General features: G+C 41.7%; 2 protein-coding genes across 7 annotated transcripts; one reads left to right on the plus strand and one right to left on the minus strand.

Annotated features, from left to right (window-relative positions):
- Positions 1 to 256: 256 nt before the first annotated feature.
- BMP2K (BMP2 inducible kinase) lies at positions 257 to 51,573 on the plus strand. Of its 2 annotated transcripts, XM_015861701.3 has the most exons (16): positions 257 to 708; positions 20,113 to 20,231; positions 21,570 to 21,675; positions 23,143 to 23,285; positions 23,532 to 23,653; positions 24,730 to 24,811; positions 25,455 to 25,587; positions 26,398 to 26,501; positions 27,556 to 27,635; positions 28,829 to 28,989; positions 29,786 to 29,964; positions 30,417 to 30,512; positions 31,612 to 31,799; positions 32,632 to 32,789; positions 37,633 to 37,746; positions 46,159 to 51,573. In XM_015861701.3, exons 1-16 carry the CDS (start codon positions 555 to 557, stop codon positions 47,586 to 47,588), a joined length of 3,369 nt encoding a protein of 1,122 aa, XP_015717187.2. In that variant the 5' UTR covers positions 257 to 554; the 3' UTR covers positions 47,589 to 51,573. The 2 variants fall into 2 exon arrangements, with proteins under 2 accessions (XP_015717187.2, XP_015717188.2); XM_015861702.3 differs by lacking the exon at positions 30,417 to 30,512 and having other exon boundaries at positions 346 to 708.
- Positions 51,574 to 52,188: 615 nt separating this feature from the next.
- Positions 52,189 to 60,676, minus strand: PAQR3 (progestin and adipoQ receptor family member 3). 5 transcript variants are annotated; one of them, XR_001554998.3, is made up of 8 exons: positions 60,380 to 60,676; positions 60,148 to 60,310; positions 57,217 to 57,372; positions 56,389 to 56,586; positions 55,562 to 55,640; positions 55,028 to 55,118; positions 54,534 to 54,682; positions 52,189 to 54,059 (listed from the first exon to the last, which is right to left on the minus strand). XR_001554998.3 is itself a non-coding variant. In XM_015861705.3 (7 exons), exons 1-6 carry the CDS (start codon positions 60,562 to 60,564, stop codon positions 54,540 to 54,542), a joined length of 936 nt encoding a protein of 311 aa, XP_015717191.1. In that variant the 5' UTR covers positions 60,565 to 60,676; the 3' UTR covers positions 52,189 to 54,059; positions 54,534 to 54,539. The 5 variants fall into 5 exon arrangements, 4 of the variants coding, with proteins under 4 accessions (XP_015717191.1, XP_085401278.1, XP_085401276.1 ...); XM_015861705.3 differs by lacking the exon at positions 55,562 to 55,640; XM_085545152.1 differs by lacking the exon at positions 55,562 to 55,640 and having other exon boundaries at positions 59,916 to 60,310.
- Positions 60,677 to 144,179: the final 83,503 nt, after the last annotated feature.

The following is a 144,179-nucleotide window of genomic DNA, read 5'->3' on the forward strand; positions in this document are numbered from 1 at the left end:
ATCCTTATTTTTGCCACACCTTTGTAGCCTCTTAGCTACTACTTGCTGCTTCGGGCACTCGTGGAGACCCAGTGCTGGGAATTTACGTTCATAGCCCCTTTTTTTACAGTTATTCCTCCTAGAAGCACAGCGCAGCACTCACTGACACCAGGAGGGCAGACAGGCACTCAGACCCCCGCGACCCACCACACTCAACCCCTCCCACCCGCTCTCCACGTGCCTCCCGAGGCTGAAAACGTCACTTCCGACCCTGCGAGGGGCGGGCTGGAGGTGGGCTTGATCCTGCGCCATGCGCTGTGGAGCCCTTGGCTCCCTCCCCTGAGCAGCTCCCTCCCTCCCTCGCTCCCTCCCTCCCCTTGCGGCGCGGTGCGGGGCAGTGCCGGGCTGTGCCTCCGCGGCTCCCCCGGCTGGGGCGCGCCGCCCCCTTCCTCCTTCCCGCCTCCTTCTCCTCCCCCTCCCCGCGTCGGGCAGAGGCAGCGGGGAGCGGCCGAGGAGCGGCGGCATGTGAAGCGGGCAGCTCCCCATCTCTGGCCGTCTAAGCGGCCCCGCTCGCCATGAAGAAGTTCTCCCGTATGCCCAAGGCCGAGGGGAGCGGCGGCGGCGGTGGAGCGGGCGGCGGAGCCGCAGGAGCGGGAGGCGCGGCTGCCCTGGGCCGGGTGTTCGCCGTCGGGCGGCACCAGGTCACCGCCGAGGAGCTGCTGGCCGAGGGTAACGCTGGGGCCGAGGACGGGAAGGGCTGGGGGGCACCTGGGCACCCAGAAAGCTGCGGTGGGCCCCGCTGTAGGCCCTGCCGCCGCACAGCCCTGCTGCAGGGCGGTGGGATTGCCCCCTCGGTTTGCACTGGAGCCCAGCAGGCGCGGCTGGGTTCAGCGTCTTATTGAAAGTTTCCTCGGTGCAGATCTTTCTGTAGCTCGCAGCGAAGGCACGTTGAAACAGTTGAGAGTTGTGCAAATGTGCTTCCTTCTTTTTGGGGCAGAAGTAGCAAGAGTTGAAAAGCTTTCGTGTCGCCCCTTAAAGGCGGGTGGAAAGAGCTGGTCAGAGTCAGGGCAGCGCCAATCTGTTGCACCTCGGGGTAAATCTTCAAAACTAGAGCTGTTCAGCCCGAAAGAGCTTCAGAGCAGGAGAAGAGCTCAGGTGGCTGCTGTAACAGTGCTGGAAGGTCGTGGTGAAAAAGGCATAGAAGAGCTGTGCTCCTCTTGGTGAGCAGCTGGGACTTCTGTCTAATGGGACGCTCAATGTGAGCTTTCTGTTCAGTCCCGCTCTTCCTGACACATTGCAGCAGCTCATGAATGAAAAGTTTCCTTTTACCTGGGAGTTACTTCCTGACAGTCGTGTTTTCCTGCAGTGAGGTTACGATTAATAGTAATCGTTGGCAGGTGATGTATTGGTGATATTAAAGTCCAGTGTTAATATAAATCCTGCTTAATAATCCCCTCTCCTTTGGGGCAAGAACAACAGCACTTTTTTCTCTGATCCCTCTGCATGTTACTGGCTTTATTCTATGGAAACCCAGTTGTACTGAGCTGCTTGGGCTTGTCAGGTAGGTCCAGTTATTCAGTGCTGGTGAAATACAATTTATGGGCGAGTTGAGGAGGTTTATAGTAGAGCTTTAGATCGTGTAACAAGAAGCATTGTTAGTACATTAATGACTGTAACCAACTTAACAAGCCTGTTTCAATACAGATGCATAGCAACATTCTGTGGTATGGACAGGCTCTTTTACTAGCTGCTGGGATTAATGGCATGATATTTCTGTTGGATTCCAAGTGTTTATACCCCCACACCTCCCTTATTTTGCTTCTGAATTGACTTGGAAAGCTGAGACCTGACTTTCTAAGTGATAAAGGCTTCCTGTAACTAGAGCAAGTAGCAGAAGTGATGCCAGAGGGCTCAGGTGGTAACTACATTCATTGTTAAGCTGTACTAATTTTAACCTTTGGTATGTTTCCTTTGTTGGTACAGGTGTTGCTCGCAAAACACTTCTGTAGTCTTTGACAGCATTGTTTTATTGCATTGTTTTAAAGGCAAAGCCACGTTGCATTATAAGGTAGTTCTCTTGCATAAGTAATTTATATAGTGCTATCTAAAGCACTGCAAACTTACATAGGGAAGTAGGTACAAAGGTTCAAGAGCTGTGTTTAGTAGTATCTTGTTTCTTGTGTTGTCTCTTTTCTGAGTCCTTACCTTCAGTAACCCTGAAGTAACCCTGGGCTCAGTATGTTCTTAGATGGAGTTGTTTGTTTTTGAAGTATGTTATTCAGAGATAGGGAAGAACAGTCAATTTGGATTAAGCCTCGATGAAGGAAGTGAGTTGCTCATTGTTGCACAGTATGAGGTAGAAAGGGATAGTGGAACTATGCAGGACGAGTGATGCAGGCAGAGTGCAGGGCTGCTGCTTGGATCTTTTTGTTGCACAAGAGTGTGTGCAATGAAGCAAAACTTTGGGAAATTAAATCTGATGCAAATATGGAGAAGTCTGTCTTTTCGAAGGGTTGGGTGATGTGCTGGCAGCACTAAAGTTAGTTACGGGGTAGCTCCAGTACTGAAAAAGGTTTTCTAGCACAGCAGCTGCAGCAAACTGAATGTGGAAACTATGAAGCGTCGTTTCAAATCAATCTCAAATGTCAAATGCAAAACGGTAAATATTGTGAACAGTGAAAAGGAAAGTAAAACCAAGCAACTTGCCGAAATATTTCTGATTTATATAAGAAGGAGGTAGAAGGTTGTGCCTTTACATTGGTGTGTGATACTACTTCATTTTTTTGCCTTGACTTACATTTCAGAAATAGATTTGTTTAAGAAAAACATTGAAGCTAATCTTCCTGGGAATCTTTGGTTTTTCTTCTTCTGTGGTACAGCTAATAATCTCTCATTCAGTATCTTGCATGCCTTGAACTGGTATTTCAAGTACCACTGTTTCAATGACTCCTTCAGGCCGGTTGTTCTGTTGCCTGGGACAGTAAGTGTTGTATCTGGCCACTTTGTGGTTTCTTAATCTGTATTTGTGTAGTACAACAGCAAAATGAGTTAACTTCATGTCAGATGGTAGCCATTTCTTCTAGGTTATGAAGTGTTTGTTCTACCACACAAATGAGGCAGGAATCCATGCCTGTCCTTTTTCTTTAAGCAGAAGCCCTTCAAGCCAGTGAGCTGAGACTTAGTCCCCTGCTGAAAGAAGGGAAAGGATTTGTCCAGCTTGTACCATCTGGACTTCATACTTTTTCAAAGCAGTTAAAGGGCTGGAAGTTGCATCTGGAAAATACTCTTTATTTTGTGAAAAATGAATAGCACTGCTGCTAAGTGGTTGTAAGCTTCTATAGTGGGCTGGTATTGGAGGGCCTGGAGCAATCTTCAGCGAAGAACCTTACACTGTAAGAAGTGGTGCTCTAGAAACAACAATAAGTTATTATGGTCATGAACCGGGAATGCTAATCTGGCTGTGGGTAAGCTGCTGTGAAGTGGATTTCTCAGGATCATCCATTAGGTACTGTTTGCTTGTGACCCTGGGTAGGGATGAAGAATGTGCTTGTGTACTTCAAACAGGGCTCGGGAAGGGGGTGACTGTTGACGAGAACTTTGGTTCTGGCGAAGGAGTCTGATGGTTTTTGCAGGAAGCAAAAGCGTCTTGTCCTGAAGTTTGAGCACTTTTTTTCCCCTCTGAGCAGCCCACCAGAAAACTGACATAGGTGGAATATTGGTGATTCGCTTTAGAGCAACTGGTTAATACCTTGTTCTCTGAGTGCTGCTTCTCTGTGAATGACTTTAAATCTAGGACCAAAGAACCCGAGGGGAAAAAGCATCTGAAATCGTTATTGCTTTTCAGTTAGCAAGTGTTTGTGTTACACAGAATGTTTGCTTCGTTTTTTTTAATACAATGGTTAAATCATTAGTTTCTATGAGCACAGAGGACAGATGAAAAGTGCAGGCTAACCTCTATAAAACTGCAAACTCCTCCTTTCTTGTATAATCCTTAATGCTTCAACTTCCTGGAGTCGGTGGTACTGGCAAACTGTTGAAGCAATGAGTGCAAGCTGGATTGTTCTTAAACTGGGCATGCACGTACTTGATGACATGCGTTATTTAATCGATCTTCCACTTTTATACTGTTCAAACCGAGTCCTAAAGTTGCTTTAGTGAGGAGTACGCATCCTGCGCTTTGAGGTGGAGTGCTCTGTGTTTATTGCTTGTCATAACGTTGGTCTTATTTCATTTTCTTTTTTTGAATGACAGATTTATTTTCATGGAAGTGCTTTTATTCCCCCAATTAACTGTCTAAAGAGGAGGGGGGAATCTTAAGATGTAACTGTCATTACAACTGCGATCAAGTCGGCATTATGTCACGTCCAGGAAGGAGATGCACTAAGTTCATTAAATTTCTTCTCAAAATTGCAATCATCTTGAAAGTTTCTGTGTCTCAGGTGTATTAGCAGTAACACTTAAAGCACTGGTTCAGATAGACTTCTGACATGCAGAAGTTTCTCTTCTGTTTTCTCAAGTCCCATTTCACTGAAGCTTTTTTACCCCGATTTTTACTTCTTTGTGTTTAAATATGTAGGGGATTTGCAATTGAGGAAGCTGTTTCACAGTCTTAAGAGCGCCGATGTACACCACCGCTTTCTCTCATGTAAACGTTTGACTTTGTTTGCTCTGCAGGGAGAAGTGCCCTTGTAATGGATCTGTTAACTTGAGTACTTGAAAGTGATTAAATACGGTATGGGGAACCGACCAACTGAACTTAGAGATCCTGTTTCTGCAGTGTGCAAGATGCAGCTTGATCTCCAATGTGATGAATGCAGCTGGTGCAGCGTCGCTTCTGTCGTGACTCTGGCATGGTGATCTTTTATGCAGCAAGATGAAACTTTTAGTTACTGGGTTTCTTCATTGGTTTAGTGTTTATGTAGCATTGCTGCTTTTTTGTAGTAACTACTATTTAGTTTTCAGCAGGAATCCAGGTCATTTGCTGGGATAGATCAGAAGCTGGAAGGTTGTTTGGAAATATTACTTGTGGACTTTGAGTTGGGATTGGTCTTGTCAAGTTTTCAGGGTATAACATTACCGAATCTGTGCTTATGCGTGATCTTGAAAGTTGTGCCTGCTTCTTTATTCTGTCTCAAACACAGCTTTGCTTTGCTAATATTTGGGTAGCAGATATAGCTTGTTTAACTTCGGAAGGTACGGGCAGAGAATAAAGCAGCATGAGGACTTTCTGACTTTGATTTTGACTGAATGCATAAGCAATGTGCAGCTCTAACACTAATCACAAGTCCTGTTCCCCAGGGGTCAGTACTGGGGCCTGTCCTGCTCAATATTCTTTATTGAGGAACTGGATGAAGGCATTGAGTGCGCCCTCTGTAAGTTTGTAGATGATGCCAAGTTGGCTGGAAGTGTTGATCTTCATGAGGGTGGGAAGATCCTACAGAGGGATCTGGACAGGCTGGAGAGCTGGGCTGAGGACAGTGGGAAAAGGTTCAACAAGACCAAGTTCTGGGTTCTGCACTTTGGCCACGACAACCCCAGACAGTGCTGCAGTCTTGGGGCAGAGTAGTTGGAAGTCTGTGTAGAGGAAATAGACCTGGGAGTATTGGTTGATGCTCAGCTGAATGTGAGCCAGCAGTGTGCACAGGTGGCCAAGAAGGTCAATGGCATCTTGGCTTATATCAGAAATAGTGTAGCCAAGAGGAGCAGGGAAGTGATTGTCCCACTGTATTCAGTGCTGGTAAGACTGCATCTGAAGTACTGTTTGATTGTGGGCCCCTCACTACAAGAAAGACATTGAGGCCCTGGAGTGTGTCCAGACCAGGGCAATGAAGCTGCTGAGGGGTCTGGAGCATAAGTCTTATGGAGAGCAGTGGAGGGAGCTGGGGTTATTTAGTCTGAAGAAGTGGAGGCTCGGGGAGGCCTTCTCGCTCTCTACAGCTGCCTGAAAGAAGGTTGTGGTGAGGTGAGGGTCGGCCTCTTCTCATTCATAGCTACAGACAGGTCAAGAGGGAATGGCCTCAAGTTGCACCAGAGGAAATTCAGAGTGGATGTTAGGAAATACTTCTCCAAAAGAATGGTCATTCCCTGGAACAGGCTCCACAGGGAGATGGTAAACTCACCAACCCTGGAGGTGTTCGAGAAACATGTAGATGTTGTACTGATGCTCCTGGTTAGTGGGAAATATTGGTGGTAGGTGGATGGTTGGATTGGATTGTCTTAGAGGTCTCTTCCAACCTTGGTGATTCTATGACAGCCCCAGAAGTAAGCATGTCTTCCTTCATTTCAAATGTGATCTCAGAATGGCAGAAGGTGAGAATGAAGTTTTGATCCCTAAGTAATGAAAATAGGGAGGCTATGCTGCAATGCTTGGGATTTATCTTCAGTGTTTTCAAGCCTAATGCAGTCAGATAAACCGCAAGTAGAGTGTTTTGCCTTTTAGATGGTATAGCTGGTTTCTCTGCAATAAGGGAGCCATGAAACAGGAGTGAGTTTGGATATTAGCACATGATCCTTGTCTTACGTGAGTCTGCAAGTGAAAATACTGTTTGGTGTAATGTAGTGTGTGAAGTGCTGTTAACCTGATTTGTAGTGCTGTATACACAGGAAGTTTGCATGCTACCAAGTGAGCTACCTTGGTGTGCTCAAGGAGAAGTACCATTCTCACAGTACCAAATAGGTTATGTACACCATTAGGACTTTGCTGTTGCTCACCTGCTCTCCACAGCTGTTTCATGTAGATGGAGAAATTGGCACCATAGTTTAAGGATCATCTAATTTGACAACGGCGTCTATCGTACAGCCAGGAGCTGGTGTAGCTCTTAGGCACTTAGTTTAACCACTCTTCTGATTGCCACGTTGGTCTTTGTGTCCCCTAAGAACACTCATTCCTGCACTTTGCTGTACATGGACATGTAGTGTTGTGCCTCTTTGGACTGCAAATAGTCGTTCCTTTTTCAAGGAAATTATTGGTTTAACTTCTGGGGGCCCAGAAGCAGTTAAACACTGAGCAAGTACTTTGGAATCTGATAGTTCTAAGTTGTTGGGAGAGTGGCCAAGAGTGCGATTGTCATACAGCAAAGCAACTTGATTGGAGCAGTATTGTGTTAGTACAGCGCAGTCTGAAGCCATCTTTGCCAGATGTTAGCAGGCACATCAAACAAATGAGTGTGCCATCTACTTGTTTTTCTTCCTAGTGTATGTGTTTTGGTAAAGCATGCTAGTGTTACAGACATTGTTATGGGGAGTTTTGGTTTAGATGTCGGTATTTTATATGTCAACGTAAAAAAAACAATATTTTGCTAGCTGATGAAGGCACTTTTAGGTGGGTGTTCAGTTAAGGCTGGTGATTCTGGAGATGACTTGCTTATTTGCTTGGGTTTTCAGAGTTGTAAGTCATTAATTATCACGTTACCCCTATGGAAGTACTTGCACAGTGTTCCTGTGCATGGAGAAGAGAAGCAAATACCAGAGATTGTGTCCCTATCCAACTGCTTAATTAGTCTCCCTGGCTTGTGTCTGAGAGCAACGTGAGCGTGCTTTAACAAAGGCGGATGTTCATTGTGTGGACTTGGGTGTGTTCCTAGCTGTAGGTGTGTGTTTATTTTAGCTGTAGATGTGTGCACCCAGTGTCAGGTGAGCATCTCACTTTTAGCTAAACAAATTGCAGTGTGGGTTGAGAGGGGGAAAATATTTTGTGTAACGGTCTGGGATGTATTCCTTGTCTGTGGTTTTACAGCATTGTTTTTAAGTCATCGTTCTTGAAACTGTTAGTTTCTTAACCTTGGGCCATATTGATTTTACGGCAGCTATTTTCTGCCTCCGTAATACTTGAGATAAGTAGGTTACCGTAAGTCGAAGGAGTTGCAGCTGTCAGCAGTGCTGTGTTAACTGACACTATGAATGCTCCGTGCCTGCCAAAGCGTGCAGTTGTAAGTGTGTCAGATTACAAGTGGTTCTAGTAAACATTTTATTTTGCATTTGGGGCTAATTAGAGAGACAGACACAGTTAGTCACCTCATTGATTGCTTAGGATGTTGTCTTTTTCCCAAGGAATTGCTGGGTTTGCTGACATCTGTTTTGGAAAGTTTCTCCTCCAGTGTTTTTATAGGTTTAGTTTAGAAGCTGTTAATATCCCAGATGAACAGCTGCTTCCTGAAATGTTTGAAGTACGTTGCCTACTTCTAATACCTTAAGCTGAAAGTCTGAGTCTGGTTTCCAGATTGCGGTGATACCAAGCAGCAACACTTCACTGCCACAGCTGATGTCAGCCCCGGTTGTCTTTCTGCTTCAGAAGAGATGTCTTTGTCCTTTATTTTCCTCTCCATTATGGTGCAGGTTCTGTTTGTCTCCTCATTGTCTAGATACTTACAAGGAAGGAAGATGAATTCCTCTTTTCTCTCTTTCCTGGTAGTCCTGAGAATGGATTTTGGTTTCTTGAGTGTTTTACTGTTGGTTATGAAGATGAGAACCCTTCTCCCCTCATATGATTCACTGGATCAGGCTGCCCAGGGAGGTGGTGGAGTCTCCTTCTCTGGAGATATTCAAGACCTGTCTGGACCGCTACCTGTGTGACCTGGTGTAGGGAACCTGCTTTGGCAGGGGGGTTGGACTCAGTGATCTCTGGAGGTCTCTTCCAACCCCTATAATTCTGTGATTCTGTGATTTCTATGCTTATGGTTGTCCAAGTTCCTTAGTTTGCACTGGTAGCAGAGGGACGTCTTCGATGTGCTTGACAACTTAGCTCTCAAACTAGAAGCAAGTAGAAGGAGAATGCACAGAAAAGTACAAGTTACAAACAGGAATGCAAGGAAATAGACAGAATCCAAGGGATTCGGTTTAATGGTGTGGGAAATATTTCTACTGTTTTGAATAGCAAATGACATTTTGCATTTACTGCTGCTTTGTTCCTGAGCAACGTCAACGCAGATGTTACAAAACACAGAGGCTACGCTGAGGAACTGAAAGCTGGTTAACTTTGTGTTCTCTCTGTAAAGCCTTTTTTGGCCTTAATTCTTGTCATATTTGCCTTGCTGCTCCTGATGCAATTGGTAAAAATACTGAATAAATGCTCATGTAGGATCATATGAGAGCAAGCAGTTCGGTCTGTCTTGTTCTTCATGAGGTGTCGGAGTTGGTACTGATCAGAACATTACATCCCCTTAGGGAAAATCATTATCCTGTAGGTGGAGGAACAAAGAAAGGTGAGGGGATTTGCCCACAGTCACGCAAGTCTGAACAAGAGATAAGGGCTGAGTTAGGAGCTTCCTGTCTCTAAGATGATTTCTTCCTCATTGCTGCTGTTACATACTAGTAATATACCTTTAGTACCACAAACAAAACCACGAGGGGAATTCTCTCATGCTAGGACTTCATGAAGTTTTATTCTAAATTATATACATGTTCATCTTCCTTATAAACTTGCACATTTCTTTAATAGATTTGTTCCTGTACAGTCTGGAAGCTTTCATGCACAAGTGTTGAAGAGATGCATGTTTATACAGGAATGAATTTGATGCTTGGATTAATTATTGTACCGACTTCTGCTCTCAGTTTTTTACTTGTTTAGACTGTGATTCTATCTGTATTTTGTCTAATGAACTGTTATTCTCACAGCGTTTTGCTGCTTTTTTGTATAAAAGAACAGTTCTAAAAATCAATGATTAATATGGCACGTTCTTACATTTTTTCAGTTCCAGTAGGATGAAAAACTGTTACTTTAAAAGTCTGTTGCTAAACCACGTTTTTAGGTTTTGGTTAATTGCTAAAGGACTTGAGTAATTAAAGCAGTGCTTCTTTGGAAAGACAAGCTGTGGACAAACAACTTAGGAGCTGGTAGAGCTGCTAAATTCGCGTAGACTTGGCCTGAGCTGTTTAAGAAGTCAAAGCCAAGTACTTGTTTGTATTGGAGTGATGTAAACAGAGAAGGTGATTTCTTTTAGTGTTTTGGATTTGAATTTGATTTCTAGGATAAAATAGATCCTTAAAGAATATAAGGCACTTGGTTACCTTACAAAACTTGAAGGGTCTGACTTGAGCGTGGTGTGTGTTCTGTGTCGTAAAAGTAGGAAGTGTAAATGAAATTTGTCATGAGATTTGTGCTAGTGATTGGGTCAGTTCTGTGCATTAAGAGTAGGAAAACAAACTTTCTTTTTAAATAAAGAGAATAATTCAAGGAGTGATAGCATCTCTCACAGTCCTGCAGTCTACATCCAGCTCAGTAGGCTGGTTAGTAGTGAATCCTTCACCTTTAGCTTAGGTCAGTTATTGCTTACATAGACTTTCCTGGCTTCATGAGAGATCATGAAACATCAGGGAGATCATTTATTCTCTGAATGAGAGATCCAGAGGTCCCTTAAGACTCTGAAGACTGATATTTTTTTCAGTATTATTAAGGCAGTTGTAAAAACAATGTAACCATGCAAACACTCATCAAAACAGAACACTGTGTGCTGCATCTGGTTTGCTGGAGTTCTTCAAACATTTGAATTCAAAGTATTACCTTGCCAGCTTTGTGCTTTCTTGAGATATGCCATTTAATTATCTTCATCAGACAGACTGTTTTACTTCGTTGTGTTTTGGCTTGCTGTGTTACTAAACTGACACTGAATTACGTAGCTGCATCTTTAAGATGAGATTTGTGTTGAAGGGTATTTTTGGGTGTAGGCAGTAGATTGGTCATAGCATTCTCATGTGTAGGGACTAACCCAAAATCTTCACGCTTCCAGATTGCTCCATGAATAACTGCCTTGTTTGGAGTTACTGCTGTTAACTGCCTCTCTCTTGAAACACAGTAGATAGATGAGGGACGTTAAATGCTTTTGATAATTCTCATTCTGATCATTAGACTTCTGTTGCCATTGCTGCTTAGATAGCTTGAAGCAGCTCCCAGCTGCTCACAGTACTTGGAAGTTTCAGCCTAAATTATCATGTGTCACAGCTGGAGCTCTGAAAGTGTTGTTGGATAATGAATCCCAAGCATAAATTAGGAGAATTGAGGTAACAGTCTTAATAATAAAGATATTTGGTGTCCCTGTGAGGGTGTTCTCAAGAATACAGCATGCACCACATAGGGCTCTAAGGTGCCAAGGAAACTTGTTACTTGAAATACTTCAGAGTACCAGTTACTGGTCTAAGCAGGGAGCAACTCAAATGTGTTGCTGTTTATTGGTCCCCTCTTCTCCGTGGACCAGATATATTTGTATCTGCTGCTGAGGACTGAAATGCACACTGGTATTTGTAAACACCTGTAGAAGAGAGAATGAGAAATCCTTATACTGATAGCTTTAAATATTCATCTGAATATTAAACAGAATTTCATCGAGTTAGTGTAGTCTGATCATGCCTATGTATGAAAAATGATCGATGTCCCACTGGTTCTGTTACAGTGAGGTGTAAAAGTGGTGCAAGACTCAATGTAGACTCATCCAGCAATGAACAGGTCTGAATTTCGTTGTGCTGACTTGCTGTGCTTAGGATGCCATTAAAAAAAAACACTGTGAACCAGAGAATCTTCATATGATACCTGCCCTGATCTGAAGTGCTTTTAGTGCTGTGAGTTGCTTACTTTCTGCATGGCCTGGTGACTCTTTGGTTTCTGATGCAACAAAAGGTGATACTTCCTCAAAATGCCATAAAACGATGTTTTCCTGAAGCTGGGAACCTTATGCTCTGCCTTGCTTCTGTATCATGGTAAATTTGTGGTATTCAGCATGTGAATTATTCATCTGCATGGTAATGGATTCATTTGCTTATTTAGTCTGCTTTGGATTCTTCTGCTTACATATTTAAATCATAGTTAAAATAGTGATTTCAAAGAAAATGGAAGATAAACTACAGAGCAAATGGGAGCTGGTTGGAGAGGGGCTTTTCATATGTTAACCATTCAGTATGAAAGTGGGATTTGGATCCAGAGCAGTTGTGGTGGCTGTGCACTGTATGCTCAATGCATCTGTATCCACTGATTTAACCATTCGGTATCTGTACTTTATTCATCTGCCTGTTTACTATTTTGGAATTCAGACCAAATTGAAAATAAAATCACTGAAGAAATTCAGTGGTCAGGAGAGGTGAGGAAAAAAAGCTTTTCCATTTGTGAGAGAGATGAGTGCTGTTCCAAGTCATGTTTCTCATGCTACCTGATGTTGGCTATAGGGTTTTTTTTCTAATCAGTGTCTTTGAGATTTTCAGCAGCTTTGTTGTGAGAAGTTGAGCAGGAAGCACATCCTGCCTGAAAGCATCACCTCACTTGCATCTTGAGTAACAGGATACATCTAGCCTAGTAAGCTTTGAGAGTCACAAGGTTTAATGGCGCTGTGAAAGGGAATTGAATTAATTCTCCTGTCTCAGCTTATACAGTTGGCATAATCACATATAGAATTGTTTAGTCAACAGTCTTGACCTTGAACAAATGAAACACAGCTCGGGTTGTTTAATAGGGTTCTGTTGTGTGAGTTTGTATTTGTGCTTTAAGCTTACTGCTTGGAAAGGGAAGCACTGATGTGAGTTTTTTTTTCTTTCTCCTGGAAAGAAATCTCTTGCTCTTGCAAACAGTTGTCACTGTTGACAAGTATTTCTTGGCTTCAGAAGTGGTGGTGATGTTGCTTGAACTTGTGTAGTTTTTACTCCAGAGCTGTTGTACATCAGCTAGGGAGGTTCTAAAAGTGAGCAGCTACTGAAGGAAGCAATTGTGAGTAATGCAGTGCACTGTGGATGAGAAATTCAGCAGCAGTACTTGACAAAACGTGCTAGGTTTGTGTATACTCACTTTGAAAATGCAAACCTGCTATAAAAAGGGAAAACATGTTTATTTGATAACCTGGCATATACAAGAAGTCCATACATGAAGCAGGAAATACTTTGAGAAGACAGAGTGATTGGATTACTTTACATTTTGGAAGTCAAAAAATGACCTGAAGATCTGTTTATCAATTGTAAATGGCATTGTTCCCTGGCTGGAAGGCAGTTCTGTGAACACTGAACCAACTGTTGTATGGTCCTTATACACAAAACCACCCGAACTTAGTGTGTTGAATCATAGAATCATAGAATTACCCAGGTTGGAAAAGACCTTGAAGATCAAGTCCAACCGCAGCCTAACCAGAACCCTAACTCTAAAAACCCTACACTAAATCATATCCCTGAGTACCACATCCGAACAGCTCTTAAACACAACCAGGGATGACGATTCAACCACCTAGTTGAAGAAGTTCTTCCTAATATCCAACCTAAACTTGCCCTGGTGCAACTTGAGGCCATTTCCCCTCCTCCTGTCACTTGTCACTAGTGAGAAGAGACCTGCCCCACTCTCACTGTAGAACCTTTCAGGTACTGGAGGAGGGCGCTAAGTTCTCCCCTCAGCCTCCTCTTCCCCAGACTAAACAGCCCCAGCTTCCTCAGCCTCTCGTAGGGCTGATTCTCCAAGCCCTTCACAAGCCTCGTTGCCCTTCTCTGGACCTGCTCTAGTACCTCCATGTCTTTCCTGTGCTGAGGTGCCCAAAACTGAACACAGTACTCAAAGTGAGGCCTCTCCAATGCTGAGATTTTCCCATTCCCCAGCAGTGCTGGAAGCAGGCTGGATCAGTCTCTTGAAACATTAAAAACATGGATTGTTTCTGTAAGAGAAAACCTCTTGATCTTTTGCAAAGAGACGGAGGGACGAGGAAGAACAAACCCCTACAGTACTCTGACCTTTGTTATATGTAGCTGGTGTTAGCTTTCGATTAAAAAATGATGTTTCAAGTGTCTGCATGATGGTGTAGCTCTAGAGCTTTAAGAGCTTATTTTCAATGAATGAAGCTCGATGGATTATGACTTGTTGCCAGTTCTTACCCTTTTATTTCCTGCTTTCAGTTTCTGTTACTATAGATAATGGACTCATTGAGGACTGTCAGTGTGATTTCAGAATCTGTAGCTGAAAATAAGTTCAAAGTGTTCGGATCTTCACGATCAATTAACTGCACTGTTGGTGACCTACTAGTCATGTTCTCATCCTTACTAAGAGAATAAGTGTTAGTTGACTTAAACACAGGGATCTGTTAAATGCAGTCTAAATGTATTAGATTTTCCTTTCAGTGAACAGGAAGAGGAGGTGATAAGATAGCATTACAAAGCAACAAAGTGGTTATGACTAATTCTCAGACACTATTGAGATGTGGAGAGGCTTTCCTTATCTTCTTATGAAAGAGGTAGACAGGACAAAGAGTTTACCCTAAGATAGTGTTTTGTCTTGGGTGAACAAGGCGTTGTGTGAAATACCAAATGCTTACCTTATTTTAATGTTTTTTAATGCTTTTTATTGAGCATAAGTTTAGTGAGCTATTTCACGTAGTTTCATCTTCCTCAAGCTTGACAGCATATCACAGAAAACGTGAGTGCTTCTCTTCTGGGAGCTGTGTTCAATTCAGATAATTTACTAAATCATCTGCATGAGGAAATTGTTTTTTCTTCCTTTCTTTGTTTCTATAGAAAAGTAGCAGAGGCAGCCAGAAGTCAGCACAAAATCCGTGCTCTCATTAAAGGAAGCAGCGGTGGCTGGCAAGTCACCTGGATGCTCCGAGAAGCATCGCGATGGAGCAGCATGATCATCTTTAATGCAGAACGCTGAGCTTTGTTCCTTTGCTATAGGCTAGATCAAAGCTGGAAGTATCTCAGTCAGCTGTCAGATGAAATGTGTTAAAATCTAGAACTTCGACGTTACACTGAAATTTGGAAGTTGTCTGTAGCAGATGCAGGTTGACGAGCCAGCAGATTGCTGCGGGACTGCAGCTAACTAGAGCAGGTTTGCTCCGTGCAGAAAAAGAATGTTCTGAAGTCTGTATTGCCTCATTAAACTGGAAGAGTTTTAATGCTGGGTTGGCTGAGTAAATATCTGGAGAAAGTCTTTTTGTGTATGGGAAGCTCTCGCGGAGCAGTCATGCTGCCAACTGTAGCAAGACAAATGACATCCACTGAGCTCTGTGGAGGCTGCCTGTTAGCAGGCCAATTAATAGCTGCTTGCTCACACACAAACACATGCTTGCCTCTGACTCATTTTGCTTAAAGGATTTTTCCTTGAGAGAAGGATGTTGCCTGATGGAAGAGGGAGAGGAGGTTTTGCAGAGGAGAGGGTTTACAGTTTGACAAACAGTTGTGGTAGTCCATCTTGAGACTAACTCGGTCTTCCAAGCCAGGAGTGAAGGCAGCATTAGCAGAGGTGGAGGCTGAACCCTCCTATCAGGCATTTTTCTGATGAAGCTGTAATTTCCCTCATGGGAATCACAGAATTGAAGGGGTTGGAAGGGACCTCTAGAGATCATCAAGTCCAACCCCCCTGCCAAAGCAGGCTCCCTACACCATGTCACACAGGTAGGCATCCAGGCGGGTCTTGAATATCTCCAGAGAAGGAGACTCCACCACCTCCCTGGGCAGCCTGTTTCAGTGTTCTGTCACCCTCACCATAAAGAAGTTCTTCAGCACATTAGTGCGGAACTTCCTATGCTGAAGTTTCAGCCCATTACCCCTAGTAAATTATTCAGGCCCATTGTCCAGCTTTAGGAATACTTCTTTCGATTTAAAAGAAGAAAGATTCCAGTTTGGGACTGCTGTTTTTGCTGTTCCTCTGCATTCCACCCCTCTACCTTCTTACCTGCTCCCTGCTGTGCTGCAAGGGGTTGGATCTGTTATTTCTGAGCAGTTTGCTTTTGTTGCATAGCACTTAGGTTTGTTCAGAATTACTTTTATTTGCATGGTAGCAAGCCTTTGATACTTGCTCTAAAGAGAAAGTGGAAATGGGGCAGTGAAATTTAAGCGTGAGAACTTCACTGAGAATCAGGATTTGTTGCTGCTTGATGACTGGGGGGGAAAAGCACCTCTTAAGAGTTGCTGGATGTGTGGGTTTCATGTTATGACTGCACACTATCAGTTCAGCTCTTTGTTTTAGATGGGTAAAAAGTGAAGTTGTTTGTGCATGTAGCGTATTGTTTTGTTACATATCTGTTACTCTTTTTCCAGGAAGAGCACCGGATTCTTTTATTCTGGTTTAGCACCTGTGTGTGTCTGGTGTGTTATTTTACTGCCAGACCACAGATGGTGCTGTGGGAAATGACATCCCAGAACACCTGCTCATAGGTAGAGGTATCACTTGCCATTACTGGTTTGGGGTACGCGTGGCACATCTGCTGTGAGTGGGGTATGGTAGTGTCCTGTGTGGTTCCCCCGTGTAGCTTTGTTTGTAATTCATGCCTACTATTTATTGTGCTGCTGCTTTAAGAGCAGATGGTGGTTTGGAGAAAGGAGTGCTTCTGATCTGAGCTACCCATGGCATTCAGAGGGTGTTACACAGTGGGAATTCATGTGGGCAGGGCAGAAAGCAGCTATAGTGGGTCCCTTTGAATGCGCTGTCTTCATGCACTGGAGAAATGCTGAACTCAAGATGTATGTATAGAAGGAGATGATTTTAAGGGTGTGGAGCTACTTTTGCTCTTGGTTCTGGGAGTGCTGAGCTCTTGGGCTTGCAGACAACCTCTGTCAGCTTCTCTTCCACTTGGAGCTATCTCTCAGAGCCTTATGCTGAGACTTGTGGAATGTGTTTTACTAGGAATGTATGCACATATATATGCATACTTGTGTATGTATATAAAAATTTATACATTTAAATTTATGTATAAAATGCTGTCATCTAATGCTTCCTTATTTAACAGGAAGGGTACTGTGCAGTGCTTATAAAAATGGGACCTTTTCCACTGCTCCTTATGGATGTGCATGTAGGCAGCGAGAGCTGGCTTCTCATGATGTCATGTTTCTTTTGTGGTGAAGCAATTATATTTTTTTCATGTTTCGTGTCCTGTTTTATTGGAGGCTGGCTTTGGTGTCTCTGTTGCAGCTCAGGAGGTTATAGAGGTCAGGGTTATTGTTGGTTTTAGTTGTAGTTTTCCCAGCAGAGTATGGTTTTTGCTAACACAGTATGCACTTGGTGCATTTATTGAGCCCTTACTGCTGCCGTTTATTATGGGCTTGCAGAGAAGTTTCTTGTTTAGAACCTACCTGCAGGGCATTTGTATTGCCCCCTGGGAGGGGCACTGCAGTGCTCAGAAGGCTATGAAGAAGAGCTTATGTGTGTTTGGGGATGGGTCATGGGGTGATCATTTGCACTTTAGTTTGTTAATCCAGCCTTGTAGGTAGGGCACATGGCCATCTTGTAGGCCAGTGTCATATAAGGCTGAGAGCAGAACTTATATGAAGTTAGAACTTAGAAGAATGTGAAAGATTCTTCAACCTTAGTGTTTATCAAAGCAGGCAAAGAAGATACTTTGAATTCTGACAGCTGCAGTTTCCTGGTTGGAGTATCAAGAATGTGACATGGTGAAACAGAAGTTGAAAACTGAGACCAATTAATCTCTAAATATGCATGGGGGAAAAAAAAGCAGTTCTCAACCAGAAAATGAAGCTGTTATAGAATTATTGTTTTTTTTAGTTGGTTTCAAACTTTGTTGGTAAGCTTCTTAGTAAGATCCCCAGAAGTAGATAATGTTGTCTGAAATGATTTACTGACAAGTAAACCAAATGGCTCACCACGGTAAAATACTGTAAAGGCTAAGGGTGGTTGTGTGTGTATCATTGTATTACCAAACCTGGAGACAGCTTGAGCACATAGTCAATTTGCTAGGTTGGTGTATTTAGTCATTGTATCATTTTGGTCAGTATTTAAACAGAGGTGCTGGAAACTTTGCTGTTCTTTAAAAATGAGAAGTGTAATGCCAGCTGCTGTGCTGCCCTACACATGGAAGTGTAGCTCTGCTCAGCCTCCATTTGTAGGCCTTGGGGCAAAGCAACTGCTCATCATTTCTGGTTGTTTCCATACAACTTTTGACAAGGGTGGCTACCTGGCTTCCTCTTTCCCCTCCAAATAACATAGTTCAATGAGTGTTTATTTGAGGTTTTTATAGAGCTGTTGTTCGCTTGTTTTGGTGCTTTCAGTGGCAAGTTTAACAAGAAACTGTTCAAAAGACTGAAAGCTTAATGCTTCAGGGTTGTGCTTGGTAAAGGTTGCTAGAGTGGTGATGGCAAATATCCTATGAATATTTATCGATCTATTCAAGTTTTGTTCAGAGTTGAACTGTTTATTAAAGAGCCCAGTGGCTTTTTATAGTGGAGACAGCATTTACTAAATGGAAAACCTTTCAAGGTCACACATTAATCCTTCGCAGAATGGGGAATAGTTCTGCTTTCGTGGCTGTTTCAGAGTTTAAGTATTAGTTAATATTGCCACCTAATGGCGAGAAGGACCCTTGTATGAGACCTTTTCACTACTCTTTTTACCCAGTTTTGACTCATCTGGTTGCGTGAAAACAGGTGCCAAAGAAATTTGAAATTCAGTGTTCTGGACTTGTCCTGCTGCTAGACACAGAATATTAAGACTACAAAACTGATTTTAAAAGGCTACAAAGCTGGTTAAAAAGACAAGAAGTATTTGTCTCCCAATAGTTAGAATGCTGTGCTTTACCTGGGTATTTTCTTTTTACGTTGTTGCTCAAGTATTTTTGCTTTATATAGGAGTCTTTGAGAGGATGCTGCTAAAATCCTTCAGTATCCATAGTATGCATGCCACAGTATTTAATCCTCAAAGCTGATGGCATTCTGTGTGGGATTGCTTCAGTCCTATCAAGGTCTGGCCTTAGAACTGGAGTAACTGGAGTGCACCTGTCAGTGTTCTGGGAGCAACCTCTGTAAATCAGCTGTAGCTGAATTATAGCAAGTCTGTAGAACTTAGGTTGCTGTATTGAAATTGACACCAACTCTCTATTGACAGCATAATATCCCTGATAGCTAAATGAGTGATTCGTTTTCAAGTGTTTTTCCTAAAGAAAACATCTCAACACAACTTCCTTCCTTCAGCTAAATTCTAATGTGTGCATCAGTTCAAGTGCATGAGACCTGTATCAGGTGAGGCACATTATGCTTGATAAATGCTGGTTGCAGATTATATCTCAAAACCTGAAGTGCTTCATGCATTCCAGTGAGCTACCTGATTATCAGAGTAGTTAATCCCTTTTCTTTGCATATTTCTGTCCTGATCATATAGTTTTTTTTTTGTGTGAGTTAAATTCTTACAGTAATAGTTCGTTTACCATCAGACAGCAGTTAAATAAGGAAAGCATGGACTGCCCTGGGGCAGAGTTCTTTAAGCCTGGGAAAGCTGTTTGTGAATCTCTGAGCCCTGTGAATGCAGTCTGCTGGAGGCCTTGAGCAGCAGTTCAGATGAACTGAAAACAGGTAAAGGAGGAGACTGTGGGTTTTCTAGTTTGTTTGTTTGTTTTTTCCCCTTGGCTTGCTGCCTGAACGTTTAGAAGTGTTTTCTGTGCCAACTGCATCACTTGGCTTCAGTGAATAATTACTGTTTGCGTGTTTCCTCTTCTATCAGTAAAGAGGGAGAAGAAAAATGAGAAGCTTGAGAAGCTTGGAGGTGGGCTTAGGTGTATGCCTTGTGGTTTATGTGGTTGAACTGAGAAGATGGCTCCTGATTGTACTGGCTGGGGGGAACGCACCTAATTCTTATCAGCACATTTAACAAGTATTTAGATTAAAAACAACATAAAGAAAAACCAACAAAAGCCCACCCCACTTTGCTTGCAGCAAAGTGATTTCAGGGTGAGTCTTCTCATCTTCAGTCTATACTGAGAAGTTGTGTGACCTAAAAGTCATGAAAGATACCCAGTTACTTATTTTACTCTGTACTGCTTTATTCTTTGTACTTTAAAATGTAGATGTAAGGAATGAATACTAAACTGTAGGTACTGGAGGATTTAGAAACTGAAGATAGGGAGAATAATCTTTTCTTCATTCGGGTTTTTGGGTGACTGAAAATACTGTGGGCTTGATACCTGAATACATAGAGTTCATATGAGGCTTTTACATTTGCTTGAATGTGGAAGTGCTTTTCAGATAGTTTTATTTAATGCCTCAGCATAATTATAAGATCCTTATGCTTTTGTCAAGAATGTTTAATGTAGGAGAAATCAACTCAGATGTCATATCTTAGTAATTTGGTCGGTGTTTTTAACTACTCACTCCATGACTGGCACATGCTTCCGTTTTTGTTGTTCTAGAAAAAAAGAACTCAGCTTCGTTGGTTTGTAATTGTTCAGGTTTTTTTTCCAGGTGGCTTCTCAACTGTGTTTCTGGTACGTACCCATGGTGGGATACGCTGTGCACTCAAACGAATGTATGTTAATAATGTCCCAGATCTCAACGTATGCAAGAGAGAAATTACTATTATGGTAAGAAATGAATTAGTTGTAACTAGAGAATGTGTTCATATCAAATGTCTTTTAAATATGCTTACTATAAGGACAATCCCTTTTAGATCATCTTTTCACTGTTTTTGCGCATTAGTGCTTTACATAAGCTAATACTGAGTGTCGAGTTGGTGTGTGATTAATTTCTAAAGCAATTATAAGGCAAATATGATTTTGCAGACAATAATTTGATCAATAATTTTGCTTTCCAATTAAAAAAGTGGTCTTTCCCATTTCTGTAGTGACAACAAATTCTAGAGCCCTCTGCTGGCCACAGTTCTGCTGAGTTAAACTCCCTGTTCTTACGCAAGCAGTGTTACCTCTGCTAGACAAAAGCATATTCTTGCAGTTGCTATCCAATATGGATGTAACAGATATGGCTGTAGTTCAAAATTTTGAACTCATTGACATAATCACAGGTTCTATTATTTCTGAGCTGCTGACTAGAAAATTGAGAAAGCAGAAGGCTTTATCAGATGTGCTTGGGTTTATGACAGGGTGTGAGAAAAGCAGTTATATTGCCTTCTAGAGGATACTGTGAAGGTAATTTATCTCCGTTTCCATATGCTTCTAGTTTTAAACATGCTGTAATCATAGAAGCACCTATTTAATCATCTAACATAAGGAGTTCTTTTATGTTAACCATAAATGGGCAGAAGCAGAACTGCAGACAACACCACCAGTATTGTCAGACATGAAATATATTCATATTTCATATAATTATTTCATATTGCTTAATTGCAACTTGCAAAATGGCTCTTAAGAGTCGGTGTGGTTTTTATGGTCTTTTTCTCAGGGGCACCTTTGGTTGCTTGTGTGTTTAATAGTAGTTGATGGTACTTAGTAGTAGTTTAGGTTATAAATGTTGTGACTTCCATCTGTTGTGGGGTTTCTTTTGTTATTAATGAATCAGTATTCTTCAGTATAGGTATTTCTTCATTTTTAGTATTGAGATTGGGAATTTCACTTAAAATAGACATAAGTAGCATGATTCTTCTCTCTTTCTCTCCCCTGTGTATCAAGTCTGTATTATTACTGTATAATGTTTCTGAATGCAGCATTGAGGATATTTGCACTGTTGAACAAATACTGTAAATAAATGTTCCTGATTGAATTGTAGATGCATTGAATTTGATATATGGCAGTCTCTGACTTTGCTATTAGCAGTGAATTTATGTTCAGCTTTGAGTATTTTGTAAAGTTTAGTGCATATGGGACCAGGGCTTGCTTTGAAGTCGTAAGTGGTTCTAATGAAAACCTCTTGTACTTATTTGTTAAAATCTTCCTATGCTAAAATATAATGTATATTTTCTTTTTCAGAAAGAATTATCTGGGCACAAGAATATCGTGAGCTATTTGGATTGTGCTGTTAACTGTATAAGTGATAACGTTTGGGAGGTCCTCATTCTCATGGAGTATTGTCGAGGTAAGAGATGGCTCTTCTGGTTTCAGAGGAAATGAAAGGGAAATGTGTTTTGATCACCTGGGATTTGTACCTGGTAGTGTCCCTTTTAATTCACAAAGATGGTCTGCGTGTCTCAAGGCTGGAATCCATTCATTTTAGCTTCTGTTGGTAGTTAGGCATTGAATTGCTGAAGCCTGAGTAAATGCAAAAGTCAATTTCTTGTAGCTTAGTTAAGTATAATTTGAAGTAGGGAAACTACTTCGAGTAGAAATTGAAATAGTTCTGTTCTTCTGTTTGATTAAACATGTAGCTAATATAGTTTGATAGGAAAGGCTGGAAGACTTTTGACAATTGTTTTGCCTCTCCCATTTTTTGTTTTAGATCATTATAGCAAAGATTCTTTATTTTTAACCTGACGGGTGACTTGTTTGAAGTGAGCGTAATGTAGTTAGCATTGATGATCCTAGGCATGCAAATAATAGTCGTCTGTCCTGTTTCATAGTGTAGCAGTTTCAAACAATTTGTGAAACCATATTGGTACTGACTTCCTTTACTCCCCACCACACACACTTATTAGAAGGAACTTGTCTGTGTGTTGTCAGTTTTATTGCCATTTGTGGGAACTCTTGAGACTATATTAGCAATATTCTTTTCTTATGTAAAATAGTAAATACTGGGGAAGTACCTCTACTCCTTTAATTCATGGGAGCCGATTTCTCAGTGTACAGCTTACACGACTAACTGGGTTGGATTTTTCTGAGTGTGGTGTTATGGATGGCTTATTGGCATGTGAGGATTTTGTTCAAACTCACTTCTACACTTTGCTTCTAGATTTGAGGTCTGCCAGTATTATTTTGAAGCCACAAGAGTGTAAACTATCAGGTGACTGGATGGTGTTTTCTTGTTGAAATCCTCCATATTTAGGAGGAGCACCCTCCATGACCCCATAGATTTGTTAGTGTTAAATGAGCATTATGATAAGAAGTTACAAATATGACCATGTGAAATTACCTCAAGGAACAGGGAAATGTTTCCTGATCTTAAAAAGGAAACTATAAAAGGGTTATGTAAGGTCTCTAAAAGTGGATTATGTCCTTTTTTTTTCCTTAGTCTCTCAGGAAGGAAAAGTCTGCCTAGATTATGAGTTACTTTGAACTCTGGCTGACAGCATTTTGGCTGTGGATCTAAATGCAAGAGGCACTTCTGGGGGAGCATCTTTGTGTGATAAATGAGTCTGTCTGCAACAGTTTGATAGAAGAGTTTCAGTTGGTGATGTTTTTGTTTGAGATGGTAACCTTTCTGCCTATCATACCAGTGAGTTTGGAAACAGCCTGATTGGGTTGTTTTTGTGTGTTGTTTTCTTTAAGTTGGTGACATGAGAAAGCTGAATTGCATGTCGTGGGCTAATTGTGTGTGAGAAAAAATTATACTTCTTTGCATAATGGGGTATATTAAAAGGAAAAATAAAATTCTTTGCTGCTTCTTCAGCTGGGCAAGTTGTGAATCAGATGAATCAGCGCCTGCAGACGGGCTTTACGGAGTCAGAAGTAATGAGAATATTTTGTGATACCTGTGAAGCTGTTGCTCGGCTGCATCAGTGCAAAACTCCAATAGTTCACCGGGATTTAAAGGTATGAACCTGATACTTAGAAGTGCAGGAACTGTTTCACTAAGGCTGACTTATAGTTAGGGATGCACTTGTAAACAGTGACTCTGAAAGACAAGGTCACGTAGTGCTAATGCTGTGTTTACTGATTGATTTTTTTCTGGTAACTTCCTAGTTTGCATGTGATGGCAAGAATGCATAGTAACAGTTAACAGAAGTCAGTGCAATTATTTTAATCTAATGTTGCTGTTTGTGTTCACTTCCTTTCAAGGTGGAGAATATACTGCTAAATGACAGTGGAAATTATGTTCTCTGTGATTTTGGCAGTGCTACAAACAAATTCCTTAATCCTCAAAAAGATGGTGTTAATGTGGTTGAAGAAGAAATCAAAAAGTAAGTTCACATTTAAGTGGCCTTAATAAGCAATGGTTGTGCTGTGAGAGAGCTGAGTGTTGTTATGTGTTAGGTGAAGACATCTGAGTAGTGTATCTTTACCTTACTGATAAGAATTTTAATATAACTGTTTAAGATGAAGAAATTCAAGTTGATATGAATATAGTTCCCATTTTTTTTTACTATCTACTAATATTGCTTTTTCTATTTATTTACATGCTATTTTTGCAAAACAGACTCACACAGAATAAAACTTGAAGAAGGCATGCATTTCAAAATGAAATGGGTGATAAATGTATACCTGACTGCTGGCCATTTTAGGAGTTAAAATTTTAGCTTCTTTGTTAATATGACTAACTATAAGAGTCTGAGGAAAAAAGGACTGCTATAAATCGTCATTCGAATGAACTTATGTACAGTCTTAGTTATAGAATGCTCTCTGTGTCCCTCTTTCTAAGACTGGTCAGAAAATTGTTTTCACTATATAGCAAGCACACTCCTGAGAATATGTATTAGTTTAGTTTGGTCCCTTCAGGCCATCTGCTGCACAGAAATAAACACAGATCACTTGCTCTCAAATGAGGAAGTGATACCTGTGTGTTGTTTTGTCTCTACAGAATGCTTCTCTGGTTTTGTACTGATTTTGCCAAGCTAGTTTTTTTTTAAAGCATAGAAATATATAATATCCCAAGTTGGATGGTACCCACGGTGATCATGTTCCATACTGAATGTTTCAGTATAAGATGAAGATGACCCTTTTAAGGCTTAGAATCTTTGCAATGACTGCTTACTGCAGTATTACAGCAGAGTAACTGTTACTGAAGCGCATGTACAGGGGAGCTAATGTGAAGAGCACATCTTATCTGACTTTAAATTGTCATCCATAACAGTAAATATTATGTTACTATTCCGAACCTTCTGTGATATTGTAAACGAGTAAATTACTTGCGTAAGACTATTTCTGGTGTGTATTAGCCTGTGTCTGTGAATGGTATGTGTATGGCAGATGCAGGGAAAGGCCCTTTTGATTCTGAGGCGTGCTTCTCATCTGTTCTCTTGCAATTATGTACATTTAGGTATACAACACTATCGTACAGAGCTCCTGAAATGATCAATCTTTATGGAGGGAAATCCATTACTACCAAGGCAGATATTTGGGTAAGCAAAAAATCAGGTACTGTGAAATACGGAACTAATTAAGAGAGAGAGAAACTAGCTAAAATTAACGTAGACAAACTGGGAAACTAATTATTTAAAATGGGAAAATACAGTGCAAGTGTATAATGCAGAGTGTAGTGATGGTATCTGTTGTAGTTAAGTCTCGTGTAAATAAATTGAATACAATATGTGATGTTATGGGAGAGATAAAGTAGATTCTTTCCGTTTTGTTGGCTCATAGTCGCCAATGGTTTCTCATAGAAATTTGCTCACAGCTCAACAAGGAAATGTGTTTTTGTTAGACAGTGTGCTTAAGTGCCAGTACAGTGAAGTAAATAAAGACTAAATTCAGCAAAAACACTAGTGGTATCCCTGAGTGATGCCAGAATGTGAATGTAGCCCTTGGGTTAGGCTCTGGTTTTGGTAGTTTGTTGTCTAGCACACAAGTCAGTGGGAAAGAAGGTCCTTTTAGAGCTGCATTGTATATCAGCTTGTCACATCAACCCTGGTTCATAATGCAGCTGCTACATAACACTGTAAGCATCAGCTGTAGCTAGGTTGCAATTAGTTTCTTGTTGGTGCTTCTTTATTGTGTAAATGGCTTGCTCTCATCCTTTTATGGGGCCTGTATTTGTTTTTACAGGCACTTGGCTGCTTGCTGTATAAGCTTTGTTTCTTTTCACTTCCCTTTGGAGAAAGTCAAGTTGCTATTTGCGATGGAAGTTTTACTATTCCGGACAATTCCCGATACACTCACAATATACACTGTTTGATAAGTAAGTATTTGGGCAGCACAGCAATTCTTTGGTGTTGTAAATAAAATGAAACACAAACAGTGCTATTGATGTAGATTAGTGACTTGGATAGATGGTGCATTCTTGCTTGGATCTTGAGTTAGCAATGGGAGTTGCTCATGGCTACCATCTGCCTTTCAGCTCTTGTAACTTTCCCTTGAAAGTATAGTAGGAAATAAGAAATACTGAATCCAAAGCATGCTTTTGAGCACACATTAATTAGCAGTTACCAAGCATTCTGCAAATGCTCACAAAATGAGAACTAACTTGCTTGATAGATGCCAAATGTTATGCCTGGGGAAAATGTTTAATGGTTACATTCAAAATTCTGTATTTTGTCAGAAAATCCTTGCTGTCTATGCAACGAGATTATTTTTAACATTTAAGAGTACGTAACCTACAGAACCTACCAGGCAAAAAGATAGTGTAGGGATTTAGCCTGATATTGGCAGATATATATCTCCTGTTAGCTGCACAGAATCTTGCATAACCCTAGAAAATTCCAGTGCTGTTCATGCTTTTTGTTGTTTATTTGAAGTTAGTACTTATGTTATATACCCTTTCTGCAGCTGATATTCAAAATATCAAGCAGTGTGCATCCTTTTCAGTCATATTTGACCCTGAAAACTATTTGACTGGACAAAAAACATTAAAAAAAGAACAAAATCATTCTTTTTGGAGTAAGCTTGGTTGGTAAAGTTAGCTGAATGAATGTGTTCTGGTTGCTAGCACACTGCATCAATAGGCTTCTGCTGTCAAACAGTGACAATTTGTTCTTATCAATTTTTGCAGGATATATGCTTGAACCAGATCAAGAACAGAGACCTGATATTTTTCAGGTATCTTACTTTGCCTTTAAACTTGCCAAAAAGGATTGTCCAGTGTCTAATATTAATGTAAGTAGTCTTTCATTATTTTTTTTTTCCTTTGCATTCAGGGATTTTCGTAGATAGCATTGAGAAAAATCAGTCAAATCAGAGGTGCACTTATTGCTGGTCATGAAGGTTTTATAAAAAGGAAATAGTCTAATCTTCCCCCTGCTTGGTGCTGCCAGTAGATCGGGATAAGGTTTGGCTTCACTAGAACTGAATGGATGAAAACTTGAAGCCTTGTAATGCAATGATGACAGCTGGTGCAAGCAAGGAAGGAGCTTTTGAATGCTTTACCTGCTGGTATTTTCATTGAGCACTGAGGGTGGAAAAGGCCAGCTTGACCTTGCACATGTTGGAGGAGTTAGAGGAGAAGGTAAATTAAAGACGAGCTTACTGTTGTTGTTGAGCCCTGCATCTTAGTGCTTGCTTACTGTTGCTGAGGTGGGGTTATGTTTCCAGTTACTGCAGTGGATGACTTCCAGTGTAATTCAAACACAGTGTGAGAGCTGAGACAGGTAAACTGTGACAGTGTCTCTGGCTAGAGAAATAAGGGCTAGTATGAGAAGAGGAGTGTGCATTTATGACAATGATACATGATTAGGTTGTGATTTGCGGTGAGAGATTAGTTAAAGGAGCATAAAAACTTAGATGCTGCGTTGTTTTGTGAATTTTGCATTGGATTAGAAGAGCTGAATAGACTAAAAAAACTACCACTGTTTCAGTCTGGTTTTTAGCTTTAATTCTTAAACTCATAAATAAAATGAGCCTTTATTCTCTATAGTTGACAAAAGGTGTATGAAGAAAGTGTGTTACCTCATTGTTGGTAGTTCATGAATGAACTGAAGTAGCTGACATGGTAGTGAGTCAGGGCAGCAGCGCTTTCATTTTGTACTTCTTAATAAGTAACAGAAAATAGAAATAGTGTTCAGTAAAAATACTTTCAATCTACAGCCACGTGACAGGGTTCTGCATGAAACCTTGTAGCATCAAGGATTTGAACTCAGTTATTTCTTCTTGATTTGTAATGATTTCTTCAGGAGTTTGTGCTTTTAATTTCTTCACATTTATTTTTCCCCAGAATTCTCCTGTCCCTTCAACTCTTCCTGAGCCTATGACAGCTAGTGAGGCAGCTGCTAGAAAAAGCCAAATAAAAGCAAGGTGAGTAGATGATGTGACTTCACATTTTTTAAATATTAAACTGCACGTTTGTCTGAAACTTTTTCATTAAAGAAATTACCCAAATAGTTTATTAGAATAGATAAACGACATTTCTAAGTGTTTCAAGTCTGAGTTAAATTTTTTTTCAATTGTTTTGAGAGTCCACTGATGAGATTTCAATAGTCCTTGATACTGATAATTGTTTTAGTTCTGAGTCTACCAATATGTGGCTTAATTACTAAAATTTTTAGCCATAATGATCAGCTCAGCTGCAACTTTATTAGCCTTCTGCAAATGAAAAGCAAACCTTTGGGGCTCATATAAGCCATGTTTGAGCTGTATAGATATAGATATTCTGTTCTAAGGCAGTGATTGGTTTTGTTGGCTCTGCTGTCAGTTGGTGACGTACAATTAAGGGAAGGTGTTGAGTATTAATGGAATAATGTTTTCAGCTCCACCTGCTAGGCGCTACTGGGAAAGAACCATGAATTTTCGTACTTAAGTTTTTCTGACTACATAAGATGCAGAGGTTAAGGCAGAAAACATTTACATATAATTTGCTAAGAACTAGTATAAGGTGTTAGGTACTGGGGCTTAGCTGGTGAATTTGTGTTTTTAAGCAGTTAGGCAATTTTTAAAGAAGCCAATACTGTGACTGGGCAAAGTGGGGTTAAAGCTCCAAAGGACATTTTTTTAATATCTTCCTTATCTGGGAAAACATGATGCAGTGCTAATGTTCTACAGAAAGACACAAATATTTAGGGAGGTTTATGAGCGATAGAACTGCTAGATGGTAAATCTGTCATGAAACCAGGGGTTAATTAACAGATAAGATTAAGAAAAAAAAATCTTACTTTGTGTGTGTACGAGAAGTAACTATCTCTAGTTGCAGGATTGCTGCCTCTAGTTTTCCAGGTAATTTTTATTCACTACTGTGAACTAATGAAAGCTTGCACAGAAATCAGATCTAGTGCTTTATTTGCATGGAGAACAAGGCTGTTGCACTTCAGCAGCAGTCGTATCTCTTATGATTGTGGTGAGAAGAATTGTAGGAAACAAATATTAAGGTATTTAAATTGAGCTCAGAAGTAAACAGCATACGTTTAAGATGAGGTGAGCTGTAAAGAGATGACTGTTAATTTGAATACACAGAAGTTACTTTTAATGAAGTCTCATCTGTGGAAATGTTTCAGAATAACAGATCCTACTGGACCAACAGAAACCTCAATTGCACCACGACAAAGACCAAAGGCCAATTCAAGCACTGCTGCTTCAAGTGTTCTGACGATCCAGAGTTCAGCAACACCAGTCAAAGTACAAGTTCCTGGTGTATTTGGTAACCGTGGGCAAAAAGGTAATGGACCAACGTCTAAGGATTGGATGAAGCAAATGAAACAATCATTCCAAGTTTCTTTTCCTCCTTAATCTTTGAACAGTAATCTTTGAAACTTGAAATTAAGTAGGTACAACTTTGTCAAAAAAGCCCCAGATCTTCATCCTTTCTGGATGACTCTAAACATGCAAGTAGTAGGTATTCAAGACACATTGATTTGTGCTAGTAACTGCTTAGTTAAGAGGCTGCAAAAACAACTGAATGGCAAAACTCAGCAATCTAAAGGATTACATCCAATACTTCTTATGAAGAATGCTTTGAGAGGCATTAATCAGTATTTAAACATGTACTGCGAGAGACTTGTGTTTGGATATTTTATTTACTTGGCTTCCAAGTATGCAAAATCCAAAAGCACTTAACTTCATTCTTTCACTCAAGGATGAATTTGTCAGATTATTTTAATAAGGATATAGACAAAAATGTAATGTCCCAGATTTGAGTCAGAATAGATGAATGTTGTTTGAGACACTGAAGATGAAAGTGAATGGCTAGGGAAGTAGAACTACCGAAACCAGCTTCCTCAGTAATGAGAGCAAAGGAAGCTTCTCATGTCTTTGAAGTAGACGCTGTAGATCGATAAGCCTGCAGCTGTCTTCACAGAAGGTGAAATACACAGTAAGCTTAGCATGCAAGATGTCACACTTAGAAGGGGACTATAAACTGTTTTGCCTTGAAGCACTTAATGCCAACTGCCCGGGCAAATGGACAGTTGAAGTTTAGAAATTGGCATGTGAGTAGTATTGTCTTAATATTACAGGAACCCCAAGACCTGGAAATGGTCAAGAAATGTTGCTGTCTCAAGGGACCAATCAGCACCATCCACAGCAGAACAGAGTTCTTCAGCAGCTGCAGCAGGGGGACTGGAGACTACAGCAACTACACCACTTACATCACCAGCAAAAACAACCTACAATTCAGGAGGCTTACGTGCAGCAGGTACAAATCATGTATTTTAAATACATTTCTTAAAGAGCTGTATGTTGTATCTGTTAGCATCTTGAGTCATTTGCTAGTTAAACAATATGACTTAGTTTCTTAATGCTAGGAGAGAGGGAGAAGGATTGTAGCTCTTGCCCTTTCTTTTTAGCTTTGCACATTTGTCTCGTGCCTAGGCATTGCAGTACTTACATGAGGAAGTTGTTTTCTTTGTGCTGTCCTGCCTTTGTTTCTTGACCCAGAATTTCTGCTTGCTTTGAATCAGCGCTTGCTGGCCCAAATAAAGGTGTTGTCTGTGTAAGCATGCTCCAGAGAAACATTTGGGATGATCTAGCTGACAATGGTATGCTCGTAGGAGCTGGTGTAGGGTAGACCCTTTGAGTCTAAATATTTGTGTGTGCTAAATAGGGGAATCATGATTTCAAGACTTTTTTTTTTCTTTTTGAATATAGTATCAACAAGCAGTGCACCAGCAGGTGATCCAGCAGCAACTGTTGATGCAAGCTGTGTACCAGCAGCAGCCTTCCCAATCTCAGTATCCTGCTATGGTATGTCAACAGTGGGATGTCACTGTCAGTCTTCAGATATGTCCTATGATTGTAAGACACTGTGAAGTTGCAGTAACACAAGTTTGTGAATAGTTATGAGCTTTGGACTTGGTAAATATCTAAAATGATATTGAGAGGGGAGAAAAAAATGATTCATCCAGCCTTGATTGAGAAAGCTTATCTGGCACTTCAGCATTAAATGTGGTGTAGTCTAAGCTTTGATCAGTAAAGTACTAACTAGAAACATACTAAATGCTTTAAGTTCCCAATGATGACCACCGTAGAAAACAGAAGTTATTCTGCAAAGTGATAAAACCACAGCGGCATCAAATTTGTACTTTAGTCCCAGGATGTCTAATGAGTTAAACCATCTAAGTACCGGTAGCCAGTAACTACTTTCATAGGCACTGTTGTGTATGTACAGAGCCGTATTGTGCGGCATTTGCTGAGGAAAGCATGCAGAATTTCTGAGTCTTCAAATAGAATTAAACCAACAAAATACAGTTGGTGTCCTTAGACCACTTCAGTACTTCAGAAAGAAAGAAAAAGGGAGAATCCAGGATGATTGTCACAAGGAAATAATGTTCTGGAATGATGCAATTCAACCAAGGTTATACATTATGTTTACAAACCTAACTAGCCCAGAGAAATCTTAGCTATGTATAGTTTCACACTGGAATGTGCAATAGAAAATGAAATTTTTTCAGTTGCCATTAAGCTTTATCATGCTAGTTAGTTTATTTTATTGAGGTTTGCACTGAATGAGCATTTTGTCTGTTGTTGCTTAAAATGGAGAAGTCTTTCAGTGTTTACTTATGAGTGGAATATAAATATTCTTGCATGCCCTTTGTGATGCTGCTGCTGCAGCATAATAGAAATATACACATATGTGATATTTACAGATAAAGCAGGAAAGCTGTGTGGCAAGAGGTGTTCAGAAGTTGGGAGAAAGTTCAGGACTTTTGGTTAAGCTGCCGATCTTTTCTGGTGTATGGTTGTTTTTAATGAAGCTGTCTGTGAGGCCAGTGTTGTTACTTAGCATAAGAGCTTCACGTTGACCTGTCTGAATGATAATAATGTGCTTGACTGTCTTATTTAGGTGCAGCAATATCAGCAGGCTCTTATGCAGCAGCAGATGCTTGCTCAGCAACAGCAGCGGTCACAACAGGTGCAATCTCCTGAATATGTTCCTTCTCTACAAGACTTCTCGCCAGCCTTAATTTCCTACTCTGCATCACTTCCAGTACATGCTGGAACAGTGGCAGATTCTCCCTATGCTCCAAGCAGGCAAGTAATCTGACACAAACATACCAAGGGTTGATGTCTGCTTTCTGTTGTTACCTGTAATAGGCTCTACCAAATCCTTTTCTTGGAAGTTAATTGCTTCAATCATAATGTATTGCTAAAACTAATAAATAGAAGCTTAGTTAGTGTTAGTGTTAACAGATATTCTAAGTGGCGTGAGGGTGGAGAGCAGGATGCATCTCATTTGTAGATGAACCGAATCAAACTTTATCTTGTTTTTTTTCTTGTTCATGGACTTCTTCCAATAAACAAACTGCTAACCACCTTCCTTTTGGGTGGTCAGCAGCACATAATTAATGAAGCAGTTAATATGACACTCAACAGACACTAATTTTTACCACTTTCTGTTCTTTAATCCAGTTTGTAGGATATAGTTTTAAAATGGGCTTTATATTTCTGGTTAATTTGGTACAAGTTCTAACTCTTGCATCCACTTATCAGTGGTCTGACTTGTATTCTGTAATGGAATGTATCTTAATTTCAGCGATAAGGACCCTTTGCAGAGGTCCACGCATTTACCCCTTAATAAAGTATGGTGAAAAAATGACTTTGTGAATACTCACTGTGGAATGAGAGCAATGCAACATTCAAAAAAAAAGACAAAAAATGGCACACTTGCCTTGTTTTACTGATGTTCTGACCGAACTTAGTGTTAGCTACATAAGCACATAAATACTACTATTGCTACAATTGAAAGAGAATGTGTTACCTGTATGCAACATTTTGGCATAAGAAAGTATACCATCAGTTTTTATCCTGTTTGACAATCCTGTAACGTTCCTTTCTATTTTCTTTCTGTGGTCTGACTTTGCAGGTCAGGCATTCTTGATGCTGAGTCAATTACCAGTTACCCGAAGCAGAGCATCAATAACCCACCTGATATGTCAGGCTGGAACCCATTTGGAGAGGACAATTTTTCCAAATTGACAGAAGAGGAGCTGCTGGACAGAGAATTTGACCTGCTAAGATCAAGTAAGGGACACTTGAAGGCTTATTTTGCTTCACAGTAAATAAGGTCTCAGCAGTACCATCACCTATTTTACTGAAGGGCCGTACAGTCTGTGTACAGAATTCTTTCTGAGCATTTGAGGGCAGAGTTGGGCCGGTCTCCTTTCCTTTCTCTTTCTGGAAATGTGTGCAATAAGAGATGACTGTCTAAAACTGGTAGCTACTGGCTGAAGTACTGCAGAAATGGCTCTATCTTGGCTTCTAAATCCTGCTTATGTCACCTTGATTATTAAAAAGCTCTGACTAGCAGAGGTATTTGGCTGCTTGCTTCATTCCTCTTCAGCTTTTTTCTTGCACACCAGAACAGAAGATTTTGTGGGTCTGATATGTCCTTTGAAAATGCCTGAAAGAAAAATGATCTATTACATTATGTTAATGTTTTGTAATGTCCTTTTTGATGAGTGGCTACATGTAAGGGCTGCTTTATTGTTCTGATATGGCATTAGTTGAATAAACTTTTTCTCTTGAAGTCAGTTATCTCAATGGTTTTTACTTGGAATTACTTTTTTAATTGCTTAACACATGTTTGTGTTAGATGCTTTTCCTGAAAGCTAATTCTGTCATTTGCAAGACTTAACAAGATGTGGCTGTGTCAAAATATATATATCGTGAATTCTTGACTGACTCTCAGTAAGTTTACTGCAATTAAAAACACGGTAAAGCTAAATTTCAAGTAACTGGGGGAAAGAAATGATGCTTTCATATGTCTTTTTCTTCGTGGGTTTCTGGGTGGTTAATTGTAGCTGATCAAGAAATGCATGTGACCTATTCATCCTTGCGGGATGTCATTTGGTATTATTTCTGTCAGTGTCTGATGGTAGCTGATGGTTTTCACTTCTATCCTGTGTTGATCTCACAAGACTTCTATTTTGTAGATGCAAATGTAGCCTATACTCGTTCCACAATAAAATGACTCTTCTTGCTAGCATTTGGGGAGATGGGTATTGTACTGGCTGAAGAGTGAACATTCATTGCAAATCTAAGTTTCAAAATGGGAATTTTTCCTGGTAGTAGAATTGAGTATCTTAGGTTTGTTCTTTCCGGTGGAAGCCTTTAAAAACTTTTGAAATGACACAGTCTCTTCTATCTGGAGCAGATGAGCTTGAATCAAAAAGCATGATGTTACTCATTTCTAGAATCCTTATCTGGCTGCTGTATTGCAGACTGTAGTTATGTTGAATTTGGTTTGGCAAATCCATGTGTTACAAAGATTTGAGTAGAGAATGGTGTATTAACCAAGGATATACTTGAAGTGGCTTTATGAATAAGCTGGAAGATACCTCACAAGAAATGCTTTTGCCTGGGATAGCTGAAAAGGCTGCTCGTTTAGCAAGCTGGGGAAATAAAAGGTGCTAGATGAGAAAGTAAAATAACCAAACTGTTTTGCACAGTGTAATATTTTTTCCCCCCAAATTTTAATGGAACATTTTATAACAAAAAATTACTTGAGCTTATGATTTTAAAAGTGAGATTTTTTTTTTCCTTTCCTTGTAGGCTCTGGTAATCTTCCTAGAAGGGTGCTTATTGAAGAAGTTCTCTAATGGTCTTTGGCACCAATGTTATATGCGTTTTATTCTGTATACCTCATTTTTAAGACTTCTGACATTGTGTTATGATTGGACTAAGAAAACTTGACACAGAAGCAAGCAAACACCACTGAGATGGTAATAGTGTATGGAAGCCCTGGCTGCTGGGCTTGTAAAACAGCCACAGCTGGTCACTGCAGCTAGTGCATAACTACGTGGCTTAATTTCTATGTGCCAGAACACTGAATTAGATACTGACCAGAATACAGTGAATATTATCAAACCGAGCAGTAGTGCACTAGGTGGCAGACTTGTTTATGCATCGGATGAGATGTGATTACAGCTTTTCTTAGGCTTGATTTCAGTTAAGAGATCCTGTCAATCTGTGTGTTTCTGTATATGTAGATACGTACACCAAAGATTTCAAGGACCTTTCACTTTGATTGCTACTACAGGAAGATCTTACTAGTAGTGTTGCAATGTGACTTCCTCTTCTGCATCTAGAACAGAAATATTTAATTTTGCCTACTTGTACTTGCTCAGATTTACATGGAGTAATGAGAAGCTGGGAGGTTTGATTACAATTAAAGATAATGGCTGTCTTTCCCTCTAATGCTTTCTGCAGTTTTCTCTGATATATTTCAAGGATCAATGCTTGGTTCTCTTTATATGTAGGCTCTCTCTTATGAGAGAAAGTCGCTGTTTTACTGCCAAGTACTTTTACTTCAATTCTTGAGTTTACCATTTTGCCCTCTGGAAGAAGGAGAATTGAAGATTCGGGTTTGTTAAAGAAACTGTATTGTGACTGAACCCAGTGGCTGTCCTGTGCTGTAGAACTCATGTTCAGTGTTAAACAAGTCTGTCTTTTTGCTATGTTACGTAGTGCTGAGTATGGCATTCAACATGCTCATCCTTTCTTTCTGCTTCCAAAAGCTTCTTTGTGTTGTTGAGCTGACACGTTACCTATGAATTGAAAATATTATAAAATCTGTTGCTCATGACACTAATGCATGAATAATTAAATATGCATGGCCCTTGTTAGAATATAAAGATGTGATGACTTTTTGTCAGGCTAACTTTGCTATATGATTTCATGTATGTAGTAGTATAATGTCTTAGTGTGCTTAGTGATGGGTATTGCTGTGTTGATTACCCTTTTCCATGGAAAAGAGAGCTAGCTCTTAGGACAGAATGCCTTGCTTAGACTTGAGGAAGATTTCCAAAGTAAGAAAGTGATCATTGATGTAAAATGTTATGCACAGCTGTACCTCTTGTTCGTGGGCTTAAGTGACTGACTTGGTATGAAAGGTTATCTGTGCCATTTAGTACCTGATAGGTGTCTGTTGTATCTGCAATAGCATCTGCATTTGGATTCACTGAATTCACTGAGAAATGAGTCTTGAGTCACTGCTTTGAGGATGCTGCATGTGAAGCACAGTAATGACAGAATGGGCAGTCCCCTTGTCTGCTTCTGCTTGGTTGAAATTGGAGAAAGCATGGCTGGCTGTTGTCTCCAAAATGCTGTTTGATAAAAGGAAGTGAATCTTAATACAAAATGGACAAAGCACACTTGTGCTTCGGGTGGGCAAAATTACTTCTTTTCCAATAACTGTAGCTTTGAATTGACACTTTTTTGAACTTTATTTCCCATAGAAACTTATTCAACGATGTATATGTCTAAGTTCCATGGAGGTGATTAAACCCTGTGTTATATTTTCCTATTTCTTCTTGCATGCTTAGCATTTCAATCCATTTTGTTTTCCCCTGTGCTGCTCAAGTGGGAAGATACTGTCATCTTCTGAGGGTTGAGATTTCTGTAGTCCTATGCACCAGCGTTAGGAGGGATGGTAGTTCAAGTTATTGCGTGCTTAGAAGTCCTCAGTTTTCATTGCCTGCAGACTGGTGCAGCACTCAGCTCATTCTCCTCTAGAGGAGGAGAAACTAGGAGTAATAGAATAACCTGCTTTTCTAAAGGTGCAAGCTGAAGATTGGGTACATTCAGAAGCTATTCAAGCTACTCTTCTGTGTGTCTTATCACATTTTTATTCTGCGTGACTGCATCACTACTTTATCTCCCCACCAGAAGTTCCTCAGTTGGGTTTAAATTTAAAGTAGAGATTGCCTGTGTTGCAACAGCTCCTACTTCTTATTTCTTTGAGTGTGTAAGTGCAGATAAGAATAAAACAATTGAGACTATGGGCGCTTTTATGCAGAGAGAACAGTTGTCTGTGGAACCTGGCATGTAATTTCAGAACTGATGTACTTTGTACACGGAGCTAATATGCATCTGCGTGAAGTAGATAAGCTTGCTGTCCTAGCCCTGGTGATTATCTCAAGAAAGCCTCTTGTTTCCTGTATGGAAGGGCTGAATAGTACATGTGCAGGGAGCTTGGTGTGCTACTTAAGCACAGTTCAGCTGCATCTCAAAAGCTGCAAGTTGACAAGAAGGTCCTGCTACAAATTGTTTGGAAGAACAGCTGTATGCTGTGAAAGGGGGTGACCAAGATGTTGCCTCTTGTGCTGAGACTGTGGGATGGTAGCTGAGGATGTCCCTGTGGTGTTGGGAGGTGATAATGAGTCTTCCTGGACCCTCCTGAGCTGCAGTGTGGTAGCTGGATTGGCCAGTCTGGAGCTCAGTGTGACCTTGCTGTAAGACAAGAGCTTAGGGAGAAAAAACATTTCCATTCCCAGTGTTTCTAATTTTTGCATTGTTAAAAACCCTGGGCTGAAACCGTTAGTAAAATGAAAGTGAGTACCCTGGAGTTGAAAACCATATAACACAAGTACTGCATTTCTCTGTATAGTGACACTCAATTTGTTTCAAATTATTACAATTGATATCTTTAATAGAAAGAAATCCCAGCAATTCTGCTGTGACTGTTATCTCTTTCTTTGTGGCAAAGACTACTCAAAACTTGGATTAAATGAATGATTTTGCTTTTTAGATCAGCTCGGTGGGTCTGGTTTAAAAACCTCAAGTACAGATGATTAGTTGCAATTGTTGTTACAGAGCACACAGGCTGCTTTTAAGACCTTCCTATAAAACATTCCATCAGGAAATACATGTTGTTTTTGCTTAGACAGAGGTATTAAAAAGGGATCTGTGCAGATGAGTTTTCCAGAATGCTCACAAAGTATGAACTGAGGGTATCTTTAAAACTTAGAGAAAAATAATCAACACTGTAGCTTGCTCACTCCAAAGAGTAGATATTAAATTGGAGTAAGACCTGCCATTTTTATTTTATTTTATTTTTTGTTCTGTTTCATTTTATTTTTTACAGACAGGCTGGTGGACAGGAGAACAACTTCAGATAAGAATGTGGAGCTACATTCTGCTCCACAGAAAAGTCCTCCCGAAGATCCCTTTGGTTCTGTTCCTTTCATTTCTCACCCAGGCAAGTGAAATCTATAACATCGTTACTGTGTGTGTGTACATACATATATACATATATTTGAGTGTATGTATATATGCTGAGTATGTGTGTCCAGCTAAATGACCAAAGATAAGTCCTGGCTGCCTCATAACGTTTATTTTTATGTATTATTACCTCCAAATAAAAATATCTCTCCATCCAATTCCTGGTACTTGGACAGTGTTCAGACTGTAGTCTTGACAGTGGAAATGTATTGGACCAGTGCAGTGTGAATCACTTACATATAACCAGAAATACTTTTGCTGAGAGCAGATAAGTGACTAAGGACAGATTTCACATCCACCCTATAGTCTACTTCTAACTTATGCTGTTTCTTTAGTTCAGTTCTTCAGCCAAGTTAAAACTGTGTATTCCTGGTGTATTGAGTTGTATTGTTTTTGGAACAAATTGATTCAGAACAAATATCTTGTCATATCCAAATTTGGAGGGAGAATTTTTGTTTTAGCTTTGACTGTTTTTTATTTTACCTTAGAAAGAAGTAAAAATAATATCTGTGACCTCTGACTATGAATGTGAATCTGTTATTTTGCAACTTAATGTTTTAATATTTTCCTGATGAGCACTTTGTTTATATTTTTGATAAGCTCAGGCAATGTAAAAACTTGTGGGAATTGATAGTAAAGATGCGTCAGTTGCTTATGGATCTTACATGCATCCATAGAAGTGCTTGTTTGGGGAAAACGGTGCTATAATATGCCTTCTGTTAACTGTTCTTATCTCAGTTCAAAAGCTTGAAGTGCCTTAAAATAAATCGCTTTAGAGTCAAACAAAGTTAACATCTATGTTTACTTTTGCTTTCACCTTGAATTCCTAAAGATGGTTTGCTAGGGTATTAATGCTCACAAGTGCTCTGGTGCTATACACAGTGAAGAGACAACAGGGGTAGCACTTTTTATATTCTAGAAGATAGTTAATGGTAAAACCATGTTTCTATATCTTTCTCCTATGTTCTCGTCAGAAAGATTAGATTAATTCCCTAAGACCGGTCACTCTATCCTTTATGTTTTGATTCTGCTCGCTTAGTTAAAGATAAGACTGTTTTCTGTCCTGTTCTTGTAATTCAGTAGTTCAATACAATGTGAAGGCAATTCTTAACTGAGTAAGTATTCACTATCCCAATAGTTGTCAGTTTGGAAGCATTTACCCTCTAGTTTTTGTGGAAAAGGCCTTACAGGGGAGTTTAAGTTCCCATGCTAAATAAACAATAGTTACCTTTAATCTGAAGTGGTAACTGTCAGATGCTTGTTCTGCATTTTGATAACTGTGTCTGTAAGGATCACTTTTATTTAGTTCCATACCTTGGCCTTTGAAATCTGTTTGGTCATTTCTGTTTTTAAGATCGTTATGCTATAGGTTAGACATCTGGATAGCCTTGTTATGTTATGTAAGTTTGCCATGGTTAATCTTAAATTCTTGACATAATAGAAAGCTATACAAAGGTTTGGTCGTGGATTGAAACTGATATTTCATTGCATTTATTATTTAAAAAAAAAAAAAGACTAAGAAGCCCACAAAACTTGTTCAGTATATTTTTTTCTGCCTACTTACAATTGGAATTAAAACTAATGGGTGTATTTGCTTGATTTTAAGGAAGGCGTTTGAATTCAGTGTTAACAGTGAATTACACTTAACTGATGAATCTGATCTGATCAATGCTTACACCTGAAAATATCTTCAAGAATCTGAATTGGTTTTCCCCATGGAATTGTTCTTGGGAATGTCTTTAAAGCACATTTAAGCCAGCCAAGAAAGAGGGAATTATGTTGATGGGCATATTTTATTTCTAGTTGAGTCCTTTCTAGGAGAAAAAAAAAATATGTTTAAAATTTGGATTTCCTCTTGTTCTTACCATTGCTGTGCAGTGTTGTTCTTCTGGCTTGTTCTTTATGATTATAAAAGGTTTTAGATGTGGACTTTCATCCACATTCGAGGAATAAGTGTGAAGGTGACTGAATAGAAAGCGGAACATGGTTAACGTTTCCAACAATTCCGATATTTGGGTATGTTGTGGCAGCAGCCAAGCTCTGCACAGTCATTTGCTCTATCCTCATCTCTGTGGGATGAGGGAGAGAATTGGGGATGGGGGGATGGAACAGAACCAAAAAAGAATCCCAACAAAGTAGAATGCTCAACTTGAGGTGGAAACTATTTACTAAGGTATAGTTATTATTGTCCTTTTCTTTCTGTTTCTGTTAAGAATACAACATGTATTTACAAAACAAGTGATGCGCATTCAATTGCTCACAACCTGCTGACTGATGTCCAGCCAGTCCCAAGCAGAAGCAGGCCACCTTCATCCCTCCCCCAGCCAATTCCCCTCTGTTTTATAGTTTTTTTGTTATGGCATGAAATATCCCTTTGGCCTGTTCAGCTCAGAGCTGTCCTGGTTATGTCCCCACCCAGCAGCTTGTGCCCCCCAGCCCCTTGCTGGCAGAACAGTATGAGAAGATGAGAAATTGATATGTCCTTGGTTCTGTACCACACTGTTCAGCAGCAATGAGAAACACTAGTGTGTCATCAATGTTTTTCTCCCAAAGCCAAAACATAACATCCTACAAGACACTGAAGAAAAAAAAATAAATCAACTCTGCTTCAGCTGATACCAGGACAGGTGGTGTTTTCCTCCATCCCTTCAGTAGCAGAGGTAAGTACTGGGAGGAACCAGAAAACCCACCTGATCATCAACACATGGCATAAGAGACTGGTGCCATCAGAAGAATTTTGTTTTCTTTGATCCTGGAGTGGCTTATCCAGCACCATGCCTGCTGTGAGTGGTGAATTCATGGAGGTTTTCATGGGGAGATTAGAATTAATTTCAGGCTGCTGCTGCAACGGAGGTTACCGGAAAGGATAGCGTGGAACTGGATGAGGTGTAAGGCTGCTTGTTAGTCAGCTCTGCTGCTTACTCCTCTCAGGTGGGAATGGACATCAGCAACACGTTGCATCACTTTGCACGAGCTAAAGCACTATTGGGTTCCTTCTGCTGTGGCTGATACAAAACACTTAGTATTATCCACACTTTGTATCCTGTATGTGGTACTTCCAAGAACAGTTAATAAACTGCCTATACACACAATTTTATTTTTCCATATTTCTGTTTTCCACTAATGACTTAGAATGTGAGGAGAAGCTGGAGAAGAAAATCATGTTGAAAAGGAACTCTGCTATTCAATCTGATAGAGACAAAATAAGTATTGCTAAGTTTTTACTAAAAAGGGGAGGGTAAGGAAAAAAAGAAAGCACAATCAAATGTCTTAGCTGCCCCATTACTAGCTAATTATTTGGCATGGGGAAAAGATATTTTAGTTCCTGAACACCTGAAACACGAGGTGTTTGTGGTGGGGAAAATTGGCTCCTGTAGTCAGCATTTGGGAATAGAAACAGCATGCCTGATAGCAGGGTGCTGGAAACTGTTTAGAGTTTTGGAGCTGTTGGGCCATTGGTGCATTCTGGAGCTTTACATGAAGTAAATGGAGGATGACACCACTTACTATTGCTTAGTCAGAAAGTCCAAACATGAGAGCACAGGTAACAAATAACAGCTTCCTGTACACACTAAAGAGCTAATGACAGCAGCTTGTGTTTCTTAAACAATAGATACTCCTGAATTGTGTTTTGAAAGAAACCCAAACCTGAGCATTCAGTAGGGTTGTTGTACAGTCCTCCAGGTCTGGTTAATCTGACAGTTCAAATCAGTTCGTATCAGTTTTTGTATTTAATAAAAATACTCATTTTACTGTATATACTTTCCTTGGCTGTGGCTTTTAGACATTGGTACTATTTGCTGACTGCAGGTTCAAGGTGTTTCCATGTATCATCTTTAGACTTTTCTCAACAGGACTTGCAAAATAACTTGAAATTATTAATGCTTCATAAGAACAAATGCTGTGTGCAGCTGTGCCAGTGGTGTGCTTTAATGCTTTGTAGCTTTATTTTTTTATCAGATCTTAAAACAATCGTGGTTGCCCTTTTTTCTTTACATGCTTCAACATGCAGACTGCAAATATCGGAAGAAATTTCTAAGCAATAGACGCTAGGCAGAAGTGGATTTTATTTTTTTCTTCTTGAAAATAAAGGTGCTAAGCAGTGCAAATCCATGACAATATTCAGCAGCTGCTGCTCTGGCTGTTGTCAAAGAAATAGTGCAGATTTAGTTGCAGTGTGCTGGTAATCCTTGGGCCTGACATGTGGCAAATTGCTCTGAAATGATGGCGGCAGTATGTTACCAATTCCAAGAAAGCTGAAAGCCCTTATGCCCTACCTTTTGGTCACCCCCGCAATACCCTCCAATGATGAGCTAGCAGAAGGCATGTAATTACTGACGTTGTTAGAGGGAATTCATCCTCTTATAATCGGATGTCTAGAAAAAGAACATCAGAACAGAAAATTTCCTTGAAGATTGGGATCTTCTTATATGATTAAAGATGTTCCACCTGGCTCGCATTTGAGTGAAGAACAATCGTCTCCTACAAGATGCAAACCTGATTAGAAGTGTGCTAATCTGAACAGTACATTACAAACAGATGTTACTCCACATTTTTCAGCTTTTTAATAAATGTTTATCTGAACAGTCTATGCAGCAGTTTAGTTTGAGAAGATTGCATGAAATCAACATGATGGAATGCTTCAATTTTGAAATCTATTTGATCAGAGCATTAAATTGTCATTAACTGAGGAATTTTTCCCTTTTGGGGCATTAAGTTTCTATTTGTAGTGCTTTTGGTGTTCAGTTTATTAACTTCTTTAGGAGTGAAAGATGTGAATTGTAGCTTGAAACACTAAACCTAAGTCAGGAATGTCTTTTTAAGCCGACAGCTGCATGGAGGAGATTTTCATTCCTTCTCTTTGGTTTTGACACAGGTCTGCTGCAGTTTTTTCCATTACTCCATCACTGGGAGTAAACTGGAGATACTGCAGATGAGGAAGTACACGCAGAACCAGTTTCTTCCATGAATTCCAGGCTGTGTCAGCCTTCCATCTGGTAGTAATATTAAACTCAAGTCTGCTTGGAGCAGATGACTCTGTTTGTTTACAACACCTTGACACAAACTGAAGAATAAAGAAAGAAGTTTGCTGTTTCTGGGAAAACAAAAATTGGAGGGGGAAAGGGGGGGCGGTCAGGTCACCACTCTTGAAATACTTGAAATTAATAGCATTTTCTCAAGAAGTACATAGGAGGAGATGCAGCCAGGAGTGTCATTTCATGTGTGTTGCTTGCTTTCTTGTTGTGGTTGTGCTTGTAGAAATTGTAATAATGTTGCTCTAGAGATCACAGTTAGATTCCAGAAGGATGTTCAGGATGCTGATCTGGATTTCCTAACAACTATATTGCTTGTAGACTTCAGGTGATAGATCTCTGAAGTCACTTGCGACATGTTTTCAACAAGAGTAGCATCTGGAGTTGTGCCCATGACATATTAGCGTGGATTGTATGCTGATATCAGTGCATGGAAATATGGCTTCGGAGGCTGATGTCAGTGTCTGCCTGTACATTGTCAGGTCTTGTTTGGTGTATGTCCTGTCCTGCCTGAAGAGGTCTGCTGAGAGCTGAACACTGTGTGGCTTCATTTACTTGTGCAGTGTATGTGAGCTGTTGATAAGGTCCCATTTTTCTTGCTGGTGTCCTTTGCACTGTGTTTTCCACTAAGTATAACTGTGGTAGCAATTAACAAATAATATTTAAATCCTTTTGTTAAGATATATTCTAGTTTGCTTCTTGTTCAAAAAACCTTTCAAGTCTTCAGAACATGGAGATTGTGTAGAAATATTAAATGCTGTCAATATTCATGTGAGTTTACGCATAGACACTAAAAAGGTTGTGGGTTATTTTTGTTGTGTGTGTTGCTACAATCTAACCCTGAAATATTTTTGTTGTTCTTTTTTCCCCTCCTTTTAAATCTAATTACATTTATGTTAACATTAGTGTTTCAGTTAATACTGTGAACAGCAGGATTTGGAAGATATGGGGCTTTATAACGCAATGTGAAGAGTGTACCTTAGGGAAATCTAGAGGAAGCAGCCAAATCCACTTTCTAATTTAGTGGTAAAGCAAATATGTAGTATTTAAAAATCACAGTGGATAAGAAGCAATCTGACACCAGAAGCAAACAAGAAACAGCTCAAAGCCCTAATCACCTGATGTTTTCAGTCATTTTGGTCATCTTGGTTTTAAATCCATACATAAAATACATTACTGCAGAACTCCTGTTGGAAGTTTGGTTATAAATACCAAAAAATGGCTGGTGAATATAGAAGTCAGTAAAATATGGAGAGGAAAAAAAAGAAAGAAATTTGTCTAAAACTTAACATTCCAGTTGAAATCTAAGCATAGAAAGAGAAAATGGCATAGCTGTCTGTTGGAAGTTGTACGCTTATTTCTTTGTGGAAGAAGATGCAACCTGAAATGAAATTGCTTTCTGTTTTAGAAGAATAGGAGATCCAGAAGAACTTGTTTGTTTGAGGAAGAAGGAACTCATGCATTCATCCTCCAGCTTTTTCAGTCCTTAGACCACGTTGAATTGAATGTAGCATTGTTAAAAATAATTGCTGCAATTTAAATGGAAAGTGCAGCTAGTGCAGTATTGTAAATGGAGGTTGTTAATAATTGCTGAGAATCCCCTGTTCCTAGGGCAGTCAGCTGCTAGAGGATTTAGGGATTTTATACTGAGTGTGTGGTGTCCTGTGTTCATGGTGCATGTATCTTACTAGTTTAGGGTGCCTAGTGGGGTATGCTAATGTTTATAGTCATATAGAAGCGAGGTGTATATGGCTGTTCAGCTGTCAACAGAGTTGTTATTGGCCCAACTGTGTAGTTTATGGTGAGTTCACTTCTTTTGATGTTGGAATTTGCTGCTGCAAATACAGTAGTATGTATTTAGATCATCAGCCAAATAGTAATTTAAAAAAAGCTAAATGTGTTGATGGAGCAGAAGACTTCCCTGTCTTGGAGAGTTAAATAGACTCTGAGTTACATTTAAGATACATTTTTACATTTTTAAGTTACATTTTTAAGATACATTAGGTATTTTGGTCCAAACCTGAAAGTCCTGAGGAAACAGGGATCTAATGTATTATGGCAGCGAACTGGATGGACAAGAGATCCTTAACTTTATACCTGACCATTTTCTACCCTTAAAACATAAAGAGATTTTCCCAAGTGAATATTATACTTATTCATTTATATTGCTTTTTTCTATAAGTGAATTTACTTTAGTAATCTTTTGGATGCTTTTTGACAGCTGAGAAAGTATTTTTTGTAAGAGCTCAGAATCTTAAGACAGCTTTTCTCTCTAGGAGCACTTCTTGAAAGGAGCAATGAGATTGTAATTAAGGATTCCTACTGCTCTTCTTGTGGGAGCAAGACATAAAGGATCATCTCTTCTACTGGAGAATGTTAACTGCTGCTAGTGGCACAACTGTCAAGACTGAAAATATTCCAAAATAGGAGTTGCATCTGATGCAGAGGGCAGGTACCTGAGAGGAGTACCTCTTCAGATGCACCATTGGTCATGGCCATCTAGCTCAATTCTCAGTGAGAAGTCCAAGTTATGCTTTTTAGTAGTGGAGAAGTATTTAAAATTCAAACATGCTGAACACATCTGTCCCTTTTTCTCTGTTTCCATACTGTTATTTTCACTGATTGCCTTGCTCTTTTCCCAGAAATACCATTGTCTTGCCCATTTCCCTTTGGATGCCTCAAAATGTAACACTGAGTGAAGAAAGACAAACAAAAACCATACTTCCCTTGTGGATGCTGGTAGGCTCCAGGTCCTGCTTGTTAAGCTTATAGAGGGAATGTGTACCCTGAGGACAGGACAGAGATGGTGACCTCATGAAATCTTCCCTACAGCTAAGATGTATACAGGGTTATTCTCACTCAGCTGCTGTTATTCATAGGCCTTACAGAGAGAGCACTAATTGTTAGGGGGACATTGAGTAGGATTGTCTAGAGCAGTGAAAGCTTGAGAAAGGAAAAGCTGAGAACTGACAGTTTCATGCACTTGTTCCCCATGTGAAGCTATACTGAGTGTGTCAGTGTTGTCCCAGGTATCTGACTCTGCATGGTACCAGGTGTTGGCCTTGGAGAACCAATTCGGAAGGCAGCTTATCTTTCCCTGGAGAGGAGTGGCTGGCTGATGCATGTATTGGGATTGGATTTGGAAAGGTTCTGTGCTTGCAGAGTTAAGCTAGAAGTTCTGACTACTGGTCCCTTTTGTTAACATTTGAAAACTTAGATCTGGTTTTTAATTCTTTTCCCTCTGTATTTTTGGCATATACGTTTGTTTTGATTCCTTTTATGTATGGCTATTGTAAGTATTGATTTTAGGAGTGCATTAAAATTGTTTTTCTTTTCTTTTTTCTTTGGACTTGCAGATTCCCCTGGAAAACAAGTGGAGAACTCAGCTAGCAGTCGAGTAAACAACTTAGGGACCCCAACCAAAGCTGGAAGACTGAGTCATGCTTTTAAAGATCCCCGACCAGGAAGGAAAACTGCAGAGGGACAAGTAACAAAAGGTGGTGATGAGTCAGAGAGTGATTTTGAATCAGATCCTCCCTCTCCTAAGAGTAGTGAGGAGGAAGAAGAACAAGAGGATGAGGAGGTCTTGCAAGGTGAGAATGGAGACTTCAATGATGACAATGATACAGAACCAGAGAATTTAGGCCACCGCCCTCTGCTCATGGACTCTGAGGAAGAGTTGGAAGAAGAGGAGGAAGAGAAGCAAAGTTCTGATTCTGAATCTGACCGTACCAAACAAAAATTTATGGAAGGGCTCCCAAGCAGTAGATTCAGAAATGTTATGGGCAGTGGTGAAGTTAAAGAACCCAGCTTAATGCAAACACCTGAAGTGCCAACTACTGTTGTCAAAGTGAGCCATGGCCAAGAATTTGATGTGTTTGGGGCAGTGCCCTTCTTTTCTCTTCAGCCTCAGGCAAGAGAGAAGGGTGACCAAGATGGCTCTTCACAGACTGCATTTCCCAGCCTGAGCCAAGAGCAAGATGACTTCGATGTTTTCACCAAAGCTCCATTCAGCAAAAAGGTGTCTCAGCAAGACAACCAGATGGTAGGAACCAAGACACAGCTTTCGCCCACCTCGCCACGGAGTGTTGATATTTTTGGCTGCACCCCATTTCAGCCCTCTCTTCTCCCCAAGGTGAGTGGGAGTAAAGAGGACCTGTTTGGGCTGGTGCCTTTTGAAGAGATCACAGGGAGTCAGCAGCAGCAGAAGGTGAAGCAGCAGCGCAACCTGCAGAAGCTTTCATCCCGCCAGAGGCGCATGAAGCAGGAGGTCCCAAAGAATAATGGGAAGCGTCACCATGGCACCCCAACAACCACAAAGAAGACTTTGAAACCCAACTACCGCACTCCCGAGAGAGCCCGCAGGCACAAGAAAGCAGGCCGCAGGGATTCGCAGAGCAGCAACGAGTTCCTGACCATCTCTGATTCCAAAGAGAACATCAGTGTTTCACTGACAGATAGCAAAGACCGAACCAACCCTTTGCAGACAGATGAGAGTCTGCTGGATCCCTTTGGAGCCAAACCCTTCCACCCGCCAGAATTGATGCGGCATCCTCAGCATCAGGGGTTTGGTGACAGCCGTGGGGATCATGGTGCAGTGGTAGTGGCTAGCAGACCTCGGCAGAGCTCCTTGCATGGACCAGTGCATGCAGGTGATGGGCTGAAAACAGATGATTTTGGTGCGGTCCCGTTCACAGAACTGGTTGTGCAGAGTGCACAGAGCCAGCAGCAACAGGCACTAGAGTTGGATCCCTTTGGAGCAGCTCCGTTTCCTTCCAAACAGTAAATGCTTCCGGTGGGTTCCTCCTTCCACCTCTCTGTGTTGCTTAGTAGTGAGTTCAATTAGCAGAGTAATTTATCTGGTTGATGGGGAGCTGGGCTGTACAGTTTATTCAAGTTTATTCAAGAAGGCATGGCCAGCTTGCACAATGAAATGCAGGAAGATAGGAGTTTTTAATTTTCTTTTAAGAAAAATTGGAAACTTTTGTTAAGAAAGATGGCTCCCAGAACATGAAGAGAAACAGGACATGAATTGGTGTCTGTCACTGACTTTTGGACCTGGAACATGTTGTCATCTTGCACTTTTGCATCACTTTTTCAGTACTTGGTATATGTGCTGAAATAGAGGGAAGGGGAACAGGCAGAGATCACATGAAAAAGTTTTCCAAACTTACAAGTAGGCTGAAGGGACTGTGGTTCTTCTTTGTCTCAGTTGCACTAGACCTAAGAACCTAAACATACTAATATCCAGACTTATATGCTGGGAATAGTCGTCTTCACTTCCTAGATGAAAACTACCTTTGTTAATCATAAAATAATGAAGCCAGGTCATCAAGGAGCTGTGGCCTAGAATTTCAGAGCACGGCTGTAGCTTTATACCTGGTAGACATCTATGCAGCTGCAGAGCTGAAAGGCAGATTATTTTTGTGTGTGTGTGCCTAAACGTTCAATTTTATTTTTTACAGTAAGTGCCATTAATGTAAAATAGCAAACTGGAAGTCGAGAGTTAAAACTAAAGAATGCAGAGGATATAACCGTTTGTGAAATGGAATCTGAATGTAGAGGAGTAAACCAGCAGGGATGCAGCCAGTGTTTGCAGCACTTTGAAGACTACTCAGCACATTGGAGGAAAGGCTGGTTTATGTGAGAGGGAAGTCTGGTGCGGGTGGAGCATTTCAGGTGACTTGTACAGTTGTCTGAAACACACCATTGGTTTTATCTGCTTACAATTTGGGGTTCGTGTCTGAAAATGCATTATCTTTTCCTCTTGGATTTCTATCACAAAGAAAACACGTGTTGTGTCAAAAACTCATGTTGTTTTATAAAACAATTTTGTGAAATGACTGTAACCCGACGTTTTCAACTTCCGATGAACCTGTTATTGTACGTATGTGTGTTTTTTAAGAAAGTTTTGCTAAATGCACTGAGCTTTGAAGAAACTTCTCTGGACCCGGCTTTGTTTCAGAAGCAGTAGCAGCAAGTAGCCTGCACAATGCTGTTCGCTGCTGTAGCCGTAAGCTGCATCTCACACCGCAATGCCTTACCAGCAGGATTGCTGTCCTGCCACACAATACCTCTGAGACATCAGGTGCACAAGACATGGCTAAAAGCTTGGAGCTTGCAGTGCCAGTAGTGTGGGAAGGCAACGCGAACCGGCTCATTGGACAGATGCGGTTACCACGTGTCAATGGTGACACCACGTGCTTTGTAACTCCACTGCCTCATGACTCGTGCCAAGCCATGTACACTGGCTGCAGAGTGAGTGTACATCAGAATGGTCCACTTTGCCTTGTTTCTATGGCAATCCTAAGGAAGTGGAAGGAGGCAGCTCCTCTGCTTGTCTTAGCTTTATGCCCTGCTCCACTGAATGTTGAAGAGCATTCCATGTTTATAAAAGGAGACCGTAATAATTCATGGCTGATTCCTCCTGCCTTCATCTCCTCCCTTCACAGGCTATGAAGTGAAATATTGAGGGCTGTGCTTTTTTGTTTCTTTTTTTCCCAAATTCTACTGCTGTTTGTTGAGTTGTTTTGAGATTGGTGAGGGTAGGAGGGTGGATCCCATGAAGTATTTGTTGAAAACAGCATGTTTAAAGACTAATTCCTTTTCTCCTTTGAGAGCTGGCTTTGCTAAAATGCTGCCTCACATATACAGTAAGTTTGTTTCCACCGGTCCTGGATTTGGAATCTCATTCATACGTATCTGTACATTTTGATTATCTTTCCCTTTTTTGTTTTTTGTTTTTTTTTTTTTCCCCTCTGACAAGGTGGAAGAGAATTTACAGCTCTGCTTGTTTAAGAATGACTTTTTCAGGCTTAGAAGTTAAGCTTTTAGGAGTATGTGAGTAGAAGCGTTTCAACTCTATTTTGCACAGGAGTTTCTTAGGCTTTATTACTACTGTTCTCACCAGTTGTTATTTTTTTTTTGTGCCAAAGGCTGTAAGAAGCGCACGCCGAGTCTGTAGCATTTTCTGATACTCAGGTTAACCATGATTTTGTTCCTATGCGCGTGCTTATTTGCTGCCTTTCTGCGGTTTCCTTCTGAACTGTCACTTTCTCTTCCTAAAGACAGCTGTTGGAACAGAATATTATGAAAAATGGGGCAGATGGGTGGAAATGAAACACAAATAAAGCAACAAGCAACTGACCCGCAGTCTTAAATACGGCCAGTCCTCATTGATGCCATGCAGTTACTGCTTTCCTTGCTCGAAGAACAGCTTGAGAGTTGGCATGGGCCATTAGATGCTTAGTGTGGGCCTCAATTAAGGTAAATCACAAGAAGAAAGAGTCACATTTATCTGATGATGTTGAGGCTTCAGGCTGAAGAGGGCAGCAGAATTTCTTTGTGTGGTGGATTTCTTTTGCTACTTTATTTTTTTGACGGAGGGCTCACACATGGTTTTATTACAGCACAGGAAAGCTGAAGTTAGATTGCATACAGTAACTGATAAGGGATATAAAAGCAAACCATAAACCCAATTTACTCTGAAACTGGCATTGTGCCTCTGGCTGCCTCTGAGTTACAGCCAATGATACTTGCTTTCTTGTGGCCTTAATAAGCCTTGATCTTTGTTCCATATTTATGGAACAGCTTTTTTTGTATACATGCAGTTTTTATGTTTCTTGAGTTAAAACGATTTTTTTTTCTCGTGACTGAGATGAGTATCACTCACTGCATTGACTTTATGTGGTCTATTTGGTGTGCAGCCTGGGTTTAAGCTTCAGCTATGGTTCAACAGAGGCAAAGCGTGGTACTGCTGGGGAACATGCCATCCTTTTGCCTTTATTCAGCATGTATACATATCTACCTGTGTGCTTTGTTATTCATGGAGTGTATTGTGACCTTACCTGAAATACTGGTAAGACCACGTGCACTTAGACTTGTACCTGTGTCTGTGAAAATGATGATCCCAAGGTAAGGAATTCACACTTCCCTTCCACCAGGAAAACAGCAGCTGATTGTTAACAGTTCTTTCAGTGTGCTGAATGAGTGAACCATAGACCTGTCCAAATCAGCTGCTTTGGACAGTTTCTGTCAGAGGTACAAGGAAGCCCTTTGTGGTTATACTGAAAGAAAGAGAAGATGGTGAGTTTCTCTGCAGACTCTCAATAGCCGTGAGATGTGCGGAATTGCTTTTGCTGACTTGTGTCACGTGGGTCCTGCAAAAACCAACTTTCAAGGAAATCATTTTGAATTGTTCCGGTTTGTCCCAGTTAATAAAAATAAGTACTGTGAAAATAAGTTGGTATATTTGCTACTGTGAGAATAAGAGTTTATCTGGAGGGTTTTTTTTATATACTATATAGTGTATTTTTATATATAAGAAATATATATAAAATATACACATGCTCGCACACATCGCACTGTGTTCTTTAGTAACATTGCAGCCACAATCATTCTGATAGAACTAGGAAGAGTGAATAAGGGAAACCTGCAAGAGAAAAAAGCGCAAGGGGTGGCAGTTACTTTTCTACAGCGCTTCTTTTCAAAGGCAAATTGAGGAGGTGGTGTGTATGGCTGAGTTTGTGACTTAAGGCGTCACCTAATATTAAAGAGCGTAAAAATCTACTTTAAAATTGCTGGCATTCAGCTTTTAAGTGCACTTTCCTGAACTACACTTCCATTTCTTGTTAGATTTCAAGTTTCTAAAGCTTTTTTTTTTTTTTCTTTTTTGGTGTACCACTAAACAGAGATCTTTAACTTTGTGTGTGTGAAACTGATGTATGTCATAAATACTGCAGTTGTTAAATAAACAAATGTGATAACAGTGACTTTGCAGATCTCTTTAAACATGGCATTATTAAGTACTCTTGCTTAGGCTGAAAGTTACCCTACAAGCAGTGCTTGTTGCTGGTTGCTTTTTGTGGCTGTAGGTCCCTGTTGGTGTTTTTTAATGATGGTTGTATTAGCAGCCCACTACTGCCATCTTGGTTCAAATTGTTGATAATATAAAGGCATGGCCTTAGGTTCAGTATTACTCCTTTAAAGCCTTCCTGCTTTCAAAACCAACAGTGGATGCAGTTCAGGATGCGCTCAGCTTCATCTGTGCTAACTGAAGCTTCATCCCTCTTTATGGGCCAGAATTTTGACTGTCACTGCCTACTCTAGGTTTAGTCCTGCACTTACAGACATATTTTTCCACTTGATTTGACCCGTTCTTCCAGCTGTTAGCCAGAGCAGTTTTTTGGTGACTGCTTCTACTGGTTTTACTCTTACCTAAGCTGAAGAAAACCAACACTGTAGAAAGATTAGGAGCTGCAGAACACGAGTACTAAACTGCAGCTCATTCCTGGTTGTTCTGTCTTCTGCCTGTCAGCCATTTCAGACGTTGTGTGCAGCAATTCACGTGTCATCTAAGAGTACTCTATTAAAAAATGTGACAAACATCCAATGAACCAAAATTTATTTACAGGTTTGGTATTTACAGAAAAGGCCATCATGCACTTTGATAAATTCAGGGTAATAAAAATGTACAACTTCACCATCTTTTCTCATCAGTGCAAACTGCTACAGTAGTTGGTTAGGAAAACAAATATTAGCAAACTGCCAGATGAGTTTGTTTTCAGTACACAGTCACAGATTCTTCCAATGTTATTGTTCACCTAACACTGAAAACAGGCTTTAACAATGGCAGGGTCCTTGTCAGGCTTCAACAGTAGTCAGTCGTGCACTTTAAACTTACTCTGCTGTCAAGTTTAAAAAGGAAAAAAAAAAATCAGTGTTCATAATGGAAGGCTCAGAAGACAGAGATTTGAATTTCAAGTGCATTTAGTTGTTTCTAGTAACTGTTTCTGGGTCTGGGAAGAAAAAAAAACCAAATCCTCACTGAGCTTCACTGACAGCATTGCTCTCCAACGTACCAGTAGAAGAGGAAGGGTCCTGCCTCCTCCATCCCTGCTATGAGGTAAATACTTGTCAGTAAATGTCTATCGCTATTCCCTTGGCCACATCTCCTTGGCACGTTCCCTGTGTAGAAGGCTGAGGGAGCTGGGAATGTTTTGCCCAGGACAGAGGCAGCTCTGGTGGGACTGAACAGCACCCTGCCAGCCTCCAGGCTGGCACTCACTGAGCTTCATGCTGAGCACCAGGTATCTTAACAACCTGCATAGCTCATGTCTCCTTAGTGTTAACAATACGTTGTTTAACTGCAGACTGTAAAAACCCAAGGCTGTCCTTTTACTGCAGAAAGTATATGGCAATAAATCACTTTGACTAATGAAGTGTTGGAAGTACAGCATAAGTCGTATTAAAAGGCCAAAGTTTCAGTGACTTGAATTCACAGCTTTCTTACTACTCTGAGCTTGTTATTTAACACCTGCTAAAAGAACATGTAACCTAGAAAAAAATAATCCTTTGCATCTCTACTAATTGCAGGGTAACGGCAAGTGTAAGACTACTCAGAAGCACCAAAGTGCTGCAGAGAGATTTGCTGAAGTAATGGCACCACCTGTACTTGAGGAAACAAGATTTGAAATCAAGATAGGTACAATAGATAACATCCATCTCCCAGAAAAAAAGAGAAACAAGTAGAAAAGTATAATACTCCACTGAAGTTGATGTTACACATTATAGTCCTGATGTTGAAGTGTATGCACATCACTGAGATGATGATTCTGAAGGATGCAGCGTGCTGTACCAGTGCAGTTTAGATCCAAGACCAGCCACTCAGTTAATTCACGGTTCTAACAGCACGCTATTGGGAGTGTGTTTTTCTTGTTCTGTGCTAAAACAAAACCTGAAGGCATGGCATACAGGCCTGCTAGCATAGCAATGGTATCCAATTCTGCTGTTCATATTTACCAAGCAGGAAAATAAATAATGCAGCGCTCCAAGTGCTTAGTTTTACAGACCACCTTTTTGCTGTCCCACTCTAAGGAAGCCCTGCTTTGTACTTGATTGCAGAACAGGAAAACATGAGAAGGAAATGAATCTCAAATCTCAGAGAAAATGGTCTCAAGCTGTGCCAGGGGAGGTTCAGGCTGAATGTTAGGAAATACTTCTCTGACAAGGTGGTAGAATGGGCTGCCCAGGGAGGTGGTGGAGTCACCAACCCTGGAGGTGTTCAAGAAGTGTTCAGATACTGTACTGAGATCCAGGCAATGCTGTTCTTTCCTCCAGCGTTCCTATTAATGTACCATCCCAGTGAGTAGGGTAACAGTCCAGAAGTTGGAAAGGAACTGCCTCAGTGCTTATCTTCGTAGTTCTGCATATGTGTAAGGTTCAGACTCCCATAGTCAGAAGTTTCATTGCAATGCCTCTGAAAGACAGTTGAGGAAAATAAAATTGTCACTTATTGTACATAGGAAATAATCAACTCTTACTTAAATGTCCAAAATCCAACGCATAGTAGGCTAAAAAAAGCCAACAAAACCAAACAACAAAAACCTTAAGAAAAGTCTTCATATAAACAAAAGTTGATAAGTGCTTGCAACTGTTGTCAGACACAGCTGTTATGAACCTGGCAGAGATCTCTTCAGCCTGCTCTACAACTGTGCTTGAGGGGCGATGCAGCCTCCCACAGCCTCCCACAACACGGAAGCAGCAGCCTGCCTGCTATCAAAGCAGCTGCTTGCTTATTCACAAGGAAACATTACTCTAGTAAGCATTTTCTCCACAGGAGCTAATTACATTAAAGCACCTAATGGAACCTTGTGACATGTTAAAAACAAGATTACTTAACTTTCTACTTGTTAAAAGCTCATGTTCCCACAAGCACAAAGGCTATATATACCTTCACTCACAAGTCCACGCTATGCTCAGGACAGGGCTTGCTGTGTCGGTACTGCATGATGTACACTGCAGACTGGTGCCACCAGTACAACATCACTACTGCGAGGATGTGCCATATTTGGTGACTAGAACCGAGGTAGTTGAGCTGTCCTGCGGGGAACGAAAAGGGGAAACAGCTGTTACATTTGTATTATTAAGTCATGCAAAGCAAGTTGCGAGCAGTCTCTTCCCAGGCTCAGTCACACATTCAGCTGGCTTGGAGACAGTGAAGCTCTTTAATGAAGAACAACAAAACTCATCTGATTTCTTTTGACCAAAGTGCACACAAAGTTTTAACTTCTTTTGGTGCCGATGCACATAGTTCCACTCTATTTAACAACACGTTAACTAGAACATCGTCAACTGTATTCTCATCATAAACTCAGGGCTCATAGCGAAGACTGACACTGCAAGAAGCTCAACTGCAGAACAAACACCCACAACAGAATTTCATACCTGGAAAGTATCTTTCTGGAACCTTGGAAATATAGAAGAGAAATGCTACAGCAGCAATGAAATACATGACAACCACACGTGGAGCAAACTCCTGCAAAAGAAAGGGAAGTTTTCTTACTCTGCTATAAGGTACAAAATGTTTTAAAATACTAATTTCAAAATACATTTTAAAAATAACCCAAAAGGTTTGACAAAATGGAATACTATTTTGCTGCTCACATTATCTATTGAATAGAACAGAGTCCCATTGTGAAACAAATGCCAAAGCTTGGAAGAAATCTGAATGGAAGGCCACAGGAATACTACAGACCAGACTGTAAATAACCAAAGTAGCTGCAGGAAAGCAACCCACTCAACGTGACTGGTTTTGGCTTTTGTTTTCAGTAACAGAGTGTTTTATTGCTGGAAGCAGAGCAAAATGAGTACCACATCTACCATTCTATCTACCATACCATAGGACAAACTAATTGGAAAGGGCAGGGGTAGCAATGTTTGCTTGCCTATTTGACTTTTACAAAGTGAGCGTTTCAGTACCTTGTCTGAAGACTGTATTTATTATCAATGCTGCTCTTCCAGATTCAGCAGTAGCTCTGGACCAGGCTAAATCAGCATCCTAGAAGACAGTCCTCCTGAAGTGCCAATCTTAAGAACTTTCACAGGCAGTGCTTGCTATGAAAGCCAAGGTTTTCTCAGCGCCATTACAGCCCTGGCTAATGGCTGTGATTCCTGGGGGAACATTTTAAACCTTGGGGCACATTTGCCTTCTTTAACAGCGCTGTACTTACTGTTTTTCAGAGCCGAGAAACCTTTACCATAGTGGTAAAGCAAGAAAGGGAAATGAGTTTGGTAACTTAAAAAGTGATATTAAACAAGTTATGCATGAGAGACAGAAGGCTGTGTAGGCAAATGCCAATGTTGCCACCAACCCAGGGTACAGAAGAGGAAGAGCTTCCCACCCATGTCTCCTGGTTCACCTCACCTCTGCAACCTGTGCATCCTGACTGACTGCTTCCCACTCTCCTGCTGACTCAGCTCTCTGCTCCTGCTCCTGGCCCTGGGGTGTGCGAGGGTGTATCCAACCTGCACAGACTGCTCTGCCCCTCAGGCAAGCACGCTGCTGTGCTTGTGTTTGCATCCAGGTGGGTCTTCTCACAGTGCAGCTTTAAATCACTGAAACAGATTTCATCTGCTCAACCTGTTGATTGGCTTTCCACATATGTGAGCATTTGGGCTGTAAGGGAATTCTGTGCTTTAAGAAATCTTCACTAGCTCTACTTCTCCCTCATTTACAAAATGAGACTGAGGGAAGATGGTAAGTGCAAGGCAAAAGTAAATCTTATTTCCGTATTATTTTCTTTTACCTGTACAATAGCTGCACCGATGCCGCCGTTGAGCGAAACCCAGTGGATAGTAGGAATAATGCCGTACCCAGACACTGAGCAAAAGATGATGGAGCGCAGCCTGCGCCACTGCTGCGTGAGGTAATTGGGATGAATCTGAACAAAAAACACTGCCAAGATCATTGCCAGCACAGTGATTAAGTACACCTGACGCCAGTACTGAGGAAAAAAGAAACAAAATCAAGTTTGTATGTTTGCTCATCTGAGGTAAACTGGATAGAAAGTCTGTGTTACTAAACGCAATCATTTATCAGTGTTCTCGTCACTTCTGTGACCACAAATGACAGCGCTTGAATCATTGTGTTCTTAAGAACCCAGGGAGGGGGAAGATGCTCTCATTTCACACACTTCACCTAAATGTAAGTCTGCCTAAGAGGACAACTTTAACTACCAGGTCACTACTTTCTTGTATGAGGAGCAGGGAAGTTACAAAAGTAGAGGTAGTTTTGAACTCCAAAGCAAAATAAGCTTGTTTCTGTCCCATATAAATGTTGTGATGGAGGAACATCCTATCATGGGCCTCATGCATTTGACAAAAGCAGGACCTATAAAGGTTACACAGACTTCATAATCATTTAAATATTGCCTTGAGACTTGTGCAATTGACAGCTTAAAAGGAATCTCTTAAATTAATCTGTTACTTCTACAAGCAAAGTTTTGCACGTGTCAGAACCTGCTCCTATCACTGTCCCCAATGAATGTGCCACCTGGACACCACATGACAGAGCCCCTTCCCAACACGTGGAAACCATGGTGATGGGACCACAGGAACAAGTGACTCAGACTTACTTTACTACAATAAAATGCATAAAACACGCCTGATACGTAGCAGCCTAGGATACCAATGGAAATGCCCGCGTAATCTAACGCCATCCATCGTCGGCTGGTCTTCTCTGAACGATGACAACAGAAGAGATGATATCCTACTGAGCAAAGCATACAGACCTACACAAATATCAAAACAAGGACACATTAATTTCTTGGCAACAGATGGGGATTAATAGGGATTAAGCTTCAACTCTGAAGCTTAAGAGTCCAAAAGTAACCTGTAACATGTTTTACAGAACAACTTGGTGTAGACATTTATGATTTCTGCACTAGCATAACCTCTTTTGCAGATGAAACAGAAAACTTTGTGATACCTGATAACCACAGGCTACAGCTAAGGAAATGATGGTACTGAAGCCTAGAGCATGAGGCCAAAAGCAGTGCCAGTGCACACAGGAGCAGGGACCCACCTGCCCAAGTATGACCAAAATGAATTCAGTATGGTCCAGCTACAACAAGCAGAATCCAAAGACCAAATCCACCTTGAGTACCAGCGCTCTGTAGCTTTGCTGAGGGAACACAGAAGTGATTAACCTCTGACATGCAGTACACTGATTTGGCTTCTTGGCTGGCATCTATTTTTTTTTCCTCTTGAGAAACAGAATCATAGAATATCTGGAGTTGAAGGGGATCCTTAAGGATCATCAAGTCCAACCCCAGGGCCCACACAGAACCACCCTAAGTCCAAACCCCATATCTGAGAATATTGTTCAGATGCTTCTCGAACTCTGACAGCTTAAGGCCATGGCTACTTCCAGTGCTCGACCACCCCCTGGTGAAGAACTTTTTCCTAATATCCAACCTGGTATTTTTGCATTTGCCTTCAACCTTCACCAGGCATAATAAAGGGCCCAATAGCAGTGTTGCACCAGCCAGCAAGGGAGTTCTCTCCACTTCTGGCTACACAATGGTCTTCTACACTCTGGGAATAGGAACAGTATTCTTTAGTCATCTGAACCACGATGACATTTTAGGGATAGCATAATGTAAAAGAGCTTCAGTTGACAGTGGCACACATGCAGTACTGTCACTGCTGCTGAGGGCAGGTTCAATTTGAAACATGCAAACTTGTTCATCTCAGGCAAAATGCACAAGAACCCCAAGTCCAGCTGCATAACAACATCAAAGAATCATTAAGGTTGGAAAAGACCTCCAGGATCATCTAGTTCAGACTTTGGCTCCTCCCCACCATACCACAAACACACATTTCTCAGTATCACAGTTACATGTATCTTGAACACCTCCAGGAACAGTGAGCCCTCCGCCTCCCTGGGCAGCCTGTGCCAATGCCTCACCACTCTTTCTGAGAAGTAATGTTTCCCAGTATCCAACCTGAACCTCCCTGGCTGCAACTTGAGGCCATTACCTCCTGTGCTATTGCTGTTATGTAGGAGAAGAGGCTGAACACCTCATTACAACCTCCTTCCAGGCAGTTACAGAGAGCAGTGAGGTCTCCCCTGAGCCTCCTGTTCTCACATAATCACAGAACAGCTCAGGGTGGAGAAGATCTCAAAGATCATCAAGTCTAACCACAACCTACACATACTACCCTAACTAACAACCCTCCATTAAATCATGTCCCTGAGCACTATATCCAAACAGTTTTTAAACACATCCAGGGATGGTGACTCAACTGCCTCCCTGGGGGACCTATTCCAGTGCTTTCTGTAAAGAAGTTTTTCCTGATATTCAACCTAAACTTACTCTGGCACAACTTGAGGCCATTTCCCTTCATCCTGTCACCTGCCACCAGTGAGGTTGGCCCCGCTATCGCTGTAAGCACTTTTCAGATACTGGAAGAGAGCAATAAGGTCTCCCCTCAGCCTTCTTTTCCCCAGACTTAAACAGCCCCAGTTCCTTCAGTCTCCTCATAGGGCTTATTCTTCAAGCCCTTCACAAGCCTTGTTGCCTTTCTCTGGACCCGCTCCAGTACCTCCATGTCTTTTTTGTACTGAGGTGCCCAAAACTGAACACAGTACTCGAGGTGAGGCCTCACCAATGCCGAGTACAGGGGCAGGACGACTTCCCTAGTCCTGCTCACCACACCATTCCTGATACAAGCCAGGATGCCATTGGCCTTCTTGGCTGCCTGGGCACACTGCTGGCTCATATTCAGCTGACTGTCCATCAGCACACCAAGGTCCCTTCCCATCAGGCAGCTTTCCATCCACTCCTCCCCAAGCCTGCAGGGTTTCCTGGGTTTCTTGTGATCAAAATACAGGACCTGACACTTGGCCCTACTAAAACTCAGACAGTTTGCCTTGGCCCATTGATCCAATCTATCCAGGTCCCTCTGTAGTGCCCTTCTGCCCTCAGGCAGATCAACACTCCCTCCCAGCTTGGTGTCATCTGCAAACTTACTGAGGGTGCACTCAATTCCCCCATCAAGATCATTAATAAAGATGTTACAGAGAAGCAGCCCCAGTACCAACCCCTGGGGGACACCACTTGTGACTGGCCACTAATTCAGCTCCATTGACCACAACTCTTTGGGCCCAGCCATCCAGCCAGTGCTTCACCCAGCAGAGTGTACACCCATCCAAACCGTGGGCAGCCAGAAACCGTGAGCAGCCAGGCAAATCGTGGGCAGCCGGGACTCAGTTCTCAGACAGAACTATCCCAGCACCTCATCTTGTTAAATCTCATGCAGTTGGCCTCACCCCATCAGTCCACAGCTGGTTTTCGTGCTCGAGTTGTTGATCAAACCAACGCCATCTGTGGGCACAGAGCTAACCACAATGCCCAGCAGAAACCAGAACACAGCCTCAGCCTGCCCAGCTGGCATCCTGCAGCCTCTCCTAGGCCAGCCACGCTTTGTTCTTACAAGAAACGGGTTACAATCAGTTCGGCCTTGAGCCCATTCGGCACGGTGGAATGGTTCTGCTTCCCCACCTGGAAGCAGAAGAGGCAGACGGCGCAGATGACGAAGTCCTCGCGGGCGGCTCGGGCTGCGGGCAGCACGACGGTCAGATCGCGGATACCCAGCGTGAAGAAGAGCAGGAAACCCAGCAGGTGGCTCCAGATGTTGACGCTCTCGTTGGAGAGGATGAAGAGGCTGCGGGGAGACACGGCGGGGCTGAGCGGGGCTCCGAGGCCCCAACCCGGCCCCGGGAGACGGCCGTACCTGCGAAGGCAGAGTCGGGAGGGCAGGTATGCCCGGTAGCCGTCGGTGATGTAGGGGTTGTCCCTTAAGAAGACGGGGATCTGCTCGTAGGTGTACAGGCGGATGCCGCGCGGCAGCAGCACGGGCCAGTACTGGTAGCTGCCCAGTTCGATGTAGTGCGCGCTGCGCAGCAGCTTCTGCTGCATCCTGCCCGCCCCGCATCGACCCGCGGCCCCACGACCCGTCAGCTCCGGGCCCCGCGCTAAGCACGGCCGGGCCGGCTCGGCTGGAGCCCCGCACGTTGCGGCGCTTTGCGACGGGGCGGATGGCGCCGGGAGATGATGTCAGAGCCGGGAGGAGAGCGCTGCCCTGAGCCGTGCTGCCGCCTGCCGGGCAGAAGGCCGCCATGCACATAGAGCTTCGTTCTATGCTCAGCCGTCGTGGCAAAGCTGTGTGCGAAAACGGGCCAGAAACAGGCAGTACAACGTTTTAAAGCACCGAGTGCTCCTCCGTGCAATAGAGAACTGTGGTTAGTTCATCACACAGCATCAGCTGGATCCCGCTGTGCACACCTGGCTCTGTGTCTGAGGTTGAAGACAAGAGCCCTCATTGGGGATCCCTGCTCATCTCCTACTCCTCCCCTCTGTAGTCTACGAATGTCTCCCATCTCCTTTAAACAAAACATGGAAGCGCCTCAGCAGGATTTTATGGTGGGAATGGAATGTTTCCCATGGCAGAGATCCCTGCGGTAAGTCGAAGATGGAGGATGATGGGCATTTGAAAGCTGAGAGTGATGATAAGGACCAGGTGCTCCATCCTACAAGTAGCAATACAACTGCTGGGATACGTAACCTCTCAACCTTCACGTCACACTGTTTTGGCACACAAATTAATAAGCTCATTCCTCTTTAGCTTGTCTTCCTTTCCACGTGGCTTCTCTCTTTTGGGTTTTTCTCTAGCTTGCTGTTAGTTAAACTAAAAACCATAAATTATATATATATATTTTATATATAAACACCCAGAGAAATTACATTCTGAAAGAAGATCCCTAGGCATAGCTTTGGCTGGAGGAGAGCAACCAAGATAGTACAGATAGCTATGTGCAGGATGGAGCACAGGATATCCCTTCAGAGTCACACTGGGTACCAGGGAAGTCTGGTGTAATACAACACCTTGCAGGGTACAGTGCTAGGAGCTGGGCTGACCAGCACTTGGGATGTACTTGGTGAGTATCGCATGTGATGGGGTCACAGAGGGACAGAGAATCCAAATGCAGTTTCCTGGAAACAAAATCTTAGGAAAGCACAAAGGAGTTATTTTCAGCTTGGTTGGAAGGGAAGTAACTCATCCAGCACTAGATGTTTCTGTTCTGTGCTGGAAGAACTGTTCCATTTCCATCTGACCTATATCAGCTATGCTAAAAATAGGGAAGCGCCCTATTTTGGTCAACATATGCACTTGGAAGCTGAAATGTCTAAACTAGACCAGTGGGACCCTGCTAATGAGAACTACCTCGAGATACTGGTAATCCTCTTACTAAACAGTATCCCCCTCCTTCTTCTCTTTCGAATGCCTAGAGAATAAGGGAGATGATATTTATACACACACGTGCATTTAAAGAAATAAGGATGTAGCTGCCACATTACTTTGGGTGAGAGAACCCTGGCCATGCTGAGAAGCGGCTGCTGATGTGGGACTGAGCAGGGAAAGCAGGCAGCATCCTCCCCAGCTCCTGCTGATAAAGGAGATTCATTGTTCACTCGAGTGGTGAACTCAGTGAACTCGCTTTTGTCAGGCCAAATGCAGCTTAGAAACTTGCTACCAGGTTAAAAGCACGATTTAGTTTTAATTGTCCATTGGCTCATTAGCTCATGGAGAACATTATACCTGGAAAAAACAAAGGACTTTGTTTCCAAGCCCTGTGCAATTTAAGTTAGATCCCAAGTGCTTCAAAGAGTTCAGTCAGAAGGAATTGGAGCTGACAGCACTTTCTTTTTCTTTCTTTTTTTTTTTTTTTCTTTTAAAGTAGCTTTAATTGGCTGTTAAGTTGAAGCTTTGAAGCTTTGATAGGAGAAATGTTACAGGTTCAATTAATATGGAAAATGGAGAAACAATTAGGGCAGCTTTAAATTAATTACTTAGACTATTTATTTTGAGCTTATTGAACAATTGTGTTATATGCGTAAGAGATTGAAATTAGCCATCTGGGCAAGATAGCTTTGACCTAAATTGACCTTCTTGGGTAAATACCAAGCTTGCCCTAATTCCTATGCTGTAGCCCTACTTCTACTGGCAGATAAGCTTAATTGGGAGTAACAATAAACATGCATGAGAAGTTCCGTGCTTCTCTGCTGAAACTCAGATCACCCATGTGGACTTGTAAAGAGAAGACTGAGGAAGTCACAAATGACCTAAGCTGTTTCTCGTTAACCCAAACAGCTCCCTGCTGAGTTCAACTCTTTTATGATCTTCTGTATAACCAGATAATGTCCAATTAAGGTGGATAAAATAAACCCTTAGCCTGAGTCTAGCTTCTAGTTTAAAGGAAAATACAGGCAAAGCAAGCGAGTTTATTTGAATTAATTAACTAGCATTAGCTCTGTAGCACCAGCAGCATCTTTGTATGTTTTGCTCCTTTTTGCACCTCCTCCATGTGGAAAAGCTCTGGGGAGACCCATGAGTGGCCTGTCAGTATCTAAAGGGGGGCACCAGGAAAGGAGAGGACAGACTCTTTAAGAAGGGTCTGTTGTGGCAGGACAAGGGGAAAGGTTTCAAACCGAAAGAGGAGGTTTAGGTTGGATGTAAGGAAGAAATTCTTTACGATGAGGGTGATGAGGCACTGGCAAAGGTTGCTCAGAGAGGTGATGGACGTCTCGTTCCTGGAGACATTGAGGGGCAGACTGGAGGGGCTCTGAGTACCTCAGCTGTCTGAGAGTATCCCTGTCCATTGCAGGGGAGTTGGGCTAAGTGGAAAACTCAGGGACCGCCCTGCGAGGTGATTCGCGACTTGTCCTGCAGGTGTCACTCTGGCACTGTGCTATCAGACGACCATCGTTCTTTCCTGGTGGGACGGCGTTTGCTGTACTCGCCAGCTCAATTAGCTGCCTCTTCATTGACTTCCTAATTAACAAATAACCGGTACTGTGACTTGGGTTCTCATCTCGACCACGCTGCAGACCCCTATTAGTGTAAGATCAGTACTAGAACAGGATAGAAAGTGTGAGTGATTTGCTGTTGGATCCCATTCTTAAATACTCAGCACGATATCCCCCAAGTGTGAGTCGTGGGGATCTGACTCTTCCTAAATCGTTGTGAGCAAACAAGTGGGAGGTGCCCCGGGGCTGCTGTTCCCACTGTTGGAATGCGCTCCCGAGGGAGAGCCCGTCTTGCTCTGAGCTCTCCGGAGCTGACAGTTCAGTGCCTGCGAATGAGATCTGTCATTAGTCTGACCTTAGCTGAGAAAATGCATTCGGGAGCGCTGGCGGAAGGTATCGTGTATCTTCCTTTGCATAACACTTGCAGCCTGGAGACTTTGTCACTGCTGTGTCAGTGCATAGCTGCCTTCTTATTTGCCTATATATAAATACATTCATGTTTTCCCTGGAGGTGGGAGGGGGTACGTCTCATCCCAAAGTCTGTGTATGAGCCTGCATTTCAGCGCAAAGCGTGTGAATAAAATATAGGCGCTGGTTTATGACCATAGCGATCATATATTTATCCGTGTGCATAAAGCACTTCCAGTTCTGAATGTACGTGCAAAGAAAGCTTGCAAATGGCCATGGGTAGAATGCATTTACCGACTGCTACACTGGGAGATAAAGTTATTTAAAGCCCCTTGTTATCTAAACCAGATATATTCTCCCATATCTTTTCTTGGAAGTAGCCAAAGCATCTGTCAAATTAACTATTTCCTGTTGGTATGTGCTGTAGCTACACATGGGAAAATAAGGTTTACTGCTTTGTGAAGTCTTCAAAAGAGTGAGGGGAAGAATAAATACTCAGGTAACCCCAATCCACACTCTGCATTAGGAAATGCAAGTACCGTATTACACACGATAACTACAGCAGCCTTCCTACTGAGAAAGCTTGCTTTCCAGGCCTTCCTCCGTGGAGATGCATCTTTCTCCCTTATACTTTATCTGCATGGTTTGAGCACTGAAGTTCTCTGTGGTTTCCTGTACCACGCTCCTCGGCACAGAACTGGAGCAGCTTCCAGCGCTGCCCGAAACAGAACGCCTGACATCTGTCGTGGGGGCTCGGGTTCTCTTTTCCTCTCCCCGTGGAGAGATGCATGTGCAATGTGTGCAGTGAAGTGACTTGTTTTGGTAGGGCTCTTCCTTTAACCCCCCCCCCCCCCCCCCCTTTTTTTTTTTGGCATTTCTGTTTTCTGATTCAATCCCTTTGGCTTTCAGTTCCAGCTTCTGAATCTCAGCATCTGTCAGTGGTGCAATAAATTCTCTTTGGTGATAAGAGAACAGCTGCCAATAGCAAGAGCAAGAATGGCATTTGGGCTTTTTCCTGCCATGTGAGAGCTTGCAGTCAGCAAAAATGCACTGTGCACACAATGGAAGAAGGCACCTCTTCTGCCCAGCCTGCCACTTTTTCTCCTCCAATGTAGCAGCATCTTTTCCATCCATGTTAAGCAGGCACATATGAACAATTGTGCAGCATAATAGAGTCCCGGGTCTAAAGGACTGGAATTAATTGACAAATGGCTTCTTTCTCTTTATCTATCTATCTATCTATCTATCTATCTATCTATCTATCTATCTATCTATTTATTTTCCTGTGTAGATTCTGAAGGTGAAGGGACAACAAAGGAATTCATTTATGCCTTTATTTTAGGGAATGGGGAGGTTTTTATGGAAAGGAAGGAGGTGTGGAAAGCTTCTGAATTACGTGGATTGTTTGTTACCTAATGCAATAACTTATTCCGGATTAAGCTGGTAGATTGGTAGTGAGGAAAGAACTCCTTTCTGTGCGGTCCTGAATTTTAGAGACATAGGTTTTGTTTTGTATTGGTTTTGGTGGGTTGGGGTTTTTTTCAGGTTTAAAGCTCATACTAACTCCAACTTGCCTATAAAGCTTTGTCGCAGCTGGAATTTACGCCATGACAGAAGGCATTTACAGATGAAATATTTTGACTATAGAGGTTTTGTTTCAATCTGTCATGAATTTAGCTGAGTTATTTACGATGAGGATGAAACTCCAGAACTTGAGAACTTTAATCAATCTGGTAATTTCACTACTGGACAACTGTGTGGGTTTCTAACTCAAGTAAAGTAACAACTGAGTCATTGCCATGAAAGCTTCAGTCTCACCTCACATGCCCAAAGCCTTGATATAAGTTTTTCCTAGAGAGAAACCATGTTATTAAGACACTGTTACAAGACAGATTGTCTTTTCTGTCAGGTAGTCTTCCAACTGTGTTTGATGCAATTGTACTTTATAGAATTGCTTGAGCTGGAAGGGACCATTGAAGGTCAACTATTCCAACTCGACACTGGCTTCTCGTGAGACCATGAAGGAGGAGACAGACTTGATTTTTTATGATGTTTAAGCATCTTTTGAGCTGCACAGACGTTCAAAATGCTTTCTTGGTGTCAGTGGGTTTAGGTGCTTGTTCCAACACTTGTAAATCTGTGCAGTTGCCTAATGACTTCTGGAAGTAGTAGCGGGTTGTATATGTGACAGGAGGCTTGTTCTCATTCAGTTCTGTTAAGGATTTGTATGTGTAAAGCTATTTGACCTTTATCAAAATCCGCTCCAAACTTTTCATGTGCTCTTAGTCTGAGCTGCAAAGCACCATTTTAATCCTCAGTAAGGCCTGGATACTTCATACTGGGGATCATCTCGTGCCACTTCCTTTAGATGGAGCAATTTTTAGTTCCCAACCAAGAATAGAAGTGGCTTTGGTCCGTCTGCAAGGGCTTGTTCATTTTGTTCTGTTTCTGTGGTATAGAATATATGAGAATGCAGCCTCTCCAACTTAGACTGGGAGGGAGTTTTGAGTTTGTAGCACTGTCTACCTAGGCAGATCAACTGGTTGTCCTGGTCAAACAGTTCCTGTAATTGGTCAAAGGAAAGATAGTTTCAGCTTTTGGTCTTGAACAGTTGTGACTATTGAGGCATCGGTATTGGCAAGTTTTGCTGCCCTTTGTAGCAATGGGTGGTAGGTTTGTTTTTACAGCAGTTTTATGGCTGAATGTTGAGGGCAGTGCAAGTCAACCTTTGTCAGGAATTCAAGGTGAAATGAAATACTGCCCTGCAGAAGGAAGTGTGTCACTCCAGTTGAACTCAACAGTTCCATTGTTGATTAGCTGCTCTTAGGAGATCCTAGTTTTTCTTCAGTTATCTTGATGGTTAAAATTGGAAACTCATGAAAGTGATAATCCAAAAGATATGCAATTAATATTCCCCTTCTCATGCTCATTTTCTGCCTAGCTAATTTACCTTAAGACCTTTCAGTGCAAATACATATAGAGGAGACAACTTATCAGGAGTCTTGGGATGTCAATGGAGAAGGAAGGACAGTGTAAAGTAGCTAAATATATAAATTGTTATTTATTTCTGAGTGTATTTTGTTTATCTGCTTGTTAGGCAAGTAGGTGCCCAATCCCATCTCTGTGTGATGCTGGGAGCTCTTGAGTGGGTCTTTTTAGCAATAACTTGGACTGAAAGCTCTCTGCGGAGAAAGATTGGTTCCCTGCTTTCCTGTGTTTTGTCTGTTACACAACCTATTCCCAAAGTGACTGCAGAACACTTGAATTTGACCAGTGTTTAGAACTGTTACACCTCTGCCATAAGGAGCTGAAATTCTGCTACTCTCACCCAAAGTTCATCTTTATTCCCTTTCATCTTTTCCTACAGTCTGCAGAACTGATTAATACCTTCTGATGGTCTTCCCTGCCTTTCTGTGGGTGACTGGGGGGTGGAAAGCTTTCTGCTGCACAACAGACATATCACTACAGCCACTGTTTTGTTAGCTTCACTAGGAAGTGATCCTGCAAACATTTGAAGTGTACCTCTTCCCTCTCCAACATCTTTTGATTCACATATATGTGCTGAATGATAGGAGTGAGTTATGAAAGTTTACAGCTCACCCACTGCTCTGCTGATGGGGGGGGGGGGGGGGAGGGAGAGGGGAGGAGAAGAGGGGAAGAGGGGGGAATGGGGATTTTGAGTGGTAACTGGAGTGAAGCATGAATATTACAGAGCTATAGAAAGTGAGCAGAGCTCCACAGCTCATTCGCTTGTCCTACAGCCATGAATCACAGAGACCATTGAATTGAAAGTTATGGGCATTTCTGGCAAGTGAGGATCTTTTTCACCTCACCCCCATCCCCCAGTCAGCCTCACAAGGAGCCGAACAGACACAGATGCTTTCTCCTGACTGGAGCTGGAAGTTTGAAGGGCAGCTGAATTTGCTAATGTTCGTGCTTTGATACAGAGTGTGAGAAATGTTGATGAGGCATGAGGCTGAACAGCTTGCTCTATTGCTGCTGTATCGGCTCTGCAGCACTGACAGTAGTTAAAAAAATGGCTTTGGTACACAAGCTTAGTTAATATATAGAACTTGGAAGGCAACTAGGAACAGCTATGGGCACTGGGCACGGTCTCTCTCTGTCTCTCTCTTTTTAAAATAGAGTCACTTTCCTGCCCAGAACTGCACTTTAATTTTCAATCATTTCAGTGTCATTAGGGAAGGCTGACATTTTGGGAATGTGCATACAGTATGAATATGAATAACAGCATCCATGCAAGACGATGTGCAGTGGGGTCAGGGTTATTTTCCTGGATTTTGGCAACAGTCACGTTTTTGTTTGAAGTATAAAACATTCTGTTCTTCTTTTGCTGAAGATTTATTCTAAAGCATAGGCTCCGGTGGTATCCTTTAAAACCAAATGCCCATTGAATGGGTTGTGCTTTCTTGGGTCCTTAGGACATATCTGTGTGAACTTTCCTGAGGATACCACTGCTATAAGAAAGCCACTGCACAGCTCTTGAGTTTGTTCTGTCTGTTCTGTGCTTGGTCCTCTCTACAGTGTGCTGAGAAGGAAGAGCAGTATCACAGTTAGAAATGTGGCTGCATGTGGCATGACAAAGACCCAGCACAACACCGTTGCATCTTCTGGCCTGAGGACATGCTGTCTTACTTGGATTTGCACAGTCTAACCTGTATTTATTCTGTCCCTCACTCCTGAACTACACTTCCATATCCAGAATCTGTGTTGGTGGTTCAGAGTGCAAGTCCTCTTAGTTGCTTCCCAGATAGATGAGTGTGCTGCTCCAACAGGGAATGTCCAAACTAAACAGCTGTGGCGTTCAGCAGCACATGGTGATGTGCTGTTTCCAGCTGGCACAACAGGCAGTTGGAGGATTAGCAACAAATGCCCTGAGAGAAAAGGTCCCTTTTCATTTCAAGGGAGTTGGACTAGATGACCTTTAAAGATCCCTCCCAACTCTAAGAATTCTATGACATCTACTACACATTCATCTCTCTGTATCAGGGTCTTCTTGATTTTTATGTCAGAGTTTGCAGGATTTTTTTCTCTAATAATAGTTGCAGACACCTTAACTATTGACCAGGTGGGAAGCTCTGTTCCTAAAATCAGTGATGGATCCTCCCTTAGTGGTCCCACTGACTTCAGCACTTCAGTAGGAGTGCTGCTTTTGGAGACAGAGTTCACTAGTGAATGCTGGGATCTTTCCTATGGAGTTCTAAAGTCTGTTTTTACACAGTGCAGAGGACTAAATAGCAGAAGAGATAATGGTTTTCAGCTTTGTTTAGCCACATGGTATTATCCTTGTGTTCTTTAAGCTAAGGCAGTGCATCAGTTCTTGGAAGCAGATGCCGAATACCCGCAGTATTGCTGAGAGAATATTTATCAGTATTTCTCCCTCCATTACATTCACTGCCTGTCCCCCCACGAGAGCTTCATTATCTCAGTGTAACTTCTGACATGAGCAGATCAAACTCGATTCCTTTTTTGAATGTCAGTCTCTGGCTGTCTGTGGGAAGAGACCAACTGTGGTTGTATGAGTGCAAGTTTCTGGGCACGCCACGCGAGAGGGATTGGTGAGCTTCTCTCAGGCTGCTGGAGTGCTTTGCTTGTGTTTTTGGGCTGGGTTTTTCTGGTGAGGTTTTTTTTTATAGACTAGTAAATTATTAGGATGTGGACTTTTCAGGCAGGCTTTCCAGGTTTTCAGCAGTCTTCCCAGGCGGGCTGCCTCAAAAAGGTTTGGCACTGCATCACATGGAATGACCGATGATGTGTCATTTATTTTTAATAGGCAAAATGTTTTAATAAACAATCTCCCTCCTAAAACACTGGATTTTAACATAGGTTTTAGCCTTGAGCCATGTAGCTACCCAGCTGTGAATTTTATAAGGCAACAATCTCCACATCATTAGATGTTATGACTGATACTCCAGCTATTGTAAGTGTAACTATTTCTGTGCACTAAAAAGTTTCAGATAACAGTTATAGAAAGTATGGCTCTGCTCGGAAGATTTCCTCACCTTGTATATCAAACTATTTTCTCAAGTTATGAACATGGGCTTTTACTGTCATCTAGAGAGCCACATAGAATCAATACAAAATGGCCCGGGTTGGAAGGGACCTCAAGGACCATCAAGCTCCAACCCCCCACCACAGGCTGGGCTGCCAAACCCAACATTTAATACTAGACCAGGCTGCCCAGGGCTCCATCCAACCTGGCCTTGAACATCTCCAGGGACGGGGCATCCACAGTCTCTCTGGGCAGCCTGTGCCAGCACCTCACCACTCTCATAGTATAGAACTTTCCCCTTATATCCAACCTAAATACACAGCCACAGGTGTCTGCTCCCTCAATTTCTGCTGACTTTTGTGCTGGACAGCTTTAATCACATAACCAGACAAATTAAAAGCTGCAAATTATTTTCCTTCCACGTAATTCCTGAATCATCAGCCAATCCAAATTCAGGTGAAACATTGCACAGTGGGGCAAAGTAGACCTCAGCTTGGTTTTCCATAGTTATATCACAGAAGAATCTGTAGTTTTGTTTCAGTTTGCATTCTGGGTAACAGCAGGTGCCTTGATTTACTTGGAAATGTATGAAACCAAATCTAGGGATGAATGATGATCTGGTGCCCCCTGTTTGGGCAGCCTGAGAACCTGTTCTATAATGACTTCCATGCGACAGTCAGTAACTCATGCATCCTTTCTGAGATCTGTTCTCCTGAGTTCAGAGCTGCCACCAAGTTCAGTATTTTGTCCCTCTCAAATATGACCTACCTCTTATAAAGGCTTACTGGTCTCTAAATCACAGAGTCCTTATATGTGAAAGCAAGTTGGCAGAGGTGAGGTTCTGATTCGACTTTTGCATACTCTCTGAACTGTAACTAATTAATGAAGTGGATCTATACATGGACAGTATAATTGTATGGTTTTATAAGCATCAGGTTATTCTTTAGACATTGGTAAAGTGTACGTGCACTTTTAACATGCACACCCTCTTGTGCTTGACCATTAGTGACAGAAAACCCACAGTCCTCAAGTGCTGTGGTCTCTGAAGCTCTCATAGGGATCTGTGCAGCTTCATCACCTTAATTGTAAGCATGCTCTGTGGGGCTGGGTTCTGTTCTGCCTGGCACAGAGAATTCTGCAGGCTCTCTGTCGTGAGATGATCCCATTTCTTGCTGTCAGCCAGGCTTCCCTCAGCCCCATGTAACCACCGTCTCCACTCCGCACGTGATGTTTGCAAGGAACAGGTAGTTAAATGGCAAATAAATCTGATTTCTTTCAGATGAAAACACAAGTCAGGTATGTCGCTGCTTGTTTTTGCTTTGACGACTGCATCTATTAGGCAGTGATTTCTGGCACTTCCTCTTTGCTGCTGTCACCCCTCACAAACCCATTCGCTGGGGGCCCGATGGAGTTGTGTGTCCCTGCAGCAGGAGCCATTTGTGCCCCTTGCAGCAAACCACAGCACAGCACTGCACAGCCTGTGCATGGATCCAGTTAAGTCTTGAAAGACTTTGTGGGTTATGACATTCCCCTAAATGTGCTGAGCTTTCTTTAACCTTTCATAAAACATTGTGATCTTTATGGACTGTATCATATTGTGCAGTAATGTGCTTTATTGTCCACAGAATAAGCTTTTCTTAAAGATAATTGGAAAGCTGGAAATGGCTGCTATCGGATGATTTTTTTTTAATACATTATTTCTGAAATGGGCCTGGTGTAATAATGACCCTATCTGTTCAAGATTTAAGATTTGTCTTGGCAGAGAAAATTGATCCATTTCACCTTTGTCTAATGGAAATTTTTATCTGGGATTATCTGTTTATGTAAATGAATGTTCCTCTGAAAAGAGAACTTGAGGGGGCTGTAAATCTCGGTGACACTTTTGTTTCATGGGGGGAAAATTGGAAAGGATTCTAGTATTTATCTGCCTGAAATTGGTTATAAAAACAAAATTATCTTCATGTACCTCCTGCATCTGATGTTTCCTGGAATTTCATTACCTTTTTGAGTAATACGACATTACACTATATGCAGTATTCTCTGTGATTAGTCCCAGAATTGTTGGGGGGTTGCATCCCAGCATTATAATTATCTGGAAAAGGCGCCTGTTTGGGGCAGTGGGATTCTGCTTCCCTGTCCTAATGGGTACCAATTAGCACAGCCACATTATTCACAGAGCTCAGTGCGGAGCATTGGAAATACACCACATGACGATTTTCCTTAAGTGTGTGCAGTAGTTTGTTTTGATGGGAGATTGTTCTTTCGTTTTGTTTTTTTTTAATAAACTGAGGAATGAGTCTAATTACAGGGAAAACGTCTTTGGCTAATCAGCCTGTTTGCTGTTTGCAGAGTAGGACTGTGAACATAGCATTTACACGAATGTTTTGTACATAATCTTCAAGACAAGTTTTACTGTTAAAGACACAAACAAGGTTTCCTGCCAAGTTTTCACTTGAAACCCAGATGACACAGAACCGAATGGGCTGGATCCTTTCTGTAGCAGCCATGCTGAAGTGCACAATTTTGGGTTGTGCTTGCTAGCAGTCAGCGTGGCTCTCTAACACAGCTGTTGTGAATGCTCTGTCTTTTCTATGACTCAATGGGACTGACAAAGAACTAGGAGTGAATGAATTTTAAACAGTGCTACACAAGAAGATGCAACTTTTCCAATCAAGTTTTGAAGCTGAACAAGATGAAAACTAAAAACTGTTTCAATGGTGTAATGACATGATAGCGTCAATTGCATGCGCCTGGAGGGAGCAGGAGATCACACACCGGACATAAATGCACACTTAACTCAGGAAACTCATATACATGAAGGTATAAGGTAATGCCATGTACTTTGAAATCTGATAAAGAGGCCTAATTTTCAGATCTCATCGAGAGCTGCTGGCTGCACAGAACCCTCATCAATCAAATCAACCCTTTGCCTCGCTTCGCACATAAAGGTAGGAGCTGACTTTGACACTCATCTGAGTTTTTCCAGGTTGATTTCAATGGGAGTTTGGCTGAAGGCTTTGAAGAAGAAAAGGTTTTCCCCCTGCTTTTGAAAAACATGGTTGTAGCTGATGCTGTATTGAGATGCAACATGGTGATTTCAGTGGCACATAGTACTTAGAAGAAATTAAATCAGCATTTATCCACAGCTTTCACTCTTTGCTGCCCAGCAGATCTCTCTTGAATCTTGAGTGTCTTTGTGTTGGTTTATTTCATTTCCACTAAAGTTCAGGCAGGAATTTTCCCTCCCTAAGTTCTTTAGTTTTGTGACTTTCTGCTCTGCATTTCAGGCAGTCTGCTAGAAATATACATTATTACCAGCTCATTAAATCCAAAATAAATGAAGTGGAAAATTACAGAACTCCATGGATTACAGTGCACCCAACTCAAAATAGAAATGTGTGATTAAAAACAAAATGGTTTGCATTTTAAAAATGCAGTAATAGTTTTGGGCCCAGCTGGCAAAATATCACGAGATGTTTATCAGGATTGAATTCGATCTCACTGAGGATACTCAAGGTGGACCTCATCAAGTGTAGGATTCTTCTGAGAGCGTACACTGAGAAATGGTGGAGGAAAGGATACGTTTGTACTGGTGTGATGTAAGAAAGCGTTGGTCAGGTTGATGGTTAGACATGGTGATCTTGAAGGTCTTTTCCAACCTAAATAATTCCATGATTCTATGAATGACAACATCATCCGGCAATGAGACATTCCTAGGCAGATACCCGCAGTCTTGAGGACAGTTTGGCTGGCAGCACAACTACTCTACATTAAATACTACCATAGAGGTAAACGAACTCCTTTGTTCAGAAGAAGCTGTGCATGTGTGAGTGTATGCATATGGAGAAAAGGCATCTTAATCTCCTCTCTTTGATTTATCTCCAATGTTTCTGATAGAGTTTCACTATAGCTGAAGGAGATCAGAACTGGTGAATTGTTTTTCTGTGTCTTCTGCATCTCAGAATTGACCGTGAAAAAGAAAATAAACAGGGGAAATGTGAAAAGACAGGTAGATATTTTGCAGCATAGATGAAACTGGAGCTAGATTTCCCCGTGGCATTTCATCAGATTTGATGATATTTGATTTGGGATCTATAAAGCATTTTCAGACTTGCATAGATCATATCATTCCTCATAAGGCACAGAGAAAGAGAACGTTTTACAAAGCGTGGAATAAAGTATGTTAAATGTTAAAATAAAAATGAAGCTTATTTAATGAAAAATTCAGAAGGATTTTTTTGTTCATTTTGTTCTGCAACAAACATATGTCAGACTTCAGCTGCTGTTGTGTTTCGTGTGTGAGCTGGAGCTGGAGAAATACTTTTTTTTTCCAGCATGGAATAAGCAGTATTGCAGATTTGGAATTGGGGCTTCCTTTACTTCAGCTGAATTTAATGTCTACCTGGCTGCTGTATCAGGGCACAGTAAAACCGTATCTCTGCCTCTTTTCTGCAACCTCGAAGAGCTGTTACACACAATGAAGAAAGGAAGGGAAAAAAAAAAAGTGGACCATCTGTAGATGCAGATGGGAATCTGTGGACGGTGTACAAGTTGCAGTCACAGAGTGAGCAGAGATGCCCAAAATATGTCATCCAAATTGACCAATCAGGCTGGTAAAGGGAACATTAGCCTGTTTGGATGCGCAGCCATGCAGGCCCACCCCAGCAACTGTGCGGCTCACGTGGGCGCTTATGGACTTATTTTCCTCACTGCTGCTCAGCCACCGGAAATCAGAGCCACTTCTGCCCATCAGCTCCAACATCCAAAGACTAGCAAGCCTTGTTTTTGTTTTGTGGACTGTGTTGTAAGAAGTCTCCTTTTTTCCCTTTTTTATTTCTTTATTTCCCTTTCATGGTACCATGCAAGATCTCTTATAATGTTTGTATGCTCTGAGGTGCAGCTTGATTATGACATGCTATGATGCTACAATTAGTGAATAAATAGTTTGGTCTACCTATGAAAGGATGGTTCTGTTTAGTCAAGTAACAACTGTGTCTTCTTCAGAACCTTTTAAAACCTGAGCCATAGCATGGGAACTTCCCACAAGACACAGACCTAGGCTGGCAAGAAGCTGCACATCCATACCTCAGTACATCTTTGGTGCTGTTGCGGGGTGTGAGACTCAGACATCCACAGCTGCTGTTGAAACTCCATTTGGATTTTCAGATCTCAGGTAACAGAATCACAGCTCAGCTGCTCACACAGCGAGCCGTGACTGTACTTAGGCACACTGCATTTGTTTGCTCAAGTGTCCAAAGCCAGTTTGCAATTCCGAGAGCGTGGTTTGTGGCCATGGCAGATCAGCCTCACCAGCGTTTTCTCCGTTTGTATTTCATGCCACTCTTTCTTTTCAATGTGCCTGGTGTTTTGTGAGCTGTAACGTGTCTCCGAGCCTGCTTATGCACGGCTGCAGAGCAACAAGCCTCCTTGTAATGCCTTTCAGCATGGCTCCATTTATATTAATTGTGTCACTAAAAATATTCCCTTTTACTTAGCACAGTATGCCTCACAAATCATCCAGATAAGAGCCATATCCACAGTAGACAGCATTTTTAAGGCATGGATTTTTCCTCCAATAGCTTTAAAATAACACCCACTCTTCTCTCTCTTGCAGGAATGGATACAGAAATCCGGTGCATGCTACTGACTGGCTGCTGTGGTTCAGAGCAGAAGTGACTGCATTTGTCTAGAAACAAAACGGTGAGTGCGGCCCAGAGTTGTTCAAAACTTTATCTTTAGGTGCTGCAATTGCACGGAAAGGAGAAACCTTGGTCCAGTTGTGCTCGACCAAATATGCCACGATGACAAGAGCGTTTTGTTATGCATATGGATTGTTTATTGCCCACTAAATGGAAACCCTGAAAATGCAAGGGTAAAGTGCAGCAGAGTGGTCAGGCAGATTTAGCCTCAGCTGGATGAAGGTTTATGCATCAGTCAGTGGCTGTGAGCTGCAGACATGTGCCTTCTAGGTTGTTATCAGTGCAGTGTCTGCCCTGCCTCCAGGTAAGGAAATGGAGGCAGAGAAGTCACTGTGGGAACCAGTTGCAGTGACCCTTGAAGCTCTCAGTCCAGAGCAACAGCTTTTTTGCTTTCCTGGAGCATTCAGCAAAAGCTTGTGGAGCACTGCTAGTGCCCACTTGCTGCAACAGGGTCTCAGCAGAGCTCTCCCCTCCTACCCTTCCTGCTTCTCAACTACTTATTCCACCTTCCCTGACTCCGTGCTTTCCCCTTGCTTCCTCCCAATCTCCCCTCCCCTTCCCCCCCACCCTCACCCAACAAAGTCTTAGGTTCTTCCTCCTTGTAATTTGTCGCTAATCAGCTGTCAGCGTCGGAGCAATGATGAGAGGTTCATCTCTTGCTGAGGGTAATGGCCTTAAAAGTCACAGAGTCAATGTCAATGGGATCGCTCCAATTCAATCAGAGACCTGAATGAGAAATGGCCCCCGCTGACATTAGCACTCATTTTGAGCCCAAGCATCTGGGCCCTAGTAAATAACCATCAGTGGGTGGGTCCGGGGGACAGGTCATTAGCCCCACGAAAAATAAATATCGTTTCCCTTGATGGCTGCGAGTAATTTAGCTCAGACGAGGAAATTTCACCCTAGATTAAGTATGATGAGCCAATATCAGTCAGAGGAGGCCAAACAGTGAGAGCTTGATGAGATAGAGGGAAATTTATATGCAGCTGGCTGAATGCAAGATGAGCTTAAAGAAATGATGTACTCTTCCACTTTTCACTGTGTGCAATGCCGAGCACCATGTCTCCTGCCACAGACACCGCCTCCTGGCACTGCTGAGCCCCCAGGCTGTGGGCACACACTTGTGCACAGCGTGGCCCATCCACCAGCATCTCACCCCCACTGGCCCAGCTCTGCCTCCCTAAAGCTGTGACTGGAGGCTGGGACCTATCCTCCATCTATGCCCTGAGCACAGATCAGCATGATGCAGTGTCCAGCTTGGTGGCAGATCCCCCAGGTGGACCCCAAATGTGGCTGACACACGACAGGATGGACACAGGGAGCTGCAATACCAGGGAAAAGCTGAAGCAGACAGAAATGTAATGGAAATGGTGTGGAGAAGTAGAATATTTTAAAAGATGAAAGAAGGAAATGCAAAAAGAAGAAAGCAAGAGGCCTTGCTGCATCAGGATGCACATTGGCTGCCTCTCAGGGAGGCACTATTCTGATGCTGGAGCCAATGAACAGTGCTAAGAACAGAGATCAGACTACTTATATGTCAGACCTGTCTTTGACTTGGATCTCTTTCTGCCTGGTGCATTTCCTCATACCTGGATAATTGTCTCATTTTCCTCACATTCTCTCTTTTGCCCCAGTAAAAGCTGTCAGCCACAGAAGACCAAGAAACATGCAGAAATCTGTTTAGAGCATGGTCATTTCTCGTATAGAATGCTTCCATTAGAAGCTAGAGATTTCTTTCTATCAGCTAACCATTGGCATACTGTACTCCAGCTAATGACAAAGCATTTTCATCCCAGCTTCCTGTGAATCTCTTCTGTCATTGTGCTACACTCCACCACCAACAGCTTCCAGCACAGCAGCAGATACGTTTTTAAGGAAGCAGTGCTAACTGTTCGTATGTCAGCACTTTTTATGCCTACCTGAGCAGACACAGAAGTATCTTTGTCAATATTCTACCCTTCAACATAAAACTTGTGCTAAATGCTGGGTCTTGCTGTTCTGCTGAGGGGTTACCAAAAGGGTGCAGAGCAACCAACTGAAATAGCAGGGAAAGTACATTAAACACTTCACATTGCACCTGGCCTAAAGATATCTGGCTGCCGTTGCAGAGATTTCCTTCTACATTGTAAATCCAGTGCATGTCTGATCAGTAGAACTATGACAATTTACCCCCAAAATAATATTTGGCCAGGATGGGATGTCTGAGATAAAGACATTGTAGGGAGAGAAAGCTTGTACACAGATGCACCCTACTTCCAGCCACCCTGTTTTTGAGGCCTTTATAGCCTCAATATCCAGGGTCTGCAGCAAGGATGACAAGTGTATGAGATTGCCATGTGCCCAGGACCAGGCTGTCCTGCAGTACAGTGGTGCTGGGCAGAGGCTGACACCATCTCTCTCTTTTGAGTCTCTTCCCTTTCCTAAGCTCACCTTTCCCTTTGGCCACTGCAGTCACAGATTTTCTCCTCACCTGAAGGTCTTCCCATGCTTTGAAGGAGGGTGGGATATTGGTTCCCACCCCTTGGGGCAATGGTGAGGAGGCAACACAGCCCCATTTGATAAAAACTTAATCCAGTATTTCATTCTACACAGACTTCTGAGATATCGGTGTTTTATCACAAATCAAGGTAAAATCTGACCCTCTTATGATCTATCTATTTATATGTGTTATTGTTTTGCTTTATGTTTTAATACTGAATATTCATGAGGCATGGAAGATTTTGATTCTCAGCTTTGTTTCTTATCTCCTAATGGTATGATATTGTTAGCTGAAGAAGGGCTGCATATAGCGCAGGGAGGAGAGCTGCTTTGTGTCTCAAGGTGAAGAAGTATCCAAGAGAAACAAATGTAATGACTGTACTGTTTGTAGAGATGCGGAAATCCTTGTGTTGTCCAAAGCACAAATGGAGCTGACAGGTCAACCTGTAACATTTATTGGAGGGGTGTCTTATGAGTGAAGATTCTTGAGGGTAAAATGCATGTGAGCTTCTCTGCTCTCCAGTATTTCTTTTACATAGTCTTTTCTCCTGCCTTTTGAACTCATCCTCATCTTGATGTAGCAAATCTACATGTTCTGACAATTCTTTAATTGCAATAACAATGACCAAAAAAAAGATAAAATAAAATAATGAAAAATCTGCACTATGATAATGGGACAAAAATACATGCAAAAGAAAGAATATGATAGGAAAGGATTAGCTTTCAGGAAGTAGGTGTTCTTCTATAATGTGGTTTTCTTTGATTTTTTAAGTCAGCTCTCCTCCCCATGGGAAGGAGACTGCAGAAGCATGCCTGTCTGCTGCAGCACTGCCTGGATGCCTCATGTAGTACTTGCTCACACTGGGGACACAATCCCATTTGCAGTGGTATTAAGTAAATGAACTTCTCAGAATGGTGCAAGAGCTTTTATATGCAACAGCTTTCCCCCTCTCTCCTCCCTATGTAAAAAAAAGTCCTTTGTTAGGACTCCTTTGAGCCTGTGCACAGTTCCCTTTGGAGGATGATGGTTTGCATTTGAAACTACTGCCAACAGCTTTATTTATCTCTAAGGATCGGTGTGTGGGGAGGGTCATAGCTATGGAGCCTTTCTGGTAATAAGGAGCATCTGTGTAGCATTATGGAAATCACTGGAAATACAATGGAGGCAGAGAGATATGTCTGTCAGCTCTTAGCTGGGACAGAATTGTACTTCCTATTCAATAACATACAGATAGCTGAATATGGAGTTTTTTTATTGTATGTTCTTACCACAAATGAACTTCTCCTTATAACAACCTCCTACTAGGATGCTTCAGCCCTAAATATCTTCTTTCTTGTATACTTAAGCTACAGTGTGCCCTGGTTTCTAGCATGGGCTGCATTCTGACCTCGCACAGGCAGGTGTAAAGTTAGCAGTTACAGCCCTTAGGCTGGACCTGGCTTTGGCCCCATGCCTGCCCTGCTCCCTTGCCAAAGCAAAATTTACCATTTCTGGTATTTATTTATTTTTCTCTCTTGGCCTCTGATAAACATCATTTTCCATGATGCAGTATTTGTTTCTTGTTCTCTTGCATTGGTACACAAACAAATTCATGAACAACCCATTGACAAAGTGCTGATGGTAGAAGGGGTGATGATGAATTGGGAACAATTACAGCAGGTATTGTATGCGTCCTACAGCTGACGCCAAACTTCCCTTCCAATGCCAGTTGCCTTCTATCATCTGGTAAATGGATTGGATGTGGGCTTCTCCCAATTAAAGCCAGTGAGGTCATATACTTCCTAATTACAAGCTAGCCCATTGTGTCTAAATGTGACAGACATGTGCTTGGAAAATTGCTTTTAATGCCTAAATAAACATGATGAACTAAATGGCAGATTTCAATCATAATTGGAAGTGCTCAGCCTCTTGAATTTTGCTCTGACTTTCTGATAGCCACTTGTACTGCCGACCACCCTCGTCTGGGGACATTGTGTTCTTGGCATCTCAATGCTATTATGGACCCTCACCCTTTCCCCTTCTCAGGGGCGTTTGTGTTTGACAAGCATATGCAGCATGGTCACACAATGGGGAGCAGTACCGCCCTCCTACAAGAGGAAGAGAGGGCTGTGGAGGGACAGACAAATTGAGTTTACATCAGCAGTGGGTGAGTGACCAGGGCTGGTACAATACACATACAGCAGCAATACTATGTGAGATGCTTAAATAGAGACGCTCTGCATATTGCTCAGAAATCATAAAGGGACTGCTGGCTTGGGGCTGGGAGATGCTTCTATGTGGACAAACTGCTCCCAGTTAATTAGGGAAAAATCTGGATTGTTTCCAGACAGACAAAAAGAATGGCTCAGAATTCAGACCCCTAGCATGACATCAACCTCATGTGCTACAAGTTTGAAGAACAGAGGATAAAACCTGAGTCGATATTCAGGAACAACCTTTCAGGACTATATGTATGTAAAATAATACACTTATGCTAGGTCAAAGGCAATTTAAGTGTTATGTTTTATTTCACACTGAAGGCAAAGCACTGTTTCCCAGGCAGCTTGCTATTGCTTGCATATGTATTAGTTTCTATTGGTAGTATTTCCTGCAGAATTATCCAAAATGACTAAACCCTTATTTGTGATTTTCTAGAGTTTCATAATGGTTGACAGTAACACTATCAACCACAAATGTTGATTGTACTCTACTTCTACTCCATTCATTGAGTGGTGCTTTGTTTTTGAAAGCTTGAGTCTGAGTATGGCAACTGGGTTTGCCTACAGAAACCAGCTTGCTTCCCAGTGGCATCTAAAATAGATTATGTCATTGCAGAGTGAATATGGAGACCATAATCCCATCATGTTTTCCTTCACTTGAGAACCTGTTGCTTAGATGTGTGCCAGGCTTTTACGTAGTGGCTTACATGCTTGAGGATTGACCTGTAACAATGTGCTCTGCCAACATGTGCCCTGAATTCCTGATATCAGCTGAGATTTGCATCATGCTCAGCCCTGAAGCATTAACCTGATGAGAGCATGCAGACTTTAGAATCAGCTGAATGCAGGCAGCTGGAAGTTCTTCCAGGCACCCAGGCACATATAAGTGCTTTACACAGATGTGTGCTGGAAGGAGGTTGTGTATATGTGTGTCTCCTGCCCTTGTTTCTTGGGAATGTTCTTTCCTCAGTGTCTAAGTACAATGCAATCACACTGGTACTGTGAGTTACACCTGAGCAGAAGGATTTTATCATGGCAGGAAGGAGGTGGGAACTTTTGGGGATTTTCAGAAGTAACTTTCATAAGAAAAGATTTATGTCAGGTGGAAGACTTGACAGAAAGTTAGGATTTGTGTTAGGGACTGACTTCTTTTTATCTTCCTCTCCAAGGAGTGCTAAGGGCATGAAAGGCTTGGACCTAAAGAGTGGATATTGACTATAGCTTATTGCTCCTTTCCACAGACGTGTTTTCATGTGAGTTTTCACTATTAGACCCTCTTTGAGGGGTGTGGGTATTTGCTGGCTTTAAAATAACTTATGATCTACTCATACCTACTTGTATTCAGTAGGGCCATGGTGGATGGGACCCTGGGCAATCTCATCTAGAACTTGATCTAGTGATTAGTAATCCTGCCTGTGGCAGAGGAGTTGTAACTTGATGATCCGGAGGTCTTTTTCCACTCCAGACATTCTATGATGTTCAGCACTGAGTAAGCAGCCTTTCCATTGGGACTGGGGAGCTGATGTTTGTGACTCAGTAGAGGTGGTAAATAGATACAGTAAAGACTGGGCCCAAAGCTGGCTCAGGCAAGCAGTATCATTTAGTCTGCTTCAAATGGAGTGGTGAGATAGTGTCTGCTAGTCTTGTTTTAGCATGCCTTAGTATATACATACAGTGTAATTATGTGCATAACTTAAAGATTGCTAGCAGCTTTCTTCAAATCAGTGCTTGAAGTTATATGCCAGCATAAGCACCCAACTAGACTGGGACTTGACTCGACAGATATGTGGAGCATATCAGCATGCTTGCCTCATGTTTTGCTGCTTGAATCCCCCAGTGCTGCCTGAACTGAGAGTATTCTCTTCCTGCCCCGTTGTACATATGCAGGGCTGAAACAATTCCCTTTGCAAGCTGTATTTTATCGTTGGAACTGATGGGTGTCAAACTTACACTGGTGTCAAGACAGATGTGTAGTGCTTGGGGCCTACAGTAATCTGTTGTGCCCTGTTGTTTTATGTCGATAGCACGCTGGTACAATTTACATCAGCTAGTCTTTCTTACCTTGAACTGTAAAGTACAGCAGCTGTTGACTTCTTATTTACAGCACTGTAAGTGTTTAGGCTATGCTTCTGACAAGCACACACATATTTCATGGTGCTTTGCATCCTCCCAGACTCTGATAGACTGATCACGTGGACTGATTATGAGGCACTGTGCAAGGAATAGCTAGCATGAAGCAGAGTAGGTCAGCTCTGAAGATTTGGTGTAAATTGCTGTTGATGCTAGAGTTTGCTTTCTGCCAACTGCCACTTGTTCTCACACTACTTGCAGGAGCTTTGCTGTCCGAGAGTAGCACTGCTCTTTTGAATTTGAGTACAGTGGATCAATATACATAAAAGTCACTGGAGAAGTGGAAATAAAAAGTCTGAATGACTTTTGTTTCCTCTTTCCCATGGGAGATGATTCTGAAAGTTAAAAATGCAAATAAAATGTGGATGCATTCATAGTGAAGTTAGGTGGGAGCTGTAGCTGAATCTGAGCTCTCATTGAATACACTGTTGAATCCCAGCTTTAGATCAGGTGTGTTGAAGCATGAAATGAAGGCTTTATTACCCCAAGAAATGTGTAGTACATACTGGCATGGGAGAAGGGTTGTTTGCTGCATCTCTTCAGAGGATTTCTGTCCTTTGCAAATGATGTGAAATGAGCACTGTTTATTTGGCACAAGGTATAGAGACACATTAGAGACAAAACAGACCTTGCCAGTAAGGGCTTCATTCCTAGGGTGTAAATTTAATAGCATCAACCAATTCATTCTAAATGACCTGGCTGTTGCAGGCACAACGTTTTCTGGGAGAAAGGAAATGTGCAGGCAGCCAAAACAACAGCTTTGATCTCTCCCTAACTTTTTGTAAGGTTAAGTGAATGCCATGCAAATGTGGGATGCCAGGAGAACATCTCTGCTTCTGAAGGAGGGAGAATGAAGTTGTGCTCAAGCAAGTGCTCTTGCCTACAGGAGATGTGCTTCATCCAGTAGATACGAAATGAGTATTTCCTTCAGGACATGGCAAGTAATTACCCTGCCCTGCAGCAGACTCTTTCTGTGTATTTGGATTAGTCACTTAGGGAAAGATCCTCAGAAATGTTTGCTCAATGACTTCTTGGTAATTTCCTGTGGGACATAAAGGATAGAGTGTCTGACAGCCCAGGTCTTGCTCTCTTTGGATTCACCAATACAATTTTCACTGTTGTACTCAAAATGCAACCAGGCAAATGCCGGAGTTGTTCTCCAGTGACTTTGCCTTCTGCTACAACTGTGGTTTCTGTGAGGATAAACACAGTGAAGACTGCAAAGTGCTTACTGGATAATAGGAGCCATATAACTACCTGACATGGATAAGCTGCTCTTTTGTGCCTGTGTCTGGTAAGGAAAAGCTTTATTTATTCTGACAGCATCCTCTAAGTGCTGAGTGTCCCCCTGGGCTTCACCTGATGCCTTCAGCTTGATTGCTGCCAGCCCCACAGCTTTCCACTAACTCTTTCCCACACACCATAACCCACCATTAGCCCTTTGCCTCAATAGAATTCATTTCCAGAGGCCTGAATCCACCACCACCTTTACTGCATTGTGCATAGGATCCTCCTTTCTATCACTGCAGCCACCGAGGACCAGTGCATAAAAGCAAGTTTGTGGCTAGAATTTGCTGTTTCTTTTCTATCCAGATGGTCACTTGCAGCCCCACTTGACCTCTCAAGTACAGGCTCTGGACTCAAAAGCAGGAATTAGCAGGCTTCATCTTCTTCTTTGCAGCAAACTGTGAAGAGTTTCAGCAGGAGGTTGGCTTCAGGGAGAGGCAATGTATTGGAACACATTGCAAAAGACACTTGCAGGAAAGCATGGGTGGGTAAATGAAGTAGCACTTTCTGCCTGTAGCTTGAACTCCCTTTCCAGCATGCTTGGAGGGTCCAATGACCCCTGCTGAAAAGAACTCCCTCAGGTGTTGCACAGAAATGTTTTATTTGAGAGTGGTCCCACCTCCTTGAGTGGGCAAGTTGGCTCTCCCTGGTTCTTGGCACTCTGCCTTGCACAACCCTATTCCCTTTGTTTTTGAGCATTCCTTACCTGCAGTAGATGTAACACCGAATACTAATTGAAGAGAGTTCATTCTTGCTTTTCAGATGAGTGATTTCAAATAGCCAATGCCTTGTTAAACTACATGTCAGACAAATAAAGTTAAATAAATAAAGACGATAGAGTTAAAATACATGTCAGACGAAGTTGGCAGTTGTGAAAAGTCCCCAGGTAAGCTTGTATTCTCTTGTATTAACACAGCATGGTTTTGGATCCTGCGTTATCTGCCTTCCCTTTCCTTGCTTGAGAGTAGTGTAAAAACAAGTTGTCAGCTCAGTAAACCTCAGTGATTTGAAAATAATATTTGGGTCTTCTCTCAGCTTTAGGGCATATAGTTCCACTGACATCTTTATGGTTAGTCACTGGAAATCAAAAGCTTTTCCAGTAGGTGTAGGTGTGAATGTAAAACGTGACCAGCTTCCTCTAGACCTCCAGGCTGGATGCTAGAATCAAACGTGAACTCATTACCAAAAGTTCACCTCCATGATCCCCAGCACAAGATTTTACCCAAGCAGATACTGCATGAAATCTGAGCATTTCAACATTTGGCTCTATAGGAAGTAGCTTTCTCAAAATGCAGAACGTCAAACACAGAAGCTGGCAGCCAGCATACAGGAAAACATACTGCAAAAGTCAAAAGGTTTCAAAGAAGATGTTATGGGATTTAAAGCGTCACGATCAGCACAGTATCATGCTAGTATTGTTCACGTGTCAGCTTTGGGAAGAGAATGTCTATCTCCTGAGTCTCTGTCCAATGTAACAGCAAGATCATTCTGTTTGTGAAACGATGGCATTTTAATCAATTGAAAAAAGCAGCTTGAGCTGGCAAAGCTCATCTTGCTTCTCCCTTTTTTCTCCCCTTTCCAGCACTCATTTAATGCAGTTAAACTGTGGCCAGAAAGATTTTGTAGAGAGCAGTTCCAACAACATTCTCTCCAAAACTGAGACACCCTCAGCTCCTTATTTCTGCCAGGAGCAAATTTTTAGGAGTGATTGATAAAGTCCCAGGCCTGGGGGCTTTGCAATGGAAGTGCTGACAGACCCTTAACTGTAGGATTGTGAAATGCAATGCTGTAACACAATGAATAATATTCATGAATCTGCCATAATGCTGGATATTATCACTCATTACCATTGTAAGAAAAGGGTGATTAAACTAATAGTTACTGAGAGACATTTCTGGTGACAGGAGGCAATGATTAGGATGAACTGACTTCAATATACATTTAGAACTGGGAATAATGGGATGTGGCAGGAAGCCAATAAGTGAACATGGCCCACAGCTCTGATCAATGAATTACTTTTTTTCCGCTTTACAGCAGTACATGGTGTTTAATGAAAAATCAATAGCCCCCTGTAATTCAAAACTGTAATCAATCGTTTGACCTGAAGCTTTCCCTTTCTTTTTTTTTCTTTCTTCCTTTCCCCCCTCCCTTTCCAGAGAAGATGTTTTCAGCTGAGGACACAGTTCAGCTGCAAGGCGCAGCACTTCACGGGGCTTGCAGAAGGAACCTGACACAGGTCTGATGCAATTTACACCAGCTGCAGAATATATAGATGGAAAGCCTGGGGATGGGCTGGATGGGTGGTGGTATACTTTTGCCTCCCCTCTGCTCCATGCAAGGTGGGGGGATGAAATGAGAATGCCTTGTTTCTTCTTTCCCCCCTCATTGGTGCTCATAAGGAGTTTTGGAGCAATCTGTCCCATTCAGATGCAGCTTGAGGGCATCTGTGGCCTGAGGCGTGTTGAGAATAGCTCACAGGTGTTCAGTGACACAGCATGTACTGTTCTATTTCTGAAGGAGAGTTCTTCCCATGAAGCAGTACTCAAGCCAGGTAGGTCCTTGGGACTCAGACAAGCTCCATCAGTTGACACTATAGGCTGTGATTTGTTAAGTCTGTTTTATATAGATGTGAATTACTTCAGCTTTGTTCTGAGCTCACAAGCAGAGGAATGACAGAGAAAAATAATGCAATTCAGCATCTTTCAGAAAACTCAAAACCATACTTCGTGCATGTAGGTAAATATTGTCATCAGTGTCCATCAAATGATTTTATCGTAAACACCAGGAAAAGGAGGGATACGGTGCTGGAAACAGGTAGGAAATCCACACAGATCTTAAGTGCCCATTGACTCAAGCAGGTTATACAACTTTTGGTGTTAGGAACTATGTTTATGAACTAAAGGAGAAGGTTTTCTGTCTGAATTTCACTGTGAAGTTGAAGAGAGGTTACTACTGGAGCTGTTGATGCTATCTATTCAGGAGCTTACTGGAAAAAATGGGCAGCAGGTGTGATCATAGAACCTGCCATCCACCAGACCAGGCTGCCCAGAGCCACATCCAGCCTGGCCTTGAATGCCTGCAGGGATAGGGCATCCACAACCTCCTTGGGCAACCTGTTCCATTATGTCAACCTCTGTGTGAAGAACAACCTCCTAACATCTATCCTAAACCTTCCCTGTCTCAGTTTACAACCATTCCACCTTGTCCTATCACTACCACCCACGTGATATCTGATGTAACTGCTATAACTGCTGATTTGCACTAGTGAGAATGGGAAGAAGAGTAATCCTGGCAAGTCTCAGCACCTTCTTTGAAAGGGTAACACAACAGATTAGCAGCATTTCTGGTAGTTCCAAGAATAAAACTTTACTCTCATCAACTCACCATAGAAGAGAAGGAAGTTTTTAGAAAGTTAAGATTTATTTTGTAGCTACTGAAGTTGGGTTTTCTTTTCTTATTTTTTTTCCCCTCTTCTCTTTCCTTTGCTGGCTGCTTGCTGTGGTCCTGTCACCAGAATCAAACATTGTCTCCAAAGGAAGAAAACAAAACACTGACAGTGGCAACAACCTGCCTACTGCAGGATTATTCTGAGCTGCCTGTGTCTGCCTGCTCTACTCAGTCTACTTCTAAATGATTCAGTGACAAAATGTCACCCTTTTCCATTCCAAAACAACTCACAAATGAGAAGGTTGTTTCTCATAACCTAAATGCAAAGATATCATTGTGCTATGTCATTTTTTGTTCCTCTTTTACCACTGACTAAGCAGTTTTCTTCCTTGAGATATGGGCAAAGCTGTAAGTGAGAGCATCACTCTGGTTCTTCACTCCTCACCCACACCCCCTTGCTATTTGTTGTAGTGCATGAGGAGAAGAGAGCAAGCTCATCTCTTTGAGTTTGACGGCTCCCTTCTGCTTCTCTGTCTTCTGCGGCCGCTTCTTTACTGCGCTGACTGTTAGCTGAATGGCTGATTTCCTGGCACAGGGACAACACTGGTCCCTTGGCGGGGAGCTGAGCACACACAGTATTGCCAAGCAACACTTTCCAATGGATTGTGTGTGCCACAACTCTTTCTTGGTGTCACGTGCCACAGTATTCTGATTTCTTTTTCTTTCCATCCAGCGAAAATGCATTATGCAGTGGGATGTGGGAGTGAGTGGGTAGAAATGAGATCTCAGTGGGCTGGGAGAAAACGTGAGAGTCTCAAAGAGCTGGAAGGTTGTTCTTTGCCCTATACTAAAGCTATTGCGACTCTGAACAAGGGGAGTGGACTTCACGCAAAAAGAACATCTTCTGGGATAACTGATGGCAGTCTGCTTAGACTCACCAAACTGCCCCCAGATCAGGTATGAGAAGTGAACATGGCACTTAAAGCACTCATGCTAGTTATACATGTTGTTTTTGGCCATGAACATAAACATGTAGCTTTTATTTCTCTTTGATTTCAAGAGTCCAAGTAGTGACACAATTGTGATGCTATGGGCTTGTGCCTAAGTGGTCTATGCTGGTGGTGCCTTTTCTCTCCTGCGCTTCTCACTGATCTTTGCTCCCATTTATTCTGAAAGAGGGCTTTGGGATTTGGCTTCAGAATTTGGAGTTAACGCCTTAAATGCACAGAAAACAGAATAAGGGAACTGGTTCCACAGCACCACATCCGTAGTCACTGTCACTGGAATGGTGGGCACCAGGCACCACCAGGCAAGAACGCTGCTGATAACAATATGGGAGTCAGAGAGGTGATAAAATTCTCAATTTGGATGTTGCAGATCTCATCCCATGAGTGGAGTGAGTGAATTTGCAATAACGCTGCAATTGGTGCAATAGCAGCTTGTCAGGCAGCTCCTGGAGCAACACGAGCTTTCAAGCTGTGGTAAATACACTCTGCATCACAATTATGTAACAGAGCACATCCTGTCCTGTGCTCATTTGCTGAATAAAAAGGGCTAGCTCTTCAACTGGTGCAAACTGGGATGGTGCCATCAACTCCGATGGATGAGGACTTAACCCTGGGACAGTTCTCTAAAATCTCACTCTCCATCTCTTTATCTCATCTCATGCCACTTACAGATGAACCTGTGTTCTTACCTTCTGCTGCTCGTGTGACTTAATTGATTTCTATTTTTTTAAATGCTATTTGTTAATTCACATTGTGTCTTTTGCCGACCAATTATATGCATGGCCATATTGTGTGACTGCAGCAGTCTGGTGCAGTGCAAGGAATGCCACATCATGTGCGACGCCTCATCTCCATGAGTAACCTTGTCACTGTGCTAAATGAATACATGAATACAGTACAGCCAGGAGAGATTAAACGTATTGACCAGTGCCTCTAATAACCATAGAAATGTCATTGTTTTTCATTTTTTTTCCCCCTTTCTTGTTTTCCTGACACATTTTGGTCCCCTTTTTGCTTTTCCCCTTTTCCCTTAAGTAGAGATGACACAGATCAATACCTTTGATGGAAAGTAATAATCAGGCCTATTAAGTGACAAAGGTTTACTCTGTAACAGCTGTGCTGGCGGGAGAGGAGAGCTTGTCTGACTAATGAATCATGAAACAATCAGGCAGTAGCCATTTGTGTTTAGATCTGTAAATATGGTGTGGTTCAAGTGCCAGACCATCTCCAGCACTCCAGCTGGGGGCACAGATGGTCCACATTCAGAACAGCACAAGTGTAAAGAAAAGCTTTTTTTCAACACCCCCCCCCTCCCACTAGTCCCCACCACCACCCTTTTCCTTCTCTGTCCCATGCTGCCCCGCTCAGAGAAATGGATCAGCTTGCTTTAGGATAAACTTGTGTTGCAGGGAAGTCATAACATCATTCTTCGGACTGAGCAGCTCCCATCAAAATGTTTGCTGTCTTGCTTATCTGGGAAAAAAATTCGCAGCAAAACTCAAATTCATAGATGCTTTAAAAGAGAGACTCATGTTTTTGACTAGAAATTAGTGCTTGTTCCTTGCTTTCTTCCCCTCTGTTTTCTTCTTCATTCCCTAATAACAGATTTCTTCCTGAAATGCATGATGATGTCACATTTCTAGCTCCTAAAGGACAGTTTGGTGTCACATCAGAAATTCTAAGCTGGAGAACAGACCTGTCAGGAGAGGTGGAAGAATAAAGTTGTCAGGGAGCTCAAGCTATTTCCTCTATTTTTACTTGATCTGATTCTTTCCTCCAGTACTGGTCATTTATGACCCTTTTCCTCACTCCTATTGGAGCAGGCCAAGGATCCCAGCTGACACCACTGAAGATCACAGAATCACAGAATTGTAGGGGTTCGAAAGGGACCTCTAGAGATCATCGAGTCCAACCCCCCTGCCAAAGCAGGTTCCCTACACCACGTCACACAGGTAGGCGTCCAAGATACTTCCCGTTCTTGTGCCATGGTAATGAGTATATGCTGAATGTTTCCTCATCTGCAAAGAAAACAGTGTATCAAGTCATCCTGTTTAAGTAATATATATAAGCTAAATTTTGATGAGTTTCATTGTTTATAATATGAATTTTAATGCAGTGAATTAGTGCATTAGTAAATCAGTGAATCTGATATTTTAGTAAGTACACATCTGTGTAAACTCTAGTAGGATTATTTTCAGATAGTACCTGAAAAGTATTTTATCTGTCGTTGATTAACAAGGGAGGTGGTGCTGGGTTACCATCGTTAGGATCAGCATTGAAAAACTATGAGTTATGGCACTGTGATCTGCTCTTCAACCCTTCCTGAAGAAAGCAACACTGGCAGGAAAAAAAAAAAAAAGAGGTGGCTTTCCATTCTCATTTCTGTACCTGTTTATTGTAGGAGTATCAAGATAGCTAACACCTCAGCTCTTGTCATCGATTGCTTTTACAGATTGCCACTCTCTTGGCAGCTTACTCGCCGCAGATGTGAACCTTCCAGGAGATGTCTTTCCAGTGGCTCTTACTGGTGGCTGAGACTCCAGCTGGGACACCCTGTACAGTTCTGCCCTTGTTCTCTGCTGAATCTTCTGTGATTGTTCCTGTTCAGGCTACGTTGCAAATGTGAGTCAGTGAAGGTATTTGACCTTTTGGTAATTTATGCTTAGTTCACTCCTGCTGTCTAAATAACTCTACAGGAAAAGACACCTCCCTGTGTGAAAGGCAAGTAGGTTTCTGTGCATACACTATAGGTGCTTCTGATCCTTTGGCAGCCTACAGTGGCCAGAAGATGTAAGATTTGTGATCAAAGGTTTTGATCTGCAACACCTCCTGAGTAAGTCATCATTGCTTGAAGGTTGAAATAACTGCCAAGAATGGAGCAGACTGTGGACACTTACTTAGTCTGTAAAGTCTGCTTTCTATTGCACAATTGAAATAGAACCCAGGGAGGTTCAGTGAACAAATCTCCGTGGCATGCCCAACAGCTGAACTTTGTCTCTCCTTCCTACACAGATCTCTGCTTCTCCAAAATGGACTGGAGCGTGATTTAATCACCTCCATTTTGGGCTGTATGAAGTGTGCTTTATTAATTAATTTTATTAAATAATTAGGTGGACCTGTTCAGCCTGGTGGAATTAGTGATAAGTTGTTGGCTGTCGTCGTTTGACAGTGGGTTTCATTGCTCAGTGTCCTTGTGGAAGGCTGGTTTTGACTTTGATCTCTTCTCTCCCCCTTTCTTGGGGTAGCAAGGAAACATCCATAATTCAGGGTGTTGCTGTCTGAAATAGTGATGCAGAGCAAAAGGGGAAAGGGAACATTTTTCTTTTCCTGTTTTAAGCCATTATTTTGTGTGGACAAAGGAGCAAGTTTGCTAAAACCACAGGAAATACAGATTTTGTGGATTTCAACAATACTTCCATTCTTCCCCCAAAAATCACATTGTATCCCAGCTCATTTAAGCTGTTGAATGGTTATGTCAAGCAAAAAGGTGGATGAGAGAGAAAAGCCCCAAAGTCTTTCAGCTTGATCTGTGCAATCGATAAAGCTCACTAAGGTAATTACTCACTGATTTAAAACCTGTTCCTCTATTTGCAATGTTATTTGCTTGCACTGACCAAAACACTGCAGAGAACAAAAAAGAAGCTACAACTCACATAAAAAGTAGTTTCTCCAGAAGGTTGTTTTCATCCCTCTCCCTTCCGATTACCCCTTTTCCCTTTCTTCTTCTTCTTTTGGGAGGAGAATGATACTGTTTTTCTTATGAGCAAGGCTTAATTTTGCTTTTTGAAGGCGTCTTCTTAGAAAAAGCAACTGGGGCCGTGCACAGCTGGCTTTTGAAAACTGAGTTTCTACTGAAACTTCCCTGCTATTATCTTGACAATCTTATTATTATCAAAGCATGCAAATATTAGGTGTGACAATGAATGCTCACGGCAGGGAAGAACGTAACTTGGCCATCAGAGGAAGGGGGCCACTAACAATTGTGCCCCCTGTCACAAAAGCCATAATAATTTAATATTCTCATACTGGGAGTCTCCATTTTTTGGGCCTGCATAGAGCTGCTGAGTGCGTTGTTTCCTTTTGGCCAAATCACCAGGGCCGTTCCTTGAACACTTTGCAAGACTTCAAATAGAGGATCATGCTGATAATGACTTGAGGGCAGGATTTTTTGGTTTTTTTTTTTTCTACGCCTAAGAATAAATGATTTAACTATTAAACCGAGTCATGCTTCTAGCTTCTGAATGTAATTTATTTCAAGGTTGTGTTAAACTTGTTAGTAGATCAATCGCTTTTCTTCTTTTGCCAGTCTGCTTAGCAAAAAATAGGGAAGACAAATCAGCTAAATGTCATCGCCTCAGTATATTTGAAGTGTCACATATTGTAATAATTAACTACCAGCTGCATTAACTGGGTATAGGCTTTGTTTTTTTAGGATTGTGTTTATTCTGAGCACCTAAAATTTCTCAATATATAACAGGAGGTGTTGAACATCATATTTTAAAGACAAGTCACTTCACAAATAGGACAATTGTGTGATTTTAAAGGCTGTTCTCACTTCTCTGCATGGATTTGTTAGCTCACACAGAATTCAGAAACTGGTCCCAAACCTTCCTGGAAGACGCCTATCAAAACCGATTTGTTCCATGTCCACTTTGGGTTGTGTAGAAGAAGAGCTATACAGAGAGAGAGCTGAGCCTGGCAGAGCTGACTGCTTGAGACAGATTCTTTGCAGCACAGGAATAAATGATCTGTCACTCCCAGGAAACAGAGCCCTGGGTCCAAACTGTTGTCTTCAACAAGACTTGGATTTATCTGTTTACAGCATGAGAAAGCTCAGCAGCAGCTAAAGGAGCAGGGGCAATACCAGAAATATCTCAGACAATAGCTGCTGGTATGTGGTCACTTAAAAGCTGTTAGGAGGAGTTCTCTCTTTCTATTCCTCAGCTCTGCTTGTGCATCTGTATCCTTGTACACTGACTGTAAAATGCAGCAATCAAACACCTGAAAAATGTTAAAAATTGGTTGAGGAAATTTTTCCAATAAATATAGTGTTGCACTTTTAAACACATGCTGGAGATTCCCATGACCACAGGGGTCCTGCCTCTTGTTTAACAGCCTGGTGGTCTGAAACATCAAGGTCAGAGTGCAGCTATTGGTCTGCATGCCTATTGTCTGCGCTTCCAACTTAGGCTGGTGAAAAGGATAATCGTGTCTGAGCCAACCTTCACTTCCAGACCCGCGCCATTGGAAGCCTGTTCATGAATTATTATGGAGAGATGCTTATGCTGGGTGGCCATTTAGAGACAAGGAGGAGGCGTCTTTCTGCAGAGTGGGTACTGGGAGCAAGGTTTGGGTTAAGTTAGCTGAGGCATCGGGGTTAACACCTTTGATCTTCTTTTGTTGAATGTGGTGGGATTTTTGGCACACACAAAGGCAGGGTGGCAGTTCCTGTATTTCAGTGGGGCTTACCAGAGCCCTGGCAGCAAACACAAGCCTGTATGTATACAAGGTCACCATTCGTTTTTAGCACAAAACTGGGAGCTCTTCTCCTGCTGCAGGTATATATCACACAGACCTCAGTGAGCACAGGCATGCAGGACACAAGGGGACCGAGAGCATATGGAGAGAGATTTGTCTTTTGATACGCCTGCTGTCCCGGAGACTAGGAAAACATTTTTCTTCTTCTTGTGAGCTGCTCCATTTCTCCCTCCTTGTCTTCCTTGTCCTCTTGGCTGGGAGAAGAACACAAGAACGTTACTTGTTGCTGCTAAATAAAGGGATGCTTGTAAAAATCCAAAAGCAACAGATTGCTTGGAGGAAGAGAGTCCGCACTCTCTATACCACTAACCTCCAGCTCCTTTCAGTCTGTAATTGAAATTTGTTGCATCAAAAATGCCCTGTAATTTGGGAGTCAGCTGCATTCCCATTTCTACCTTTGCAGATCCTTGTTCTGTGAACACATGTAAGCTGTGAGAATGGCATAGTCTTAGATATTCTCTGAGCCTTTATTGTTTATCGGTGCTTTCTCTGGGCCAATGTTAGAAGTTACCTATGGGAACAGAAAGTTCTTAGTGAATGCTTGTCACAACAGACATCCAACTACTACTGGAAAAAGTCTCCATAGAAGGATGTGGGTCATCATAGGATGTTTTCACTTTGTACTCTGAGTTCTTAGTGCTTTGGTTTTGTTGTTGTTGATTTTTCTTCTTTTAAGTATATAAGCATCTCCATGAGCAACCTGTGTCTTGGGAAGGCTTTAAGAGGCCAGCCTCTGCAAACAGCTGCTGTGATGTCTTAATTAAAACCAGCTTCATACATATGCCTCTCTACTCCCAAGAGAGTTATACCAGCTCCTCACTGCAGTGTAGAGTGATCTTCTGGCTCGCTTTCATTGCTTGGCCAATGCCATACAGCCCAAGTTCTGTGGAACTCCTGGTAAGAGAATGTTGAGCCAAGTCCTGATGAGAATTGCAACTAGTGTGACATAGGTGCCTAAATTTGTAAGAATCTTTTAGTAGTTAGTGAATGTGATTGTGATCTGGAGCGCGCGCTGCTGCTGCAAGTGAACGAATACATGTAAAATGTTTCTCAATCTGCAGACACAGCCTGCTTCATACGTCATGGGAACTGTTTCAAAATCCTGAGCAGATGCCTAAAGCACTTCTGGCAAGCTAGGGGTTAACAGAAACATCCCTTCCTGGTCCCTCTAATTGGGCTTATTTGCCATCGTGTGGCTTCCAAAGCCATTTTGGAAACTCAAGGATGTGAAAAAGATGGAGCGAAACCCATGCAAAGTGGGCTTAAAGTGACTGCTCTACTAAATGTCAACTGAACAACTAAATATAACCCTGAAAGTAGAATTTATGCTTTTCACTCCTTCGCTTTTTTATTGTGGTGAGAAAAAAGCCAGGAACTCAACGGGCTGTAACTTTAATAGGTCATTCCAACCAGTGCTTACCTTTACAAAATCCTGATAATACAGAGAAGACAATACAGTGATCAAAAGCAGTGATGAGATTTTTTAGCAGCATTAACCGTCATGACCTAGCAAAATGAAAGAAAATGGTTTAACAGAACTGTCAGATCCAATATAGCTAATAAAGGCATGGATAAATGTTTATTACGTACCGGAGACAGATCATTTCTGTACAGAAATTGAGGATGACCTTTACTGATAACTCTTATCTGCCTGATATCCTGAATAAGAAAAAGAGGGGGAGAGTGGGCTGCACTATTGCTGATATTTATGAAAGGTGGAAAAAAAAAAATTACACTTTGCAGATGATTGTTTTTTGAGCTTTCAGGAAAATAAAGCATATGGATATTCATTCTGCACAAGAGATCCTGGGTTCTGACTTGGCTGTGTCAAATGTAATGAGGGCACCAACTACAAGACTTTTCGGTAGACTTTATTTTCATGCAATTATGTGTATTTATGAGTGTCCATGTTTGGGGAGCTAATTGTTGTGCTCACACTGACTTTTCTCTCTGTGTACGATGTTCCCAGGTTACTTGAATGATCCTTGTGCCAGCACTCACCCCTGAAAGGAGACTGCCAAAAGAAGTCAGCTTCCAAAAGCTCTCAGCAAGACTCAGTGGCCAGACCTGTGGAAGAAAACTAGAAATTTAGGCTATTTATTTCGAAGTGTAAATGTGATGCAAGCTTCTTGAAGAAATCTGGCCCTTCCTTTCCAGGCACATACAAATTAGTGTGTATTTGAAATGTCGGCAATGCCAGTGCTGAACCTGGCAAGTGAGGCTGTGGTGATCCCATCCTGCCAGCCAACCACATAAATACAGAGCAGACAATTTGCCAGGCTGCCAGAGGCTCCAGGGATGTACGATGACCTGCCAAGTGGATGAGCAGAGTTCATCTCAGGCTTTTTTCTCACTCCCCATAGGGCTCAAATGGTTGAGACCTGACTTTCTTTGTGCTCTCAGTATAGAATGATAGAATCAATAAGGTTGGAAACGACCACTAAGGTCGTCTAGTCCAACTGTTGACCCATCCCCACCATGCCCACTAACCATGTCCTTTAGTGCCACATCTCCATGGTTCTTGAGTACCTTCAGGGTCAGTGACTCCACCCCCTCCCTGGGCAGCCTGTGCCAATACCTCCCTACTCTTTCTGAGAAGGGATGTTTCCTAATAACCAATGTGAACCTTCTCTGGTGCAGCTTAAGGCTATTTCCTCTCATCCTATACATATACTGAAGCTGTAAGGGTTCACTTCTCTGTAAGCCAGACCTGGGCTTGCAGCAAACATCACAACCTACCTGTCAAAAAACTGACGAAAATGAGGTGTAAAGCTAATCAGAATCAGGCCTATTACACACAGTTAATCATAAGTAACGCTGTCTCGGTAATGGTTGCAATTAGTTATAAACTTCAATGGTCTCAAACGTTTGCATGTTGGCCAATTATGCTGTAGGAATTATCAAGTAACCCATAGCACATTAGCCTTTTGTAATGCCATTGTTTGGAGCTGCTCAGGTCACCAGATCCTCGCCAGGATGAATTAGCATAGCTCTCCAAGGTACAATGGTGCGGCGCTGATTTACATCGGCTGAAAGCTGTCCCTTTGTCTGCTGGAGTTGTAGCGGGAGCAAGTTTAAATCACAGCTTTGCAGTGGAGGCTCCTCCGACCCAGCCTCACGGAAACAATGGTACGTGTGTTTTCTCTCTCTCGGCTGTGCAGATGACTTATTAGATGCCAACGGTAATGCCGAGGTCTGGTGGAAGCTCAACAATAAGCTGAAATCGTACTTTAATGGTGCAATTTGAAGCAAGGAAGGGGATCACATAATTAATGAGCTCATCTGACTTCTGCAAAAGAGAAGCCTATCAGATAAGGGAATTACTTAAGCATGCTGATGAGCAGCTTAAAACTTCCTCATGCTCTTGCTTATTAATATGCCTTTTGCTTTCATTTTGCAGGACCGCAGTAGTGTATTGCAACTGCTGTTTCCTGACAGCACATACGCTTCCTTTATAGCAACCTTGATTCCTAAAAGGCATTTCTATGCTGCTAACATGGTAGCATAGTGGACAGAAGCTTCCAGACCAGGCCAACAGATGCTCTGCATTATTTTGAGCACTTGTAACACTCTTTCTGACGAATCCCCACCTCTGTGTTTGTTTATGATGGTAAGCTGCCCGACTGCCTGTCTCTCTGATGCAATATCATGACTTTTGCCTTGTGCGTGGATTCTGAGATGCAGTTTCTAGATCTCGTGGCTGGTTCTGGGCTACGTGGCTTCAAAGAGAATTATTTCAAAGGAAAAACCTTGGTGAAATTAGTTGCAGTTTTAAAACAGAATATTTTGTCAAAATCAAATTTATTTCAATGAGGGGCAATCACTCTAATGGCTGAGAAGAATGCAAAGATTAAATGAGGTATGAATAGCTGTAAGATGGTACAATTACCACCTCAGAAACAATATATTTGTAAAGTTAATTCCTCTTGAACATGAACAATCTCCTTACACTTGACCCCTCTCTATTGCCTCTTCCATGCTTGAACTCTCCTTGAACTTTGAAGATCCATCTTGAGAGTATGATATGGCCATCTCTTTTGCATCTGGTTATTTTAGCTCCAATTTGCAGCCCTAAAACGGCAATTATGGTGATATATTGCTCAAGTCACCCGACATGGATTAGTATCGGGATCAGCGCGTTTATGCACAGGAGTGGTGAATGGAGACTACAGCTATGATTTTAAATGACTTGATTAATTTCGAAACAACACTTCAGAGTCCATTACATCCAGCAGGTGTTGGGGTTCAGACTGCCTTCCCTTAAGCAGAGCAAGCATGTCATATTTATTGCTTTTTTTTTTTCTCTCTCTTTAACATTTCTTTTTATTTTTTTCCTCTCCTCCATCTCTTCTTTCTGTAGATGTCTGTGGCCTTGGAGGCAACGTGGAGGATGTTCCCTTTTCATAATTCAGAGGGCAAGATTCAGATAGCCAAACTGTAATATGTTCCTTTACAAAGTTTGCTGGGGAGACAACATTATCAACATCAGTGTGAAGACCATGACTGGATGAACAGCAAGGCTGTTTTGTTGGCTCAGGGTCAATTAAATAATGCCGAGCCTGCATAAAACATCTGTTTTAATGAGCTTTTGATCTAATAGTGCTATTTGAGACTGTGAATGTCAGCATCTACTTGTGATCGCCTCTGATTTTATGCCAGGCAGATGCAGGTATTGCTGTGGAGTCTGCTGGATGCCAACAGCAGACTCTTCATCGCCCCACCCCTTGTCCCAGGGTCACTACTGTAGTGTGTGTAAAAAAGACAGAAAACAGAGAAAGCATCTGAACTTGAGGAATGATTGGATTTGGATAAAGCAGGGAGAGTCATGATGAAAGCTCTTCCAAACATCGCTGATTGTAGGGGCAGCCTTTTGTGATGATCAGATGTTATTTTGTGCTTTCATTTAGGCCTTTGTAGCCTGATCTGGCTGCTCTCTGTGCCTTGTTTCAGCTAGAATTCCTGTTCCAGGCATGCAATACACACATAAAATAAGTCCCTATTCTGTGAAGTACCACTGAAATGACTGCTTGATGGCTGAGGTACTCCTTCTCATGAATAAGGGGACAAAAGTTTGGGGCTAATGAGAAGTGCAGAGTTGGAGTGTTTGTTTTGAAGACAGTAGCGCATTCTGCAGGCAATGGTGTGGAGGCAAGGGAAATTCTGACTGGGGTCAGGAGTTTCCCAAAGGAAGCAGCTTCTGTTTGCACTGAAAGTGTAACTCCTCTGAAGCAGGGCTGACACTACATTAGCCTGCCCTGAAGTCCGCTGAACTGAAGGGAGCCCATTCAGACTCACAGAAGATGCCTTCATAGGGCAAGAACCACACACAGCTGAAACACAGATGAACATCTTGGAGAATATGAGGAAATGGATATAGAACCTCTCCAAAGGCTCAGTTGAAAAGTGATGCCTAGAGCTGATCATGAGCTGAGTGAGCCTCTGGAATGATTCAGATGCTGCACTGGGAGAATGGTGCTGGTTGTGGAGCAGATGAGGGTAGATCATAAACTTCTGTGAATGAGTTGTCAGGAAAAAATGTAGTGTAATTAGGAAATGCTGGTCATTATTTCTTGTGGTGGTGGTGGTGATGATTTGAGATGTCATTCCTGAAGGGAAGACAAGCAATGGAAGGCTTGATTTTCCCTTGACACTTTGTCACATATGTTGTTCCTCTGTGGTAGCAGTGTACTTACTGAGAAAAGTTCCTTCACAGTAAGAAAGTGGCTTTAAAAGCTCTTCCCAGCAAAGCATGCTTGAACTAACATGCTGCTGAAAAGCAACTCTTGGATTGCTGATTATATTTCCTGCGCTACAAAATCTTCCTGTACGTGACACAAAAGGTGCCACTGGCAGCTGAACATTTTTGCCTACCTCAGATCTGTCATTTCTTTGCTATTTTTAAAGTCTACATCAGCAGTGCATCATCAAAGAGTGTAAAGACACTCTGGTCTAAGGGCTATTTCTAGCTAAATACTTTTTTAATTGGCATCATTTCTTGAATGGCAAGGTTGGAAAAGGAAATTGACATGTTACATTTAAGAACATGCTTTGCTTCTGAAGATCGTTTTGATATTAAAAAGGAAAAAAACCAAAAAACCCACAAACCAAAACGTAATAGTGACTTGCTGGGCATCCTACCTGGTGCCTTGTTTGGGAAGGACCCCTAAGTATCTGCAGATGTTGACTGAATCTTTTCTTGAGGTGAAGGTCATGCTTTTGCTCTAGAACAATACGTACATGTGTTTTAAACACTAGATGGACCTTGAGTGAAAACTTAAATCAGATGTTTGCCCAAACACAAAAGGCTTGGCTGACGTGATAATATTCACATGTTTCAAAGGACATCACCACTTACTATCTCAGATTGTTTCCCTTTTTGGTTGGGCTAACCACTGTTTTCAATATTCTCCTTTATCCATGGGTCAGTGGTGCTGTTCCTGTAGGGAAAGCACAGGGCTGAGATCCAGGTTGCAGGTTGCATCTTTTGGTGTTAGATGTTAAAATGGGGAGAGAAAATAGATATTTATTGTCCTGTAGCCAGTACTGTGCAGCTGTCCAAAATTCTTCTCTTTTTAAAATCACTTTTTTCTCTGTACTTTTTTTTTTCCCATTTAAAAGGCACTGAAGCATGTCAAAGCCTCGGGGTGTCTCTACATATTTCTGATTCCTCCCAGAGCTCATGGTGATGTTTTCTGGTGTTGGGGGGAAGGGGATGGTGGCAGACCTGAATCCTAATCTGAGCCTTTAGGGGCACTTGGCAGCCCCCAGGAGCACCTCAGCAAACTGCAGCCACAGTATTTCCCACCTGTGGCATCGCAGAGCTGGCTGAAGGGCTCGGGAAATCATTCCTTTTGAAGCCATTCCTGACCTCAGGCGTGTTTCTGTGCAGGCGATGCACAGCCTGTTCTCCTCCCACCCTCGCTAAGCAATGAGACTCTGCACACAGGCACAGCCCAACTGCAGCCACTCCATGCAATACCCAAGTCATCATATTATTTGTATTCCAAGTCCCATTCCTCAGCACTGTCAATTTTTTCCCTCACAGAGAAGCGAAAAGACAGTTAAAGGGACTTTCGGTGACATCCCCCCTGTTTAATGAAGCTTGGAGTTATGGGCAAGTGCCTCGAAGTGCCGTTATTATCTGCATGAGCGACTGAAGGCCGAGGGTCTGGCAGTGTGCAAAGAGCTCCGCCACAAATGTGCACATTGATCACTGCTAATCAGCCCATCCGGGTCAGGGGTGCTGCCGAGACGGAGAGCTCTGCAAAAGCTGACAAATGGAGCAGTGGAGCTTGGGGGTTAATGTAATATTCAAACAGAATGAGGTATTCATTTTCTTACAAGCTTGTCACTTTTCCCTTCCTCTGACATTTTGCTAGGGAGTAGAATGAAAAGGCAGGGAGAGGGTGAGAATGTATGGGAGAGAAATGTCCTAAGCAGGGAGAAAAAAAACAACCCCAGCAGTGTATTTAACGCACGGTAGGAAAAAGGGATTGGAATCACAGCATTTCTAGATGCTCTTTTTTCTTTTTTTCTTTTTTTTTTTTTTCAATTGTTTTACACTCTTTTTACTTTTTTCTTTTTCATTTCAGTCCCACTGTTCTGAAGGCTGTGTGTGAAACATACAGTATGTGTCATTGCCCTATTTGGGCTTCTTGCAATGGAAGGAGAGGCTTGAGTAATGACAGGTCCAAGCTCCAGTAAGATCTTTGCTGATTCAATAATTACTCCAGTGTTGAAGCTGTGAAGGGAACTGTCCTAAGAAAACCCAGAATGCCTGTGAGCTGCAGGATCTTATGCAGTGCAGCAGAGCTCCAGGGCCTGAGATGGAGTTGGGATCCAGCACTGGCCCTGATAAATCTGCCCATTCTTTCTCTATACAGCTGTGGATCAGAAAATCATTCTTGAGAAATTAATTCTATATGTGTTTATATATATATATATATATATATATATATATATTATTTTTTTTTTCCAGTGGAGCTCCTTTCCCATCAGAAAAGTTTGTATTTTGTCATTTATTTTGTCTCTCTCCACTCTGTTTCCTAAGCATCTTCTTACTCATATAAAGTTTGGAAGTATCCAGCTAGCAATTACAAATGAGGGCATTAATTGATTTTGCTCATTTCATCCCAGGTGCTGAGTAATTGTGTGGGTCTGCCTGACATGACTGCAACTCCTGACCAGGATATTTTATGGGGATGGCAGGAGGAAACTTCTGGCACTACAGGAGATGTATACATCTTATTTTCTGTCTGCTCTTTGTAATAGTTTCATGCTGAAGTTGGAAGTGGAAGGTGAGAGGAGGAGGAGGAAAGGAAGTACCTGTCTTTGAAACTTTGGAATGCATTATAGCTCTGGTTGAGAAATAAAGAATTAGCTATTAGCTTCTTAATGTTCCTTATAAAGGAGGTCTTCCTTCTAGCAAATGCCTGTCCTGAAGTACAGAAAAATAATAGTTGTGAATGTATAGAACCAGAGTTATTTAATCTTCCTTTTACCAGTACTGCAGCCTGCTGGCTGCCTGTGATGCTGAGAAGCCAGCAACGTTTCTCTGAGACAAGCCCTGTCTCTTCATCAAGCTTCTGTTTCAGAGACTCATGTGCAATATTTCAGTTTACTCAACCTCTAATTGGATGCCTGACCGATTAAGAGCAGTTTGCAGCTTATGACCTCTTCCCTACAAACAAGTTTTAAACAAGCTGCCACATCAGGTTTTTGTTTGTTTTTTTTTTTTTTCTTCTGTTTTCCTTCTTTTCTTTTCAGAAAATAAATGTAAGTCGGCAAGGAGAGCTCATCATTCATTGAATGACAGCTTCAGCAACAGCTGATTAAGTTCAGATGGAGAGGTGAGTGGATTGCCCTTACTGTGCTGGGGATCACTGCAATGGTAGGTGGGACAGAGGATGCTATGCCTAATGTTCCCTTTTCAGGCTGTGGTCTCTATGTCTGACCATTTCCTTTTAATGTTACAAAATGCACTTCTCCTCATTTTCCCTGTCAAACCTGATGGAAAGCATGTTTAAACTTCCCAGTGCCATTGCCACTCTCTGCAAGAAATGGTGTGCCAGAATAATGTCCTTGGGTACCAACTTGGTGCAGAGCATTATAGGCATAGGCACTTCCCTGGAATCAATTCCCTTCTGCTCCATAAGTTACCACCTGACTGGCTGAACAGAAGCTTGAAAATGTACCCAAGCCTCAATAGCTTCCTCCTAATGTTACAGTCCTCACTGACTTGGCCTGGCAGGTACAGAAACTCTGGAGATGGATGGAGGTAAGTATCACAAATTCTGTTATTGCCTGTTGTTGGCATCAGTGTGCAGCTCAGGTCTGCAGTTACTGTAGGGTAAGGATAACGAACGTTGACAAGACTTTGTACTAAACAGCCCCGGTCCTCAGCACTTCACTGTTTGCTGATAATGTTGATTTTTCAAACATTTCTCATGGCTCTGTTCCCCCAATATTTCTGTGAGAAGTGTTTAAACAATTTTAGACCAGAGATGCCATCACAAATGTCAGGCAAGTAATGTAATTTTTCTCAAATAGCTGCAGCTTTGATGACACATGGACTCTTTTCACTGGGGGACTTAGCACTGCTAAACACAGCTGGCAATAACAATGCATATTTGCTTTCCTCCCTACCTCCTCTGGATGGTAAAATGTTCCAGGATGATTTGATAGTAGCTGAACTCATCCCTTTCCTCTGTTTCCTTCTGCGATGATAAAGAAGCCAAAATAATAGGAGATGGTTTTTCAGTGGCTTTCCTTTTTAATTTTAGGAGGAAGCTATTGAGATTTGAGTATTTGTTCTAACTACTGGTCAATCAGTTGTAGGATAGACTGAAAGAGATGACAGAAACTGAGTGTTTTCTTCTTGGAGAAGGAAATTGGTCAGGGCAGAAAACATGACTTTGGGCAAATTACTACTTAAGTAGACTGTGGTGGAGAGTTTAAAAAGAAGGGAGAAATGCTCAGCTCACCTAGCAGTTTTCTCCCTTTCCCACTAGATGGCCAGTTGTGTTACATCCACAAACCTTTTTCTATCTTGCTATGTGGGAAAATCTAAATAACATGCATGCATCTCAATCTGCCACAGTCCTGATGAGGAAAGCTAGAAACAAATCTCATGATTCAGGCAGGCAACTTTCAAGCAGTACCCTGCTGGGTCATAATATTTTTTTTTTATCACTTGAATTTCATCATTTTCTATTCCCTATTGACATAATATTCAACAGTAAAAGCAAGGGACAGTGCTTCTGTTAGAAGGGCAGGAACCAAAATGAGCAACATTGAAACTGTGTTCAAGACAGAAGAGCACTGTTTAACCATGTTTTCTTGTTCAGTTTCCATACTACTTTTTTTTCTTTTAAATGGCTTGGCACTGGTTTATCCTTCATGTGAAATTTATTATTGTCTTATTTACATTAATTTTAAGTGCTTGAGCAGAAATCTGATTTCTTTCTAGTTTATATGTTCACTTTCCAATAAAGCAATTAAATTCCAGCTGCTATGCAGGAAAGAGTGTCTATGAGTCAGATCCTTTTTCCAAGGATTGCTCTTTTATAGATTGCTTTTTTGTCTACTTTGCCTGCAAAGAGTTGAATCACACTGAAGAGGATAATAAGTGTCTGAAATTTTGCTTGGGGGTGGAAAAATCTGAGTATCCTTAAAATGGTTTTTGGAAATGCTTCAAAGGAAAGCAATGGCTCTCAACCTGCTATTCTTATCTGTAGAGAACCAAAGAGTTGGTTGTCTCATATTGCATAATTCAAACCCTCTTGGAGAACTTATGTGTTTTGTTTTTGCTTTAGAACTACTTTTTCTTAGTTTTTAGTCTAGGAATATAGTGATTTAGTGAAAAGTAATGGATTCTGTTGTCCTTCTTTGCAGCTTTGCACTGTCTTGTACTCCCAAGTAATCAGATCACTTTCCTGTCAGTTGATTGTCTTTTCCAGGTATTCTGGATGTGTTTGGTCTGCATTTGCTCTTGGAAGTAAAGTTCAAAGACTTTATAATATAAATTAGAGTTAGATGTAAAGTTCAAGTTGGGGAGAAAGAGGTCTTAATACTGAGAACAATTGTTTCCTTGCAGATAAACACAGAGCTCCTCCAAAGACACTGGAGCCAAGCATAGGAGAAACTGATGTGAGCAAGCAAGGACTACTGAATGATGTCGTGTGGTGTTCACAAGTTGATGACAGTGAGTCTGCATGCTGCTATATACAGACCTCTTCACAATGCCCTCTGATTTTTGCAATCAGATGAAGAACAAAATGAAGGGTCTGGTTTAACCTCATTTGTTTAAAAAGTAAAAAATCAAGCTGTACAAAAAGAAATACCTACAGTTTCCACATAAAGATTTCCCCCAGAATTCTGTATTGAATATATATTTTTTCCACCCAAACAATGCCAACCACACTGAATAGAGTTAGGAACTACTCCTTAGCAGTGAAGGTCATCTTTGTGTCTAGCTGCCAACCAGAAGGACTGAGGGATGCAGCAGCCCATGAGGCTGGTCTGCATTTCTTACATCTCCTGCTTGGAACTGAAAGTTGTTTTGCAGTGAGGCTTCCCTGGGTGCTGTTCCAACTGTTGTACTGATGACAAACAGCAGTCTCTTTTTCTAACAGATGTAATGGTAAACATCACCAAGAAAACAGGCTCCTGATGTTTATTGTGGAATAATACATGCTGAGCAGGGATGCCTCAGTGACAGCCCTGTATTTCTGTTTCAGGCTTTTTTTGTGGAAGAGATACATCAGTGAATCCATTTAGTGCACCCTGATTTTTGTCTTAGAAGAAAATACATCATCAGTGAGGCCTAAAGTAAGTTCAGCAAGGAAGATGGCTCTTACTCAAGCTATGCGTGAATGAGTGAGCTGCATGTTATTCTCGTTCTTTGTTGACCATGGAGGATTTAGAAAGCTCAGCTAAGAGTCTTGTCCAATGAGCATCATGCCAATGGAAACAAATTTTAGGAATGCTTAGGACCAAATCCTGCTCACAGCAAAGGAAATAACAGTTCCACTGCTTGGTTCAGTGCTACTCTAGGCTTTAATCATCTTAATTTCATAAAACAAGTTTTTAGCTCCACAAGCACCTCCTCACCTGAGCAGTACCTTGACATGATTCAGCTTAAGTTGAGAGAACTGCAGGACATAAAAGGTTTTAATGATTTTCAAAAACTTCTTAATCAGTTTAGTAGCGTTGTTGAAGAACAAAGCTGTTGTTTGTGTTAAATGCTGTTCCATGTACAACTGACATCCTCATCATTGTTTTCTCTAATTTGAAAACATGAGACTGTAGGCATTTGAATGCCTTTACTGCACAGATGAAAATGCATCATATTATATTATTGCTCAAGTCTGATCCTAATCCTCCTGTTTTAATAGGTGGAATTCATGATCCAATTTCTGTTACCCTAGAAAAATCCTAGGTAAATCTCAGGGGGAAAAAACAACAATATCCTCCTGAAATGTAACTTATCTGCAAACATCTTACTTTAGATTTTCTATAAAGAACAAAGAACATACAGGAATTTAACAAACATCCTCCCATCAAATAGTGGTTAGATTTTAAATAAAGTTTAAATGATGCTGCTAAGTATTTTGAATGAATTTCCCTATGGTCTGTTAAACACTGAATAGCATTTCCACAAGTGTGTTTTTTTGTTTGTTTTAAATCTAAATTAACACCATATCCCTGAACAGGATAGAATGCATGTTAGATAGAAGTGGTGAGTTCACATACCCACCGTGCCAGTGGGTTTGCAGCAGTCTTCCATTTGTGACAGTGTACAGCACTCTTGTGCCAGTGAAGGACAGCACCCATTGTTTCTTTACCCATCCCTTCCCCTTGATTCCTCCAGTCAGCCCTCTGCTGCTCACACACGTCTGTCTCTGCATTTTCCATCAAACCTGGAAATGCCTCCTGCCTGCCAGAAAGACAAGATGGCTCAGCTGCCCTGCAGTCAATCCGACAGCTTGGCTTGCACTGCAGAGCCTGGCCAGCCGAGTCACATTTTGACCTCCTTCATCTGCTCCTCTGAAAAGTTTTGGAGCCACACAAACTCCTAATAGTGTTCTGCTCCAGTGTGCCAGAGCCCTCCAAACAACTCCAGCAGATCCGGGCTGGGCTGAGGTGCTGTGGTCGTATTTTGTTTTGGAAGTGGTTACTACAGTTTTCTCTCATTACATCTTTTCCCCTCCCACCTGAATCGCTTTTGGCTGAGGTTTATAGCTAAGCCTGGTCCTAACCCTGGCACAACCTTAGGCTCTTTCTGCATGGACAGCCAGATGCCACATGAAGTGCAGTCCTCTATGATGGAGTGATGGCTTTGGTGAACAAAGGAAGGGCAACAGATGCCATCTACCTGGAGTTGTGCAAGGCCTTTAATATGATCTGCACCACATCCTTATCTCTAAGTGGGAGAGATATGGATTTGAAGGCTGGACTATTGATGGATAAAGAATTGGTTAGGAGGCAGCAGCTAAAAGGTTGCTGTCAACAGCTCTGTGTCGAGGTGGAGGCTGGTATTAAGCAATGTCTCACACGGGTCTGTCTTGGGACCAGTATTCTCTAACATCTTTATCAACACCATAGATGGTGGGATTGAGTGCACCCTCAGCAAGTTTTCAGACAACAGCAACCTGAGTGGTGCAGTTGATATGACAGAAGAAAGGGATGTCATCCAGAGGGACCTGGACAAGCTTGAGGAGTAGGCCCAAGTGAACTGAATGAGGTTCAACAAAGCCAAGCACTTTCATTATTAATTTTGGTGAGGGTGTGTTCTACGTGTCCTTTAATCAGCATTTTTTTCCTTAAAGCACAACCAATTCATTTATGCTTCCTTATGGAAAGAAGCCTTGCTGTCTCCTGATGGTTTTTGCTCACACTTCTGTACGGAGGAGAGTGAAGGCAACATGTGTGAGAGATTTATGTTTTGTGCTTAGTGCAAAGTAGGTTAGCTCTTGTGTTGTGTAGTGTCTTAAATCACACAAAGAGGCCTGAAGTCCCTCTATTTTGTGCTGTAGTAGCTTTTCATTTTATTGCCACTTATCTTTTGTGCTTTGGCATAAGAGGGGAAGCTGTGTGAAAGAACTTCACCCTGCTCTTCAGGTCTTCAGTTTTCACAAGGATTTTTCTCTCATTGTTATTTTTCAGTGCTCAAGTGGTTTCTCTGTAGTTCACACATCCTAAATTAACTCCATTATGTCTGTGAACTTCAATGTGAAAACCTATATGAAATCCCTACTGCAGTGGCCCCTGAAGAAACCAACACTTGTTTATGGCTTTTTACGTTCATTGATGAAAATGCTGTTGAGAGCATTCTTATTTATCTGTTGTGTCTGTACCCCTTGTCTGGTTGCTCAACTGGCACTTTAATTAATCCATTAAACAGAGGTCAGATGGTGAAGTATGTGTGCAGAATGGACATTCCTTTTGAGGCAGTGTTTTGTTTTAAATGCTGTCTACTGTTGCGCTGAACTCTGGGATCTCTGGTCAGGATGTTGGAGATGACCTCGGCGCTGCTCCAGTAGGTAAGGAGAGCTCATCCATGTAAAACGACTTCAATTAATAGTTAATTACAATGAGGTGGTGCTCCAGTGAGAGCAAGTTATCCCAAGTCATTTACACTACCCATGCTTTGTTGCACTACAACAGAAAAAGAAAGAGCACTGAGAGTGCTGCCCAAAGTGAGCAGAGCAGGTGGGGATTTTAGAGTCAGATGAGGTCTTAAGCTAAGGAATGAAAAACAGTTTGCATATGCTTGTCAAAGAGTAGGAATGTTTCTTCTCATTTCCCCCCTTGTATCGCCAAATGAGAAACATTTTGGAGTGAGCTGAGGTTCAGACTTCGTGATGGGGCAGATTGATATTTGGGGAAATGGAGCTGGGGGAAAGAGAAGACAGTAGCACTTTTTTTTTTTTTTGCTGAGGTTGGAAGAATGGAAATAATTATGACTCTGTAAGCGTCAGTCATTCTGTCTCTCTTTGTTTTGACACATTCAATTCTAGTGATTGCTGGTGAAGAAGATGAGAGCATTAGGGAGATCTGAAGTAAAAATTTTAATGGGGGGAAGCAAGGGGAGAAAAAAAGCTGTCGAAGATGATTTCTGGCAGGCAGTCCAGTTCCTGGTGCAGACAGATTGGCTGATGTTGATTGTTGACAGCTTCTCCAGCTTGCTAATTACAACTGTAAAATATTCAGGTGAATGACAGTAACTTGAAATGTTAATTCTGCTTTTTTTCTTTTTTTTTTTTTTTTCCTTTTTTTTTTTTTATTTTGCAGCTGCAACTGTTAGTTGGCTATTGCTGTAATTGATGGACACTGGCAGTTGCTCAGACAGATGGAAATTAATACTCGTGTTACCGTTAGAACTCGCTTTCACAGTCACGTTTTTATTAGCCTCCCACACTGAATTAATGTGTGCACGATGGTGCATGCAGAATCATAGAGTCATTAAGGTTGGAAAAGATCACTAAGATCATCAAGTCCAGCCATCAAGAAAGAGCAGCACGGATCCTACTTGCAGACCAGCCAGGTGCTTGCTTTGTATTGGTGGGCCATGGTAAAAGCAGTGAGACTGTATCAAATGTAAGGTATCAGCCTGCTTTTCTAGTGTTGAACCATGGGTTGAACCATCCCAGAGCTGAGCAAGCAGTTCAGGCTGGCTTTGGAAGAGTGGATTTGAAAAAGCGTGCTGAATGATACCCCACATGAAATGGGCTCAGATTGGAATCATTTCTCTTTTTCTACTAGTACTGTTCAAGCTGATGCATGTGCAAAGTCTTGAAAGGTGAATCAGTAGTGTGGGTTTTACAATTGGAGACAAAACTTCACTCTGTTGTGAATGAAAGGGGAAAGACGATGGAATAAGAATTAATTGTTATGCCTGGCTGCATTGAAGAAGTTTACTGGAAAACAAATGCTTTCCAACACCACGTTTAACAAAATATGGTCCTGTACACCTTAAAGTTTGGGTGCATGAGCTTTGATTAAAGCTTCACTGCACTGGTGATACATAAGGTGCCTTTGTGTACAGGCTATTTCTGAGCAATTTTCTTCCCTAAAAGCAATGCTTTATCAGTATTTCACCAGGCCTTATGTTGCATCGTGGTTTATTCAGGAAACCATCTGATTTTAATTCCTGCTCTCAGTTCCTGTTTAGCAATGTCTCTTCTGAGTTACTTGAAGATGCACGATCATGAACTCTTTTGAGGTCCCAGATTTTCACTATCTTCAAATGCTCTGTTTTTCCTTTTTCAGGTAAGAAGTCTCGCTCACTCTAAGACTCTGAAAAGTGCTACCTGGATGGGAGTTTACAGCTGCAGATCCTGCCAGAGCTTAGAAAAGAGAAATGCTTGCATTCAAGGGGAATGAAGCCATCCATCCAGTAGAGAGCTGATGCCTTACTTGCTAGAGTAATGAATGAAAGAACAGGCCCTGCACTTTTCCTGAACTTGGGAAAAAGGTTGGATGTTCTTTAGAATTCTCACAATAATGTGGGAGTCTTTTAGAATGCACGTCAGAGTTGATGGAAACTTGTAGCTTAACTTCATCAGAAATGTATCTATTATCTTACCTGTTGAGTTTTAGTCATGTGAGTTGAAAGCGACTACTATGGAGGTTGAAAGGAAAATGCCCAGAGGTGGTATAAGCAATTAATAACATGAATCTTAGAACCATGTAACTATTGGAGTTGGAGAGTAATTTTAAAGGTCATCTAATCCAACTCCCCTGCAATGAACATGGACATGTAGATCAGGGTGCTGAGAGCCTGGTCCAGCCTGACCTCAAATCTGAAGGTAGCACTGAGGTGACGTTTTGGTAAGTTGTGGCATTATAGGTATAGGAAACTATAGGAGATTACTTGTCTGACTTGAAAGCAGGCTTTCTCTTTAAGACTGTGGGACAATGGGACTGGATCAGGAAAAATCCTGGTTTGTCTCAATAAGAATTTGCTTCAGCTTCCCAGGGTTTGGTCACTGAGGTTGTGAACACACAGGATTTTGCATCTTGGAAAGAGATAAAGCAAGTTAGCGTATGTAAAGAGCTCCTCTGAGGCAGCACTGTCAACAGCATCAGCCAAGCAAGTCAAGGGTTCAATACTTTCTGAGTAGCAAAGTCAGCTCTTAAATTCTGCTTTGTTTTAAATTTCCAGAACATAGCACTTCAAGTTGATGAGGAAAGTCCTTCTTTCCTTTGTGTTCAGAGATTGTGACCAAGTAGAACTCTTCTCAGGAGGTGTTTGTGAGTCATGTGTAGAGTTAGGCTGACAAAATGGATAGCAGCTCAGCCTTAGGTGTAAATGCATCTTCTGACTGTTTTGTTACCTCTGTGGAGGAAGGCCATGAACACAAGGTCCCAATCTGTCACAAGGAAAACACACAAGCTCTCCCATTCTGTCCTGCACCTAAGCCTCTTGCTAACAACTCACCAGGTGTGACTGAGTGGTGATTCTGACCTCAGAGCTGCAGTGTCAGCAGTTGCTAAGGATCTCTCCTAGCTTGCTCAGCAAAGCTTTGCTGTCAATATAATTTTGCTCTTGCATGCAGTGCAGGAGATGCTCATGTGCTAAAGGTAGGATTGTGTTGCCCACTGCTATGCCAATTACTGGATATTAATGGCAGGATAGCATGCATATGCCTAAACTGGGAAGCAGAAGGTTAATAGACGAACAGCACCAGAAGATCCCATTTATCAGTTTCTATTTATCTCTCCTTGGGAGGTGGCAGGTTTACAGTAAATACCTTCTGTCCTCCTAATTTCCTAATGATGGGGATAATGATGGAGAATGGTGAAGTCATTAACTGGGACAGCCTCTGTGCATCACTCTGTCAACCACATCTCTCCAAGACCTGCAATGAAAAGTGATGGGCCCCAGCTGTTCACCAGATTCTCCTCCCCTCCCCCTCTCCCCATTCCTAACCCCAGTTGCAGGCTTAGCAGTTGGAAAAGGAAAAAAATAAAAACCCCACAAACCAAAAGACAAAGGGCTGGTCCCTCTCTTCTGCACTGGAATGATCCTGCTATAGAGCTCAGTGCAGTGCTGTCCTTGGGCAGAGTGGTGTTATTTTGGTAAGGACCACAGCACTGCAGAACAGTGGTTTCATTAAAAGGAGCAGAATGCAGAAGCAGATTGCACTGTTTGGAGTGAGACATTGGAGTTCCATTGTGCTGCCTTCTGCTGAAGGACCTGTTAAAGATCTGTAAAAATTCTTAGCATTTTTTTTGTACTAGAAGCATTTTGCTGGAATACTGATGTGTTGCAGCGGCAGCAGCTCTTAAAGTTATGGGTATACTGGGAATACAACTACAGAGGGAATGCAGTACTTAGCCTTTCTAGATCACAAGAGTGCAATAGGAGGTAGTGAAGTTACCATCCCTGGAGGTGTTCAAGAAACGCAAAGTTGTGGCACTGAGGGACATTGTCAGTGGGCATGGTGGGGATGTGTTAGGTTTGGACATGGTGATCTTAGAGGTCTTTTCCGACCTTTATGATTCCATATGGCTACAGTCAGTTGTTGTGGCCTTGAGTGTCCTATGACAGAACTATGCTAGTACTTAACTGCCGTTTCCCCTGCAGAGGCTGAGAATCCAACCTTCTGCCTTGAAATCTTTTTTAAAGAGCGGCCTGTCTGCAGTGAGGTTTTCCTATTGCATCTGCCATTTGTCAGGCTCATAAAAGAACTCTTGAGCTGTGGGAGCTTTGTATTAGAAGGGTTCATTAACTTTCAAATGTTTCAATTGAGAAATTTCAGAGCTCTCAGCAATCGACCAAGGTGGCTGGCTCAGCCAAGAGTGTCCCCTGACAGTCAGGTACAGATGTGATTGCTAGTCAGAGAGCTGTAAGAAACATAATAGTGTCCCAGAAAGTGTCATACTTGAGCTGGAGAGGCTTAAACCAAATAGCCCAGAGAGACCGTAAATAATTTTTGTTATTCTTTAAGGAATGGGAAGGCAGAGGAGCCCTTAGCCAGTAGTATGCCAGGAATTCAGTCTACGAGGTTGTAGTGCAGTTGGGTCCCGTTCTGGTGTGACTCAATCATGCTCATAAGCTGCCCTGGAAAACATGACAGGGGAAATGAAAACATGGTTGTAGTGAGAGAAGGGACTCCACTGGCTAATCCTAAGCAGATGACAAACTGTTCCTAAGTGCCTGGTGTCAGGAAAGGTTGAGATGGTACAGACAGGCTTTTTGTCTGAGTTAGGTCTCTGTTACAGTGGTACCTGAGCAGAGGGATAGACAGAGAATGAAAGGGCAATTAAAGAGTTCTTTTGTCTGGGAGATGTGGTGTTATCCAGTTAATGCACCAGAAAAAGACTGAGTAAGCTTTGCCTAAATATTTTTTTCTGTTATCTTCACATGCTAAATGCTACTCTAGGTAATATTTCATATAAGTGAGATGAAGCTTGGGATTTCAGTCCTGCCATGTTACCTTGGTTCCCATAAGATCTCCAGCAGCCCTTAGCTGAAATGCAGTTGTTAATGCCACAGCTTTCTGTGCTCTGACTGTTCATTGTCCAGCAGTGTAACTGCAGCAGTCCTGGGCAAGGTTCAGTAGCATCAGCTGTTTCCGTGGCCAGCCTCTCAGCTTTGACACCTCAAGCATGACATAAATCAGGCTAAACAGAACATGCAATATTAAACATCTGTTGACTTCTAAATAAGGAAAATCATATTAGTCACTCTGTAAGCAATCTGCATGATAATTTCAGGAAAGCATGAGGTGACTGTTCTCTCAGAGGAAGAAATAGCTGATGGATCTTCTTTAAATATGTGAACTAGCTGTAGAAAAGACTGAAGAGCTGACTGTGGACAGAAGTCTTCCTTCTGTGAGGTGCCTTTGATGGAGAAAAAAAGACAAGTCGAATTGTCTGCCACCATGGAAATTCATTTCAGATGTGTACAGGGCAGTATCTACAGCACCAAATCTTGGGCGGAATGAAATCTGTTGCAGATACTGCTTGTCAACTGAAAGAAATCTCACTGGAGCATTGTAATCTCTCCAAAATAATTTTTTCAATTATGTTTAACATACAGCAGTAGATGACTTAAAAAAATCATTCTAGCTGACAGCCCAAAGGCAACCAAATGTTATATTCAAGTCCAGTTTTAAAGGTGCAGAGTGTCTGTATTAACCCTTCATTTATAGATGGTTGAAAGAAAACAAAATACTGAAATTGTGCACCTTTTAGAGATCTCAGCACTTACACCTGCAGATGTGGCTGCTGTGTAGAAACAAAGAAACATGTGGCATCAGGATGAGGAAAATAAAGGTTTGGACCAAGTTTATATAGAGACACAATCATTCAAATGTGTGTCCAAGTTCAGTTCTAACAGTATTTTTATCTTCCAGAACAACGCTGGTGCTTTAGCAGTAGCCTCTTGAGAACCCACTTCTGTCAACTGAAGAGCACTGTTTGGAGCAGGATGACTACAGATGCTTGACCTCAGGTTTGTTAATGCCACGTGAGTGACCCAAATTTATACCAGAGAAAAACTGACCTTGTTGATGCAATCATTAATTTGTTAATGGAAGTATTAAAAACAAGTGCGTTCAGTGCATTTGTTTCCCAGTATGCTGGCTGGAAGGATTTGTCCTCTGGCATGCTTAAGATGCTACTACTGCAAATTTAAGATCATGGCTACTTTGAAAAGAGGCAGCGAGGTACCCTGTATATTGACTTTGCTTGAAAGGAGTGTAAAATGATCCATCTGTCGTGACATTAGAATGTGTAAAGGGAATGCTGAGAGCAATAAAGATTACTAGGCATCTAATCCTTCTCTTTTCAGAAAAGCACTTTTGTGATTTCTTCTGATGCAAAAAAACCACCTTGCCTGCTCATTTTGGAAAACTCACAGTATGAACTCTTCTCCCACTGCCCTTTATACTAGCTCCAAAATATCCTTAATGTTAGTTATATGGTAATGTGGTAATGATTTCAGCATTCACCAAGCATTTTGTTTGGTCTTTCTACAATCACGGTGATATTTTCATTACTCTCAGTTCATCCTTTCTCTTCCTTTCCCTGCTCCCACTTGGCAGTGGAAACCCATGCAGTACTATCCTGCTAACATTTTCTTCCCCTTCCCCTTTTCCTTTCTTTTTCACAGATAAACCACTTTGAAGCCATGAGTTGTGCCCACAGCCCTCCATAGACTCTACATAAATTTTTCAGGGGTTAAGCGCTGTAAAAGGTCGTGAAGAGCATGAAGCAGAGTTATGACTGCCTATTCGGGATTTCCTCTTATTCACATAATGGAATGCATCTTCACATATTCAATCAGCCACAGTTATTCTGCCTGGTTACACAGATTGAAGCTAAGATGCACACTGAACATTTCTGTCACTTTTGCTGTTCTGGCCACTATGCTTAATCGAAGAACTGGAAGGAAAACTCTCATTAGAGAAAAATTCTATTAGCCTTATGAAAGCCTGCACTGGGCTAATAGAGGTCTTAGAGAGCTCTCCCTTCTGGATAGGGTTGACCTGATCAAGGCCTGAGGCGGAATGAAGAGACAGTCAGTGTCTGAGTAAACATTGGGGCTATAGATGAAGAGGATTTTGTTCATAAGTCTATTGCTCAGAAACTGGAGACTAAGCCTGCCACAGCAATGAGCTGCTGGTAGTATATACTGCGACCCAAGAGACTGTTGCAAACTTTGAGGTGAAAATGAGAATCTGTTTGTGGTTATTGTTCAAGCAAAGGAGACATCCTTGTGTTGAGGATCCAGGTGATGGTAGGTTTCTATTACATAGGCTAAGAAAAAATAACAATCCAAAACACGGGTAAGATAAGCTTACTTTGGGAGTGGTGGTGGTGGCTGTGTGTATATAGGGGTAAGCTGTACATACTTCTGGGTAATGTAAGTGTGTAAAGGAGATGTCTGAGGGCACTGTGTGCATTTGGGTACTTCCAGTTTGTGTTGCTAAGTTGGGTTGAAAGATTATGGCAGTAGACGTACTGAAAGTTAAAAAGCCTCACTCATGGTGCATGGATGCTGAGGGTTGCTGAAAGTGGAGTGGCGTCCAGAAGTGGGAGCAGCATCTTTGTGGTCATATGGCAGGATCATTCTTTTCCTGGAGGGAAGAATGCCAGCTGTAAAGCACCTAGAACTTAAGAATTTTCCAGGAGAAAGGATACAAGGAATGCAAACCTCTAAGTAAGTAAAGTGAAAATGGAATCCAGGTCCAAACTGAGATGGAGTGAATGAAATGCAGAGAATCACTGAAATGTACTTCAAATTCCTTCCAAATTACCCTGTAGCACTTCTGGTTGACAAGGCTTTGTCAGACCTGTCTTGGTAGGTCTGTCCCATCAGGAATCAGGGCAGAGATGAAGGGACAGATGGAGGAAAGGAGACAGAGTATATGATCTTGCTCAAGGGACACGTTAAATTTAAGGTTTTTCTTTTTGTTAATAGCTTCACAGTGTGTTAGTGTCTGACCTTGCAGAAAGGATTTTTAAGTACCTTCCCATTCTCCCTTTGCTTTGCTTTCTGCTTTTTATCTTCATAGAGTAATAAAGATGCTCAACTCCAGAGAGCTCCTATAGGAATTGAGTGCTTAAACACACACAGCCTTGCTCTGGAAGGGGAGATGGAGGAAGAAGTGTGAATAGGAAGGGGGAGGAGATCTGTCAAAAATCAGTTTTAGGAATGATCAAAGCAGGAAGGAAGGAGAGGAAAGTCTCCTCCTGCAACAGAGCTATGCATGCATCAGTGCTGGGAATAGTGTACATTAAGAATTAGCATTTGCTTGGAGCTTTTAATGTGCAGCAAAAAATAGAATTGATCTCCAATCCTGCTACAAGCCTAAGGAGAACTAAGACACACTGGTTAGGAGAGGGTGCTTTCCCTGCTTGGCAGCACAAGGCTGGGAGCGGGAGTAACACTAAAACTCAGATGGCTGAGTGTATGCTTTGTATGCAGCTGTAAAAGTGGCAGTAAAAGGAATAGCTCACTTCTGTTTATTGTGTTGCTTCTGTTTAGGCTTACACTTGTGTCTACTACCTGTGGTTCTGTGTGAGGTACCACTAATCTGGGGAGCTGGGCATTGCAGAAAAGGATAAACAGAAGAGTTAAAGAAAGCAAATGACAAAATAACCAACCAAAAGAGAAACACATTTCTAATTCATCTAGGGTAAAAGCTGAATCTTCATTGCACTAGGGGCAATTCAGTGTTCTCTGTGAGTACACAATGGTGGGAATGATGCAGAGCAAGTGATTGCCTTACTAAAATTTTGTCATAATCTTTACTTGCCATGATGGATCCCATCACTGTCTAAAAATTAGGGCTTTTCTGCCACATATCTATTTCAGTTCTTTTTGTATATCAAGGGGACAGATGTTTTGATGGCAGAGGGTCCTTATACAAGCTGTCTGCATTGATATATATAGATGACTTTGTACTGGAGAAGGAAGGTGTGGCTGAGCAGTGAGCAGCAGCCATTGAGACCTCCTGGGAGCACATCTCAAGTTTGTGCACAGGTCTGACTGAGTGAGTGATGGCTTGTCAGACACTGGGGGAGTTTGGACAAGTGCCTGGAATGGAAATCCACTGGGAGCTGTTAAACTTAGAAAAGCCTTCTTGAGCTCACAAAATCTGAAGGCTGCAAATCGTTAGAGGCTGGGGACCTAACTGTGTGTCCCCGTGTGCCAGCTGTATAGACCTCTTCCCAAGGTGTCACAGCTGGGCTAGGTGGCTCCTTGATGTGAGCTGCCAGAGCCATTGGAAAACAGCCACTGTAGAATTAATGCATGTCCAAGATAGCTCTGAATTCTTACATCAATATGTCTGTGTCTGCTTACTGATTTACTCTTTTCTGAAGGCTCTGGCTTGTTGGAGTTGTAAACAATAGGGCAGGTGAGTTAATCCCCCTGAAGTTAAGCTTCCTTGGCCAGGGGCTGTGATAAATTTGGGTAACCTCTGCCAGACAGAGTAGAAAATCTTGTGCTAGTGGATGACTCCTTGAGTATGTGGGAGTTTGTTAAGATATCAGAGGTAAAGATGAATGTAATGTATCATGTTCCCACATTACCTAAATGACTCGAGTAGGCTTGATTCTTGAACTCGCTGAAGAGATTCCTGTACTTGCTGAAGAAACGGCTGTGATATTTGTGTGTAAGCTACCACAATTTACGTACAATCTTGAGTCAAAGTAAGCTTGAACAAACAGACAGGAGTATACCCTCAAAAATATACAGTGTGAGTAAAGCATTCTAGGGGGCAACAGCAGGGACAGCAATGAAAAAATCTGGAGGCTTTGATTCACGTACTCCATCTACTGGAAGACTGCTTCTGAAGTGGTGGAATCTGAGCGCACAGTTGTTAACAGCCCATGGCTTTATGGCACTAGCTGCAAAGTGCTAAGATCAAGATGATAGGTGGCGAAAGGATTTTCTTGTGGTCAGCAGAAAAAGTAGGTTTGAGTCATAGTCAAGAGTCAAGGAGCTGCGTTCTTTCTTTTTGCTACAATGGCCTTCACTGTATAGCCTTTGTGAAACAGCCTACCCTGCCCCCATGGTGCTGTCAAAGCAGTAACATAGCACTGAGGTGATTTTGTATGGTGCAGCCAAAAGAAAGGAAAATAGTTATCTTAAGTGACAGGCTCTAAATACAATGAAAAGAAGACATTCATCATGCGTGTGCAGTCATATTTTTTGTCATCTCCTTAGACTGGGAAAAGGCGGTCACAGTAAAGCTAACTTAAAATACGTTCAGTATTTTTTTGTTGACATCAGGTTGTTTTTTTTTTACAGCCCACGATCTCTAAGTTGCGAAGATACCTTGGGCTTACTGGCATTAGTCAGTGCCATTGGATAATGCCAGAAGTTATTTTTTGCTGTTTGAGTGTGTTTGTTTCTGTAAACAACTACATGAAATGAAAACAAAGATGATTATTTAATTACTTAAATGGAGAACTGAAACAAGACTGTAAGGAAATACTAACATGATAAGTACCTAATTAAGTAGGAAATAATTAGTTATGTAAGTATCATCTTTGCTGAGATTTATTTTCCTTTGGGTCTATTTAAAAATACTATGTTCATTTACATCAGTGCGTTAAGTGTATTGTGTATGGAAGGAGATTACATTTTACTGGAAGGTAAAAGACAATACTTTTAGTACAGGAGATTTTTAAAATGGGAAAAATACATCTGATGTTCTAGTATTCACAGAAGCCTAAAAGCTGATGTGTGGGGTGGGAATTAACATCCTGTTTTATGTCACAATGTGGAGTTACTGTTCTGTAGGTGAGCATTCAACTCTGTTCTATCTGAAATTTACAATGGGAAGAAAAGGAGTGTTTGAAACTGAGTTAGATCTGAATATAGTTGAGAGCTTGAATCCAAATCAGAGAGCTAGAGTGTAGCCAAGAGATGAATGGAAACTTCTGTTCATCTCAGATTCACACTGGCAGGAAGGCTTTGACCTGACCTATCCTTAGATTGCACCTGGGCTCATTGGTCAGGTAAAGCAATAAGATCAGAGCAGAGTCTGCCATTGGTTTTAAGTTTCCAACTTACTGCTTTTATCTGCATGGTTCCACACAGCTCATTTTGCATCCCTTCCATGATGCATCATCATAAATTGAACTACTGCTGAAGTCGAAGGTTAGGAGCTCATGTGTAAATGAACGCTCCTCAAATTCTTGTTACCTATTGGGCTTTTGAGATCAGCTCTAACAAGCATAGTGCAAACAACAGCAGTTTAGTTTGTTGCATGCCACTGGGAAATTAAATGTGTCTGCCAAGTTAGTGTCACTTAAAATTTACAGTGACATTTACTGCATTTGACAAAATGTAGGAAAAAGAGGTTCCAATTAACCAGAACTTCAAACACAGCAGATCACACCGTTTGTTTTGGAGGCATGATATTCAGAAAGGTCAGTCTTTCAGCAAGCTAACTTCCACGATTTACAGTGCTTGCTACAGCTAATGAGCACTTTGCTCGGTTACATAATGGGTGCTTTATGCAAAGAAAATCCTGATGTGGTTCTGTAGTTGATGTACGCAGTGAAATCAGTTTTACCCTACAGATATGAACAGAGGAAGTGATGTATAAGAAATCTACTATAATGTACTAGAAAGACAAATGCCAGTTCTGCCCTGGGAACCGACTGTTCAGGAGATGTGTGTGTTCTAGCAGGAAAACAACTGAGGGAGAGAGATTAGGGCAGTTAAGTGCCCTGCGAGGAGTGGCGATCTTTACTTGGAAACAAGGTTGAGGGAATCTGGGCATAGTCTTGTTGGGTCTTGAGAGTAACAGTGAAGGTCCTTGGCAGTTAATTTCATGTCAGGTGAAACAGTCATGTCAGGACTTCTGATCTCAGTGTGAAGAGCTGGAGGACCTCTGTACTCCCACCTCAAATCAACCATCAACAAAAGGAAAAATGTTTGCAATCTTTATGTTTCTGCCTATGCTTGTGAAGCACACAGAGCCTCATGAAATAGGGTGGTGGTTTTGAACTGCAGCATGGTGAAATAGTGCCCTAAAGGCAAGTGGGAATCTAATGCTACTTTCTACACTGTATACTATATGTTGACAAAAGGCTGGAAGGAAAGTGTAGTCTGTGGGTAGATTTATTTTTCATCCGTCTTAAATATTAACATTAATCTGTTACAAATAATATTTCTTCTGTCCAAATTAATGGCAGCTGCTGGTCTTTTAAGTGGTTTCACTTCTGCTTTGGAACTGGTCGTTAATGTTGTTAAGCTATCTGAAAATAGTCAAGCAGAGGTTTTGAAAATGGTAATGGTTTTATACTAAAGGTGTGTTCAGAGAACTCCAACTGTATCAAACTGTTGACTGACACACAGTTTCTGCAACAGAAAACCTTTTATGTTGCATCCAACCGTGCTTATATCTTGTTCTACAACAGTGTTTTGTGTTTTTTTTTTTAACCTACTCTTCTCCAGTTCTTTTTGTTTTGATCAAAACACAGCAGGGGAATGATGGTTGACAAGCCCTAACTCTTGGAGAGATTAACTTTTAACACAGTCCATTTATTTGAATACCTTCGTTCTCAGCAGAGAACTTGGGAATGCCAGTTTGAAAGCAAGAGAAAAATAATTTGATATGCTTCTTAGTTGTTTTAAAACTTTACGTTTTTAAGACGTAAAACACTTACTGAACCATCAACAATTCTTAGTACTGCATTTTGCTTCTACCAACATCAGTAGTTATAACATTAGCTCACTACCTCTGCAGTTTCAGAGAGGTGTCCAGCACTGTCAGTCAAGTACTTCAGTTACGATTTACTTTGCTGTAATCTAGACATATTCTGATCAACAGCATTTTACCTTACCTGCTTTGCCGTGGGTTCCATTTGAGTCAAGGGAAAGTTGGGAATGTAGGAGAAAGTGAGATAAGGAACATTGGAAGAAAGCTTGGACTTTCTGAAGCCATCGGTAGTTTGGTCACAGGCCAGAGCCAGAGAATGATTTTTCACTTTGAGTTAATGGGAGAAACTAAGAAGAACTTGGAATCACATAATTGCAGAATGGCCTGGGTAGAAAAGGATCACAATGATCATCTACTTTCAACCCCTCCGCTATGTGCAGGGTCACCATCCACAAGACCAGGCTGCCCAGAGCCACATCCAGCCTGGCCTTGAATGCCTCCAGGAATGGGGCATCCACAAACTCTCCCTGGGCAACCTGTTACAGTGCATCACCACCATCTGTGTGAAAAACTTCCTCCTAATATCTAACCTAAACCTCCCCTGTCTCAGTTTACAACCATTCCCCCTTCCTATCACTATCCACCCATGAAAACAGTTATGTAAATGGTAGAGGCTGATTTTGTCAGGCTTTTTGTAAGAACAGGTTTCTTGGACACAGTGAGAAAAATACATTCTTGAATTAAATACATCTCTTCTCATACTGAAGTCATAGCAACAAAATGACCTAACTCTCCAGTTTTACTTTTTTTTCTCCTCTTGTAGTTGTTGCTTTAATTTCCTACAATATGTTATTCTTGTTGTTTGGAATCATGGGGAGGAGGGAGAGAGGGGAAACCAACCTGTGTAGAAATTAGCTTTGAGTTATTCCATCTGTGGACTCTTAATTTTGTCATGAAAACAGAGAAGCCTGGCAGGAAGCTAGCTTTTGACTGGCTTCATGTATCCTCTTGTCTGGAACTGGTTAAGAAAGTGTGGCATTTAGAATGAAAGCAAAAGCTTCATTTCTGGAACTCTGAGTGTTTGCCCAATTCTTTGACCATCTGTTTTTGTTGACAGCCACCTCTTTGTGTTGTGCCAAAGTTATTTTGGCTTTTATAATCTGTGTGTGTGTGTATGTGAGTACATGGTGGTGTGGTTGTGTGTGTCTGAATGTAGATCATTAGGGCTTTACTTACGGGGTATGATTGCAGGAGATTGAATGCTTAAAGGCAGTTATTTTGTGAGGAATTGTGAATTATCAGGAGAAATACAATGACTAACCTTGGTCTCTCTTTCTAGTGGGACACTCAAATCCTGTCCATACTACTATCCTCTCCAAAAGCTGTCAGCTTCTGCAGGCATTCCTTATAACTTAAGTTACGTTATAGCAACACTCAGTGTGAAAGTACCTGCTTCAGAAATCACTGTCATGATTAATAGTAGTGATGGAGAGTCCAACATCAGCCTGGATATGGAGAGCACATTATTCCCTTCATTCCCAGAAGCTGGAGCTGGGGCTTATTAGGCAGTAGTATTGTTGAGGTGCTTGGTCACATTAACCTCTCTTGGCTTCACTTGTCTTCCACCCTCGAAGTCAGAATATAATTATTTTCCAACTGAATCCTCCATAAGCTAATACACCTATTACCAGTATATATCAGTGATCCAGGAGAGAAGATGAGATTCAGAACCCCATCACAGAATTACAAAAGCATTATGAAATATGATCTCAAAATCTAGTGCGTGACATTTGTGTTTCTTGATCATGCTTGTGTTTCTATACTGGCATTTGTTCTACACTGTTATAAAGCTACAGCTTCTCCTTCTGTTTCTATTCTGAAAGGGAGATTGAGGTAAAAGAGAATTATGTGCTGCTTTCTAGACTTTGTTTTCCTAGCAGTGCCTTCAAAACTCCTGCCTGGCATGAGAGTAGGCCAGAATAACGTGTATAGCCCATGACAGCAGCAAAATGAGGCTAACAAATATCCTACTGAGGATGCGGTTTGACAGCTTCATCCATCCAGCTGAATTTGCATTGTGAGTATGAAATAGCTGCGTGTCATGGGCCACTGCCATTGCACACAGTCATTTATTTAATAACTCAGTGCACAGACATTAAAGGGGAGCCACGCAACACTTCATTTTGTTGAAGACAAATAAGAAAGCTAGAGATGCCAGCATTTAGAAAAGTCGGGGTTGCACTGTTTCATCACCATACTTTTAATGTTCAGTCAGGCAGTTCTTCAGGTGTGAAATGGATCAAATTTTTATTAATAAAGGTGAAGGCATGGGCTGTGGTATGTCACAGGCTGTTTCCCCATGTTGTTTTCCTTCAGGCTGAATATGAAGGTAGGCTTTGAAAAAGATCAGCTTATCCCTTTGCAGTACAAAGTGCCATAGTTACGCAATTGGCGCTAGATGTTTTTTGGCACCATGTGAATCAGAAAGGTACACCTGCTCAAAATCCTGACAATACTGTTATTTTTCTCTGGAGCATTGCTCCTTCACACTGACTCTTGGCATTTGGTCAAGATTTTGCAGAAGTACCAAGAACTGTGATTCCATCCTTAAAAGGGCTAATTTAAAATGATGTGGAGTGCCTAGAAATCAAGCTTCCTACATATTTTTCTGAATAGAAGAATGGAGAGATAAGAACACCTGAAATTGGTAGCTGCTTCTGGTCATCTATTTGCAAATATATAAGAGAATATTACTCATTTTCAACTTATTTTCAGGAATTACCCTCAACTTGGGGATTTTGTGTTTTCCAGCATGCTGCTCTTACATACATAGTTGTAGTATATTCAGTTGCTATCCTAGATAAGCTCCTATGATTCTAGCTTAGGGATTTCCATGTGAAAAATGAAGCATCCTGCTTCAGCGTGATTTGTTTATTTGTACAAACCCTCCCAGTGTTAGTGCACTTCTAAACCAACAGGTCCATTAATTCATAAACAAAACTGAAATTATGAGAGTCTCCACTGAGTTTTGGGGGGCAGAATATAATGCCAGGCAAAGGTAACTAGAAGTTCTGTTTTATGCTTTGAGAAATATAAGTCAAGTTTTTAAACAACACAATCTATACGGCGGACTCCTAAATCCTGTGCAGGTACTTAGTTTTGTTTTCTGCAGTGAGTCAAGGACTCAAACTATTCTCATCAGTGGGAGCCTAATTCTAACAGCACTGAAAAGATTTTAAGCTGAGAGTAAGTCATCAGACAAACTGGAAAGGAACACCAACAGTTGTCACTCGCCTTTAGCATCAGCAGTGCTAAAGCTTTTTGAGTGCTTTCCTCACAGCCAGGCCAGTTTTAAACCTTCAGTTCTTATTTTCAGAATTCGACTGTATGGCTGAAACCATCCCCTGGGTTGCTTTGCTAAATGGCACATAGGAATAAAAGGTCTTTTTGATTGAAGCACAGGAAGAATTTTTGTTCTCGGAGGCCTGTAGAAAAAGTAATTTCATAAACAGAAAAATAAGTGCAGAGACTGCAGAGAAAAGAAGATCCAAAAGGGGGCTGTTTTGTTGTGTTAATTGTTGCCAAAGCAAAGAAAAATGTGTAAAAAAAAAATATACAAGTTTAAAAAAATAATTGGTTACTTATGACTGGTTTATACTTGAAATATTTAAGGAATAAGAAAAGCATGTTCTCCAGCTCCTGAAACATCTACTGTACCCAAGTAACTATGCTAACTATCTGTTGGTGTAAGTGGATGCCACCTCATGGATTTCAGTGGCATATCATCTCTTTAAACAAGCAGAGAGAGTGGAAGGCATTTGACGCAAACAGAAGAATATACTTGGCTGTATATAGCTCTGTGTACCATTGACATGGAAGGCATTGACTTTAGGCCAGTGCGTGTTTGGTCAGCCAGGTGATAGGGAAGCTCAAAACAATCTGAAAGCATGAGGATGTGACAAGCTATTCAAGAAGCAATTCACCGTAATTTATTTAAAGCAAAGTGAAGACCCTGTGAAAAGTTCTCATTTCAATAATAGATGATTCATTCTGCACTGTTTGTCTACAGATTTCTTCTGAGATCTCTAAATCAGAGTAGTGCAAAGGGTAAGAGCTAGTTAGGTGGGAGAGCAATTAGTGTTCTTAAGTATTTGTCCAGTGGAACCCTTTAATGCTTCTTGTGAGGATCTTTAATTTCAGATTGCCATCACTTCTGAAGATCTCAGCACTCAATGCTGTAAGCTGTAAATGAACCCAGAGCTGTTGTTCTAAACCTATTTGGAATGGGGAAGCTGTAAGAGGCTGCTTTTCCTGCTGCACTTGATCCAAGTGCTGCAGTTGCATTTCTTCATCTCTGCTCTCACTGCTAGCTGACCAGCTGTGGCCATACAGGCAGTGAAACCCGGCTTCCTTGCACCTGCACATCTGACTCCAGTAGATTTGTGTGATGCAGCACTGTAGGTCTCAGATGTTAAGATTTTCTTTCAGCACCATTTGAATGTATGCAGCTTCCTGTATATGAACAAGGATGGAAAGGTGTATGGTGTACAGTATGGCTGTCCAACCTTCAGGCTTGCCTGTACCACAATGAATGAAGAGGAATTGTCTTGGGCTGCTATAAAATAGGTAGGTCGCCCTAAAAGCAACGCCTCCTATTTATATACATGGAAACTTCAGCAGGTACAATGAGTACAATAATACTGTTTTTACACTGTTTTAACACTACTTTTCAATGTAGTCACCATCATTAGCTCTGAATTTTCATGAGTGGTGAACAGGAGCCTATGTGCTGCACTCTGCACCATCAGAGGTGATCCACTTCTGAAATGCACCACCCACCACCTCCCTGTGCTCACATCCACTGCTTGGTCTCCATAAATGTTCAACAGGTGTTGATAATGTCAGTGGGTGCTATTATACTGTAGCAATATTGCCAACTCAATACTACTTTACCATCCTGAGGAAAACTGCATACAGGGATTTGGGCTTCAATTCGAGCAGTTTTGTTCTCTTGAGTATGAAAACACCTTGTGGGTCAGTGCTTTGGAGTGTCCACAGGCCCAGAAAGATGAAGGGTATTTTGGTTGAAGTGATACTCAGCAAGCAGAGTTGCATCAGCATTTCTGTGCTGGGAACAGTCTGGAAATTATCAGACTCGATGTGACTGGGTTGTCATGGAGCTAACAGTCTGTGTTTGGAAGTACTTGTTGTGAAACCCTGAGCTGCTTCTTCTAGCCTGTGCTACAGGACCAAGTGGTTTGGTGTAGTTTTTTTTTTTTTTTCATTGCTTGGGAACTGTTACACACAATTCCGAGATGAGTTTTGAGGTGAACTGTGAGAGTCTCAGCAGATTTGCACCAAAGGTTTGCCCATCCTAGAGGATCCCCTTCCATTGGACCGAACTTCAGAGGTGTTGGTTTGTTGTTTGTTTGCTCTTCCCCTGGGATCTGTCAGCTGCAGGGAATCATTGTCCTGAGGGGAGGTGTCAGACATTCTGCTCATTTAGGATTTGCTTGCAGAAAAGACCGTTCTGAACCTGCGAGGTGATTGTGGTAGGATCACAGCGGTGTCTTGTTTCTTATTTTTTGCAAGCAACTTCAGAACTGCAAATCCAAACCTTCGCTTCTTCCAAAAGGAACGGAATTACACCAGTGTGTGAAGAGCTTCCCAGGTTTGATGGGAGTTTAACACGGATATCTACCTGTACCTTACTCTGTATTTGTGAAGATGTCTGTTTCTCACTTGTGCTCAACTTGGATCTCGTTCTTGAATTTCTGGGTAACTTTTCAACTAGGTTGAGGAGGGAAGTTGTGGCAGGTCTACCTACAGCTCAGTTCTTGGATTTGCAGAGCACTTACCTAAACAATGCAACGCATTCACACGTGTGAGTAGCTCGTTAATTTGGATGGGCCCGTAATGACCTCGTGGTGCCTCCAGCTGAGCAGAGCAAAACACGCAGGAGAAGCTGGCTGGGGTGGGATAAGGCTTCTTAAGTTAGACAAGAACAGAAGTAAAAGAGTTTCTATGAGGACTGGTGATACCAAAAGACGAAGGCTATGGTTTTGCTTGAACTTTAATGAAGAATTCTCTGCTTATTGTGATATATTAGAAGTACTTGTAATTGGTAACAGAAAGCAAATGGAGCTTGAGGAAGATGGTAAGCTTTGGACCTGCGTGCAAGGCATCTGGTGGTGAACAACCTCATCTTCCAGGTAATGTGGTTTGGTTTTGTTCTACTTCTTTTCAACAAAAAAACTATACTTATTTACATCGGTATGACGCTGTGTAATGTGCCGTTGATGTGAATGCGATTTCCTCATTGGTCTCAAGGAGTTAAAACAGTTCGGCTGCACAGTGCTTGCAATGATTTTGTTAAAATAATAAGAAGAAAAGCAACAAAAAGCACACACACACAAAAATCCAAACAAAACAGCTCTTGCAAAACAGAGGAATAATTAAGAAGGCGGTTAAATAGAAACAATCTAAATTACTTGATTAGTTCTTGCTCTTTTTTTCTATCATTTGTTGTAGATAAGTATAGGTAGAACTGATACACAACGTGTTCATGCTCCACATCACTTAGATCCATCTGTAAATGTAGAGCTGTTGCCACACATCCATTCTATATGCTGCGTATTTTGCAAACAGCTACACCTACACACAGCCAGCACGAGGCATTAGGGCTTTGATTTCCAGGCTGCTGTATGTACGTGGAGCCTGCAAGCTGTGAAACGGCAGTCATTCCAAACCTGACTCAACTACTTTGGCTGAGTGTTAGCAATAGGAAAGCACTGTCGAGGTGGGGGGAGAAGAGGTGGCTGCTCTTTATTTCGGAATGGAGTCCTTAATGACAACGATTTTATGAAGTTGCAAGTCAAGTGATAGTAAAAACGGCAGTAAGGGGCTTTTGCTGTGTGTGGGTGCGTACATGTGGATGAAGGCTACTTGGAAAATTCATCTCTCTCCATCTATGCTGTATCTGAGTTTTTGTCTGGGTTCATTATTGTCTTTTTTTTTCTTTTCTCCCTCGTGATGTGTTGTAAGAATAAGCGTGTTTTCTCCATCCTCCCTCCCTCCCTCTCTTCATCCCTCCTTCCACCCCCCCCCCCCCCCAAGCTGTAGGGCCAGAAGGTGGGGTGGTACCTCAGGATAATGGTAGCAGAAGGCGAAGGAGGCAGACAGCTGGCAAGTTCTGCCCCAATATGCTTCTCTGAAAGAGGCAAGGAAAATGCAGAAGATGTGATGCCTGAATGGCTCACTTTGCAGCAAAAGGGAAGATTAAAAGTAAAATTAGTTAACATCTTGCTCATTTCAAACTGCCACACGCCAGCTTTTTGCTCCATGCCTCCCCCCCACCCTTTGCATTTATTTTTGAAGGGAAGGAGGGAAGAGGCAGAGAATCTTGGGGTTGTGTAGAAATCCATGTACTAAGCAGCACTTGTAGGACTGAGCACTCCAGGTAGTCTTCCTATTAGCTCTATCAGTCATCTTTATGAGACTGCCTGTTAGCTGCTGTTACCTAGTCAGCTGCGTTCCTCTGTGAGAAGCTTTTATTTGCTGTAGTAAGACAATGTTAAAGAAATGACTGAAGGTCTGGGGTAGGAAAAGAGGCTGAAGTAATTGGAGTTGCTCAGCCAGGAAGGGGAGCAAATCAGGGGTTGGTATAGGCACACTTAGGGTCACCTAAGACCTTATGGAGCTCTTGTCTAAGGGAGATCCTATTGCTGTCCTCCTTGATGTGGAAGAAATGGAAGTAGTGGCTGGTCCTTCAAGTATGTTAACCCCAGTTGTGGCCATTTCAACCATGGGAGCTTTCCCAGGCAGTGGTAATGGTCCTTGTTAATAGCTCTAGATACTCTGAATTGCTACTTATGTGGCCAGTTGCTTTTTGAACAAACTTGTATCATCTGCAGTGCTACACAGAAATGGGGTTTGCTGCTCTTCTATGTATTGTGAGAAAGAGGTTGGCATGCACATAGATTGCAGGCCTTGAAATAAGGGCTTGCAGCAGAAGAGCTGAGTCATGGCCTGAGCCAGTGATTGAACACCTGGTGTGAAGGCAGGGCCCACCCAGGGGAACTCAGGTGCATGTAATCAACAAGGGTGACTGGAAAGGATGGAGCCTTCCAGAAGGATATATCCCTTCCCAACCCTCATTTAAGGGTTGGCAGTGGAGGCAAGGGGACCTTGCTGGAGATCTCTGCCTACCTGGGGCTTTCCAAAGGTAAGCAAATTTTCTTGCTTTGTTTCTGCACCCACAGCTGCTGCATTTGGGCTCATTCTCATTTGCTGCAGCTTAGGAGTTTGCTGCCCTGCCATTATTGCTTTGTTTTCCATCACACTGTGGTGCTACAGGGCTAAGTGCTGTGGTTGAGAAGCACCATGTTCTCATAATTTGGCAATTTTATTTATTTACTTATGTATTTAGCACTTAGAACTCAAATGCCTTAGGCTATGTCCCTGAGTTAATTTAACTGGTTCTAGTCAACTATTTCACCACTGCTTTTAAGGCCTTCCAGCTCGCTTTGTGATGACTATGCAATTATGTCAAAGGTTTTTGCAAGTAGTGGCTTCTTTCTGCAGTGATGGTGGTGGTTGTGACATCAGGGTGAGTAGAAGGAAAGCTGGTCTCAGATGGCTGTTACATGTGGCAGAGGTGCTTTTGGAGGGCCTAGTGGTTTGGTTATCTGTGTTTCTTCACTATGAACTCATTCTATCTTGTTTTTTTTTCTCCCCTTCCTGTTCCTATGAAATTCCTATGGAGCCTGCTTTACATCATATATTTTCCTGTGTACCTCTAATGAGGTGGGGAAAAATACCACCACGTTAATGATGGAAAGTTATTTAGTGCTGCATGGAGTTAATTGCTTCTAATCACTGCTTACATCCATCTGGTTTTATGGTAGACAACAAACCTCTTCATTGGATTTGCTCATTAGACATACTGTAAATCACAGCGATGCTCTGGCATTTTGCATATTGTGCTCCCATTAGTTGGGCTGCATTACTGTAGAGCTGGGAACAAAGTATGTTAGGTACTGGGAAGTGGATGGATTTCAGTCTCTGCTTGGGGGCACACCAGGGATTGTCTCTTTTAGGTTGCCTTGAGGTTGAAAAGCATGCAGAAAAGCTGCCAAACAGCCACGGTTAAGAATTCACAGGGGCACCTCAGTAGCATGTTTTTCTAGCTCAGAAACTGAGGATATTTTCTGCTTGGGTCAAAACTAGATGTCATTGATCCTGGGTTGAGGAACAGCGTAATAAAATGGCATGAGTTTGTCATCACAGAAACATTAAGGTTGGAAAATACCTCTGAGATCATCTAGACTGACCACCAACTCATTCCCACTATGCCTACGTCCCTGTGTGCCACATCTCCGTAGTTCTTGAACACATTCAGAGACAGTGACTCCCACACTTCTCGGTCCAGCCTGTGCCAATGTTTCATCGCTTTTCCTAAGAATAATTTTTTCCTAATATCCAACCAGAACCTCCCATGGCACAGCTTAAAGCCGTTACCTTACAAAGCTGTTATCTTTACAAAGGAAATACAGGCTCCATTTAAAACCTGAAATAGACCTAATGCCAGCTCTGTTTCTTTTATTCTAAATAGTCCCCTGTTGCCTTATTAGTTGTCTCTGGCTGTGTCCAGGACTAGATAATTCATGAGGAGAGAGGTAAGGAGTGTTCGAGTTCTGATGGGTAGTTTGCTCAAGGGCAAGCTGCTGGTTAGTTCTTTTCTGCCATTTTATTTGGTGTTAGGAGTCTTCAAACATTTTCAACCCTGTACTGTTTTATTCTAATAGCTTAAATGGAGTGAGGGGCTACGTTCTTCCTTCATACAGTAGGTGTATTACTTTGAGATCTTTCTTCCTATTTAAAATGGGTAGAAAATCAGTGGAAAAAACAGACTTGTCAGTGGATAAAGGAATCCTGAAAGGACCTGCTGTGCTGTAAGGCCATGCTGGCAAGGATGGAGGGTGCTTTGCTTTGGTGTAGGATGCTCTTGGTGCACAGGGCAGGAAGGCCTCTCAGGACAGCTTGGGGCTTCTCATATGTCAGTAATATTTTGAGTGAGGATTTACAAGTCAGCTTGGTGTGTAAGAAGAAATGGTGTTACTCTTCAGTTTGATTTTGAATTGCTTTAAAATGGAAAAGGTTTTCCCTGGTAGATCTCACCCAAGAGGATGAGATATCCAGGAAGAATGTGAAATGCAACTGAAATCACTGCAGACAATGCAGTACTTCAGTGGCTTCTCTTCATAGTATAGGAGGATTTCTTGTTAATGAGTTCAGTCTCCTGCTGCATAGTGGAGTCATTTTTAGATTATAATGAAGTCTGCATGGGATCCGTTCTGTTCTGAGTGTTGTACTGGTTCTGTTAGCTATTTTCACATTCACTTTTGTACACAGAACTTGTGAGGTGCTACTGGAACATGCAGCAGCAGCTTTGGTGTTTGGAGCTCTGTAATAAGTGGTAGCCAGATGAGTTGTATGATGATCTATCATTGCTGTTATACTTGCAATGAGCCATGTTAATTTCTTGGATATGAGGCGCACTTGATACTATGGAAATCTTGCTTGGAGGCCAGCATTTGCTTTCCTTCTTAAAGGGAGCTGTTACAGTAGGCAGAAACAGTGCCATGTTTCTTATCCCTTCCCCTTTTTCTTCCTTTCATCTGCAGCTGCATGTCTTTTATCAGGAGCTTTTATGTTCTGTGCACTGTGTTGAGTGCCTGTTGTGACAGGAGCTTTTTTGCCATCAGGCATAGGAATGCTGATTTGGGTGCCATGATAACTGCAATTTCTACCTGAAAGCACAACCATTTGTCCTGTTGGCATCTCCCTGGGGTACTCTGTTCTGAAAGAGAAAAATGGATAATAAAACTCACCACAAATGGCCTACTTCAATTTTTTACAAAATAAGCAAGCAGGATATTAAGAAGGATATTTTCTTCCTGATGTCTTTATAAAAAATCAATGGCGGTTATAAGAGGTTTCAGCTCCTCTTTTTCAAGCCAATCATAAATAATTCCCTAGAGAAGCTACCTTGCACAGCTTTAGAGGGGCATTGTCATCCACTAATCATGGCAGCTCTGCCAAACTGTGTCTGGTGCAGTGTGATGGATGGGTGTGATTTGATGAATGGCATATGCCTGGGCATGCTATTAGAGTGTATTCACTTCAGGAAGATTAATGGTTTCAGGTTGTGCTGGCATCTTTCAGGACTCAATGTTTTAGGTTTATCTATCCATCTTCCACACATCAACAATAGCATTGTGTGCTCAAGTCAAAAAACATAAGGGTAAATTAATATTTCCTTATAGATAGATGGAGGCTTTGACTGACTTGTGTAGCTCCTGTTACCAGTACATTTTGGCTTCCAGCAGAGAAGGCAAAGAAGCCTACAGAAGCATTAGTCTCAGATGAACTCCTCTGCAAGGTTCCTAGTTACTGGATTTTTGTTCTTAAACACCTGTACTCTCAGCCTTCTGCTATCCCAGCACTTGCAGTAGGTGGCAGCCACAAACATGCAAAACTAGGAGTCCAGCACTGTGGAAGTGCTTAGGCTGGTTAATAAGGGCTGGGAAAAAATGTGAAATGTAGCATTTGGTTTTTTTTGGGGTTCTTTAATCTTCAGGTTTTCAAAGCTTTTAAGAAACCAACACTAGGAGATTGGTTAACTTGGTCATTTTTAAAATGCCAGTTGGAATTGTTGGATGGTCCCACCATTCTAGAAGCTGATGTATGCAGTGAAATAGTAGCTAGCGTTAAGACTCAGCACTGAGGACCTGAGTCTTCAGTGCTGACTGGAGGTACTGAGAACACTGCTGGTTCCTTTCAGGTGGAAATGGAGCATTTTGACAAGGGTTGGAGCAGAGTGGAGAAGTACAGTGGAAACTGAAAGATGGGGAGACAAACGCATGATAATAGAAATATATTTTTATACAGAAACAAACAAATGAGAAGCAGAGAGAGCTGAAGGCAAGGCAGGCAGAACGTGCTGCGTGGATAATGGCAAGTGAAAAAGCTAATCTGATCACTGACTGGCAGCGGTTCCCAGGGGAGCACAGAGATCAGGCAGTGACCAGTCATTGTATTCCATACCCTTTGTGATCCTGTGTATATCTTCAGTAATTGATTAACAGGGTTTGTGGTAGGCTTAGTTCTGCTTGCACCAAATACGAGGCTTTCTCTCGTATACTGGCACAGAGTGGTTATAAGACCAGCCATAGGAAAAATCCTCTCTTTGAGTACTGAAACTTTTCATATGCCATTATGTTTTGGAAAATCAGCTACCTAGTTGCTTGATTAGGAAACAAGTTCTTACAAAAGTCCCTGTATGCTTAATGATCGAGTTTGTATATTGATAGGGGAGACAGTATAAAGTTGGGACATCAGAGGTTTGCAAATAATGCTGTGGCTTCTCAGTCTTGACTTTTTTTCTTTTGCCTGGCCAAGCTCATTCTCCCAGCCAAAATCACTCAATATTAGCATCCCACCCGGGTTGCTGGAGTTAGCAAAGCTCTGGAGTTTCATTTTTTTTCTGCCCGCCTGTCGAGCAGTCTGGACTCTTGGAGTGAATTCTTCTGCTTCTGTATGCAGGGTTTCTGAGAGACCGCCTGCACTGATGTGATGTCCCCGTCCCCTGCTCCTATTACATAGGCATTCAGTTTAATAATTGTGTGAGGATGGCAGACCTGCTGCCAAAGCCCCGCGCATCCAAAGTCATTTGGTGAAGGAGTCCATTATGATCATGGCTCGCAGTGATAAATTCCCTGTGATGGTAGCAGCTCACAGCAGCCTCCTCTCATAATGGCATTCTGCTCTTGTTGGCAGGGATCCCTGGGCAGGAGGCACTACCCTGAAATAGTGGAAATGATGATGAGAACAACAATAGCTAGACAAGTCTGGGTGATAGGAAAATTAGGGAGGAATTCTAATAAATTCTTACTTAGGATCACTGCATATAAAGGAGTTTGCTAAAGAGTTGCTGAACAGGGGCCTTGATGTCAATGGACTAACCAAAGAGGGAGAATTAACCCCTCTTTGTGGATGTGTATGTTGACAGCCTGTAAACTCTGTTTTCTGATTTTCTTCCCTTTTCTGTTCTGCATTCCTTTTACTTTGGGTTTCTTAGTTGCTTTCTGAGAGCCCCAAGGCAGATCCTCCTGTTTGTCTCAGTGGGAACCCTTTTGTCCAAGTGAATAAACTTTAAGAGAAGAGTGGGAGAGTTGGTGTTCTGTGTTTTGTTTATGCTTTTTGGTGTAATTGGCATGAAGAGGGTAGAGGTGTATTTCTGGCATGAGGGTACAAGCAAGTTTGTGGAAAGTCGGTTAAAGAGATATTACACATCAGAAGCAATTAACTAGAGAATAGATGGAGGAAGGCTTTACACGCATACTGTAATAATTGATGGAGACCTCACTTTTCTTTGTCTCTCTCTTTATCTCATTAAGCCAGTCAAATTGGCTCAGACTCTAGGACAGTAATCTGTTCAAATCTGTGTCGCCAGTTTTCCTGTTTACAGACAAATGAACACGTAGATCACAGTAAGGCAAATAAATATGCAGCTTTAATTGTCAGGAAATGGTTAATACTGATGAACTTGTTAGATATCAGTCGTTTTGTAGGGTGTTATGCAGTCTGTTTGCTGATTATTAATTTTTAATTGGCTGCTTATCTGTTTGTACCTCCTAAGTGGTGAGGAGCCCTTGCCACAGACCTGGACCCTAGGCTGCAAAGTGCTGCTAAAAGGGCAGCCACACTGCTGCCGCACCGCCAGTCTGGAGTAGTTGACATGGGGGAAGTGAGAGTCAGTGGCTGCTTGCACTAACCTGCGCCTGCACCAGCCTTAGAAAAAGTAATTTGATTCAGTGAAGAGAACAGCTCAGTTCCTTGCTGCCTTTTCTCTGCAGGCTTGTCACTTGGTCTCTGTGCCAAGCACAAGAGAGATGGAAGAATTAATCATCTCATCAGCTACTTTGTGTGTCTTAAAAATTATTCTGTGCGTGGCTGCAGAGCAGAGAGGACATGCTTTTTTGCTAACTAGTTTATTAAGTGAGGATTTTCTTTTTCATGGGGTTATTTGCTAGTCCCTTGCTCCTTTTGTCACTTGCCCTTGGCTGTGGTATAACCATGAAACGTTTACTGCAAAGCCATGAAGAATCCATATGTCCGTTTGATCTGTTAGGCCACAAAGAAGCCAGGGCTTGTGGGGTAGCATAAGGATATCTGAAGGTGACACATGCTGTCATTTGATGAACAGAGATACAGAAGGGGATTCTGGCAGCCACTACCTTGGCCTTGACAACTTGTGATGGTGACCAGGTGGGGTGTGTTATCTTAATAGTCTGGAGCTCTTGTGAATTATTTGCTGATAGATGTAAACAGCTGTTATTCTTGGTAATGGAAAGCAATTAGAAACATCTGTACTCTTGGCGATGAGTAATGCCTCCCATCTTCACTGCTCCCAAGTGCCAATTGGAAATAACTACATCATCAGAATGGGGCTGGCAATTCTACACTGCATTACGGACTGATGATTAGTACTGAGCTGTGAAGAACAAGAGGTGAAGTACACGAGCTCATACCTGTGTTTGCTTGTTTGTTTGCTTCCTCTTTTGGAAAAAGTAGAGGAAATTTTGTTTTCTCTGTAAAGGGGAACAAGGCTCTTTGTACTACTCTGTCAATCCACAGGTGACTTGATTTCTGAGCAGCCTTGAATTGGTTGGTCTTTTGGAGCTGTAAGTCAAGACTAAGGCATGATGGAATGCTGTAGCTCCTATCCAGCTTGTTCTGGTTAAACTGTATGTCCACCAGATGCCTCAGCAGAGTGAGTATGTCTGGATTTCAGGGGCTTGCCCACAGCTGAGGTGAAAATGTTGATTTGATTGTGCTCAAATTTCTTGTAGGACCAACAAAGAAAAGTAAATGGGAAGATGTGCAGTGGCAGGGTGTGACAGTTCTGGGTAAGCTATGATAGACAGGGACTGTGTCACCTGCTTGTTTAAAGGGAAAGAAAGCTTATCTAGCTTGTTTTCAGGTGCTAAGTGGCTATACAAATCCACATGCAAGGGAAGAAGCAAACATGGGTTTGTTTTTCTGTAATGGTAAAAGCAAGTACAGGACTTGAAAGGTATTCTGTTCCTTCTCCAAATACTGCAGACTTGATGTTTCTGGATGTTCATTATGTATTTTAACTATTTTCCCCTTTAGAATTAAGGGCTAGCTTGTAGTTTCATGTGAGGAATTACAGATCTTCATCTGGAAGAGCATTATAACATGTGGTCTGTGGACTGAGATGTGTGGCCTTTAGGAATCCTCATTATCAAGGGCATTATAGAGAATTTGCTTGTGTTAGGTGCTACAGCACTGTGTAATAGTATGGCTGAAACTGAAGACTTAAAAGATTAATTTTGAGTTGGAATATTAAAAATTAAATAGAATGTTTTAGCATAATGACATAACTTTAAATCAACTAAAATGGCATTAATAATAATCATGTTAAGTCTTTTCATTAGAATAAGAAATGTAACGCTAAATTATTAAGTGATCAAATTTATGAGGCATGAGTTAGTAAAGATTTTTTACCAGTGTAAATCATGTGACGTGACTTCTGTCCAGCAACTACTGTGGATCAGCAACTGTGTTAAGCTCTGGAGGGCATGAATAATACAAACACATTGGTGTTGTGACCATTGCCAGAATACAGCTGTTTGTGCTCAAGTGGGCTATGCCTCACAGCTGTTCTGTCAGCTCTTGCTGGTGAAGGTGATGTCAGAAGTTGAATTATATAAGGTTAGAACTCTCCTGCACTTCAACAGGTGTTTGTGTGTGAAGCTTAATATTTGTTGAAAGGCCTTGGATGGTAACTGGTGAGGTCCTTCTAAATACCACTGGAGCACTTGCAGCAGCTGTCTTGCTAGTATTAAGCCATTTTTACCTTAAATTTCCTACACTGAATTCTGTCACTGACTTTAGTGGCTGAGTATAGAACAAGTGTACAGGAGTTTAGGTTTTGCTGCTCAGAAATGACTTGAGACATGGCTTTAAAAGGTGCCCTTCTTTCCTCTGACAGTAAGTTGTCTGAGTGACTTTTCCAAGCCAGTTCTATGCATCTCTGTCTCTCAGGACTTGTTGAGTCAGAATCTAGCAACTCAGTTATTTCCAGCAATTTCTATGCAAGAACAACATGGTGTTATATATCCTTCTTGTAACTTTATGTGCAACTATAAATGATTCCTTAAACATCATTATTGTTTAAAACCATTTGCACTAGAAGAATTTAGAAGTTGATGTTGGGTAGCCCTTGCCTGAACTTTGCACATCTGGAAATGTTAAATGTTAAAATTTATATATATATATATATATACACACACACATATATTGGAAACGTATATTTTTATTATATATATATTTGGAAACATTAGTGTAGATGAAAGTCTTTCCAACAGGCAGCTGAAGAGGTGGCTCATATTTACTTGTCAACAGAGCAGTAGGCTACTTTTCCTTTTCTTGGGTCATTCTCATGGGCTGTGTGGGTAAATTCTTCTGCACACACCCAGAAATGAGGGAAAGCAGAGAAGTAATTACAGATAAGGCAGAAAATGTGTGATAAAATTCTGTTGAGACCTTTCTTTGATTGGTTTCAGGAGTAAGTTTGGGTGCCAGAACAATAGTTAATATGTTGTAAGAAGGTTGGTATTGTTTTATGGCTTTAAGGGAGAGCTGTGGTGTTGAAACATGGGGTACTGGCAAAATTCAGAAGTATAGAATACAGAACTACAAGTATAGATGTTAGAACATAGTGTTATTGAGTGGCATTAGCTGATGTCTTGATTGACATACAGAGATTTAAAGGACGCACTGAAATGGTGGAAGGATATAGAGGCATTTATGAGTATAATATGAGTTTTTCACACTTTCTGGAGTGTGATGGAGTGAAAATATGGATGAAGCAAAGCTGGATGCTCCAGATCCTGATGAAGGGACCAGAAGGTGTTATTTTAGCTTTGGTGGAAAGGACTATTCATCTTCTGAAAGAAGAAAACCTTAAGATTTTCTACTCCTATGATGCCTTAAAGGTAGGTAGGGGCTTTCTGGCTTTTATCCTGGACATGTTACCAAGGATCTCTCTACTTTACAGAGGGAGCTAACAAAATGAGTTTGTTTCATGTCAGTGTTTCCTAAGTAAGCATCCCTTCCCATGGAAAAAGATGAAGCGTTGTTGTGCCTTTGGGCATTTCAGAGCAGCAACCTGTTAATATTCTGGTACTCGTCCACAAAGTGCCTTGGGTGATGATGTCAGTGTGAAGTGATGTGCATTAGTGAAGTGATGTTTGAGGGAAGAGCACCACTTTACTAAATCAGTTCAGCTATCCCAAATATTGTTTTTTGATCAGTGCTACTGTGGTAGCCAGTGAAGTACCTGCAGCTGGATGAAGGATTACGATGATCTCTGATTGCTGTATTTTACTTTACAGATGTCATAAAAAGACATCCGTCAAACCTATTCATTCCTCCAATGCTGCTTTTCCAGATGGGAATTACAGTGCAAGATTCAGAGAAATCTGCTTCTATCTTACTTAGCAGAAAAGAATATTACAGTAACCTTTTCTAATCCTTTCATTTCAGGTTTGATTTACCTGCTATACTTTGATCAGAAATCTCTGTAGTTTTACAGGATTAGATATTTTTTCATGTCCAGTTCTGGAATGACTGTAGTTTATAAGATGTTCTATGATTATTATATTTTGAAATCTAGGATTAACCTGTGATTCTTGATTAAAAAGATACTGTATGGAGATTGGGTGGGTGTTTAAAGTCATCTAGCTGTGTGTGCCTCTCCTTGCTTGGAAGAATGATAAAAATGAAGTGATTTCCCTTGCAGTATCCTAACAGAACAGAGAAACTGAGAAATACAAAATGTATTTATTATTGTTTCTGATTCATAGCACACAAATTCTATTCACTAAGAATGTTTCCTTTTAAACTGCTTGATAGTAAACAGATTCTTATTGATTCTCTTTGAATATCATAAGGCAGCAATACTGAATCAACTTGTAAATATAGTTTTGTTGAGGTTGGGAGCTGCCTTGAGTTTTACTGTATCCATTATGGAGTAGAAAACTCTTGGTAAAGGTCTGAGCTTCATCACAAGAACAATGAGAGATTCAGTCTTGTTCAGAGTGGACTTCTTTGTAACCAGAACAAAGGCCAGCCCTGCCTTCAAAGTCAAACCATTGCTTAGCTGTAAGAAAGCTGAAATCGTAGAATCATAGAATCACCAAGGTTGGAAAAGACCTAAAAGATCATCCAGTCCAACCGTTCACCTATTACTAATAGCTGCCACTAAACCATGTCCCTCAACACAACATCCAGTCTTTCCTTGAACACCCCCAAGGTTGGTGACAAATATGTGGTGGCTGGCTCTTTGAGAAGATTGGTAATGATGTACAGCTTTCCCTTAATGACATACATCTCAAAGACATTGGATAGTGCTGTCAACCACACATTAAATTTCTTCTTGTGGAAGCTGAAACATAGAACCACTGACACTGGAAAAGACCACTAAATCACTTAGTCCAACTGGCAAGGGAAATTGGAAGGAGTTTTTCCATGTTGTGGGGAAAAGATCCCATGAAATATATGAGAACAGAATGGAAACTGATGGGCATCTCGCAGCTGTGCGATGTATCAAATGGTGTAGTCCTGGCTGTATTGGAGGCTCTCTGTGCAAAATAAGGCCAGAATTTCCAAATGGTAATAATGAAGCAGTTTAGCCGTCTTGCTTAGGAAATCACTATCAGTATTATATGCTCTCAGGAAAGATTAGCAAAGCTGAGGAATCTCCAGGTTGATAAATAGGAAGATTAGGAAGGAACAGTGGGAAAGCTACTTAGTACTCAAGTCTTTGCCTTGAGAGCCAAAAGAAAAGCTTTTAACTAAGCGCATTTGGAATGAACAAGGCTGAATTGCAAGAAAGGATGGCATAAGGAGAGAAGATGACAGCTGGAACCCAAAGGAGCTTTTAGTTGCTTCTATTTGCTCTTGATGGGAACTTAACAGGAAATAATACCGGGAAGAGACAGCTAGTGGGGCTCTGTAATTTGGACTGCTTTTGTAAGTGAGATGATGTGGTAGCTTATGATTCCATGGCAGAAGGCTACTGTAGCTTATGAATCCATGGCAGAAAGCTATAGTAGCTAGAAGAAGAGATTAAACCTTTGAGGTAACCATACTCATGCTATGCTATTAACTGTGGGTAGCAAATCATGCAGTGTCATAGATTTGGCAAGAGAAGTGTTCGTTTGTGATTTCTTAGTCATTGATGACTTGAAACACTGCTCAAGTCTAATGAAGTCTATAGAAGGCTCTGTACCATGATCTGAACTCTGCAGAAGCAACAACACAGACAGTGTTGGCAGAAATGCAAGCAGAGACTTAAAACATGATGTTATCAACTGCTTGTAGCATGGGAACACAATATTGATCAAGTTTTTTGCTTAGTGTTGCACAGGAAGTACTGTAAAGAAATTGAGTGTTCAGAATTGCCAGAAACTTGTCCTTTGTACTGGAATATGTGTGCATATAAAAGCTGCTTTGTGACAGGCAGTAAGGCAGCTTACTAGTCTGTGTTCAACCACATTCGTACTCCATCCTCTATTTATAGTGATAGTTTGCTTGAAAGCAAGTATAGAGATGAGGTTTGTTCATTCCTGTAAAAAATGGCTTTGTTGCTCATGTGTCTCCTTTCAGTGTGTTATAGTCAGTGCAGTTGGTTGGCTAGCAAAAAAGTTAGAAGTTAGTAGCTGATGTGATAAGTGAGAGTTTTGTGGTAGGAACTTTGTGTCCATAGTGTGTCTCATTATTACATGGAAACTTCACTGAGCTTAATCAGACAAAACAACGAGCTGTTAGTGTTTGTGAGGCATGACTGTGGCTTCTCTGCCTGCATTCAACTGTTTTTCCTGTCCAGGTGTCTTATTCTGCTCGCTTTGAGTCCTCTTGGTTTATGTGTTGAGAATATATTTCAAGTGCTGGTTACAGCTGACAAAGTGTGATGGACCAGTAAGATTAAACACTAACAACACATCTGGGAGTTAGTTTTCTTAGCAAGCCTTAAGTTGTTTTTTAAAGGCTTGCTTTTCAACTTGATTTAACATCACCTGTGATCTGTGGATGTCTGTATACAGCAAAATGGAAAAAGAGTGCCTCTAAAGTTTCATATGCTGTGTGCATTCATGAAGTAATACAACAGAAGCATAGGGATATTATACTGAATTATATGGCGGTCCTGTGCCATCTTGCTGAGGATGAGCAGTATGAATATTCTGAAGGAAATAAAGGAGCTCAGAATAGACTGATAGAAGATGAGTAATAAGAAGCACAGGTGTCTTGGGTGCACGATGGTACATACAAAACTATATTTAAATGTTAAGTCCTGCTAATAGCAACTGATAACATATTTATGTGCAATTGTCCTATTTTCATTTTCAAAAATACCAATGTTGAGTACAATGAGTTTGAAGGATGGACAGTAGAAAGAATGAAAAGAGACTTTGATCTTGAATTTGAATAGGGTTCCCTTTTGGTCTGAGTGTAAACTTCCTTTTGTAACAAGCATTCAATTTATGTGGTTAGAATTCTATTTTTTTTTTTTTCTTTATTGTTTATCCCCGTGATAAATGACTGTCTGTAACTACAGGGAAAAGGGCAGTCCAAGCCCTTTGCAGCAAACCTGTGTTTGCAGTGTTCATATGTGGAACCACACTATTGTTGGGCTTCCATACCTTAGTACTTTAAGTATACTTTGTTATTTTTCATTATCTGCACTGATAAGATTGCCTCTTGCAATGGCAAGGGTTTTATCTGGCTGTCCAAAATAGCAGACTGGCTTTTCACATTTGCAGCAATCTCTGCTTAGAACTTGGCATGGGAATGTTCCCATTATTTGTTCCAATGCTCATTACCTTTTTTACTGCTGAAATTTTTCCATCTCTTATTTATCTTTTTCTATGTTCCTTAGTCTTATCTAGATCTTACTAATCCAAATGATTTGGTATTATCTGTACAGGTCATCACCTCATTTCTCAGCTTCTTTTCTAAACCGTGACTAACAACTGTAGATAACCTTGGTTTTAGCATCTTGGGGCACCTCCTTGTTAATCTTCTGCCATTATATTAATTGACCATTTGATCCTAATCTCTACCCAGACCTTTCCTTCTCTCCTCTGTCTAACTGGCAGCCAAAATATCTGTGCACAACTGCTTAATTCTCCTGGACGGTCTTGTTGGGAACTTGGAGGTTCTTTGAAAGTCCAAAATAAGATGTCATTGCATGGCAGTTTATCAAAATAGAGGATAAAGAGCTATGATCTAGCATGTTTTTCAGTAGTCTGTCCAGGTTTACTGATGATTCTCTGTGCTGCTGTGAATGCTGCTCATGTTCAGTCCTCCTAGTGACCTGTTGGCTGTCCTAGAGTGGAGGGCTGAAGTGAGGAAAGAACTGGGGACAGTGAATGTGATTGGGATGGAAGGGCAGAGAAACAGGGGAAAAAATGAGCTTTTCCCTAAGTTTGTGCAGTGTTTCTGTCAGCCAGCTGCAAAGCCTTCTCTGAAACAAAAGCAGTAGACATAGATTTAAGGCATGTCAGGCAAATAAATTTACACTTGAGAGGATCAGATTCTCTTCTGTCATTCTCTTTAGCCAGTTTGGTACCAGGCAGATTAAAAGAAAAAATAATAAAGCTTTGCCCGTTCTATGTTTTACAATAGCTGTATATTTTGAAAACGGAATGAAAAGTTTGCTATTTTTTTTCTTCAACCTCTCACCACCAATATGATAGTTCATGTTTTAAAGGCTAGGATTGCAGGACATTCACATAGGTAAGTATATATCTCTTTGGCATTTCAATTTTCCCCTTGGAAATCTTGCTGTGAAGGAATTCTGGGAGCTTCTTCCATCATTGCACCTTTATGAAAGCAGCTGTTCTATCAATGCTGCGTATTCTGTTACTGATCAAGAAGGACAGCATGAGCATGGCTCTTTCTATCCTCTTCTTATTCAGGAGAGAATTACTGATAAAAATATGTCAACTAGGAGTGATTACTCACATCTGTTGATTGTGCAATTTGGGACTGCTGCTTATTTAAATAACGCTTTGCTGTTCTTCGTGCACATGAATCCCATGTGACAAAACCATTCTGAAGGCCCAGTATGCTTTTCTGTCATCAAGGCACTGCTCAATTCCATCTTGCATCTGTGTATAAAACATAAAACTCCTTCCCCCACCCCAAAAGGGTGATGATAGAGATAACAGTAAGAAGCTCTATAGGACAAAAGCAGAGTTGACACGACTTTTAGTGAATAAGTGAATAAAATCAGGCAAAAATATGTGTGGGAGTCAGATTCCTTTTCACTGGTGTAACTGCACTGCCCAGGTGCCAAAATAAGGTTTAGGACCAATGTTTGGGTGACCCTGTTCTTAAAATCATGTGTAGACAATCCCATTCTTGTTTCAACACAAGAGGTCAAGATAAAGTTGATCATAAAACACAGGACTCAATCTGTTTTTCATACAGCCACATCCTGATGAGCAGCTTGATGTTTGTAGATGGTTCTCAGAGGATACAGTACTACACTAAAATTCTCCTTTCTTCTCTGGGGTGGTTGAGGGGTTTTTGGAAACAATAGATAGATGCAAAGATGGGAGACAGATGGATAGACAAAAAGACAGGATCAGATACTAGATGAGTTACAGTTGTAGCCTTAATGCATGTGCTGTCTTAATGCTGCAATATTAGCACAGCATCAGATTCCCTCTACATCTGCCCCCCTTCCTCCAACTGTACCGATTTATATGAAAATTAAGATTACAAATTAAAACCAGGCTATCCTGGAGTTTTCCAGTTCATCAGCCATCCAATAAAAATGATGTCGAGCCTGTATGCATAATTCCCAGAAGATTACTTTGTCCTTACAGCTAAGCTCTGTCCCTGATATAAAAGATCTCTATCCAGTTTTATTGAAATAAAGAACTAACATCATAATCCCAATATTGAGGTATAATCTTCATTATCTCCTGACCCTCTTGAGATTTTTTTTTTCTACCACCCCCATTCTATTCTGCTTCAGATTTATTTCATTTATAATCCCTATGTGTTTACCTTTATTCAGATAGGATTATAAACCAAATAAATAAAAAAAAACCTCCCCCCGCCCCAAACAGCAAACCATTCAGTTCAGTAATAATTCTCTAATGTGTTAGACTGAGCTATTCAATAGATTGGGCTCAATTCTCGCTTATTCTACAGATCCTGTAACTCTTTAGCAGCACTACCAAAGAGCCCTTGTAAAAGAAAAGTATCTCCCAGGCAATGCTATGGCTACTTTCCCATTAGCATTTGCTCCTGCTTTGATCTTCCTTTGCTTGCTGGCATG

The sequence above is a fragment of the Coturnix japonica genome, chromosome 4 (genome assembly GCF_054131305.1).
Source record: "Coturnix japonica strain WE chromosome 4, WE-NBRP24, whole genome shotgun sequence".
Lineage (NCBI taxonomy): Eukaryota > Metazoa > Chordata > Aves > Galliformes > Phasianidae > Coturnix > Coturnix japonica.

What these genes read in the sequence shown, in the direction of transcription:
- BMP2K (XM_015861701.3), top strand. Translation starts at nt 555, where the DNA reads ATGAAGAAGTTCTCCCGTATGCCCAAGGCCGAGGGGAGCGGCGGCGGC. An exon ending in AAAAGCCAAATAAAAGCAAG is followed by an intron (nt 27,636 to 28,828) that starts GTGAGTAGATGA and finishes GAAATGTTTCAG; the next exon opens with AATAACAGATCCTACTGGAC. An exon ending in TCCTTTCATTTCTCACCCAG is followed by an intron (nt 37,747 to 46,158) that starts GCAAGTGAAATC and finishes TTGGACTTGCAG; the next exon opens with ATTCCCCTGGAAAACAAGTG.
- PAQR3 (XM_015861705.3), bottom strand. Translation starts at nt 60,564, where the DNA reads ATGCAGCAGAAGCTGCTGCGCAGCGCGCACTACATCGAACTGGGCAGC. An exon ending in ATGCATTTTATTGTAGTAAA is followed by an intron (nt 56,587 to 57,216) that starts GTAAGTCTGAGT and finishes TTTTTTCCTCAG; the next exon opens with TACTGGCGTCAGGTGTACTT. An exon ending in TCGGTGCAGCTATTGTACAG is followed by an intron (nt 55,119 to 56,388) that starts GTAAAAGAAAAT and finishes TTTCTTTTGCAG; the next exon opens with GAGTTTGCTCCACGTGTGGT.